The sequence below is a fragment of the Ranitomeya imitator genome, chromosome 5 (genome assembly GCF_032444005.1).
Source record: "Ranitomeya imitator isolate aRanImi1 chromosome 5, aRanImi1.pri, whole genome shotgun sequence".
In the NCBI taxonomy this organism is placed as follows: domain Eukaryota; kingdom Metazoa; phylum Chordata; class Amphibia; order Anura; family Dendrobatidae; genus Ranitomeya; species Ranitomeya imitator.
In genome coordinates, this window is record NC_091286.1 from 56,703,397 (window position 1) to 56,847,575 (window position 144,179).

Here is a 144,179-nt window from a genome sequence, read left to right on the forward strand (position 1 = left end):
TTAAAAAGGGAGGTGAAAAGTGGGCTCAAATAATCTAGAGGGGCATGTCCACCAATCTTCTGACACCATTAGTTAAAGACTGCACACATTTTCAGGCTTTCAGGGGATTTGTGGGAACTCAATGAATTTGATCATCTCTTGTAGTCTTCATCTCACCAGCCTGACAGCTTGTACTGAGCTGTGAGATCTCAGCAGCAGGGAGGAGGGACACTGAGGAACCGTCAGTCAGATGAGGTGGGTGGAGATAGTTTAACCCAATCATAAAGGATTATAGAGTGAATCTGACATGGATTATAAATCTACCATAAGTATAGCAGTCTTATCAGATCTATTTATTAATGTATGCAGTTTGTATTCTGAAATTTAGAAACAAAACGGCTTTAAAATAAGAAGCTTTGCAGAAATGCACAGTGGTTCTACACTGAAAACTTCAGCAGGACTTTGAAGGAAATAAAAACAAATTTGGTGGCAATCTTTATTTTTTTACATCCGTTAATTTCTGATTGTTTCAGTGTATGTTGTGAAAAGACACTAATTAAAACCCATTTTTTATTCGCAAGTAAATAGGGCTCTGCATACAAACACTACCTAAAGAGACTATTGAGAGGTTCCCAGCAGCATTTCCGAAGGAACGATTCAAGACAAAAGGAAAAGCACTAGAGATTAGTGAATAATTTTGAGTCGAAAGCAAAAAAATGCAGATTTTTTTTTTTTTAATTTGGTACAACAAGGATTCAGCGAAATGGAGGCAGCTATTTTTCTGAACCACAAGGGGTCAATAAAAGGTTAAAATAAAAATCCTTATACACACGTTACCGCTCATCTTGGCAGTGGCAACACATGCAGGGATTGCCGAACAAACAGACAATAACTGGATGCATTGCCACGGTCTTGCAGCTGTGAGACACGCAGCTGCGGGGACTGGAACATATTATTCGAGCATGCCGAAGACACTCGGTTAGCACCCAAGCATGCTCAGATAACACCTTATCCGAGGACGTTCTCTCAACACTAATGACCACCCATCTGGTCCTCGGGCGTTATGCACATGCATGCAGAAAGACATGGAGCACGTCATGACGCTGTGTTCTCCCGCGTACTTGCGCAGAGCCCTCTTGGGCACTATGACCTCCGAAAAAGCTTTGACTCAGCAGGAGAACCCTGGGTATTTCAGTGGCAGGGGATCAGAAGATGCTATGATGAATTGATGGATGGCAGTGAGTAGCGGAGGGGAGAGAAGAGATAAGCAGAAAGGTTAGTATAGAGATTTTCTCGTACATATGACGTGACGCTTACTATGCTGAGGAATCGGCCGAGGCCCCAAAGCATAATAAGGACATTAAATTGGTTGAGAATAATTACTCCATGAATCGAATTTCTGGGGGGAAAAAACAGATGAACTCTGAATTTTGCCTGATCTGCTCATCTGTAGTAGGCACTCATATGGTCTTTGAAGTATGCAGGCATTTAAATGGGCTGTGTAGGTGTTATTAAAAAGGTTGTCCACTACATTTAATTAATTTTAAAAATAAGCAAATGATGGTCCTAAAATAAATTAAAAAAAAACAACGCAAGCTCACCTACCAGACCGCTGACGCGCCTTACTCCTGCTGGTTTTCCCCATGGTTTCCTCTTCCAATAGCGCTCACTGATTGGCTGCAGTGGTCACGTTCTGTCTGAGCTGGAAAAAAACCCCTGTTTCTTTGAGTTCAGAGGGACGTTCACTACTGCAGTGATGTAGAATTGTAATTCTAATGGTGACACATGAGGCCTCCTGTTTCTACACATAGCTTAGAAGGATTCAGCTAGTCAGTTTTTAATGGCATGATGTCCTATACCTAATGGAAAAGAGAAGAATTTGCTGGGTAGAAAGGCAAAATGAGCAATTGTAAGTACATAGTGCTATATAATATGATGTCTGCAATATACTAAGATAAAAACTTTGACGGGAGGGCTTTAATTGTAGAAGACATCCCGCTTCAAGGTTTTCCGATTTAACAGAGAATGATGGTTTCACAGTCAGAATCCTTCCTGTCTCTCGGATTAAAACAATTGTGTAATGATTAATTTCCCCAGTGGGGGCGCTGAAGGAAAATGCAACAGGTTCTGTGTGTTCAGCCTGATATCTTCAAGCCAAAATGGATTATCTAAAAAGGATCAACCCACTCCTCACTGGTGCCAACGATGTCACGTACCTGTGCAGGCAAACCTCTCACATCAAAACTAAAGTTATATTTTAGACTCCATGCGATCTTTGAAGAATCAAGATGTTTCCACCAAATTAAAACACTGATCTGGAATGTAAGTACGGTATAATTTTTATGAAGGAATATAGGGGAATGTATGTGTGATATACTATATACGCTCCTACCCATCTTTAAGAAAAAAAAACAAACAAAAACAAGCATCATTCTTAATTGATTGAAATTTACTTAAAAATGCAATCAGAAAATATCCACATCAATAGCAGATTCTGCAAATAAATACTTTCACCCCTCACCAAATAAGAGAAGAGCAAAAATACCTTAATTAAAAAAAAAAAATAATAATATTTTACAAAAATACTGATTGAAAATACCAGCAATTTATAGCATTGTCCCCAAGCAAGCCAAAGGTTGTCAACGAATCAAAGCACCATTACTACGGAGTTATTCTACGGGAGCAGCGCAAGGCGCAGAGGAGATCTGGCAACCATTGCACCCCCGCCATTCCTCCGGGGAGCCAGCTATTGCAGGAGCATGACGGCGAGCCTCGCACCGAGAAGCCGGCCCTGTGCTTCACGGGTCAATCACTCCACTGTGCTTCAGGGCAGGTAAGAAGGGCTTTGAAACCGTAAACTCAGTATCCAGTTCGAAGACCGAACAAAGGATTTTATCCTCGCTCCCACAACTGCTCGACAGCCTTACACCCCTTAAAGCTTATTTAATCCATTATCTCTATATACACAACCAATACCGATATAAATAGAGAAATCACAATTTACAGTGACCGTTCCTTCAATTCATAGTGTTCTGCATCTGCGACAGGGAATCTGTACCATTATTATACATTACAGGAGTCTTTAAAAGTCTTCTGCGGAAAGGGGATCCGGTTTCTTAATAATACAGGGGATCGGACATAAGAGGAGCTGTGCTACAGCCTTGCACTTGTTTGGTCCCCCACCCCCCAAAAAAACAAACCTGAGGCTGCTTCCAATGAAAAAGGAAAAACGTTCTCCTGTGAAGAGTTCATTGGGTCTTCATTGGAAGGAGTAATGAAGGGTAATCCCTGACAGCCGGGCTGGGTCCAGGTACCGGCATCTTCCAGCCCCTGACTTGCACTTTGGAATTTATCATTAAGGTCTTGTGTGTAAACACTTCCAGTCATACACATATAAGTGAGTTGGGAGATCAGCGCCTTTTTTCTGCTTTAGTTAGACATCACCTTTTCTGCTCCCAAATTTCACTCATATTTAGGTCCAATTCTTTAAGACCCTTCAGAGCTTGGACGTTTCCAGTGTAAAAGGCGATATCTGCAGCCACCATTCTGAAAAGATAAAGCATTACACCAAAACAGCAGAAACAGATTATATGAATTTCTTCCTGCAGATAATAATTGCACAATTCTTATAATCCGTGAGCAGAATACGGACACTGGTTATGGCAGCCTGTATTCTCAAACCACCAGCAAACCACGGCAGCCTGTCCTCTGCACGGAGCAAAGAAATCCTGCCAAAAGCTCATGCAAGTTGGGGTATTTTACAGTCATAAAACTGCAATTGATCATTTTTTTTCGCATACTACACTTTGAAAAATTGGCAAATTTTTGCGTATTGCAAAGTTGTGTGAACATTTTGAGACTTGGTGATTTTTATGCTAGTCCCAACCAGCTCTGACAAAATGTGCGCAGCGAGTCTGAAAAGGGAACCGGACCGCAGATACATGGTGCCGGGGATTGGGCAGCATGTATCAGGCACTGGCTGCAGGAATTCAGCCATAGAAGTTTAACTATGAAACGCTGCAGTGAGTCGTAGGGGACCAAGCCACACGGAAACTTATTCAACAGCCAGGCCCTTCTCCGCACCCACTGCCTTGATGTGACAGGTCTGTGTGTATAGGGTGAGACCTGTCAATCCAGGGGAACGGGTGGGAAGAAGTCGCCGGCGACCTAGCTGTCCAACTTGTCTCCAGCGCCATCATTAAACTATGTTTTTCTCAGAAATGCAGCAGTGTTTCAGAGTTATACCTATATGGCTGAAATTGTGTGTCTGTGGATCAGGGAGCATATATCAGCCATAAGGTTCCCGTTAATGAATTGGGACCTATGAATGTAGCATTTATACATATATTACAGAGAGGATACTCACCCATGCTGTGGACCTCCGTCATTTGTGACATTTAGGTGACACAGCTGATTTTTTACGTGCCGCCTGCAGCTGGTATTTATTCGAAGGAACAGACTCTGCATAAAAAAAAAAAGAAAATAATATCAGAACTCTGTTGAAACAGAAGAAACGGACGACATAGCAAACGAAGGGACACGAAAGGCAATTTTTGATCTATCACTCTAATTTTTGTCATTAGAAACTGTAAACAGATAAGAATTGGAACAACCATTGTTGTACAAGGCTCTGTTCATAAGTCGCATTGTAACAAATTCCCTTCTACAGACAGGTGGCAGCAGAGTCTGTAGCAGCTGTCGGATCGCCGATAGCTGCTACTGCGTAGATGCTGCCAACGCCATTTACATTTTTTTTTTTAAAGGATAACGTCAAATGAGTTACATACACATTACATATGCGATCATGCTGCAGCGCCGCAGACTCATTTGGAGTTGACAAATTTTGCATTTAGGAATCAAAAGAACAATGAAAAATCCAATACTTAGCCTAAGAAAAAAAGCTATAGACTTGGAGAATATTATGGAGAGTATTACTAAAGGTGAGCATTTCCTAAACCAGATATGTGAGGAGCGGTATCGGGTCCATTTCCAGGACACAAAGTTAGAGTCCTGGTCTTTGTAACGAAAGCCATGATGCTATGACAGATTGAAATGAACACTAAGCTCCACAGACTTTTATAGGGGACCGGTATTCATACAAGAATTATGTACACCTATTACTGCCACCACAATATTGGAACGCTAGTCCGAAACCTCAACAGAAACCCAAAACATTAGTACCATCAAAGCTTAATAGACATCAACATCATTATATATTACTCTAAGCCCTACAAAATGCATCTTTTTCCATGGTCACATCAAGTTTATTGAGATATTTGGATAGCAAGACAGGTATTGAAACTTGTCTAATGGAAAATCTATAGGTTTCTCTTTCAAAATTATTTTTATTAGGGTATTTTTACAATATAGGGGATAATGGGTTAGGAAGGTAATGAAGGGAAAGGAAGGAATCCAACAAAGGAAAAGAGGAAATGGGTTAGGGAGAAAGAGGAGAGAAGGAAAATGAAGGGAAATGAAGATCATATTAACATAGTTGCACCACAACAATATATCACGTGCAAAAACAACAAAGTATAAATTAAAAAAATATTCTGGCAAAGTAATAAGACATCAAATAAAGAGGCTTTTCTTGCTTGGAGAAAAAATTACGTTCCGACAGGACCATTTGGAATTATATTTAGGTAGAGAGATATTCCTTAAAGCTAAGGACATTTCAAAGGAGTTATGAGAGATCATAATATCAATTATATCAGAAAAAGAGGGAATATCCATCAATTTCCACTTTGATGCAATACAAGTTGTTATGACAGAAAAAAATATGTAAAGAAACTTGTCTAATATCTATAGGTTTCTCTTCACGATACTGAAAATCTTTATCTCTATTATCTTTCAGAGGTCGATACCATCTTCAAAGATGGGTTTATAGTTGGTAAGTGCTTGTGAAAACAAGAAACGTTCAAACTTCGTATTAATTAAAATCCCCATCCTCTTATTCTATATTTACGTTACATATATTATATCCTTACATATATATTCTGCAGCTTATTGCAGAGCGGTCCGGCCACTCTGAGGATAGCCTGCACCAAGTAAGCTGGAGTCTGGGAAGCGGTGCTTATAAGAAATCAAAAGTCTTTACAGCAGAGTTCTGCTTTGATTAATCGGGGCCTTCGTTTCTGTTCACTGCCAAGAAATTCTGTTGCGCTTTATGATAAAGCAAGTCTCATTTTAGGAATTAATTTTAAGCAATGTGATACTTTTTATTTTACTAATGGATGTTGGACACTTTGGGGGGGGGGAAACAAAAACAAAAAAAACCTACTTGCGTTTGTTCCTCAGGTAGAAGATCATAAATAGCTTCATGCATTTTTGCCATCTGCTTGCAGATATTTCTAAAACACATTGATGGAACAGGAGCTTTGACCTCATACTGCAAGAGAGAAACACGGAAAATTATTTTAGATGTAGCATTATGTTCACCACTAGCAATCATCAGACGTGTGATCCTAGGGACCTGCTGCACTGCGGAGGAGCCGGGTGACAGCAATCATGCGAGTGACAGTAATAATTCTATGAACATAAGTGGCATACATCACATACTGATGGATTTATGACTACGCATATACGTCTTTTGGAAACTGCCAGGAAAACTAGAGGGATCATTTCCACAGGGCCCAAGCTTCTGCATTTAAAGGGGTTGTCCCAAAATTCAATATTAACAAATGGCATAAACTAACTGGTTCCACTTTTGTTTTATGTATCTGTGTATTACTGCTGCCCCCTTGTTATGGTCCTCTGGTGTTATGTTAATCCCCTCTCTAATTGTTCTTCTAATGTGTCCAGTTCTGGGGGTCACAGATCAGGTGCTCGGTACCCCGGTACACAAGTCCTACTGATCGGGTGGTGTTGCGATTCCTAATTTTGTGCGGACCGGCTAATATTGTTCAGAGCATTAAAAGCTGCTCCTTCTCACCAGAACTGGACACTTTATTGAGACATTGTGAAAGAAGATATAAAAGAACACCTCGGGGCGACAGAACAAGTATGCAGTAATAGTATCGAGATACAGGAGGAGTTTTTTTTTAAAGTTATTCCATTAATAAAATAGAGAAATGTAGTATATAATTATGGAAAAACCCCTATAACCATTCGGATACTGAAGTTTAGAATGTGGAGTCAGAGATTTCCAATAATGGAACATTTTGGAGTAATTAAAGGGGCATACTATATTGTAGATTTATGGAAAGATTACGGTTTATGCCAGGGGTGTCAAACTGCATTCCTCGAGGGCCGCAAACAGGTCATGTTTTCAGGATTTCCTTGTATTGCACAGGTGATAATTTAATCACCTGCACAGAATGCATTACACAAGGTGCTGGAATCAAAGGAAATCTTGAAAACACGCATGGTCTGAGGCCCTCGAGGAATGCAGTTTGACACCCCTGGTTTATGCAATAAATGTATAGATGTGGGTCTCATCAGTGGGACATACACCTATCCTGAGAACGAGACCAAGGCAGTGGACAGATAGTTGGCATTCCCATTCATTTGTATGTGAAATCTGACCATCTCCCCACAGAATGCAGTGTGTGATGGAAATCCTGTTTTCGAGCCAGAAGATGGAATCACTGGTGGACTCACAACTTCCATACATTTATTGATACGTTATAAATGTACAAGATGGGAAAACTTCTTAAACAACTGTTTTCAGTTCCTATGTATTTCCCATAGTTAATATTCACAAGCAACACACTCTACAACTGCAGACGAATATAGGTTCATGGGACAGCCTAGCAACCAGTAAAGGTGGCCAGTCAGCTTCTGTTGGCAACTTCAGCCGACCCGGCGCGGTCACCATTACAAGTACAGATAATATTGATACCACCAGCACTGCCCATTCCACACTCCTACATGGAGGATGTTAAAGGGCTCCTAGAGCTGTGGTAAGAAGACATCTCTCAGAGGGGGATTTTTTTTTTCATTTTTTTTTTTTATAATTTCCGGTACCTTGGATAGAAGTTTCTCAAATAAAGAATCCATTATGGACACCAGTTTGGCAGAAATCTCTGCTATGTGGTCATTGTAGTCCTGTTAAATAAGAAAAAGTTAAAAAAACAAATCTATATATGTTGCAGGTTAGTAAGATCCTACGCCAAGTTTTCAGTTCAAGTTGTACAAAAATCACAATACATAGTGCTTTTTTTCCTTTGGGTGTGTGTCTTGTTCCCTTTTCTTTTGTGAACTGGCTCTTCAAGATGTGGTGCTTTGTTCAGTTCTCTGAGCACTCAGATGTGTCCGCACTTGTCTCCCTCTCCCCTCTCACAGCACGCAGTCTCAGAAAAAGACCAAGACAAACTGCAGCTGCACCCCCCTCCTTCGTGTCTACTATTTACCATATTGCTCTAAAGAAAGGGTGGTCAATTAATTTTCCCAAGGGGCCACAAGAGACACCATGACTGTTGTGGAGTGCTGAAATTAAGTTTCCTCAATATTAATTATAATAATTTTATATTAATTGCATCACAATATGAGCCGTCACATAGCCCAAGATACAGTACGAGACCTGACATAGCCCCCTATATACAGTGTGAGCCCTCACATAGCCCCATATACATAGTATGAGCTCTCACACAACCCCCTATACACAGTATGAGCCCTCATATAGCCCCCTATATACAGGCACACATTCCATACACATCCGTATCCACTATCTCGGGTGCACTGACTCTGCACAGCAGATGCGATGTAGTGATGCCATTGAATCCGCTCAGTTGCACACGCTGATTGGTGGCAAAAAGTCGCCGTCGGCTCCATCCTCCACCAAGGTATTCAACAATATCTGCATCTTGAGGATGTAGATAGTGATATCAGCAATAGGGAAGTGGAGGGCATGATGCGGCCTGTGGGCTACTGTTTCCAGCCCTTCGGCTGTCTTGGTCCATGGGCCAGACTAGAACAGTCAGAAGCCCAGATGTAACCCGCGGGCCGCACTGTACCCAGACTTTACCCAGATTTGCTCTAGAGAGTTTTTTTTGATAAATGAGAAATTTCTAAAAAAAACCTTCTGGCAAATAGGGAAGAGGGACACAATTTTTGGGCACTTTACCAAGCAATAATTACCTTAGTGATGTGGTCAAATTGGCGAAGCATGCTGTAGTGCTTTGGTTGCATTCGAGCCTCAAAATGTGCCCTTATAACCGGAATGTAATGTACAATGAGCTGCAGGCACCGGGAGGACAATGCTGGAAAACAACCATTATCACCATTAAAACATCATTGCAGTTATCAATATCTATGCACAGTCTATACAAAAAAATAAGGTGAAATACATGATCTATATATATATATATATATATATATATATATATATATATATATATATATATATATATATATATAATTGTCTAAGGGGTACTTCCGTCGGTCTGTCTGTCTGTAACGGAAATCCCGCGTCGCTGATTGGCACCATCCAGTCAGTGCCCGGCGCCCGCTCCATACTCCCCTCCAGTCAGAGCTCACACAGGGTTAATGGCAGTGTTAACGGACCGTGTTATGCCGCGGGTAACGCACTCCGTAAACGCTGCTATTAACCCTGTGTGACCAACTTTTTACTATTGATGCTGCCTATGCAAAAAAACAAAAAACCTGCTATTCTCACCTTCCGTCGTCCACGGATGCGCGCTCGGCTGCCGCCAGCTTCCGTTCCCAGAGATGCATTGCGAAATTACCCAGAAGTCTTAGCGGTCTGGCTATGCAGCATCAATAGTAAAAAGATATGTTAAAAATAATAAAAAATTGTGCTATTCTCACCTTGCGTCGTCCGCCGATGCGCGCGATGCTGCCGCCAGCTTCCATTCCCAGTGATGCAGTCATCTGGGTAATTTCACAATGCATCACTGGGAACGGAAGTTGGCGGCAGCAGGCGCGCATCGTGACAGCTTCGCTGGACGCCGGCGGGTGAGTATATAACTATTTTTTATTTCAATTATTTTATTTTTTTTTTTAACAGGGATATGGTGCCCACACTGCGATATACTGCGCGGGCAGTGCGATATACTGCGCGGGCAGTGCGATATACTGCGCGGGCAGTGCGATATACTGCGCGGGCAGTGCGATATACTGCGCGGGCAGTGCGATATACTGCGCGGGCAGTGCGATATACTGCGCGGGCAGTGCGATATACTGCGCGGGCAGTGCGATATACTGCGCGGGCAGTGCGATATACTGCGCGGGCAGTGTTATATACTACGTGGGCAGTGTTATATACTGCGTGGCCACAGTTATATATATACTGCGTGGCCTGTGTTATATACTGCGTGGCTACAGTTCTATATATACTGCGTGGCCTGTGTTATATACATACTGCGTGGCCTGTGTTATATACATACTGCGTGGCCTGTGTTATATACTGCGTGGCCTGTGTTATATACTGCGTGGCCTGTGTTATATACTGCGTGGCCTGTGTTATATACTGCGTGGCCTGTGTTATATACTGCGTGGCCTGTGTTATATACTGCGTGGCCTGTGTTATATACTGCGTGGCCTGTGTTATATACTGCGTGGCCTGTGTTATATACTGCGTGGCCTGTGTTATATACTGCGTGGCCTGTGTTATATACTGCGTGGCCTGTGTTATATACTGCGTGGCCTGTGTTATATACTGCGTGGCCTGTGTTATATACTGCGTGGCCTGTGCTATATACTGCGTGGCCTGTGCTATATACTGCGTGGCCTGTGCTATATACTGCGTGGCCTGTGTTATATACTGCGTGGCCTGTGTTATATACTGCGTGGCCTGTGTTATATACTGCGTGGCCTGTGTTATATACTGCGTGGCCTGTGTTATATACTGCGTGGCCTGTGTTATATACTGCGTGGGCTGTGCTATATACTGCGTGTCTGCCATATACTACATGGCTCCTATATACTACGTGGCCTGTGCTATATACTATGTGGCTGCTATATACATACATACATATTCTAGAATACCCGATGCGTTAGAATCGGGCCACCATCTAGTCATTATATACCAATAGATTCTTAAAACTCCAAAGGCTGAAAAGACTTGGCCACAGTAAAGACATCCTTTAATGAAAATCTGTCACTTGCCATAAATCTGTCATTTTTAACATTTTGTAAATGCCGCTGTTCTCCTAAATGTGGACTTGTTTTTTTAGTTCCTACTCCTCTCCATTCCTGAGATACAGCCCCCTCTTCCTTGTATGTACAGCTAGTTTTCTAAGCCAAGAAGGTGTGGTCCTCATGAAATCACCCAGAGAAGAGTTGAGGACCACACCCCTTTGGATAACATGACTAGAGTTACATACACGGATGAGGGGGCTGTATCTCAGGAATGGAGATGAGCGGGGCCAAAAGAAAACCACCTACAGATTAAGGAAATCAGTGGCATTTAGAGAAGTTAAAGGTATAGGGTGCATAATCAAGACCGACAAAGATCTGCAACGTGACATGAACAGATTGCAACTTGGTTCATTTCTCCTCTACGTAAATAAAAGCTACAATTTTAAGAGTTTTTCCATGATTTTACACAACTTATGTTTTAAAATAAAGACGCTGCTATTACTTTCCTGTAAAGCCCCCGCTGCTCTGACAGTCCTCATGTGTTATACCTTATTCATATGACCACTGCTGCCAATCACTGGTCTTAGAAGTACCACCTATGGCATATGACCACTGACGCAAGTGATTGACGGTAGTGGTCATGTGAATGATGGTTGAGGCGTCAAAATTGCAACAATGACACGGACAACAAGAATTAAAGTGCTTCTTTATTTTAGAACATTTTTTAGTCTTGTAAAACACCACCAAATCGGTAAAATCCATGAAAATTTACTGGTTCTGGGTAACATGCCAAATTATTCTAATCAAGACACTACAGAAAGTGTCAGTTATAAATGTATACTTTCGCCCTAAAGATAATGCAGCAGGTTAATCAGCAGTCCTATGTAAAACAGCAGTACATACATAAGCAAGTTTGTTGTATTTATATAAGGGACGCAAATGAAAATTACCAAGATTTTTTGTGGTTATTGTCTTCAATCCAACAACTTGAAGAGCCCCGGCTCCCAGAACCAGCTGACAACTACGAGAGTTGAAGTACTAGGCAAAAAGATAAAGACTATCAGCTCAACTGTCATCATAGTAGATCTCCGCAGAGACTTTATTCTCATCACAAATTATCAATTACATTTGAGGCCTTGAGGACTATATGGATAAAATGACACACACATAAAAAACCTAAAAAAAAGTTGACGCAGGAAGGAACTAAGCTGGGACTGGTGGGGACCGGAGGTGGCAAAAAAGTCAAAAATAGAGATCTAGCCCATGTAAAAACACATCCATCTTTATTACAAAATGTGTTAAAAAAAATGACAACAAAAAGATGTCAACCTTGCATAAAATGAAAAAAGAGAAAAAAAAAAAGAAAAAGAAAGTCCTTTTTAGTCCATGATCATTGACATGTTTTGAGAGAGAGAGAGAGAGAGAGAGAGATTATATATATATATATATATATATATATATATATATATATATATATATATATATATATATATATATATATATATACACACACACACACACACACACACACACACATACAGTATATATTGTGTATACACACCCACATGACTGGGAGGCTGAAGCTTTACAGGCTTATTAGAAGGAAAGTGATAAGTCTATAGATGGGTGACCTACGGCCCTTAATTGGACCTTCATATATACAAATATACAGAGTTCACATCACTCAATGGCTCGCTCTCAAATCCTTAATATGCAACAAGTAAATTTCAGAAAGTAAAACAGGTTGATTTAAAATTACAATAATAAAAGTGTATATCTTTGAAGTTTTACTAAAAGTAAAACACAGATGCTAAAAACACAGATGGAATGAAATGATCACCTTCAATAGCTCAGACAGACGGGTGAGCATGTCTGTGGTGATAGAAGGGATGTCGTCCACACAGCTGCAATACTCCAGAATTATTCGGATTAAAATCAGAACAGTGCTGAAAAAAATACAGAAATATATGAATATTTGGAGAGAATATCACAAAAAGCCAAATCTCATACATGTGAATGGAAGAAGCCGCATACCCAACTACAGCGTACTTCTGTCCGTCAACGGTAAGGAAGTCAAAGGGTTTCCGTTCTTCTACAACTGAAAATGAAATGAAGAATAAAAATTGGTTCCTTTTTACTACACTATAAAATTAATTAACTCCATGGGAAAAAGGAGGTTTGGGGTCTATTTGGACTCTGCTGAGTGGGCTTCCATACTGACACACCCTGATAGCTCTCCATGCTCGGTATAGCCGAGTGCAGCCAGACTCTGTGACAAATAGACGTAGAACTAAGCACCTGAACAACCAATGAAACCATTACATGAAAAGAAGAAGGGTAGAACATAACTGGGGAGAGAATCTGGACTGAACTGCATTATTTCTGGGCGGTAAAGAAATTGGAGATATTTTATTTATGAGTATGAAAACAATTTGTGCTTTTTACTATAATTTGACTCCTGTGCGCTGCGGTTACCGTCACTATACAGCACAGGAACTTTCAGAAAGGAGTGGCAATGTCAGCAGCGCACAGCAGTACAGTAGGAGGACAAGTGCCTGCGGCCGGGGGAGACCGGTAATTAGGAGGTCATCGGCAGCAGGACCATCCAGTTTGGAGACTAAAGAATAAAGCAAAAGGTGAGAAAAGACACTGAAATACATGCAATGAAAGATCACAGTAAGTTCATTTTTGCTTAGCCAGTCTTTGTGCAGACTAATTGTGGGATAAGCCCACCGGGACTGTCCCCAAGTGCTACTTTATTAGTATACGAGCTGATTTCTTTACTCCAACAATGCATTTTATGCACCATAATGGACTATTAATCCTCCAGACTAGCATAGGCTAATGAGTGAGGACTAGGTGTCTCTTCCAATGGCCTAGTCCTGCCTCAGACCTCCTTATCAGGCCTTCCTGGGCTTGGTTGACAGACTGCATAACTGTCCTACTGTTTGGAGCCTGTCACTCATGCCCATTGGAGGTGCGCCTAGAAGAACCAAGGCAGGACTAGTCTATTGGGAAAAAGATTCCCCCTACAGATTAGTCTTGCCTTATTAAACATGTGAGACTCCATAGGATAAAAGTTAATTCTTCCAGCCTTGCAAAGTTAGTAGTGCACATAAAACACCTTTTAGAATAAAGAGATCGGCATTCATACCTTTTAAGCAGCGGTTGGAGATAGTCAGAAAACCTGCCAAGTTCCCTTTAAACAGAGCTCTGACAGAAATTATAATAATGCATTTAAATACTTACCCCATCGCCCTAGTTTCCGTTTTCCAGCGCTGCTGCAGTCTACTTCTGGCCCACACGACTGGTCCTCAGCTTACCCGGCTCCCACTGCGTAGGGAAGTGCTGATTTTCCAATGTAAGTTTATAAGAACCAAAACGAAGCTCCATAGACTTACATGAGAAAGTGACTTCTGCTCCACACAGACTCCAGTGTGAGCCGACTGGTCTGATTTCAGATCACGTGGGACTGAAGAGCAGCGGAGCTGCGCTGGAAACTGGAGAAGACGCGATCGGTAAATATTTTTTAGTACAACTACACTATATAACATACATAGGTAAGAAGGATGAGAGATTTTTGTTTTGCTGAGACATCTTCTTTAGTCTGCGAAGAACTTTGGACCCATTCACATTAAAGAAACGTTGCACAACAGCAGTACATCCAGCCTCTACAGCGAGTCATTTACCATGATATTGTTCTGCATGACTGACATAAATATGGGAAACAAAACGTTAATTACTAGTCTGGCTGAAGTCATCTATGCCCCGCCGCAGGAGCTTACACAAATATTACCAGGGGCTCGGAGCTTGCTGTATGCAGATTGTATGGCACAAGCTACATTATTAAATACCAACTCACATCCAGACTTCCTCTCAGGTAACATTATTTTGCCATCTGTTATGGAATCAACCAAGTCCTGAAATTCGGCAGGGACATCCGCCTGTTTCCAGCGTTCATTATCCAGCAGAAGGCTAAGGAGAAGAGAATACACTTTAGGAAATATTGTATATTATCTGGTTGATCATGGTTGATCATGGCTGGCGTATGCCTAATACTCTCTATTAGCAAAGCAAGAAAAGTGTCATTTTTTTTGGATACATCAGGTTGAGCTGAAACAACAAACCAGGTTGAGAATGACAGTAAAAGGCTCAGTTCATAGAATGCTCCACAACGTACCGAATATCTTGGAGGTATACATGCGGAGTATTTCCCCAGGTAACCCTCCAAATTATGCCACTGAATAGCCATCCACTGACATATGTCGGCCATTAGCCTTAAAAAAAAAGTATGCTTACACATACCACCACTTAACCCCTTCATGATCCGAGCTTTTTTCGTTTTTGCGTTTTCGTTTTTTGCTCCCCTCCTTCCCAGAGCCATAACTTTTTCATTTTTCCGTCAATATGGCCATATGAGGGCTTATGTTTTTTGCGGTGCAAGTTCTACTTTTGAACGACATCATTGGTTCTTGCATGTCGTGTACCAGAAAACGGGAAAAAAATTCCAAGTGCGGTGAAATTGCAAAAAAAAGTGCAATCCCACACTTGTTTTTTTCTTTGGCTTTTCTGCTAGATTCACTAAATGCTAAAACTGACCTGCCATTATGATTCTCCAGGTCATTATGAGTTCATAGACACCAAACATGTCTCGGTTCTTTTTTATCAAAGTGGTAAAAAAAAATTCCAAACTTTGCTTAAAAAACCCCGTAGCGTCTCCATTTTTCGTGATCCCAGGTTGGGTGAGGGCTTATTTTTTGCATGCGGAGCTGACGTTTTTAATGATACCATTTTGGTGCAGATATGTTCTTTTGATCGCCCGTTATTGCATTTTAATGCGATGTCGCAGCGACAAAAAAAAAATGTAATTCTGGCACTTCGATTTTTTTTGTCGCTTTGATTTTTTTTTTTTTTTTTTTAAATTTTGAATGGGGTGAAACCGCCGGAGCCCACATCAAAGTAAGGGTTCTGACCTCGGATGTACTATCCCATCCGAGGTCAGAAAGGGGTTAAGAGGCCGAAAGGACACATTTTTAGCCTCCATTAGGAAAATGGGGCCCTATTGCTACCAGGGCTGTGGAATCAGAGTCGGAGCCCTGACTGCTACGAACATGGGGTCTTAGGGTGATGTGAGCATAGCCTAACTGGAAATGACCACCGGGCCCGCGATGCGTTCAGGAGCCCCCTGGATGAAAAACTCACCGCCGGATGTCTGAGGATTCTGGGTCTCCTCCTTAAGGAAGTGATGGGCAGAGCTGCTACTCTGCACGCAGGTCAGGGCTGCAATAGGGACGGTGCAGGAACCCTCAATCCACCATCCCTTTGAGAGGGAGGAGGAGAGGGACCGTCCAGCTCCCTGCAGCACCGCTGTTCCATCAGTGGTGGTGCAGTGGGAGCAGCACAGACGCCATGGGAGGGGAGAGCCTCTGTGTATCCTAAGGGTTTGCTCCCCTAGGATTTCACAGGACAGGTTGTCCAGCTGTGGCCTGACTCAGAAGGGGGTACATGGAGGTGACACTATTCCGTGTTCCCGTCTGTCTGGAAGATCGGCGCCCTGAAGGGAACCGTCGCTCCTAAAATAGCTCAGGCCTGGCATCCCACATCGCAGGGGAGGCGACACTGGCCGTGCTCACCTGCTATTTGGGGGAGATCTGCCCCTTGAAAGGGTCCATCGCGCCAGTCTTCCTCTTGCCCAAAAAGGTTTATAAAAAATTATAAAAATAAAAAAGCTATGGTCTCAATAGCAGAACCCAGTGTGCCTCCTACGGACACCAAGCATGAACTGGTTCTGTCTGGAGCCAGTGGGTGGTGTATAATGCAGAGGAGGACCCTTTTTGTATCCACTTAGTGTCAGCCTCCTGGTGGCAGCAGCATACACCCACGGTCCTGTGTCCCCCAATGTGGCGAAAGAGAAAACTAGATTAGGATTATTCTATTTTCCAATAACATAAAGAAGTTGTCCACCATTTGGGATTTCTTTTTCTTACTTAAATGAATGTATTTTTTGCACTTTTGGGCTTCATTAAGTATGTTACACCTGTTTGCCTTCTAAAGCCTCTGCATTGCACCGTCTATTGCTGGCAGGAGAACGAGTTAACTGAAAATCCAGCAGTCAGCCCATTACCATGGTCTGATAGGGAGTTTCTAACACTTATCTGTCTTCTTCTGAGCTCCTCTCAGATGATTAATAACCACAGACCACATGAATGGAAACAAAGAGTTTGTAAAAGGCAAACAATGTAAAATTTTCAATGAAAACAAATTGTAAAAATGTTTTTTAGCCAAAAAAACACGTGCATAAGAAAAAAAAAAAAAAAGGGCGAAGTCGGACTATTCTGATATTGACGATCTGTACGAAGCGTGAGTCATCAATATCTTCGTCGTGGACAACTCCTTTAGTTAGTTCACCCAGGATGGTTGTTATGTCGATTTCTTGGGAAGAGTTGCACATGACGCAGCTGGATTGGTAAAATCTGAGAACATATTTCACGAGGATAATGATCAGTATGTGGGTTACTAAATCTGCAGTAAATTAATTTAGGTCACAGATTTATTGCCAACTTTTTTCTATAGGGGAGTAAAAATCAGCAACAAATCCAAAATGAAATATTTTCTGGCAGATTTCCACACGACGTGGGTATTTTACAGTCATGCCAGTAACACCAGACATGCCAAACTATACCTGAGTTTGGTTTTCCTTTCATCATGGAAGCGATTTACAAACTTGTTGGCCTGGCTCTGTAGCGCCCCTCGGAGGGACATGCTTCTCCTACCGCAGATTTTCTCTGTGTCCTGGACAAACTCTTCAACTGATCGGGACAAGGACACAAACTCTGAGGAGTTCAGCTTCTCAAGAAACCCGTCCTAGAAAAAAAAGAAGCAGAAACACTATACAACGGACTGATCAGACCTAGCCGGGTTCGCTGACACAAAGCAGCAAACCTTCTGATGCAGTTCACACGGTAATAGTCAGATAATACAATTCCCATTGCCTGCAGCAATCACAAAGGGAGACATAGGTGGGATTAATAACGGAGTCCAATGGGAAATATATAAATTATTAAGTCGTTAGCTCCCCCTGTAATAGCTGCAGACAGCACCTCTATGGCCCTGCTCAAAAAAGTAGGATTTGGAAAGCTGTATAAGAAGAAAATACATAACATTTTGGACCGATTTGGATAATAAAAGGAAATTGTGCCCCTAGGAAACAGCAATTTCTCAAAGTACAGTGTTTCCTTCCTACACACGACCTGCATGGAAAGCTGCGGGAAGCTCACCCCGCCGTGTGCTAAGAATGACAAGTCCCAATGAGTCAGACGCTCATTACACCCATGGTTGTTCCTGAATAGTGCCCACAAGTCACACAGGCGCTCAACGTGACTTACTTGGGTCAAATGCGTTACTCATTAGCCTATTTTCTTTCATCTGAATTTTTGTCTTGAAGACTAAATCACCAGCGAGGGGAACATTACAGTTTTTAATTTGCAGGTTTCGCATTCCTCCAATAAACAATGTGATGTGTGCTACTTTATCTTAAATGGGTTATCTCAGAAGAAACATTTATGTCATATTCACCGGCACGGACGTAACAAATGTCTGAGAAATGAGGGTCATACATCTAAGAACCGCACTTGGGTCCAAATACGAGGTCCCCGGGAGGAGAGATGGCAGCTCATGCGTCAGCTCTCTCCTTCATGGCTATGGGAGTTCGGTCATTCATCAGCCAATGCAAACGCTCTCCTGACACATCACTTTTAAATGGATATTTCACTAATTAATGCAAGTCATATACTGTACAGGTGCTTCTCACTACATTAGAATATCATCAAAAAGTTAATTATTTCAGTTCTTCAATACAAAAAGTGAAATTCCTATATTATATACAATGGGTACGGAAAGTATTCAGACCCCTTTAAATTTTTCACTGTTTCATTGCAGCCATTTGGTAAATGGTATGAATAACTATCCCGTCGAGTTGACCGGGGACTTAATTCCCAGTGACGGGTTTAGTACGTCATATGCAGCTGACATCCGGCACTATGAGCCAGGAACGGTCTGTGACACACAGACACATGATCGCAGTGTTTTTTCGGCGGCATAGGGAAGCATCGCGCAGGGAGGGGGCTCCCTGCGTGCTTCCCTGAGACCCTCAGGATCGCGCTGCTCCGAGGGTCTCCTACCTCCTCCTCCCTGCAGGCCCCGGATCCAATATGGCCACAGGGCTGCTTCCAGGTCCTGCAGGGAGGTGGCTTGCAAGCGCCTGCTCACAGCAAGCATCCCTGCAGTGCCTTGCAGATCGCTGATCTGACACAGTGCTCTGCAAAGTGTCAGATCAGCGATCTGACCCTATAACATGATGCCCCCCCACTGGGGCAATGTTATAAAGTAAAAAAATATATATTCACATATGTAATTAAAAAAAAAAAATACTGAAATAAAGAAGAATAAAAAATATTGTTCCCATAAATACATTTCTTTATAAAAAAACAAACAAACAATAAAAGTACACATATTTAGTATCGCCGCGTCCGTAACGACCCGACCTATAAAACTGTCCCACTGGTTATCCCCTTCAGTGATCACCATAAAAAAAAAAAAACGAGGCAAAAAAACAACGCTTTATTATCATACCACCGAACAAAAAGTGGAATAACACGCGATCAAAAATACGTATATAAATAACCATGGTACCGCTGAAAACGTCATCTTGTCCCGCAAAAAACGAGCCACCATACAGCATCATCAACGAAAAAATAAAAAAGTTATAGTTCTCAGAATAAAGCGATGCAAAAATAATTATTTTTTTCTATAAAATAGTTTTTATCGTATAAAAGCGCCAAAACATAAAAAAATGATATAAATGAGGTATCGCTGTAATCGTACTATCCCAAAGAATAAAACTGCTTTATCAATTTTACCAAACGTGGAACGGTATAAACGCCCCCCAAAAAGAAATTCACGAATAGCTGGTTTTTGGTCATTCTGCCTCACAAAAATAGGAATAAAAAGCGATCAAAAAATGTCACGTGCCCGAAAATGGTACCAATAAAAACGACAAATCGTCCCGCAAAAAACAAGACCTCACATGACTCTGTGGACCAAAATATGGAAAATTATAGCTCTCAAAATGTGGAGATGCAAAACCTATTTTTTGCAATAAAAAGCGTCTTTCAGTGTGTGACGGCTGCCAATCATAAAAATCCGATATAAAAAACGCTATAAAAGTAAATCAAACCCCCCTTCATCACCCCCTTAGTTAGGGAAAAATAATTTTTTAAAAATGTATTTATTTCCATTTTCCCATTAGGGCTAGGGTTAGGGTTGGGGCTAGGGTTGGGGCTAAAGTTAGGGTTAGGGTTGGGGCTAAAGTTAGGGTTTGGATTACATTTACGGTTGGGATTAGGGTTAGGGGTGTGTCAGGGTTATGATTAGGGTTAGGGGTGTGTTGAAGTTAGGGGTGTGGTTTGGGTTGGGATTATGGTTAGGGGTGTGTTGGGGTTAGGGGTGTGTTGGGGTTGGGGGTGTTGTTCGGGTTAGGGGTGTGGTTAGGGTTATGGGTAGAGTTGGGATTAGGGTTAGGGGAGTGTTTGGGTTAGGGTTGGAGTTAGGATTGGGGGGTTTCCACTGTTTAGGCACATCAGGGGCTCTTCAAACGCGACATGGCGTTCGATCTCAATTCCAGCCAATTCTGCGTTGAAAAAAGTAAAACAGTGCTCCTTACCTTCCGAGCTCTACCATGCGCCCAAACAGTGGTTTACCCCCACATATGGGGTATCAGCGTACTCAGGACAAATTGGACAACAACTTTTGGGGTCCAATTTCTCTTCTTACCCTTGGGAAAAATAAAAATTTGGGGGGCTAAAAAACCATTTTTGTGGGAAAAAATAATTTTTTATTTTCACGGCTCTGCATTATAAACTGTAGTGAAACACTTGGAGGTTCCAAGTTCTCACAACACATCTAGATAAGTTCCTTGGGGGGTGTAGTTTACAGTATGGGGTCACTTTATTTCTGTTATTGTTTATGATTATGGCTTACAGCCAATGAAAACCCAAAAGTCATTATCTCAGTAAATTAGAATAACACCAGCTTGAAAAATGATTTTAAAATCAGAAATGTTGGCCTACTGAAATGTATGTTCAGTAAATGCACTCAGTACTTGGTTGGGGCTCCTTTTCCATCAATTACTGCATCAATGCAGCGTGGCATGGAGACGATCAGCCTGCTGTGGCACTGCTGAGGTGTTATGGAATCCCAGGTTGCTTTGATAGCAGCTTTCAGCTCGTCTGCATTGATGGTTCTGGTGTCTCTCATCTTCCTCTTGACAATACTCCATAGATTCTCTATGGGGTTAAGGTCAGGCGAGTTTGCTGGCCAATCAAGCACAGTGATACTGTTGTTTTTACACCAGGTATTGGCACTTTTGGCAGTGTGGACAGGTGCCAAGTCCTGCTGGAGAATGAAATTTCCATCTCCAAATAGCTTGTCGGCAGAGGGAAGCATGAAGTGCTCTAAAATTTTCTGGTAGACGGCTGTGCTGACTTTGGTCTTGATAAAACACAGTGGACCTACACCAGCAGATGACATTGCTCCCCAAACCATCACTGATTGTGGAAACTTCACACTAGACCTCAAGCAGCTTGGATTGTTGCCTCTCCACTCTTCCTCCAGACTCTGGGACCTCAATTTCCAAATGAAATGCAAAATTTACTTTCATCTGAAAACAACACCTTGGTCCACTAAGCAACAAGTCCAGTTCTTTTTCTCCATTGCCCAGGTAAGATGCTTCTGGCGTTGTGTATTGGTCATGAGTGGCTCGACACAAGGAATGCGACACTAGCAGCCCATGTCCTGGATACGTCTGTGCGTGGTGGCTCTTGAAGCAATGACTCCAGCAGTAGTCCACTCATTGTGAATCTCCCCAAATTTTTGAATGGCCTTTTCTTAACAATCCTTTCACGGCTGTGTTTATCCCGGTTGCTTTTGCACCTTTTTCTACCACACTTTTTCCTTCCACACAACTTTCCATTAATACGCTTGGATACAGCACTCTGTGAACAGCCAGCTTCTGTAGCAATGACCTTTTGTGGCTCACCCTCCTTGTGGAGTGTGTCAGTGACTGACTTCTGGACATCTGTCAAGTCAGCAGTCTTCCCCATGATTGTGGAGCCTACAGAAGCAGACTAAGGCTGGTTTCACATTTGCGGCTGTGTCCGCAGCGTTTCTGACGCATACATCCGCATGCGTCTTGATTTCCTATCTTTAACATTGTAGATGCAGGTGCATGCGTTAGCCCGCGTTTGCTTACGCATGCGTATTTTCGTGGTGTGCGGCTGGCACACCATGTTAGAATTTTTTTGGCATCACATTTCCGCCGCCATACGTATGCGTGCGCTTGTGGAAGGAGTGCGTAAAAACAACGCATTACAGTCTATTGGAACGCAAGGACATGCGTTCGCTTGCGTTTGCACAAGGGTCTATATACAGGAATCCCATGTGTTAATGAAATTCTCCTTGAAAAAAATTTTCATAACAAACGCATGTGCATAAACAACGCGTGCAAACGTTGCTGTTTTTTATCCGTCATGCGTAAGTTGATGCGGATAAAAAAGCAACGTTATCATGCGTTTACATGCATTTTGCCATGCGGTTGTGTACGAAACGCTGCAGACTCAACCGCAAATGTGAACCTAGCCTAAGGGGCCTTTTTAAACGCTTAGGAAGAATTTGCAGGTGTTTTTTGTTAATGATTCTAATTTACTGAGATAATGACTTTTGGGTTTTCATTGGCTGTAGGCCATAATCATCAACATTAACAGAAATAAACACTTGAAATAGATCACTCTGTCTGTAATGACTCTATATGAGTCTCACTTTTTGTATTGAAGAACCGAAATAAATTAACTTTTTGATGATATTCTAATTTTAGTGAGAAGCACTCGTATAAGACTTGAATTGATTAGTGAAATATCCATTAAAAAGTGATGCGTCTCTGGAGAGCGTTTGCATTGGCTGATGAATGACAGGACTCCTAGAGTGAGCAACCGACAGACATCTCCCGACAGCTTCCGGGCAGGGGGAAGAAAAACCTAGACAGACATGTGGTATGGTCACACCCTGTCCCTGAACGGTCAGACACAGCCATTACACAGTACACAGCAGGGACACATTTATAAAATTATCTCAGCACAGGAACATTTTATTTAAACGCATCTAATTGTGGAAATTATTATTATTACAAGATCTATTGATTAATATCAATTTTCGTTCAAGAGAAAACCCCTTTAAGTGTCCCTCCCCCGCCCCATATATGAAAGATTGCCCTCAAGACACACTACAAGCGATCTTATGTGCATGGCACAATTTTCACAAATGCATTTTGTGGCCCATCGGCAACTTAGTCCATTATTTTCTTGCTGGAAAATAATGTAAGAAATGTATCACGTACCTTGCTTCTCACCAGTAAGAACTTGACGCAGCGGTCGTGACAAATGTCAGAGGCGTTGTACAGAAGCTCCTGGATATTGTTTGCTATTTTACCAAGTTCCAGGTCTGTTAATTTTAGGTCCTCAGTCATCCTTTAAAAAAGGGCAGAATATATGTACAAGGATTAATTCAGTTCTGTCTTTACAGCCAGAAAAGGGTAAAAAGTCACCCTATTACATAAGGCAGCAATGGCGTTAATGCAAATAACCATTTTTAATAATGAATGAGAACGATACTGTGCTGAAAATAGCAGAGACAGAGCTGCGGAGACATCCAGGGATGTAATAAATCACCCCATTAATGATTTAGGAATCCTGAAATGATCCATTGTCACCAAGATAAGGTTCATTTTGGAAAGCCGGTGCCTGCTGTGAAAACGGTAAAATACTTTATATAAAATCATGGGGCTATAGATTACAATGAATGCAGAAAGTCACTATTAGACATGATAATACAATAGAGTACGGCTGCGAGGGCTGATCCACAAAGAGCGGTAATAGAGTCTTTTTTATGCTATTGCGGAGTGGGGCAAAATTAAATATATTTGCATAAGGTTGCGCAGGAGACAACCTGCGGTCGCATAAGAGAAACCAATGCATAAAGTTTTTGCCTTAAATTTGATCAAGATGGTCACTAAAGGGCTTTATTCCTGCTAATATACAGTTTGCTTGCTGACTATGCTTTGGAGTCTGCTCATGTCACGTTGAAGCTGCCTTTGCTTGCACCCTAGAACATCTCACAATTCGGGCAAGCACAACCTTAGCCACTGGACTGAACTGTCAATAGTTGTCAGCCCTCCGCCCCAGACAAGCAGAAAGCCAGAAGGCAGAGGAGTGGCGTCCTCCTGGAAAAAAGAAGAGGAGACAACCCCTTTAAAGGCTACAGTCAATATGGGCCGCAGCATCTACACTGGTTTCAGGAGAAGGAGGCCGTCTCCTCCTGACCATCACCCCAAAACCACACGTGATCATTGGGTGATTCTGGGGTGTGACAGTAGCAAAAAAAAACAATTCAAAACCTCTTACAAAATATCTATTTTCTCTTCGCCACGACAGCACCCACTGAGAGAGGGGATCCGCCCCTAGGAACAGGAAACCCTACGGAGAGATAAAAGGGGCGGTCCCCCTCGCTCCCACAGTTTTGGTTTCCTGTTCCTAAGAGAACCCAATGGAGGAGAGGATACCTAGCCTGGATGCCGCCTGTGCGGTTTACCTGAGAGGACGGCAGGGGCTCCAGTGCTGGAAGCAGCGTCGGGGGTCCTGGCTTCAGTTTCCCCCCTCCGCTGGCAGGCTCCGAGAGGCCAGGGCTCCAGGTCGCATGGGTCACGGGCAGGAGGACGCATCGGGCGAGCCTGCGGCAGAAGATTATACCCGAACTGCGGCGCCGCTGCTGGCGGTAATTGCGGGGGTATTGCTGTCATTTTTTTCGCTCCCCTGGACGCCGGATACATGCATCCAGTGTGGGAGCAGAGGAGAGATGACGTCGGGCAGTGCGGCACGAGATCCAAGATGGCCGCGACCCGGAAGTGGTGAGTACTTCCGGGTTCAACAGGAAGAACATGGCGGCCCCCATGTAAAAAGGACGCCGGCGCTGCATTCCGGCGTCCAAGATGGATTCACCGAGAGAGCCTGCGGTACCTTCGCTAGAGGTTACCACTGTCGCCCCTCGTAGCCATGCCAGCAGCAGCAGCCGCTCTAGGCAGAGCGGATCGTCCAAAAGAAAGCCACCTGCGCCTGTGTCTCCTCCTCAGCCGGTACCTGATCGGTCAGCTTCTGGGTGAGTGTGCATCTACCCCACTAGCCTGATTATTGTCCCTCTCCCTTTATATAGGCAAAAAGGAAGGAAAAAGCGAAACACAAGCAGTGTGCGTTATGTATCCAGCCCCTTCCGGATAGTTACACTAAAAGGCTATGTGATTCATGTATAAAATCAACGTTACATGAGGAAGCCTCAGTTAAATCAGAGGATATAAGGGCCATGATTAGGGAGGAATTACGAGCCCTACAAAGCATTGACAGAGAGCCACGTATTAAGGAGAAAAAGAGGATACGTTTCACCTGTATCCAATCAGGCCTCTGAGTTAGAGGATACAAACTCAGATAGATCGCAGCAGGAGGTATCCTCAGATGAGGATCAGGATACGTGCTTCCCCACAGACAGCATTGACAATCTGGTGAGATCAGTTTGCAATACCATGGGCATAGAAGATCTTAAAGTCCCTAAAACACAGCAAGACATTATGTTTGCTGGCCTATCCGAAAAGAAGAGACCCTCTTTTCCGGTAATAACGGCAGTAAAAAGTTTGATCAAAAAAGAGTGGGAAAGCCAGGGGCAGAGGGGGTTACCACCATCCTCAAAGAGACGCTACCCCTTTAATGATGAAGAATTCACAACATGGTCAAAAGCCCCAAAAGTAGACGCAGCTGTGGCGTCTACATCAAAGAAATCCTTACTGCCTGTAGAGGATTCAGGCTCGTTACAAGATCCTCTAGATCGCAAAGCCGATTCGCTCCTTAAAAGAGCATGGGAGACTTCTGCAGGGGCCTTTAAACCGGCAATCTCAGCCACATGCACCGCAAGATCCATGCTTGTTTGGCTGAGTGACTTGGAAGAAGGGCTGAAAGGAGGTCTCTCTCGAGAGAAATTATTGTCCTCTATACCCCTGATTAGAGGTGCCACAGCCTTTCTAGCAGACTCATCTGCAGACTCTATACGCCTGGCAGCCAAGTCGGCAGGATTAACCAATGCAGCACGTAGGGCCCTATGGCTTAAGGGCTGGAAAGGTGACCCTCAGACCAAGTCTAAGTTATGCAGCCTCCCATGTCAGGGTGAGTACCTGTTTGGTACCAAACTGGATGAGATCTTAACTAAAGCAGGGGAAAGGAAGAAAGGCTTTCCAAATAGTAATAATTACGTTCCATTTTATAGGAGAGCGTTCCGAAAGGCCGCATTTAATAAAAGGAAGGAGTTTAAGAACCAGGATCGCTGGGCCACAAGAGACACAAAACAAAAGGGTGCGTTCTTTGGGAAGCGCCCTTTCAAGTTTGAAGAAAAACCCCGTTAGGACAGATCTACCTGTGGGAGGCAGATTGTCCTCCTTTGCTAATGAATGGCGGGCCATAACAGCAAATATTTGGGCAAATAGCCTTATTGCCTCTGGGTTACAATTAAAATTTTCCCGAGTCCCTCCGGACTCATTTCTATTGACTTCATTAAAATCTCAGTTACAACAAGAGGCATTGGAGCAGGAGGTATTAAATCTCCTAGCTAAGGGAGTCTTGGTGGAGGTTCCATTCCTACAGGAGGGAAAGGGATTCTATTCCCCGTTATTTTTGATTCCAAAACCAGATGGAAAATTCAGAACTATTATTAATCTTAAAAAATTAAACATCTACCTAGAAAATCAAACCTTTAAGATGGAATCTATCCGGTCCACCATTAAACTCCTGTTTCCCTATTGCTTTATGACAGTTCTCGACCTTAAAGATGCGTATTACCATCTACCTATTTATGCAGGGCATCAACAATATCTACGGGTAGCGATTGTATTGAATGGGTGTGTCCGACACTTTCAGTATACTGCAATGCCTTTTGGGCTATCTATAGCCCCAAGAGTATTCACTAAACTAATGGCGGAGGTAATGTCATATCTAAGACTAAAAGACACTCTCGTAATTCCCTACTTAGATGACATCTTAGTAGTAGGAAATTCTCCTTCGCAATGTCAACAACGGTTGTGTGATATGATAGCATCTCTGCAAAGATTGGGTTGGATAATAAACTGGGAAAAATCTAGACTTATCCCAACAACTCGGCAAATTTTCCTAGGGATTATATTAGATTCTACAAGCCAGAAATGTTTCCTTCCGGAAAATAAACAGATAACGGTCAGGAATAAAGTTCAGTCGGTAATAGATAAACCCCTAATTTCTTTGAGAGAAGGCATGTCCCTTCTTGGCTCCTTCACGTCATGTATCCCAGCGGTTCCATGGGCCCAATTTCACTCGAGGCATTTACAGTATGCAATTTTACATGAAGAAGAAAAATCTCATGGTCATTTGAATATTAAAATTTCCCTTTCTAATAATGTAATCCAATCTCTGATATGGTGGCTAGATCCAAAAAACCTGGTCAGTGGAGTTCCCTGGGTAGTTAAACCCTCAAATATAATATATACTGATGCCAGTCCTACTGGCTGGGGCGCACATTTAAAAGACCATTTAGTCCAAGGATTATGGTCAGTCACGGAGTCAGACGACTCTTCTAATATAAGAGAGCTAAAAGCTATCTATCATGCTCTATGTGAATTCCTTCCGCAGCTACACGGGACACATACCAGAATTCTGTCCGACAACATGACCTCAGTCGCCTATATCAATCATCAAGGAGGAACAAGATCAGGAACGCTCATGTCTATAACCGAAGACATTCTAACCATAGCCGAAGAACATCTTCTGTCCCTGTCAGCGCTACATGTCAGAGGAGTGGACAACTCAAGAGCAGACTTCCTCAGTCGTCATACCCTCCACCAAGGAGAGTGGGTCCTAAATCATCAAATTTTCAAAATGATAACCATGAAATGGGGTACACCCGAGATAGATCTCTTCGCCACAAGACAAAACCGACAACTAAAAAGATTCGCTTCAATGTTCCGGGTCGACAATCCCGACATTCTCGATGCCCTTCAGACTCCTTGGACATTTCAGAAAGCATACGCTTTTCCTCCTCTGATTCTTCTACCAACAGTAATCAGGAAGATAAGGGAGGACCGGGCAAATATAATCCTGATTGCCCCATTTTGGCCAAAAAAAACATGGTTTTCCCTGCTCAGAGCCATGTCCATCTCGGATCCGTGGATCCTCCCGGAGGATCAGGATCTTCTTTCCCAGGGGCCCTTCAACCACCCTCATGTGAAGGGACTAAGGTTGACAGCCTGGAATTTGAGAGGCAGCTGTTAAAACTAAGAGGCTTCTCCGATAGTGTAATTAATACCTTGTTAACAAGTAGAAAAAGATCCACTACTGACATATACAGTGGGGCAAAAAAGTATTTAGTCAGTCAGCAATAGTGCAAGTTCCACCACTTAAAAAGATGAGAGGCGTCTGTAATTTACATCATAGGTAGACCTCAACTATGGGAGGCAAACTGAGAAAAAAAAATCCAGAAAATCATATTGTCTGTTTTTTTAACATTTTTTTTGCATATTATGGTGGAAAATAAGTATTTGGTCAGAAACAAACAATCAAGATTTCTGGCTCTCACAGACCTGTAACTTCTTCTTTAAGAGTCTCCTCTTTCCTCCACTCATTACCTGTAGTAATGGCACCTGTTTAAACTTGTTATCAATATAAAAAGACACCTGTGCACACCCTCAAACAGTCTGACTCCAAACTCCACTATGGTGAAGACCAAAGAGCTGTCAAAGGACACCAGAAACAAAATTGTAGCCCTGCACCAGGCTGGGAAGACTGAATCTGCAATAGCCAACCAGCTTGGAGTGAAGAAATCAACAGTGGGAGCAATAATTAGAAAATGGAAGACATACAAGACCACTGATAATCTCCCTCGATCTGGGGCTCCACGCAAAATCCCACCCCGTGGGGTCAGAATGATCACAAGAACGGTAAGCAAAAATCCCAGAACCACGCGGGGGGACCAAGTGAATGAACTGCAGAGAGCTGGGACCGATGTAACAAGGCCTACCATAAGTAACACACTACGCCACCATGGACTCAGATCCTGCAGTGCCAGACGTGTCCCAATGCTTAAGCCAGTACATGTCCGGGCCCGTCTGAAGTTTGCTAGAGAGCATTTGGATGATCCAGAGGAGTTTTGGGAGAATGTCCTATGGTCTGATGAAACCAAACTGGAACTGTTTGGTAGAAACACAACTTGTCGTGTTTGGAGGAAAAAGAATACTGAGTTGCATCCATCAAACACCATACCTACTGTAAAGCATGGTGGTGGAAACATCATGCTTTGGGGCTGTTTCTCTGCAAAGGGGCCAGGACGACTGATCCGGGTACATGAAAGAATGAATGGGGCCATGTATCGTGAGATTTTGAGTGCAAACCTCCTTCCTTCAGCAAGGGCATTGAAGATGAAACGTGGCTGGGTCTTTCAACATGACAATGATCCAAAGCACACAGCCAGGGCAACGAAGGAGTGGCTTCGTACGAAGCATTTCAAGGTCCTGGAGTGGCCTAGCCAGTCTCCAGATCTCAACCCTATAGAAAACCTTTGGAGGGAGTTGAAAGTCCGTGTTGCCAAGCGAAAAGCCAAAAACATCACTGCTCTAGAGGAGATCTGCATAGAGGAATGGGCCAACATACCAACAACAGTGTGTAGCAACCTTGTGAAGACTTACAGAAAACGTTTGACCTCTGTCATTGCCAACAAAGGATATATTACAAAGTATTGAGATGAAATTTTGTTTCTGACCAAATACTTATTTTCCACCATAATATGCAAATAAAATGTTAAAAAAACAGACAATGTGATTTTCTGGATTTTTTTTTCTCAGTTTCTCTCCCATAGTTGAGGTCTACCTATGATGTAAATTACAGACGCCTCTCATCTTTTTAAGTGGTGGAACTTGCACTATTGCTGACTGACTAAATACTTTTTTGCCCCACTGTATGTGAGAGTGTGGAAGAAATTTCTAAATCTCTATCCATCGGCGTTATCTAGTGAAATTCCCGTCTCCACTATTCTACAATTTCTTCAAAAAGGACGTGACCTAGGCCTTTCAGTTAATACTCTGAAGGTACAAGTTTCTGCTCTAGGAGCCTTGTATAGTCACAATGTTGCGGGTAATAGATGGATAGCTAGATTTATTTCAGCTTGCCAGAGATCAGAGCCAGTTCAGATTCCCCAGATGCCTCCTTGGGATATTAATTTGGTCCTGGAAGCCTTAACAGGTCATCCATTTGAGCCTCTAGACTTAGCTCACATTAAATATATTTCACTTAAGACTGTTCTTCTTGTCGCGCTAGTATCGGCAAGAAGGGTAAGTGACATACAGGCACTATCTGTAGATCCTCCCTTTATGTCAATTTTTCCAGATAGAATTGTCCTGAAGACAGACCCTTCCTACCTTCCTAAAATGTGTACAAAATTTCATAGATCTCAAGAGATCCTTCTTCCTTCTTTCTATAATAATCCTACAAACCAGGAGGAAGAGAAATACCATACTTTAGATGTGAGAAGGGCTATAATAGCTTATCTGGATAGGACTAGCGCCTGGAGGAAGAGCAGGGCTCTCTTTGTTTCCTTCCAGGGTCAAAGGAAAGGATCGGGTATAACAAAAGGCACACTATCCCGATGGATTCGGGAGGCGATATACCTGGCCTATTCATCTAAAGGGGAGAATCCACCTGAGACTGTGAAGGCACATTCCACCCGGGCGATAGCATCATCCTGGGCTGAACGAGCAGAGGTTCCTATAGAACTCATATGTAAGGCCGCAACCTGGTCCTCTCCTTCTACCTTCTATAGTCACTATAGATTAGATCTATCTGCCTCCACTGACTTGTGTTTCGGTAGATCAGTCCTTAATACGATAATCCCCCCCAAATAACTATCTCTGAAAGTCTCTCAGTGGGTGCTGTCGTGGCGAAGAGAAAACACCGGATTACGTACCGGTAATGCTCTTTTATAGAGCCACGACAGCACCCCTTCACTTCCCTCCCATTTATATATATTAGTGTACATATGAGCACTAAGGGTGGTGGATTCTTGTAGTTATACGTAGTTAAATTATTATAAATGATGATAAAGAATTGTCTACTAAAACTGGTGGGCGGTTCCTCGCAATCTCTGTAACCCAAACTGTGGGAGCGAGGGGGACCGCCCCTTTTATCTCTCCGTAGGGTTTCCTGTTTCTAGGGGCGGATCCCCTCTCTCAGTGGGTGCTGTCGTGGCTCTATAAAAGAGCATTACCGGTACGTAATCCGGTGTTTTATGAAGTCAATATTAAAAAATGCACAATTAGCATCCCCGTATAATATATATTTACATACTACAAAATGCCATAATTGAATTGCTGTTTTTTGTGTCCCAGGCCTCCAAAAAAAACAAAATAAAAAAAACAAATAAAAAACGTGATCAAAAAGTTATGCATCGAAAATTGGTAACCAATAAATACTAGAAATTATCCAGCAAAAAAAAAAAAACAGGCCCCCGTACGTCTATGTTGACATAAAAAATAAAAAAAAGTTATAGGCAATGAGGAAAAAACAACAAGAAAAAAAAATTGCTTGGAGACCAAAATGTGTACAAGGAGAAGGGGTTGAAGCAAAAATATTTGGAGGTCTAATATATATGGAAGTGATTACCAAAAGTAGCTAAAATAAGAGAAATGCCAGTAGAGCAGATGACACAGCAATGCTGTGTTGCTCACGCAGGAGACTGGTTATAAAAATGATGTAGTTCTGCCTCCAAGCCTCAAGATGGCGCAAAACAACATGAATGCATTGAGCGGTTTGAAAATCTCATCCCAGCGTGCCGACCTAGTCACTCTTATGAGATACTAGATGATGGCCCGATTCTAACGCATCGGGTATTCTAGAATATGCATGTCCACGTAGTATATTGCACAGCCCACGTAGTATATTGGCCAGCCACGCAGTATATTGCCCAGCCACGCAGTATATTGCCCAGCCACGCAGTATATTGCCCAGTCATGTAGTATATTGCCCAGCGACATAGTATATTGCCCAGTCATGTAGCATATTGCCCAGTTACGTAGGTATATAATACTGCCCACGCAGTATTTAGCAGTGTGTGCACCATATCCCTGTTAAAATAAATAATTAAAATAAAAAATAGTTATTAGAAAAGCAAAAGAAAAAAGTGAGCTGCACAGCCTTCCTTCTTCCGGCAGATCAGGAGCAGTGAGTGGTGACAGACTGACTTCAGTATAGGGGGTGCTCGCATGGAAGATAGATGCAAACATGTAGATAAGAACAGAAAATGCGGCAGCACTGACCCATCTGTGGTCCAACTCTTTATTCAAAACATGAAAAAATACAGCCTTGCGGTCCGAGGGAGTGCAGATGGACGGGAGGTGAGCAGGTGAACGACGACGGCCGTTTCGCACTGAACCAAGCGCTTCTACGGGGAGACCCGTAGAAGCGCTTGGATCAGCGCGAAACGGCCGTCGTCGTTCACCTGCTCACCTCCCGTCCATCTGCACTCCGTCGGACCGCAAGGCTGTATTTTTTCATGTTTTGAATAAAGAGTTGGACCACAGATGGGTGAGTGCTGCCGCATTTTCTGTTCTTAAAAAATAGTTATATACTCACCCCTGAGATCCAGCGAAGCTGTGTGATGCGGCCGCCATCTTCCGTTCCCAAGATGCATTGCGAAATTACCCAGATGACTTAGCGGGTTTCTGGGTAAGTTTGCAATGCATCTCTGGGAACGGAGATGGCGGCCGGCGCGAGAGCATCGTCCGACGATGGAAGGTGAGAATAGCAGGTTTTTTGTTTTTTTATTATTTTTAACACTACATCTTTTTACTATTGATGCCGCATAGGCAACATCAATAGTAAAAACTTGGTCACACAGGGTTAATAGCGGATACAGAGTGCGTTACCTGCGGCATAACGCGGTCCGTTACCGCTGGTATTAACCCTGTGTGAGCGGTGACTGGAGGGGATTATGGAGCGGGCACTGACTGCGGGGAGTATGGAGCGGGCGCTGGGGACACTGACTGTGGGGAGTATGGAGCAGAGCGCCGGGGACACTGACTGCGGGGAGCATGGAGCGGGGAGTATGGAGCAGAGCGCCAGGGACACTGACTGCGGGGAGTATGGAGCGGGGAGAAAGGAGCGGAGCGCCGGGGATCCTGACTGCGGGGAGCATGGAGCGGGGAGTATGGAGCGGGTGCCGGGGACACTGACTGCGGGGAGTATGGAGCGGGCGGCGGCCACTGTGACTTTTGGGGAGGGACTAATCGGACTGTGCCCGTCGCTGATTGGTCGCGGCAGCCATGACAGGCAGCTGCCGAGACCAATCAGCGACACGAGATTTCCGTTACAGAAGTTGAGGACAGAAAGACGGAAGTACCCCTTAGACAATTATATATAGATTTTTTCTTAAATCACCTGCTAAATCTCCTGATGTCTTGAAGAAGGAGCCCGTTTGAAAGGCATAGCTATTAGACTTTAATAAAGCCCTTAGAAACTTTAAAGAGAATCTTGTCACCAGGTTTTTGTTATCCCATCTGAGGGCAGCATGATGTAGTGGCAGAGACCCTAATTCCAGCCATTTGTCATTTACCGGGCTGTTTGCTGCAGTTTTGATAAAATCACTTATCTCTGCTGCAGATCTAGCAGTTCTGTGAATGCCGAGCTCTGTATATCCCCACCCACAACAGTGATTGGCAGCTTTCTGTATATACTGTGTATAAGCATAAAGCTGCCAATCAGTGGTGGGGGCATGGTTCTGCAAAACTCATGAATATGGAGGACTACATGGCCGCAGGATTACTAGTCCTCTAGTGAATCTGTGTTTTCTCAGCAGGAGATTATCAAAACTACAGTAAGCAGGCCAGTAACTTCCACATCGCTGGAATCCGGGTCTCAGTCTCTACATAATGCTGTTCTCAGAATAGGTGGTAAAATCCTGGTGACAGATTCCCCGAGCCTCACTTCACTCTTCATTTTGTAAGCAACACTGGTGAAGGGCCAGGTTTTCTCTCCCTTCTTTCAGGTAATTTTTGTTGCACCCTGGTAAAACCACTGGCCTGGGACAGACTTGTGGCAGCAGCTTCTCCTGACACGTGCTCCCAGTTCATCACCATAAGGGCGGCATAACCTCGATCCTCAAGCAAGCAATTGTTTTATTTTGGCAAATGTGAGTGTGATTATTGTCATGTGTACATTAGATCCACAAAGAATGTCACACATGTATTAGGCAATGGAGAAGTCTGCGTAACTGAATATACTCTAAAAATGTAGAAAACGTCCATCCAGCCTGCAGATATTAGAGGGGTTAATGTGACACAAACATGGATAAGAGGGAGTGTGAAGTTAATTTTGTAGCCACCAAAGTTTTTACAAAAGTGTCTTGGTTTCGAAATACTCTTGAAAAAAAAAAAAAAGAACTTACAGTATATACTCGAGTGTAGGCTGAGAATTTCAGCCCATTTTTGGGGGCTGAAATTACCCCTCTCGGCTTATACTCGAGTCATTCCCAGGGGTCGGCATGGGAGGAGGAGTGGAACAGTGTAATAATACTCACCTGTTCCTGGCGCTTCCCTGCACGTCCCTCGTTCTCCGGGCGCTGACAGCTTCTTCCTGTAGTGAGCGGTCACATGGTACCGCTCATTACAGTAATGAACATGAACCCGACTCCACTCCCATAGGGGTGGAGCCGCATATTCACTACTGTAATGAGCGGTACCATGTGACCGCTCAATACAGGAAGAAGCTGCTGGCGCCGAGGAACCAGGGGCAGGTGAGTATAACGCAGTGCGCGATATTCACCTGCTCCGCGTTCCACCGACGGGCACCACTGCGTCATCCCCGTCCTCTGCAGTGACGCTCAGGTCAAAGGGCGCGATGACGCGATTAGTGCGTGCTGCCCTCTGCCTGAACAGTAAGTGCATAGGACGGGGAAGACGCAGCGGCGCCCGTTGGTGGAACGTGAAGCAGGTGAATATAGCAAGTGCCGGGGGCCTGAGTATGTCATTTTTTTTTTTTTTTTTTAATCGCAGTAACAGAATATGGGGCAAATGTCTGTATGGAGCATCGTATGGGGCAAATATCTGTATGGGGCCATGTGCAGCATTATATGGGGCAAATATCTGTATGGAGCATCTTATGGGGCCACAATCAGCATTTGTGGATTATTATATGGGGCAAATGTCTGTTTGGAGCATCTTATGGGGCCATAATCAACATTTGTGCAGCATTATATGGGGCATATTTTAATATGGAGCATCTTATGGGGCCCATCATAAACTGTATGGAGCATTATATGGGGCTCCTGATTCAATATGGATATTCAAAAACACAACCTTCTGATGTCTAAATCAATTTTACTTTTATTGGTATCTATTTTTATTTTTTAAATTTACCTGTAGCTGCTGCATTTTCCACCCTAGGCTTATACTCGAGTCAATAAGTTTTCTCAGTTTTATTGTGGCAAAAATTAGGGGTCTCGGCTTATACTTGAGTTGGCTTATACTCGAGTATGGTAAGTACATACACCCTAAAGGAATACCCACTGATTCCAGGTTTCCGATTAATAGGGTTTTTACAGAATAAGAACTTACCACACAGGACCCCAATTCTAATGATTGCTGGGGGTCCAAGAGGTGGGATGATGATAGGGGATGTGTTTTCACAAAACTTGAATGCAGTATATAGCAGAAATGAAGTATAGGGATTTTTGTGTACTCACCGTAAAATCATTTTCTCCGAGCCAATCATTGGGGGACACAGACCATGGGTTGTTATGCTGCTGCCACTAAGAGGACACTAAGTTGAAACAAAAAAGTTAGCGCCTCCTCTGCAGTATACACCCTCCTGCTGGCTCCCAGAGAACCAGTTCGGTGCAAAATCAGTAGGAGATCATAAACTTCATATCAGATTAAAGAAAAACCAAGCGCAAGCCAAAAGATTAACAGGGTGGGTGCGGTGTCCCCCATTGATTGGCTCGGAGAAAAGGATTTTACGGTGAGTACACAAAAATCCCTATTTCTCCTACGCCTCATTGGGGACACCTACCATGGGACGTCCTAAAGCAGTCCCTGGGTGGGGAATCACATTACAGATCTAACCCCATGTACCAACTGACTAAAGTTGCGCTACCGCCGCTTGCGGGTCGTTTGTGCAGAAGTCTGAGAGCGTAGCCTGTATCAATTTACAGCCTTGCAGACCTGTTGTGCTGACGCCTGATGCCGAAAGGCACAAAAAAGAACATCTACTGACCGAGTAGAGTGTGCCGTAATCCCACTGGGATAGGCTTGTCTCTGACACAGTAGGACATCAGAAAAGCCAAGTGAGACCATTTGGTACCGTAGCCCTGAAATGGCTAAACGGTGCCTGAGACCCTGAGGAGGCACAGATAGGGCGTCCAATCAACTGAAGGGCGCCGTCTTCTAGACGCACCTTCGGAAAGCCATTACTATGTCCAGGGTGTGAAGGATTCATTCCACCAGATGTACAGGAGCTGGACAAAGAGAGAAGGACAAAGTCCTTGTTAAGGTGGAAAAAGAAAAAAAACACCTTGGGAAAAAACGGAGACCGTAGATGATTCGATGACAGCCTTGTCCTGGGGGAAAATCAGGAAAGGAACTCAACCGAACAGAGAGGTAGCTCTGAAACTTGGTTGATAGACAGCCCAGCGAGAAGAACCAGAAGACTTCAGAGACATCGGAGAGACCCGTGTATGCCCCTTGATGGTCTATTGATCCCGAGACCGAGCTCTGAAGTGGAATACCTTGGCGTTCAATCTTGAAGCCATCCGATCCACGCCCGGAGTCCTTAAATGAATACATTTTTGTCGAAAGGCCTTCCACTGTCCCAAGGCGAGACCTTGACGGCTATTAAAAAAAACTGCTGCCTGGGATATGGACTGCTGAAAATACCAAGTGGTTCCTCTCTGCCCATTGGGCAATATGGGCTACCTCGTGCATGGCCACCCTGCTGTGGGTACCCCCTTTAATGATTGATACATGCGACAGCCGTGGCTTCATCCGATTGAATTCGGATGGGGTGACTCGCCAGGAGATAATGGAACTGTTGCAGGGCTATCCTGATAGCCCGGATTTCCCAGACATTAATCGGAAGGTCAACTCCTGAGTTGATCAGCACCCCTGAGCCATGAGGTGCCTAAGACTACTTCCCAGTCAAGGAGACTGTCATTGGTAGGCACCACTAGCCATTAAACCGGGAGAAAATATATCCTCTGGAAGAGAGAAGGCCTCAATGTCCACCACCTGAGAGGTTACCTGATCCGCCGGGGAATGCAGCACCGGCGATCAAGGGAGAAAATGGGTTCATGCTGCAGGGGACGGAGATTCAGCTGAACTAAAAAGAAGACCGTTTCCATTGCTGTCACCATTTTGCCCCAGCGCAGTCATAGCAAACTGGATAGAATGACGGGGTGAGTGGTTAAGTGCGTGAGCTTCCTGTTAAAAAAGGCTCGGACCTTGTCTTGAGGGAAAATCACAAACACTTGGAGGCATCCAGGGTCATTCCTAAAAAGCATATCCACTGGGCTGGAACGAGGGGAGCCTGTATACATTTATCCACGAGCTCAGGGGAGGAAGAGTATCGCCAGAGATGCGAAGGCACTTTGCGAAGTCCTGGAAGGACAGACTCCTGATGAGAAGGTCGTCTGAGTATGGCAGAAAGATCACGCCTCAAGAGTGTAAGATGGACATGACAGCCGGCGAGAGCACAATGTGAACTGAAAATGCTGTTTGGGAATGGCGAAGCACAGGATTGTTTAGAGAGGGGAAAATCCGAATATGTAGGAAAAAACATCCCGTTGTCGATGGATGTTAGAAGCGTCCCTCTTTTATCGACGAGTGAGCATGTTCCTTTGGTGAAATCTGATGCCAAGACTCCAGATTGCAAGGCTGTGGTACTAGTCCCTGAACCAACGTGCTGCATTAGAGATGAAAGAATTATCCCAGTCAGGCTGGTGAAGACCCTGACTGATAGAGGAAGGATCGTGAAGGGACTGTATCGCTGTGGTCGGTGATGCCATGGGATGCGACAGCGACGAAGAGCACTCCGGGGGAGGTATAGTGTAGTCTATATCCCAGCCTCAGTAAAATGAGGCTGTAAGACAGAATACCCCATGACCTGTTAATCCCATGCATCCTTTGCAGGGAAAAACAACGGGGCCTCAGGGTTAGAGCACTTACCCGGGGTTGTTGCCCAATGGTGCTGCAGGTCCGATAAACTAAGGTGAGATTTTGATCCCAGGACCCCATGCAGCCAAAGTAATGAGCGAACGTCAAACAGATTCGAGAAGAACATCTTAAGCCCCTCGTAAATCTATGGAGTCCGAAAAAGGATTTGTTTTTTTTGTTTGTTTTTTTAAACACCAAAAAGGGGCGTCTAAGCTTTGCCGCGGAGAAGAATTGCGCTTTCCTCCCGTAGCATCAGAGACAAGCTGAGTCAGCTTCACTCTAAATAAATAGCCACTCTGGAAGGAAGAGATGTCAGAGACTTTTTTGCAGACAGAGTCCGTTTTCTATTCAATGAGTCATAAAAAGAAACCTTCTGAACGTGATGGCATGCGTCGCTGATAGTGCAGCACAGCTAGCCGCATCCAAAAAGGCGACCAGGATACCATGGCTTTAGCTACCCCAGCAGCGGCATACGATGGATAATGCTGAACCAAAGGTCTCAAAGACGGAGCGAGTCAGAGTCTCTAACAGTCCGTGGGTGATGATCCATCCAGCCAGGATAGAAGGATTCTGAATACAGAAATGAATACTGGCGGGTTCACCGCAGGAGATTCAGCTCAATCTTTCCACAGATCAAAACAAGGGGTGTACCACGCCTCAAGAGGCGGCTGACCCTAGAGACGTTTAACAGGTTGCTCTCAGCGCTGGTTAAGTATAACCCGGACCTCCGGGTGAATGGTAAATGCTGTATGAGGGTGATTAGTCCTCTTGAAGGGCACTATGTGTTCTGGGACGGAACCGCAATCCTCGTCAACCTTTAGAGTCTGATTGACAGGCTCAATAAGCGAGTCCCTCATTTACTGGAAATCTGGAGAGCGCTGATCTGGGAAACATCCAATTCAAACTCAGAGTCTTGTTCTGTAAATCACTGGTGATGGAGAGTGAGAAACAGAGCTCACGGACGCCAAAGCCCGAGATTGCTCGGGTAATCGTACCACAGATCCGATTTCCAGACGCTTATGCGGTTCTAGAATACTTGCGCCCCTGCTAGCCGATGACTCCAGTGTAGGAGAGGATCCATTTATAGCAGACCTGCTAAACGCTCCGATCCACAGAGGAATTCAATCTCTTTTGGCCAGATAAACCACGGATTGCTTCATTGATGAAGCCCCTCAGGGGAACTAGGTACACTGGGATTGGTGCAATAGAGGGCTCCTGAACGCATTTGAGGGCGTGGGTTTTGCAAGTTAGTTAAAACTAATAGTCTTATTGGACCCTTTGGGAGCTTGGACCGTAACGCTGTCATGGCGCCTCTAAGGAAACTGCATGCAGAGTCGTTGTAAATGCCACACTGTCGCCCCTGTGAGTGGGCCCCAGAAATGCGCCCTCGCTGCTAGAGTAAGCCCCCCTGCCAGCGTCGCCGCGGACCATCTGTCCAGTGCTGCTGCTGGTCTAGGACCATGCTACAGGGAGAAAGGGGTTACCCTCAATCAGCCATCCCTTTAATAGGGAGGTGTAGAGTGACTTACACCTCGGCCGAAGCTGGGGACAACATTTTTGCGACCAATGCGTTACCTCAGGTGTTAAGCTGACAGTTCCGGAGGATTCAGCTTACCCAGGTCCTGCTCTTGTGTCCCCGGGGAAGGTGTCGGTGTCCTCAAGCCTCGCAGCGCTTCTGTCAGCGCTGCTGTTACTGCCACCACTGTCAGGAAGCCGGCTCCGATCCTGAGGTGTAGAAAGATGGCCGCCGAGAGCAGGAGGGGCGCCTCTCATTTAGGCCGAGAAGCGGCAGAAGTATGGGTGGTGCCATGAAAAACATGGCCTAGGCCGGCTAGAAGCCGGGGACTAAATTTGTGAAGTCTACCAGAAATGAGCGCCGGCGGCGCAAACAGATAGATGAATAAAGCGGTGTGGAACACCGCTGGACGCTGTGACACCGCTCCCCCCAGGGACCAGGACCCCGTCTCTGCGACCAGATGGTGCCAGCCGCAGTCATGCTCACAGCTTGAGGTGATGTAGCTTGCGGTGTGGCTGGTCGTTGGACTCCCCTCTCAATCCACCATCCCCATAGTCAGGGGGGTGGAGAGGGTCTTTCTGCCTCCTTCCATCATCCGCTTTAAATCAGTGGTGATGCAGTGGGTGCTGCACGGACGCCATAGTAGACCCTCTGTTGTGAAACAGGGCAGAATGTCCGGCTGTAGGCCTGGCTCCAGGAGAGGATACATAGAGGTGACACACTATGTGCTCGCCCGTTGCTGGTGTGGGGAGATAGGGACCGTGAAGGAACCGTCGCCCCTGATGTGAGCTCAGGCATGGCTTCCCATGTCGCAGGAGAGGGTACGGGGAGGTATACTCCGCGTGCTCGCCTGTTGATGATTCGGGGGAGATGGGAGCCTTGAAAGGATCCATCGCCCCCTTCACTACGTTAATTAAAAAATAAAAATTTACAGAAAAAAACGTTGGGGTCTGAACCAGACCCAAGTGCCTCCTACAGACACTAAGCAAGAACTGGTTCTCTGGGAGCCAGCAGGAGGGTGTATATTGCTGAGGAGGAGCTAACTTTTTTTGTTTCAACTTATTGTCCTCCTAGTGGCAGCAGCATAACACCCCATGGTCTGTGTCTCCCAATGAGGCGTAGGAGAAAAAATTTTTTGCAGGACCCTGGTCCAGTGACCACATCAGCATTTTGCAGTTTAAGGACCAGAGCCCTGCAAACTTCCTACCTGCTGACATCCTTGACATCTCATAATAACATAGTAACATAGTTATTAAGGTTGAAGGAAGACTTTAAGTCCATCTAGTTCAACCCATAGCCTAACCTAACATGCCCTAACATGTTGATCCAGAGGAAGGCAAAAAAAAAAAAACCATGTTGGAAAGAGTAAGCTCCACACTGGGGAAAAAAAATTATTTCCCGACTCCACACACGGCAATCAGACTAGTTCCCTGGATCAACGCCCTAACAAGGAATCTAGTATATATACTCTGTAACATTATACTTTTCACGAAAGGCATCCAGTCCCCTCTTAAATTTAAGTACTTAATCACTCATTACAACATTATATGGCAGAGAATTCCATAGTCTCCCTGCTCTTACAGTAAAGAATCCGCGTCTGTTATTATGCTTAAACCTTCTTTCCTCCAGACGTAGAGGATGACCCCTTGTCCATGTCTCAGGTCTATGATTAAAAAGATCATCAGAAAGGTCTTTGTACTGTCCCCTCATATTTATACATTAAAATAAGATCACCCCTTAGCCTTCGTTTTTCCAAACTAAATAGCCCCAAGTGTAATAACCTATCTTGGTATTACAGACCCCCCAGTCCTCTAATAACCTTGGCCGCTCTTCTCTGCACCCGCTCTAGTTCAGCTATGTCTTTCTTATACACCGGAGACCAGAACTGTGCACAGTATTCTAAGTGTGGTCGAACTAGTGACTTGTATAGAGGTAAAATTATGTTCTCTCTTCTCTTATGACTTGTAGGCCCAAAGAGACATCATGTGTTGTGCCGCAATGTAACGACACTGTGCCAGAAGAGAACTCAGAAAGCTGGCAGGTAGGATGAAGTTTGCCGGGCTCTGGCCCAACGACCATGGACTACCGATGTGACCACTAGGTCGGGGTCTGAGAATCTTTTTGCCTACAGTCTTCATAATCCACTCAGGCTCTGATATGTAGATCACTTTATTTTACGCCCAAAAGTTTTATTATTGGATACATACATACAAGCTTCCAAAATACTTTCTGCATCAAGTTCTCAGTTTCCAAGATCTCGGCTTGTGGTCATTTAAAAGAAATAAGAACTTTTAGTCCAGCACTTAAAAACTTGTCCTGATCATGGCACAGGCACGCAGGAGCCTGACTCCTTACTAGACACAGCTCTGATAACCGGACTGTCACAAGTCACGCGCCTGTCAATCCATCCAACAACCAGGACATATATTGGAGGACACTTGAATGAGTACTCAATGACTTCAAGCAGAGATCTTGAAAATAATGAGGAATAGCTAATCTGAGCTAATCTGGAAATGGTATAATTTTGCATAAACGACAATAACCTTTTAAAGGGAATCTTTCAGCTAATTTTTACAAATGGAAATAGAAATATAACTATATATGTGTACCATAATAGAAATTATAACTTTTTTTTATAGTGCTCAGATGTGCCAGTCATGAGCCTGAAAGCCTTATGCATAGCAGGCTGGTAATGAACTGGGGGAGTGACAGTGTACTTGGAAAAGGAGTCCAACTACATAGAAACTCCCCCAGTGCCCTTCCAGTCTCATTTGCATATGGCATCTTAGATTTCTTATGGCTGGCACATCCGATATACAATGCCTACAAGTAGTATTCAACCCCCTGCAGATTTAGCAGGTTTAATAAGATGCAAATAAGTTAGAGCCTTCAAACTTCAAACAAGAGCAGGATTTATTAACAGATGCATAAATCTTACAAACCAAAAAGTTTTGTTGCTCAGTTAAATTTTTATAAATTTTAAACATAAAATTGTGGGTCAATTATTATTCAACCCCTAGGTTTAATATTTTGTGGAATAACCTTTGTTTGCAATTACAGCTAATAATCATCTTTTATAAGACCTGATCAGGCCGGCACAGGTCTCTGGAGTTATCTTGGCCCACTCCTCCATGCAGATCTTCTCCAAGTTATCTAGGTTCTTTGGGTGTCTCATGTGGACTTTAATCTTGAGCTCCTTCCACAAGTTTTCAATTGGGTTAAGGTCAGGAGACTGACTAGGCCACTGCAACACCTTGATTTTTTGCCTCTTGAACCAGGCCTTGGTTTTCTTGGCTGTGTGCTTTGGGTCGTTGTCTTGTTGGAAGATGAAATGACGACCCATCTTAAGATCCTTGATGGAGGAGCGGAGGTTCTTGGCCAAAATCTCCAGGTAGGCCGTGCTATCCATCTTCCCATGGATGCGGACCAGATGGCCAGGCCCCTTGGCTGAGAAACAGCCCCACAGCATGATGCTGCCACCACCATGCTTGACTGTAGGGATGGTATTCTTGGGGTCGTATGCAGTGCCACCATCCAGTCTCCAAACGTCACGTGTGTGGTTGGCACCAAAGATCTCGATCTTGGTCTCATCAGACCAGAGAACCTTGAACCAGTCAGTCTCAGAGTCCTCCAAGTGATCATGAGCAAACTGTAGACGAGCCTTGACATGACGCTTTGAAAGTAAAGGTACCTTACGGGCTCGTCTGGAACGGAGACCATTGCGGTGGAGTACGTTACTTATGGGATTGACTGAAATCAATGTCCCCACTGCCATGAGATCTTCCCGGAGCTCCTTCCTTGTTGTCCTTGGGTTAGCCTTGACTCTTCGGACAAGCCTGGCCTCGGCACGGGAGGAAACTTTCAAAGGCTGTCCAGCCCGTGGAAGGCTAACAGTAGTTCCATAAGCCTTCCACTTCCGGATGATGCTCCCAACAGTGGAGACAGGTAGGCCCAACTCCTTGGAAAGGGTTTTGTACCCCTTGCCAGCCTTGTGACCCTCCACGATCTTGTCTCTGATGGCCTTGGAATGCTCCTTTGTCTTTCCCATGTTGACCATGTATGAGTGCTGTTCACAAGTTTGGGGAGGGTCTTAAATAGTCAGAAAAGGCTGGAAAAAGAGATAATTAATCCAAACATGTGAAGCTCATTGTTCTTTGTGCCTGAACTACTTCTTAATACTTTAGGGGAACCAAACAGAATTCTGGTGGGTTGAGGGGTTGAATAATAAATGACCCTCTGAAAAGACTTTTCACAATTTAAAAAAAAAAATAAACAAAGAAATAACATTCTTTTTTGCTGCAGTGCATTTCACACTTCCAGGCTGATCTACAGTCCAAATGTCACAATGCCAAGTTAATTCCAAATGTGTAAACCTGCTAAATCTGCAGGGGGTTGAATACTACTTGTAGGCACTGAATATATCTCTCAAAAAGGACAAGTGGACAAGCAGCTATAAGGCCATACCACTACTTCCATAAGTAAAAACTTTCTTACCGCTCCCCTTTAACCTTAAAAATTAAAAGTGCAATCTATTTAATCATAAATACGACCAGTCCCTACAGTAATTCATATTATATGTGCAAAATACAGGGGGTGATATATGAGGAGCATCAGCCCGAGATGACTTCAGGCGTTAGACGCTCCTTCCTAAACAATGCTTTTGGTCACATTTCACAAGGCAGAAACTTCTACAAAAGTGTAATGTTACTCACATTATTTCTACTCCCCCTGGGGATCCTGAAGGCAGTGTGAGATCTTTGCTGGATGATGAGTCCGTAGTGCATTCAGGGTCAGACACAGAATCGCTGACGGAGGGCTCGCTATTGCTGGGGGACGCATCCCTCTGAAATTTAGTGCTGGTAGGAGTGGGGGGACTCTCGCCTTCCCTGAACGCATCACTTATAAACAAGCCTTCGTGAGTCAAGTAGGCCAGATCGTTGTCCGCATTGCTTTCGCCGCTTAGACTTTTCGGAGGTGCCATTACCTCCATTTCTCTGATCCGCTGATTCTTATCCAAAACCATGAGCACAACGCTGCGGATAACGTTTATTGTGGCCTGTGAGGAAAGAGAATTATTAAAGAATAAATGGTGAATAGTAGATATAATTCAAGACTTATAATGTCATCTTTGCTAATGAACGTCGACCTGATCCCCTCCGTGGCAGCCGGTCTTCACTTCTGCGTCCGGCATCCTGGCCGCCTCTGGCATTTATTAGTCCCTGCGACATCAAGACAAGCTGGTACCAGAAATGCAGACCTGCTGCCATGGAGGAGCAGCGAAAATCGAAACTCGACTGTGAATATAATTTTAGGTCACCAAAAATAACCAAAATGGCTTTAATTTCCAACTTTATTATGTGCTAACTTAAATTTTAGGGAAATTCTACACTCCACCAAATTTCTAAATAAGGAATATAAGTCTCTAGGGTATTACTCAATACAAACAAATCAATAATATGAGACGAGTGCATGCAGCACAGGAATTATGAGCTGTAGGACAACTGTACATCCAGGAAACTGATGCCAGCGGTCAGGTGGAGGCACAAGGCTTCGGTCAGGGCTGGCATCTCAAGGACATACGTCCCATTATTGGTAGCGGAGCATCAACATGGAAAATGGCATCAGCGGAGATCCAGCATCTGTCACCCCTGCCGATCACTAGAATGAGTGGGCAGCACCTCGCCGCTTCACCTTCACTATGGTTTTATCATCAAAGGCCATATCGGAAGGAGGCAAATTACAAAGCGGTTTCTTTGCGTTCCCACTTTGTGTAATTTTGCTCCTTTATTACCGTTGCTGTATAATAATGCCAGCAGCAACAAATTTCCCCTGGTGACAAAAGAGATCTTGATGCCTTTTAATTATTTTTCTTTTCATGTTTTTCTAATCAACTGAAGCTGTAAAATGGGAAAAATCCCAATATAGAAAAAGAAATGGTAAGAGTGTTTCTGCAGATACAGGTTTCGTACTGAAAAGGAAGAATTTGATACCAAACATCCTCTGATACGAGTTCCTTTGACAGAAAAGATATACCGTATATCTTTATTTTCCTTGCCTGGCTGTGTTGTTCCTCAGATGGTAAAGCATTTTTATTAAAAAAAAAATAAAAAGGCCAAGGATGATGTTCAGCTTTCTTACCTTGACTCTCTGAAGAAAAATTGTAAATTTAGCAAAAATGTTTTGCAGCAAATCGAACCATTGAGAAAAATTCATCATTCGCATCTGATCGGCGAGCCTGCAGCAACGAAACTACGGTGAATACACATACAAGATACAGGGGGACAAAACTAGCTGTGTGAAGACATTGATCACGCAGAAGAATAAAGTGAAACGATTCCGCTTACTGCTCCACAAAAAAAACAATACATACATGCACTTACAAAGTAAATGTATAGTTCATCCATCAGGTTAAACCGCGGACTCAAAAATTCTCCATGTCTAAACGTCGTAATGAACAGTCAAAACTTTTTTTTTTAATAACCCACTTACATTTTTCCCAACATATGCTATGCTAACCTCCCAAATAAGCTGTGCCAAATACGTATAGCAGTCTGGTCTGCCCCAGCTTCCTATGGTAGACTAACCCGGGGATATCCGCCTTATTCATAGTCAGAAATGGAGCCCTCACACTGACGACACCTTCAATAATCGCTAATGTGATTGCATAATGTAAATCTAACCGATCTACAGCAATAAGAAAACTGAGCATTGTTGTCCGATGCTTGTCCAGACTTTTCTTTTAATTCTAAGCCATCATCAGAAAATCACTAACTTAAGGCAGTATTCCCATCTCCAAGATCCTATCCAAATATGTAGCAGGTTTAATGATATTATTATTAATAATAATAGCAAATACCTCTATTTAGAAATCCAGTATAGTTTTACTGATGCGCTATGTCGCTTACCCCATGTGCAGGGCATTGTAGTAGCTTAGGTATCCATGGTTACGACCACAAACTAGCTGATTGTCACTATATGCATGGTCACAACCATGGATACCCAAGTTACTGCAATGCCCTGGACTTGGGGAAAGAGATATGTCTCATCAGAACAACTATACTAGATTTCTTACTGGAGGGATTTGCTAATATTATTATTATACCTACTACATATTGGGGGATAGGATTTTGAGAGACGGGAATACCCCTTTAACTGTAGCAATAAATCTATAACTGCAGGACAGATAACTGCCCAGGACCTCAGGTCACAAGTAATACCGCAAATGGTGACTGCTACAGTAACGAAGCAGCTATTGTTCCTGTGTTAAGCTATACCTGCAGTGCTGGGTAAGACTGGTAACATATACTTACTTAGTGACCAGCTCAGAATCTATCTCATCAATTTGTGAGACTGTGCTAACCACACACTGAGGAGAGAAAGGAAAAAAAAAGGAATTAACAGAGATATAAAAGAAAACAAGCAGATTCGTCCCAGAAAATCCACACGCATATACAGCACGCATATAGTTTTCAAATAGATGTGTCAAGGACAGATCCCCATATTTAATCATTTAGGACATAGTACAACTCATGCTCCTTATTCTAGAAACTCAAGACATATGTGTTTACCTGCCTGCACTGTCTTTACTAAAACACTCTACTACCTGAAAAATCCCGTTATAAATAAGTACTCTGTCATGTAAAATATAACCGCCATATATTCACCTCCCCGACCGGTGCTGCGCTAGTGATGATGGCGCTGGGTCTACCGAGCAGGGCCCTCACTCCTCTTGGTATCTGTTTTGATCTGTGTTTATTGTTATGCTGTAATGTCTATTGTCTGTACAAGTTCCCTCTATAATGTAAAGTGCTGTGGAATATGTTGGCGCTATATACATAAAATTATTATTATTATTATTATTATTATTATTACTGAGGCACGCGTGACCTTGTTTTGCCACGTGAGCCTCCCAGCCAATTGGTGGCCGCCATTGAGCTGCTGCTCCCTGATTTTCCTCGAACAAGTGAAATTCGTGAACACGCAGCAGAACAACAGTGGCTGAAGATTGTCACAAGACCTGGAGTCGACATCCTTTTAACAACTACAGTGCAGGAGGAAAGCATCTGTTATTTATTTATTTTTTCTCTGATCGCCCATGACGGCACCACGGAGAGAGGGGATCCGCCCACCAAGGACAGGAAACCTACGGATAAAAAGGCGGTACCACTCTCCTGCATCAGTTGGTTTCCTGTCCTTGATGGGAGACCTACGGACTTACCAGTCAGCGTTGGAATTCCGGGGCCAACCAGTCCGATTCAGGCAGCTGGGGTCCCTCTGCCTCGGCTGGGGTGGTGACCCGAGGCACCACCGCTGGGGGCTAGTGGGCCTCAAGGGTGCGTGGAGGAGGTGACAAGGAGTTCGCGGTCACCTCCTCAGGTAAGATGCAGCAGCGGCAACATCCAGGGGGGTCCCTCTGTGGTTGCGGGAGGTGCGGCGTGGCCCTCCCCTAGCTCGCGTCAGCCTGCACACTGCAACGCCATCGGAGCGTCTGCGCAGGCGCCAGCGTTTCAGCGCTCCTCGTGCCGGCCGGGCGCTACTGCGCAGGCGCCGGGAAGTAGAAAAAAAAAAAAAAAAAAAAAGAGGAGCAGCGGGAAAGTTTAAATGGGAGGATTTACTTCCCCCCAGTGGCTCTGCAGTATATTGGCAGGAGCCTCAGGAGCAGTCGTGTCAGCGCCAGCGTAGCAAGTGTTGTTTTGCGCAGACCAGCAGCAGCAGTATGAGCGACCCGGCATCTCCCTTGCCTGAATCACCTCCACCTATAGCATCGCCGCAGCAGCAAAAAAGGCGGCAGCAGAAAGGTTACCAGGACACCAGCAAAGAACGCCAAAGGTCTCAACACAGCAAGGAGTCCAGCACGGCATCGGGGAAAAAGCCAGAGGCTGAGAATTCCCAACCGGTATTTATGGGTCCTGGAGGTGGTAAGTTGATCTTCGTGAAAGTTAGAGACAGTAAGATTATTATTTGTCTCTTTTAGGGAAGGAAAAGCGTAGGTAAAACCAAGCACAAGGTCTGTGCCATCTGTAAAGAGGATCTTCCACTCGCCTGGGAGAAGCAGCTATGTAATTCCTGCATACAGCAGACGGTATCAGAAAGCCTGCCCGGGTTTGCAACAGATCTTAAAAACCTGATTAAAGAGCAGGTAGAAGACACCTTTAAATCCCTTAAAAGGGGAAGAAAACGGAGAAGGACCAGACACAGGTCCCCGTCCCCAGTCTCTAAATCTGACAGCGATAGTGCGAGTTCGGAATCCTCCGACTCCTCCTCCGCGTCTTCGTCATCCACTTCTTCCTCAGGAGGTCACAATTGTTTCCCATTAGAGGACACTGATGGCCTCATAAAGGCAGTGAGGAGTACTATGGGGTTAGTAGACTCCCACCCTAAAAAATCAGCACAAGACATTATGTTTGGGGGCTTAGAACAAAAAAAGAGGAGAGCTTTTCCACTTAATGAAACAATTGCAGCGCTAATCAAAAAGGAATGGAAAAAACCCATGAAAAAGACTCTCCTAACTCCCAAAAGGAAATACCCCTTTGAGGATGAATCCTGCTCCTTTTGGGAAAAAGCCCCCAAATTAGATGTAGCAATAGCGAAAGCATCAAAGAAATTCGCTCTCCCGTTTGAGGACATGGGGGTCCTAAAAGACCCTATGGACAAGAAGGCGGATGCCTTCCTCAAGGGCTCTTGGGAGTCAGCGGGAGGAGGCCTGAAACCGGCAGTGGCAGCAGCATGCACATCTCGCTCCCTAATGATCTGGTTGAATCAACTAGAGGGTCAATTAAAGGGGAAAACTTCCCGAGACTTGATGCTGAAGACATTACCCGTAATAAGGGGAGCTGCGGCCTTTCTGGCTGACGCCTCGGCAGACTCTATAAGATTAGCTGCCAGGTCGGCAGTATTTGCTAATGCGGCCAGGCGTGCCCTCTGGCTTAAGAATTGGCCTGGCGATCTACAAACAAAAACAAAATTGTGTACTATCCCCTGCGAAGGGGAGTTTTTGTTCGGTTCCACATTAGATGATATCTTGGAAAAAGCAGGGGACAAGAAAAAGTCCTTTCCCTCTCTAGGTCTCCCCTCTTACAGGAAGCCCTTTCGAAACAAGAGGTTTTTCCGTAAGAACCCTGGGAGAGGCCAGGGAAAGTGGGAGGATAAGAGGAACAAGAACAAGGGGTTCATCTTTAACAAAAACCCCAGCGATACCAAGAAGCCTTCTCAATGAAGGTTCGCCCCAGGTGGGAGGGAGATTATCTCTCTTTCTCCCAGCCTGGAAAAAGATTACCTCCAGTCAATGGATTCTAAACATCATAGAATCAGGTCTGAGGCTGACATTCAAAAAATGGCCCCGTCCCTCTTTTACGATGACATCTATAAGATCTTCGGCAGAAGAACAGCTGGCACTGGAAAACGAGGTCATCGGGCTAGTAAAAAAGGGAGTACTCCTGGAGGTTCCCCCACAAGAAAGAGGGCAAGGGTACTATTCCCCTCTATTCCTGAGGAAGAAACCAGACGGTTCCTTCAGGACCATTATAAATCTAAAAAAACTAAACGATTACTTGGATGTTCAAGCATTCAAGATGGAAACGATAAAATCATCTATCAAAATGTTGTTTCCCCAATGCTTCATGGTGGTCCTGGACCTAAAGGACGCATATTATCACGTCCCAATACACAAGGATCACCAGAGGTTCCTCAGGATGGCAGTTCACATCAGGGGAGTCCTAAATCACTTCCAATTTTCAGCTCTACCATTTGGCCTTGCCATAGCCCCGAGGGTTTTCACAAAGCTGATAGCAGAGGTAATGGCTCACCTCAGGGAAGAAAATACCCTAATCGTTCCATATCTGGACGATTTCTTGGTGATAGGCTCCTCCCCGCAACATTGCGAGGATCAACTGGCAATAGTGATGCATTCTTTAAAGAAATTGGGCTGGCTAATAAACGTAGGGAAGTCCAGACTAATGCCTTCTCAGGTCCAGGAGTACCTAGGTCTCACTCTAGACTCCAAAAAGATGGAGTGTCGGCTCCCAGAGAACAAGATACAAAAACTAAAAAGTTTAGTATCAAGAACCCAATCTCTCCCCTCCATAACACTCCGTCAGGCCATGTCCCTCTTAGGCTCCATGACCTCTTGTATTCCAGCGGTCCAGTGGGCCCAATTACATTCGAGAGTCCTTCAATGGCAGATATTATCGGAGCAAATCCATCTAGGAGGGCATTTAGACGGGCAGTTGACTCTATCTCCTCGCACCAATCACTCTCTAACATGGTGGAAATCGCAGGAAAATCTTTCCCAGGGAGTCCCATGGGTAATTCAGGTCTCGAAAGTCCTGACTACAGACGCAAGCCCTTCAGGGTGGGGGGCCCATCTGGGCGACCTAGTAGCCCAGGGCATTTGGTCTCCATCTCTGGTAAACAAATCCTCCAACATGAAGGAACTCCTTGCAGTAAAATTTGGCCTTCAAGAATTCTTGGGGGTCCTTCACTCTCACCATGTAAGAGTAATGTCGGACAACCGGGTGGTAGTATCTTACCTAAATCACCAGGGGGGTACCCGTTCCAAAAATCTAATGGAAGTGACCGACTCAATCCTGCAAATAGCCGAGAGCAATCTCTTATCCCTAACAAGCCTACACATAAAGGGAGTAGACAATTACAAAGCAGACTTCCTCAGCCGGTCCAGCCTAAAACAGGGGGAATGGGAACTAAATCGGTCAATATTCACCCAGATCACAGAAAGATGGGGTGTTCCCAAAATAGATCTCTTTGCGAGCCATCTAAACAAAAAAGTAGCCTCCTTTTGCTCCCTATCTCCTCTGGGGAACCCAGTAGCGGTGGACGCTTTCCTGATATCTTGGGGTCACCATCTTGTCTATGCCTTCCCTCCTCTTATTCTGATTCCAGCAGTGCTGAGGAAGATTCGGGAGGACGGGGCGCTGGTCATCCTAATTGCCCCGTTCTGGCCGAAGAGACCTTGGTTCTCATGGATGAGGAAGATGTCAATATCCGACCCTTGGGTATTACCAGACCTTCAGGATCTATTGTCGCAGGGCCCAGTCTGTCACCCTCGAGTCAAGAACTTGCACTTGACAGCTTGGCTCTTGAAAGGAAATTATTAGAGAGCAGAGGGTTCTCTCCGGGGCTAATCTCAACCCTGTTACAAAGTAGGAAGCCGGTTACAACAAAACAATACGGCAAGGTATGGAAAAAATTTCTGTCTTCTTCAGGTGTAAGAATAGGGAAAGAAATTCCCCTTACTTCCATACTAGAATTCCTACAAAATGGGTTGGAGATGGGGTTGGCCACTAGTACCCTAAAAGTTCATGTGGCAGCTTTGGGAGCCCTATTCAATTTTGACTTGGCTTCAAACAGATGGGTCTCTAGATTTATCAGGGCAGCAGGAAGATCGAGGCCTCTTCCAGTAAAAGTTGTTCCTCAATGGGACTTAAACTTGGTCCTTAAAGCCCTGACTAGTACTCCATTTGAACCATTACGCGAAGCTTCACTGAAAAATTTATCTCTAAAAACTGCTCTGTTAGTCGCCCTCACTTCTGCCCGTAGGGTTAGCGACTTACAGGCTCTCTCAGCTAATCCTCCCTACACACAATTTCTAGAGGATAGAGTCATTTTAAAAATAGACCCAGCATATCTACCGAAAGTGGCTTCAAAATTTCACAGGTCCCAAGAGATATCTCTCCCCTCCTTCTGTCCCAACCCTAAAAATAAGGAGGAACAAACCTTACATACACTAGATGTAAAAAGGTGTCTCTTACATTACATAGAAGCCACTAGAGAGAGTAGGGAGGATCCCTCTCTGTTTGTGTGTTTCCAGGGTCCCCGGAAGGGGAAAAAAGCATCCAAAGCCACCATAGCAAGATGGATCACGGACGCCATCAGTCTCTCATACTCGGCAAGTGGGATGTCCGTTCCAGGGGAGGTTAAGGCTCACTCAACAAGGGCAGTGGCAACTTCCTGGGCGGAGAAAGCCGGAGCTTCTATAGACCAGATATGTAGAGCTGCTACCTGGTCTTCACCATCCACATTCTATAGGCACTATAGATTGGACCTAATCTCCTCTTCAGACCTTACTTTCGGTAAAAGGGTTCTGGAGGCGGTGGTCCCTCCCTGAATGTACTATCTATGCAATTCTCTCCGTGGTGCCGTCATGGGCGATCAGAGAAAAATATAGTTCTTACCGATAACGGTATTTCTCTGAGCCCATGACGGCACCCGTACATTCCCTCCCTTCACTTATGGGTGCGCACATCAAATTAGTGCCATAGTCTATTTATAGTCTTTAAACACGCGGTATCTCGTTATGATAAACAGTTAAAATTTACAAATGTTTTAGTAGTCTCCCATCGTTCTCTATGTAAAACAACTGATGCAGGAGAGTGGTACCGCCTTTTTATCCGTAGGTTTCCTGTCCTTGGTGGGCGGATCCCCTCTCTCCGTGGTGCCGTCATGGGCTCAGAGAAATACCGTTATCGGTAAGAACTATATTTTTCCAAGGGGGACAGCTTCCTTTAAAAAAAAAGGGGTGCTCCAGGTAGTGGACAATCCCTTTAATAAGTGATATGTACTCCATTATTCTGTTGCCTTCAAGTCCCATAATCCTCCTGCCTGCTCTGTGCCTCCTGCCCATTCTGCCTGAGCCGATCATGTGACTGCAATGGGCTGCCAATAATGCCCCGATCATTCCACTGCACTGTGAATGCTGAGGGCACGATCTGGGGGTCACGTCATCATTAGAGGGACATACACTACGGAGCTTCCGGCGTCATGTGACAATGGACCTCGGCGGCACAAAGAGGCGGCTTCAGACTGCAAGATACTGAAGTAAGTTGCTACACTTGCACACGTTGTAGATTTGACTGTGGAATTTTCTGCGCAGATTCTGCATTTCTTGGCAGAAAATGCAGGTCAGAATCTGCGCTTTTTTTGCGGATTTCTTCCTTTTTTTTTTTTACACCTGCGGATTTCTAATGGGTGCAGAAACACAGCAGATCCACAAAAAGAATTGACATGCTCCTTTTTTGAATCTGATGCGCTTTCCGTGCGAATTTTTCCGCACCATTAGCACAGCATTTTTTTCTTTGCCATTGATTTACATTGTACTGTAAATCACTTGCAGATCTGCTGCGTTTCTGAACGGAAGAAAAATGCTGCGGATCCGCAGGAAATCTGCAACGTGTGCACATACCTTGATAAGTCACCAAAACTTACTATAAAATACAAAATAAATAAGAGAAAATACAAATATTTTTTTTTTAGAAAACTGAATACAATAATTAAGCTTTAAACTAGAACTCTGTCTCATGATAAGAGCACAGAGCTCCAGTCACAGTGGTCAGTACCTGCTTAATGATGTTTTTTGCGGTTGCCATTATTTCATCAGCATAGATCTCGAAAAAATCTAACTTCCTCTGCTTTAGCAGCCCAAAGACCAATGACACCAGTCTCTCCTGCGGACAAACAGCAGTAATGGAGTTATCAGGTAACTACAACAGTCAGATCCTAAATGGCGTTAAAGTAAAATAGTAAACTAATATATTCTGTAGTGTAGCAGAGCCAGGTAGGACAGGATACGTTCTGGCTCTGCAGGTTTTCATTAGATGCACTTGCCTAGCTTTTTTTTTTACTAGAAACAGTGCCTGTGGTAACTCGGTGTGTCAGTCTGGAATGGAGCAGTGTCGAGTGTGCTGATGGTGAGGGACCAGTCAAAATGTGAGCTGTAGCTGGAAGAGAAACATGCCATCGTCTCGCTCTGAATGGAGACTGCACGTCTCAGCTAGGAAAGTAGAGCAGTCTGTGTGTTAGAGCTGCAAAGAACAGTATGGAGGCTGCAGCCTGCTCAGTGTAAACTGTGCATGGAATTGAACACTTCTGTTTGGCGCTGGAAACCGCATAAAGGAAAACTGTACTGGTCTCGCTACAATAAAACGGCTGAAATGTACTCGGTATTCTTCCCACACCTCCTCTATCACTTGGCAATCCTCTTCCAATGATCTGTTCAGGTCCGTGCGAGCATAAGAGGTGAATTCTGCAATGATCATTTTATCAATCAGCTTTTCCAGTTCACAAAGTTGGGATCCAAGATGTCTGTGGAGAGAAAAAAAACCCTTAATTGCTTCATTATTTTTTTGTGTGTGTGATCGCAGGACATTTTTTCAGAACCCCCAATCTCCTGCATACAGTACTTATACACTCATATTCCCGTTCTGATATCTGTGCAGGGGGGTTTGGATCTCTGTATCCGAAAAATGAAGCTGAACTGAAAAATCAGGAATCCATTAGTGCAGAATTTGGGATCTAAAACATAATGATAAAATGTGGGAATTTATTTGAACGACACTGACATTTTTAGGTGGTCCAGCATTTGACTCAAACATCGCTGAAACCTTCATCCATACTGTGACTACTTGCCATGGTTGCCACTCATTGGAAGAGGGAACCTCATAGGGGGTTGCACTAGGTGGGAATGATACAGAGGAAAGGGGCAGGCGTTGGGAATTGTCCCGCCTTCATTGCACTTTTAGCCTCATTTACATAAAACTCAAAGTTGGGACTCTCAGTAAAGGAATACACTTGTGCCCAGGAAGATATGTTTGAGCTTGTCTTTCATTACACTACCCAGCAATGTCCTAAAGTCTCTTACTGGCTCACTTTAACTTTTGCGGACCGTCCATAAAACACGTGACTCTTGGTCAACGCCCATTTAAAATGGTTTCACACCAAGATGCAGGTGATAGTGAATGCAGACTCTTTAGAATTTGCCATCGAAAAAAAATGCAGCTAAATGTGTGTGAATCCAGGCTCAATGGGGCTTTCCATCACAGAAAGTGGTGGCCTATCGCTAGGACTTAATTGGGCGGCAGTGCAGTTATTCTCATAAGCAGAGGCCGGGAGCGCTGCTGTAAAGAAAACAAAGCGAAAAACGTAATATCCAGGACGTGATCAATACCCCCATGTCCTGCTGCAGCCAATCAGGCATTCCCCCGCAGGATTGTAGTGTTACTGATTTCAGATTACCGTATTGCGGACTGGTCATTACAGTGGTCACTTGCCCCATTTTCCCAAAAACTAAACTCATGTTGGTTCTTTATATAATATGCCAACATCCCAGTGAGTAGATCTCGGGGGGGTGTTATACATGGGAGAACTATTTTTATGGGATGGGGAAGAAGTATTGCAGTGTCTGATGGGGATGCTGGCATATGGTGGCCAGCTTTCATGACAGTACGGAGAGAACGAGAGACCGAACCCGAGTGAAAGGGAACGCACGAGAGAGGATGCACGAGGAAACACACGAGAGGGAACCCAGGAGAGAAAAGAGGGAACACAAGAGCGAGAATGCGAGAAAATAAGAAAGAGCCAGAAAGAACAAATGAGGAGAGAATGAGAGAAGATGAAAGACAAAAATAAGAGAATGAGAATGACGGAGAAAGACCGGGAGAGACAGATCCGCACAGACTGACCCTTTGTGGTGACAATGATGTGCTACAAGTCCTATTATTCTCTGGTTACAGACTTGTGTGTTCTGTCACAAGTGAAGATATGGCATCTTGGCAGCCAGAGCATATAGTAATATTTCACGTTACCTACCGAAAACTGTGAATGCCCTGAAGTTCTTGCTGCAGAACCTCTTGAGTTGTAGCTATCAAGTCCAGGGCCCCCACGTATTCGGAGGTTGACAGCAGCAGCTGAACTGTAGGCTGAGTCTGGTGCACGGTAGCCATTAATTTCAGTTTATTGTACACTTTAATGCAGTTGTCCCTTGTCAGGGCCTGGTGCAGGATTCGCAGAGATCCCTCACACATGACTCTGTCTATCTGAGAAATCTTGCCCCGTAGCATCTTCACAGCCTGAGACGTTTTCCTGAGGTAGTCCTGCAGCTCGTGCTGGGAGGTCATAGCGTGGAAAAAGGCTTCAGAGCGTAAGGAAATCTGATGGGCGATGTTCACCTCTACAATGTCCAGATAGTGGCTCAGCTGGAACAAATGAGAGCAATGTGCACATGGTGACTACAACACATCTACAATAGTACCCCTGTATATCACTGCACGCAAGATCTCTACAAGATGGGTTTTTGCCTTTGAAGTCCTTCACAAAAATAGTAAAAAAAAAAAAAAATATTGTTTTGTTTGGGGGAACTTAAAGGATGTCATTATTTTTCCTCAGGTGTGAATTGCTACCTGCCCCCCCCTGCTTGATGGACAGGTCAGACCGGCGGGATCATTGCAACTTTGGCCCGAATTATATCCTCCCCAACAATGCAAGAAGCTTCTGCAGCATCGGAGGTGCGCAGGACACTGAGCTCTATTGAAAAGAGCTTGTAAGCGCTGCACTCCTTGACTATGAGACCGGACACTGGAAATACACTGTACAGGTGACTGGCAAACTAGGAAACAAACAGCAAACTATAAAATCCCTCTGTTCTTGAGAATACAGGAGATTATTAATATTAAGTGGCAAAGTTGTATGTTTTACAAGCACTTTGCAATATTACTAATTTAATATGATAATATCCCTTTTAAAGAAAATCTGACACCAGGTTTTTGCTGCAAAGGTAACATCAAGTTTGGGCAGAAACCCTGATTCTAACAGTGGGTCACTTACTGGGCTTCTTGCTATTTTACCTGCATCAGCTCAGCCATGCAGTCTTACATATTTATAAGCCCTGGCTAGTCCTGCCCACATTATTGATTGGCAGCTTTCTGCCTACACTGTGCATAGGCAGACAGTTGAGAAGCCTAGTGTTACAAAGAGCAATGTGGTCAAAACTGCAGCAAGGAGCTCAGTAAGTGTCCAGGCACTGGAATCAGGGTCTATATCCATATTGTATGTTGCCCTCATATTGAGAATCATTTACCTTGCGACAATTTAAAACGCATTTAATTGGAAATTAGATAAAAAATAAAATGCAGAATGGTGAAATAGAAAGCATTATACCTTTTCCTGCAGCAGTTTAGCCGATGCTGCATCTCTGCTTCCATTATTACTCGCACTACAGAAATGGGACCATGGTAAAACGGCATTGAATGTTAAAGAATCATCCAACGCAAAGTCTGGTTTCATGAAGATCTGGAAAATAATAAAAAGAAGAAATACACTTTATGTGACTCTGAATTGTTTGTCATTTCCAGCACCACTCCCACTTAAACATATTACTAACAGTAGCGTGGCTTCCCCACTGTTCCCTACACTCAGGCAGCTTCTGCCGATGTGTCATCTATGCCATCTACTGCACCGATGATGGAAAGAATACAAAGGTCTACAATGGGAGCAGAAATCAGGAGAGACGCCAGGATAATACACTGAATTTACTTACTTGGGGCTGCAACTCTGACGCTTTTTGGTCAAGTTACTTTATGGTCAGGTTACTTTGATCACTGCATAACCTCAATATTGTTTACCAATGGGGAGCGTGGTTGTTTGGGAAACATACAGCAATCAGAAAACACTTGCAAATTCTTGTGAATATTGAGACATTTCCCCACAGGGAAACATTATGATTGCAGTGACATCTATATGTTTAATGGAACTATCCCCTAGTAGGCCAGAAACAGTGCAGAGCAACATACTGCAGACCCAATACTCCTTTTCCTAAATTACACCAGTTTTTCCAAGGTTTGGATTAGTATCTGATGCAAAATAAAATAGAATTTACCTATAAATATATACAAAGGAAGCCGTCACTTACAATTACAAACAATTGTAAATGTAACTTTAGGCACTATTAATGAAATTTGGTATGTTTGACACTGGTCAAAATTTTTTGCCATAGGATAGGAAAGAATTTGCTGATCGCTGGGAGTCTGACTGCTTGAATCACCAGTGATCCCAAGAAAATGGTTCTGTAGGGTTCATGCTCAGCCCCTGCTTCACTCATTATAAATGAGACTGCCGGAGAAAGACAAGTGATGGACTTTTCTTTTTCCAGAAGTCTTATAGACCATGAATGGCTGGAGGTGGAGCGCGCACCTCTGCTCTAGTGAAAACGGGCTGTATATAGATCCATTCCTGGGATTATGAAGCCCAGATCACGGATTACTGGAAGTCCCAGTGGTCAGAACACCAGAGATCAGCATGTTATCCCCTATCCTACGCAGAAGGTGATATCTTTACATTTTGGAAAAATCCCTTTAAATTGTAAAAAAAGGGCAAAAATAAAAAATACCGTATATACTCGAGAATAAGCTGAGATTCTCAACTCATTTTTTTAGGCTGAAAGTGCCCCTCTCGGCTTATACCCGAGTCATTGTCCCAGGTGGTCGGTGGAGGAGGGGGAAAGGCAGCTGTCCATTATACTCACCTGCTCCCGGCACGATCTCTGCATCTCCGGCGCCACCGCTGAACACAGGAACAAGCTGCCGGGCCGGGACGACGGAGGAGCATTGCGATATTCGCCTGTCCCCGTTTCACCGTCGCGCTGTGTCTTCCACGTCCTCTGGCTGTGATGTTCAGGTCAGAGGGCGCGATGACGTAGTTAGTGCGTGCCGCCCTCTGCCTGATCAGTCAGAAAGCCGGAAGACGGAGCGGCGCCCAGCGGTGGAACGGGGCAGGTGAATATCGCAAGTGCCGGGGACCTAAGGCTACTTTCACACTAGCGTTGTGTGACGGACGTCGCAATGCGTCGTTTTGGAGAAAAAACGCATCCTGCAAAGATGCGTTGTGTTTTTGGCGGCCGCGACGCACAAAAAACGTTCCATGTAACTTTTTTTGTGCGTCGGGTCCGCCATTTTCGACCGCGCATGCGCGGCCGAAACTCCGCCCCCTCCTCCCCGAAACTCACAATGGGCAGCAGATGCGTTGTAAAACTGCATCCGCTGCCCACGTTGTGCTAATCAATCACACTGTCCGTCGGTATGTCGGGCCGACGGTTAGCGACGGTCCGTACCGACGGACTAGTGTGAAAGTAGCCTAAGCGACGAGAGGCGAGTATGTAATTTTTTTTTCTATCGCAGCAGCAGCAGCATATGGGGCAAAATCTATGGAGCATCTTATGGGGCCCATCATGAAATTTATGGATTATTATATGGGGCTCCTGAACTGAATGGAGCATTATATGGGGCTCCTGATTCAAGGTAGACAAAACCGAACTCATCATCTTTCCCCCATCTCGTGTATCCCCCCTACCAGAACTATCTGTTATGGTAAACGGCATCACGCTCTCTCCCGCACCTGAAATCCGCTGCCTCGGGGTAACTCTCGACTCTACCCTGTCCTTCAAACCGCACGTCCAAACTCTTGCCACCTCCTGTCGCCTCCAACTCAAAAATATTGCCAGAATCCGCCCCTTCCTCACCCCACAATCTACTAAAACTCTTGTGCATGCCCTCATCATCTCCCGCCTCGATTACTGCAACACCCTCCTCTGTGGCCTCCTCGCTAACTCCCTTGCACCACTCCAGTCTGTCCTCAACTCTGCTGCCCGGCTAATCCACCTCTCTCCTCGCTGCTCCCCTGCTTCTCCCCTCTGCAAATCCCTCCACTGGCTCCCAATTCCCCAACGAATCCAGTTCAAACTACTAACACTGATCTACAAAGCCATCCATAACCTGTCCCCTCCCTATATCTCTGAACTAATCTCCCACTATCTTCCCTCACGTAATCTTCGATCCTCCCAAGACCTCCTACTCTCCTCCACACTTATTCGTTCCTCACACAACCGCCTCCAAGATTTCTCCCAAATATCCCCCATCCTCTGGAACTCCACGCCTCAACACGTCCGATTATCCACCACTCTCGGCTCCTTCAGACGGAACCTGAAAACCCATCTCTTCAGGAAAGCCTACAGCCTGTAATAACCATTCTGCCGCCTCATCACCACCTGAGCTGCTGCCTCACCACCAACAGAGCTGCCGCACTCCCGACCTTCTGTCTCTTCCCCAGTATCCCGCAGAATGTAAGTCTGCAAGGACAGGGTCCTCTCCCCTCTGCACCAGTCTGTCATCGTAAATTTGTGTACTGTAAATGATATCTATAACCCTGTATCTAACCCCTTTCTCATGTACAGCACCATGGAATTAAGTCAGTAAGTTTTCCCAGTTTTTTTTGTGGCAAAATTAGGGGTCTCGGCTTATACTCTGGTATATACGGTAAGCAATTTCTAATCGAATAACCTGTGACGAGAAGAGATGCCCATATGTGCCTGATTTACCTTAGGTACTTGATCCAGATCTGCCCTTGATTTATTACCTGGAACACATAAAGAACGTCACAAGCAGCAATTCAATATATAAATCAACAACGCACACAAAGAGACTGAGATCCGAGCAGATTATCACTTTGGAGTTTATTCACAAGTCGCAGTTTGGTCATCAATTTCCTAAAAGAGCAGCTTGGGCGGATTTGGAAAATTGGGCAAAAAAAAAAAAACCTATGACACTACACAATGTGTGAACAAACCTTTATACCTTTGAACAGCAGAAATGGATGGGAATGCAATTGGTCTTCCATATCTCATGTATTTTATTTTATGATAATAGGAATGTAGAAATTAATCACTGGAAAGATGGTAACTAGATCCAGAACAAAACTTATAGCCAGTGTCCAAAATCACCTTATTAACTAATTAGCCTCAGCCACATCAACATGCATTTATGTGATTTGATAAGACAAGAATGCTGAAGACTCGGGGGGCGTGGCCTGAGAGTCCATGTGAGCGGACGTGCGGCTGTGAGCTCCCGCCGCTGTATATTGTAAAATCCTGCAGAGCCGCTGCTGTTTGGTCCCTGCGGGGGCTTACTGGCTGCGGGGAGACTTGGAGAGGCCGGCGGTGCTGTTCGGTAGCGCTGGAACCGACGAACATGACCAGGAGACGGCAGAAGGACGCGGGAGCCGGGGATGCAGGCGCAATCCAAGATGGCGCCGACTTGAGGGAAAAGGCAGACAAGGAGAACGCCGCATGCAGAAAGCGCATGGAGGTAGCGGCAAAGCTCCAGCAGTTTGCGAGAGCGGAGGCCGCAGAGGAGGGAGCCGGAGCTGATACCGAAGAGGAGGAGGAGGAGGAGAGCCCAGCAGGAGAACATGAGGTACAACAGGGGAGAAAGGAGAGCAAAATGGCGGTGGCAGAAGGGGGACCCGAGGAAATGGCGCCAGAAGCTGAGCCTACCCTAAGAGACGTTTTTGCGCTAGTCTCTTCATGTAAACAATCTCTGACCATACAGATACAGGAGGTTAAGGGGGACACAGCCCAGATAAACGCAGCCATGCAGAAGATTGACAAACGTGTGGGGGAGGTAGAGGAGAGAGTGAGCACTGCAGAAGACCATATAGTGCAGCTGCAAAAAGCAGAGAAAAAGTTCACTCAAGCAATAGCTGAATTGGCTGCGAAAAATGAGGACCTTGAGAACAGGTCCAGAAGAAATAATATTCGCATAGTGGGCATCCCTGAAAAAGCTGAAGGGAGGAATCCAACGGAATATATTGAAAAATGGCTGTTAGAGACATTTGGAGATATGGCGCTAACAAAAGTGTTCGCGGTAGAAAGAGCGCATAGGGTCCCGCCGAAACCACCTGTCCCTGGAGCGAATCCCCGTACCATGCTCGCCAAAATTCTAAACTATAGAGACAGAGACATTATCCTGAGGAAGGCCAGAGACATGACGGATCTGACAGTTGAAGGTCAAAAGATTGCTATATACCCGGACTATTCTACTCTGGTGCAGAAACAACGGATGATGTTCACGGGTATCAAGAGACGGCTGAGGGAATTGGGTGTGCAGTATTCCATGATGTTCCCAGCAAGACTGAGGGTGGTGGCGTTTGATAAAATTCATTTTTTCCAGAAGCCGGAGGACGCTACCCAGTGGATCGATATTAATGCTAAAAAGCTTAAAGGAAAAGGAGACTGAAACTGTGGGAAGAGTCTGAAGTTGTTTACTTATCTGTCAGTTGGAAAAGAGTCATGTGATTGACAAGCCAAGGGGTTTGGGGGGGGGAAGAAGGGAAAGGGATGGTGTAATGGCTGCTGGGAAAGGGGGAGGAAGGGTTTGCGACATATTTTAAGTTTATGCAGACTTCTTGTGTGTGCAAATAATTCTAAGTTAAAATGTTTTGAGAACGTTATTTTTCAAAATGTCTGAAATCCTGTTATGTACAGTGGTGGGAGGAGGGTTGGGAAGGTAATGCCAAACGGAGTGTTCGCTATGGGCGATGATGCCCCACTCTTGGAAAGAGGTGGAATGGTTAGATGTGAGGGGGGAAGGGTGGGAGGGGGAGTTGGGAGGGGGGGGGGGGGGAGGGTAGTTAGACAGCCTGAGCTCAAAATTTATGATACTTATAGTGAAGATGAGCCAAGTGATGGGGACCCGTTTTAAGATTTTGTGCTGGAATGTGAGAGGCCTAGGGGAGAAATCTAGACGTGCTGCGTGTTTGCAATATGCAAGAGACCAAAGGGCCTCAATGATATGCTTGCTGGAGACGCATTTGGTAAGGGAAAAAGTGGATGTTTTGAATAGACGATGGATCCAGAGGGGATATCATTCTACCTTCTCCACGTATGCAAGAGGAGTCTCAATCTTGGTTCCAGCGGGAGTTCAGTATGAGGAGGTGAAGGTATATGTGGACGTGGAGGGACAGTATGTACTATTACGGTGTATACTGTATGGAGTGATGCTGTGTGTTGCCGCGATGTATATTCCGCCTCCCTACTCTAGCAGGAAGATTAGAGAAGTAATGGAGCGAGTGGAAAAATGGGGACCGACACCGTTAATAATTATCGGAGATCTAAATAACATCTGTGATGAATATTGGGATAAAAATAAAAATACTCAGAATAGGTCGGAGGGACACATAACAACATTTGGCACCTATATACAGGAGATAGGTTTGATTGATCTGTGGAGGGTTAGACATGTGGGGGAGAGAGGGTACTCATGTTATTCACCGGTACATGCCACACTCTCTAGGATTGATATGGCTCTGGGTAACAGGATTTTGGACACATTGGTTGGGGAGGTGAGATATCTGCCAAGGGCCTTGTCGGACCATAGTCCAATTGAAGTAGAGGTTAGATTGGAGGGGGCTCGCTCGCTAAGTGGGAGAGAATGGAAGATTCATCCTAATTGGTTACAGAGTATTGAGTTGGAAAGTATAGGACGGGAGGTGGCGGAATTCTTTCTCTTAAATGATGGAAGCGCCGACGCTCTTACAATTTGGGATGCAATGAAGGCGTACCTGAGGGGACTACTGTTTAGGGACATTAGTAGGTGTAAGCGGAGGACGAGAGAGGTAGAAAAAGCGGCAGTTGAGGAGTTGAAGGAAGCAGAGGATGGGATGGCCACACTGGGAACCCCTGAGGCAGAGAGAAGAATGAAAAACGCACAAAATCATTTGGAAAAAATTCTGCTAGGCAAAGCTGAGAGGAAACGAGATTTCCAAAGGGTATTGTTCTATCAGGAGGGAGAAACAGTGGGACATATGCTGTCGGTAGTGGCTGCTGCTCAGAGAGGTTCTTCATATATACACTCTTTGGATTCTGCTAGTGGAGGTAAAATAACGGAAACACCTGAAATTTTGAGAGCCTTTGCGGACTTCTATGCAGATTTGTATTCCTCTCGGGTTGGTGAATCGGTCGTGGATGCACTGACTTTCTTGGAAGGTCTGGATTTGCCGAGACTGAGTGAGGCAGATAGGGAGAGCCTTGAGGCCCCTATCACTGAGGAGGAATTGAGTCGGGCATTGATGTCTATGGCCAATGGGAAGGCGCCTGGGGTCGATGGGTTACCCGCTGAGATCTATAAAGGGTTGGCAGAAGTGTTGATTCCTAGATTAAAAATGGTATTGGAGGAAGCTAGGTCTTGTGGGCGCTTGCCAGCCTCTATGAGAGAGGCCATAATAGTGGTCATTCCAAAGGAGGATAAGGACTTGGGGAAACCGGAGTCGTACCGCCCAATTTCTTTACTAACAATTGATGTCAAGCTTCTGGCCAAGGTGTTGGCTCTCCGCCTCTCTAGTGTTATTGCGAGTCTGGTGCATTCGGACCAATCTGGCTTTATGCCGGATAGATCAACGGCGATCAATTTGCGGAGGTTATATGTAAATTTGCAGGTAGAGTCTGATAACTGTGGTCGAAGAGTGATTGTATCGCTAGATGCACACAAGGCGTTTGACAGCGTCGAATGGGGGTACCTCTGGCAGGTGCTGGAATGTATGGGGTTTGGCCCGCAGTTTGTGGCCTGGATACAGCTGTTGTACTCATTACCATCCGCCAGAATTAGAGTAAATGGGGAGCTATCTCGTCCTATAGGGCTGGCTAGGGGTACTAGGCAGGGATGCCCGCTTTCACCCCTCCTGTTCGCGTTGGCTGTAGAACCTCTTGCTGCTAAGATTCGGCAGTCGGATGGGGTCCCTGGGTTTAGGTATGGCAAAGTAGAGGAAAACATAGCGTTATATGCGGATGATGTTTTGCTGTTCCTGGAGGATCCAGACAATTCACTAAGAGGGGCCGTTGAAATTGTTGAGAGATTTGGTACTGTGTCGGGACTAACAATTAATTGGGATAAGACGGTTCTTTTTAGAGTGGATGACGTAGGAGAGAATGTGAGTGAGGATGTTGGGGATGAGAGGCTGAAGGTGGTTTCCCAATTTAAATATCTTGGAATATGGATTTCGGTGCCGGTGGCGGAGTTTCTGCAAAGAAATTTGACTCCTGTTATGGGGGTACTCAAGGCAAAGGTAGACGCCTGGAATAAGCTACATCTATCGGTCGTCGGTAGGGTAAACCTTATTAAAATGGTCCTTATGCCCAAAATTCTTTATGTTCTGCATAACGCACCAATTTGGATCCCTCGGGGGAAGTTCAGGCAGATTAATGCCCTCTTTAGAAGTTTGATATGGGGTAGACAATATCCACGTATTAGCTTGGAGACGCTTCAACGACCCAAGGAAGATGGTGGTTTGGCTTTGCCCAACCCGGAAATATACTTCCTTGCGGCCCAGAGCCAGCATTTGAAGGGCTGGGCGCGAGGGGCGTCATCCAGTGCAGTACAACAGCTATTGGAAGAGGTGACGGACCGACGACCGATGGCCAGGTGTTTGGAGGATGGCTCATTGGGCGCGCTGGGGAAAATATACCCAACCCTGTTCCTGATTCGTAAATTATGGAATAGATTAAGGCAGATTCGTGGGGTTACAGGGTTGACTAAATTCACACCGATATGGTCTAACCACAACTTAAAGGATTTTGAGGCCCTGGGAGGATTGATGGAATGGCAAAATAAGGGAATTTGCTTTGTTCACCAGATAATCCAGCAGCAGGAGCTGAAGTCCTTTTCCCAATTGCAGGAAGAATTTGGTTTGCGATCCACAGGGGAATATCAGTATGCGCAGATGAGACATGCCTTTAGAGCTCAGAATAAGAAGGCTGATATCAGGGTTCAAGATGATATAGTGTTGGAGTATGTGTGTGGTGAGGGTACTACAAGGGGAGTTATTTCCACTCTGTATAAGGACCTTATGCACACATTTCTGCTAGATTTCCCTATAAAGGCGAGAGCTAAGTGGGAGAGAGAAGTGGGGCCGATGGAAAATGAAACTTGGGAATCGGTGATGGAGTGGGTTCCGCGACTATCCTTGAGTGAACCATATAGGCTCTCGCAGCTATACATTTTGCATAGGGTATATAAATCTCCGGAAGTGTTATACAAAGCGGGATTGCGTGCCAATTCTGGGTGTCCGAGGTGTGCGAGTGAGAAGGCAGGAATATATCACATGATGTGGACGTGTCCGAGACTGGCTGCCTTTTGGGTGGTGGTTTTGAGCCGAGTTGAAGCAGCGTATAAGTGCAGAGTTGTTAGAGACCCGATAGTATGTGTGCTGGGATATGTGGAAGAAATTGGAGTTGACAATACTTGGAAGATTGCAATTGCTAGGCTACTCTACATGGCCAGGAAAGTAATAGCACGAAACTGGATAAACGCGGAACCACCTGTGAGAAGGGAATTTCTCCAATATGTTCAACATGGTCTAAAATTGGAAAAGGGGGTGTACAGTAAAAGGGGGAAAATAGAACTCTTTAATAAAATATGGTCTCCTTGGCTTGATTTGGATTGAGGAGTATAGGCGTCGTGTTTCCTAAGACCTGGAAGAGGATAAATTACAAGAGGCAGATAATGCCTCGGTGGGGTGGAGATTGAGACTGAGCTGTCTTATGGGGGAGGGGGGTAGTTGGGGTAATGTTGGGGTTTATTAAAGTAAGAAAATGTGTATCTGATATAATGCAATGTAAATGGCATTCTGTTGTTCTCCTTTTTTTTTTATATTGTTAATAAAAATCTATTTAAATTAAAAAAAAAAAAAAGAATGCTGAAGACTCAAACACTCATTGTCCAGATGTCATTTTCCGCTCCTCCTCTTCTGGCATTGTCGGCGGACGACGGCTGTAGGCAATTAGGGGGGCAATGATTGTCTGCAGCAGTCACGTTTGGACATCACCAGAAGAGGAGGAGACGGCAGGGGACCTGACCAGCAGGACAGAGGAGGAGCATAGGAACGCTAGGTCAGTAGATCCAGCCATGCCTAAAATAAAATCAAAAGTGGAAAAATGCTTTAATATGCATTCTGTCTGACTTTGTACCAATTCTAATTTACTTTACTTTCTATTAATATTTTTTTGCCAGATTCTAATATTTCGCTTAATAAATTTGTCAAAAACAGAGACGTATGCTTGCCTGAGCAGAAAATTAGTTTAATTTGGGCATATTCCGATATTAAAAGTAGTGCAAAGTTTGGGCACAAAAATTCCGCGACAACATATTATTAGACTCTGGAGGAAAGTCCATCACAGCCATATTTATCATGGACCACAATCTGTGTTTGGGGGAGTAAATAACACCAGATTGGGAACGCCTGATAAGTAAGTTGTACCGAGTATGTGAAAAGAAGCACAAAGGCCTAATAACAGAACGCTGGCGTACATATATTAATATGTTGGTAATTTTGTCCTTGTGGTCACATAAAATGCGATGACAATCTAGTTCAAGAACTCTGGTAAACCTCTTGTTTAATTGTTGTGCCTGTAGATCTATATAGCTTCCAACTATCTAATATATAAAGCTGAATGTGTGTGTGTATGTGTGTATGTATGTCCGGGATTGGCATCTGCACCGTCGCAGCTACAGCCACAAAATTTTGCAGAGTCACACGTCTGGACCCTGAGAGCATCATAGGCTATGTTGTGAGGTGAAATTTTAACCCCGCGCTTTCCAATTCACCAAACAATTTTGCCCCTATCTACATAATGGGGAAAAGTGAAAGGAAAAGTGTTGGAGGCAAATTGACAGCTGCCAGATGTGAACAAGAGCGATGGCGCCAAAGAGTATATACCGTACAGTTGCTAAGGTGGGGCCCCGACATGGGATACTCACCACACACAGGGATATGAACACACACACAAAATGGGCCACACACTACCACGTGCTTGAACACATACCACCCTCAGCAAACATTTCACCACACATACACCAACCTCACCACATAAAAGTCGAAACACAAAAGTCGCCACTCAAAACTCTCCACGCGCAAAACTCGCCACATGCAAAAACTAGGCTCACGCAAAACTCGCCACAAGTGCAAAACTCACCACACGCGGAAAAATTGCCACATGCACAAAAGTTGCAACACATGCAAAAGTTGCCTCACACAAAACTTGCACATACTCAAAAGGCACCACACATAAAACTCGCCATGCGCAAAACTCGCCATGTGCAAAACTTGCTGCACACAACTTGCTACACTAACCTGTCACATGCAACTCGACACACAAAAAGTTGCTACACGCATGTTGCCACACAAAACTCATCTCACAAAAGTCGCTACATGCATGTCGCCACACGCAACTCAACACACACAACTTGACAAACGAAACTCGCCCTAAAACACACAAAAGTCTGGTATTATCCTTCAAAAATAAAAATTTGATTAAAGGGAACCTGTCACCCCGTTTTTTGAGATTGAGCTATAAATACTGTTAAATAGGGCCTGCGCTGTGTGTTCCTATAGTGTATGTAGTGTACCCCGATTCCCCATGTATGCTGAGAAATAACTTACCAAAGTCGCCGTTTTCGCCTGTCAATCAGGCTGGTCAGGTCGGGAGGGCGTGGTGACATCGCTGGTTCTTCCTCAGCTTTACGTTGGTGGCGTAGTGGCGTAGTGGTGAAGACACAGTGCGCGATCTGCGCTGTCATCCCTTTCGTCGGTGGGGGCGGCCATCTTCCTGGGGCCGCGCGTGCGCAGATCGAGTGCTCTGCTGCACGGGGCTTCAGGAAAATGGCCGCGGGATGCCGCGCGTGCGCATTAGAGATCGCGGCGGCCATTTTCCCAAAGCCGAGATGCAAACTCGGCTTTGGGAAAATGGCCGCCGCGATCTCTAATGCGCACGCGCGGCATCCCGCGGCCATTTTCCTGAAGCCCCGTGCAGCAGAGCACTCGATCTGCGCACGCGCGGCCCCAGGAAGATGGCCGCCCCCACCGACGAAAGGGATGACAGCGCAGATCGCGCGCTGTGTCTTCACCACTACGCCACCAACGTAAAGCTGAGGAAGAACCAGCGATGTCACCACGCCCTCCCGACCTGACCAGCCTGATTGACAGGCGAAAACGGCAACTTTGGTAAGTTATTTCTCAGCATACATGGGGAATCGGGGTACACTACATACACTATAGGAACACACAGCGCAGGCCCTATTTAACAGTATTTATAGCTCAATCTCAAAAAACGGGGTGACAGGTTCCCTTTAATAAGCAGACAAACTACAAGATAAACAAATGTACCATATAGGAAATACGGCAGCTGTCAGTCACATGACCTGTCTATTATGTGTATGTGTGAGCTAATATATACTGCCAGGGGGAGAGTATATACTATATAGAGGAGGAGATGACATACAGGTATATACTATATAGAGGAGGAGATGACATACAGGTATAAACTATATACAGGAGGAGATGACACACAGGTATATACTATATACAGGAGCAGATGACCTACAAGTATGCACTATATACAGGAGGAGATGACATACAGGTATATGCTATATATAGAAGATGACATACAGGTATATACTATATACAGGAGGAGATGTGTTGTGAATTCTGTTGCCAAGCTCCCTCCTGTGGTCGTGAGTGGTACTGCGGCTGGTTCTGTCTATAAGCTTCCTTTGGTGGATGAGAGTGGTACTGCGGCTTCTGAGTTTCCTTCCTCAGGTGATGAGGTTAAGTCGTTAGGTGCTGCTCTATTTAACTCCACCTGGTCCTTTGATCCTGGCCTCCAGTCAATGTTCTAGTGTTGGTCTTGCTTCCTCCTGGATCGTTCCTGTGGCCTGTCTATCCTGCATAAGCTAAGTTCTGCTTATGTTATTTTTGTTTGCTATATTTTCTGTCCAGCTTGCTATATTGGTTTTTTCTTGCTTGCTGGAAGCTCTGAGACGCAGAGGGAGCACCTCCGTACCATTAGTCGGTGCGGAGGGTCTTTTTGCCCCTCTGCGTGGTTGTTTGTAGGTTTTTGTGTTGACCGCAAAGCTATCTTTCCTATCCTCGGTCTATTCAGTAAGTCGGGCCTCACTTTGCTAAATCTATTTCATCTCTGTGTTTGTATTTCATCTTTACTCACAGTCATTATATGTGGGGGGCTGCCTTTTCCTTTGGGGAATTTCTCTGAGGCAAGGTAGGCTTATTTTTTCTATCTTCAGGGCTAGTTAGTTTCTCAGGCTGTGCCGAGTTGCATAGGGAGCGTTAGGTGCAATCCACGGCTACCTCTAGTGTGGTGTGTTAGGATTAGGAATTGCGGTCAGCAGAGTTTCCACGTCTCAGAGCTTGTCCTATGTTTTTGGTAAATGTCAGGTCACCTTGTGTGCTCTGAACTTCAAGGTCCATTGTGGTTCTGAATTACCTGTTCATAACAGTGATGACACAGATATATACTATATACAGGAGGAGATGACATACAGGTATATACTATATATAGAAGATGACATACAGGTATATACTATATACAGGGGAGATGACACACAGCAGGTATATACTATATACAGGGGAGATGACATACAGGTATATACTATATACAGGAGATGACATACAGGTAACATAGTAACATAGTTAGTAAGGCCGAAAAAAGACATTTGTCCATCCAGTTCAGCCTATATTCCATCATCATAAATCCCCAGATCTACGTCCTTCTACAGAACCTAATAATTGTATGATACAATATTGTTCTGCTCCAGGAAGACATCCAGGCCTCTCTTGAACCCCTCGACTGAGTTCGCCATCACCAACTCCTCAGGCAAGCAATTCCAGATTCTCACAGTAAAGAATCCTCTTCTATGTTGGTGGAAAAACCTTCTCTCCTCCAGACGCAAAGAATGCCCCCTTATGCCCGTCACCTTCCTTGGTATAAACAGATCCTCAGCGAGATATTTGTATTGTCCCCTTATATACTTATACATGGTTATTAGATCGCCCCTCAGTTGTCTTTTTCCTAGACTAAATAATCCTAATTTCGCTAATCTATCTGGGTATTGTAGATCTCCCATCCCCTTTATTAATTTTGTTGCCCTCCTTTGTACTCTCTCTAGTTCCATTATATCCTTCCTGAGCACCGGTGCCCAAAACTGGACACAGTACTCCAGTACTAGGTGTATACTATATATAAGGGAGATGACAAACATGTATATACTGAGGTGAAAATGAGGGGTGTGAGGTGAAAATGAAAAGGTGTGAGTGCAAAATGAGAGGTGCGAGGGAAAATAGTGGAGTGATCGGAAAATGACAGATGTGAGGTCGAAATGACAAGTGTTAGGGGGGAATGAGAGGTGTGAGGGAGAAAATGAGAGGTGTGAGGGGGAAAATGAGAGGTGTGAGGGGGAAAATAAGAGAAGTGAGGTGCTATAACTAACCACAGATATTTACTATGCCCAGGCAACGCCTGGCTCTTCAGCTAGTAGGAAAATAAATGGTCAAGAAGATTTAAAAAAAAATGATACAAAAAAGTGTAAAACTTGTGCATTGTGTGATCTCTAGGTGCCAAGGTGTTCATGCTGCTCTCAGCTTTCTGCTTCCTGCACTGCGCAGAACTAAACTGCTACATGACTGTTCTAGAAACTGAAATCTATGACCTAAAATCCCCTCAGAACCTAAAGGGATATTCCCATCTCCTAGATCCTAACCCAATACATAGTAGGTATAATAATAACAGCAAACACCATCAATTAGAAATGTAGTGTAGTTCTCCTGATTAGTTATGTCACTCACCCCATGTGCAGGGAATTGCAGTAGCTTAGATATCCATGCTTATGACTGCTTATATAGTGACAGGTTAGTTGCTAGTGGTTGTAACTATGGATACCTACCGTATATACTCAAGTACAGGTCCTTCTCAAAAAATTAGCATATAGTGTTAAATTTCATTATTTACCATAATGTAATGATTACAATTAAACTTTCATATATTATAGATTCATTATCCACCAACTGAAATTTGTCAGGTCTTTTGTTGTTTTAATACTGATGATTTTGGCATACAACTCCTGATAACCCAAAAAACCTGTCTCACTAAATTAGCATATCAAGAAAAGGTTCTCTAAACGACCTATTACCCTAATCTTCTGAATCAACTAATTAACTCTAAACACATGCAAAAGATACCTGAGGCTTTTATAAACTCCCTGCCTGGTTCATTACTCAAAACCCCCATCATGGGTAAAGGTACTGTCACACTAGACGATATCGCTAGCGATCCGTGACGTTGCAGCGTCCTCGCTAGCGATATCGTCCAGTGTGACAGGCAGCAGCGATCAGGCCCCTGCCGGGAGATCGCTGGTCGGGGAAGAAAGTCCAGAACTTTATTTCGTCGCTGGACTCCCCGTAGACATCGCTGAATCGGCGTGTGTGACACCGATTCAGCGATGTCTTTGCTGGTAACCAGGGTAAACATCGGGTAACTAAGCGCAGGGCCGCGCTTAGTAACCCGATGTTTACCCTGGTTACCATCCTAAAAGTAAAAAAACAAACACTACATACTTACCTACAGCCGTCTGTCCTCCAGCGCTGTGCTCTGCACTCCTCCTGTACTGGCTGTGAGCGTCGGTCAGCCGGAAAGCAGAGCGGTGACGTCACCGCTCTGCTTTCTGGCTGCCCGGCGCTCACAGCCAGACCAGAGAAGCAGAGCGCCGAGGACAGACAGCAGAAGGTAAGTATGTAGCGTTTGTTTTTTTACTTTTTAGGATGGTAAACATCGGGTTACTAAGCGCGGCCCTGCGCTTCGTTACCCGATGTTTACCCTGGTTACCGGGGACCTCGGGATCGTTGGTCGCTGGAGAGCTGTCTGTGTGACAGCTCTCCAGCCACCAAACAGCGACGCTGCAGCGATCCGGATCGTTGTCGGTATCGCTGCAGCGTCGCTATGTGTGACGGTACCTTGAGACTAGCGACCTGACAGATGTCAAGAAGGCCATCATTGACACCCTCAAGCAAGAGGGTAAGACCCAGAAAGAAATTTCTCAACAAATAGGCTGTTCCCAGAGTGCTGTATCAAGGCACCTCAATGGTAAGTCTGTTGGAAGGAAACAATGTGGCAGAAAACGCTGTACAACGAGAAGAGGAGACCGGACCCTGAGGAAGATTGTGGAGAAGGACCGATTCCAGACCTTGGGGAACCTGAGGAAGCAGTGGACTGAGTCTGGTGTGGAAACATCCAGAGCCACCGTGCACAGGCGTGTGCAGGAAATGGGCTACAGGTGCCGCATTCCCCAGGTAAAGCCACTTTTGAACCATAAACAGCGGCAGAGGCGCCTGACCTGGGCTACAGAGAAGCAGCACTGGACTGTTGCTAAGTGGTCCCAAGTACTTTTTTCTGATGAAAGCAAATTTTGCATGTCATTCGGAAATCAAGGTGCCAGAGTCTGGAGGAAGACTGGGGAGAAGGAAATGCCAAAATGCCTGAAGTCCAGTGTCAAGTACCCACAGTCAGTGATGGTGTGGGGTGCCATGTCAGCTGCTGGTGTTGGTCCACTGTGTTTCATCAAGGGCAGGGTCAATGCAGCTAGATATCAGGAGATTTTGGAACACTTCATGCTTCCATCGGCTGAAATGCTTTATGGAGATGAAGATTTCATTTTTCAGCACGACCTGGCACCTGCTCACAGTGCCAAAACCACTGGTAAATGGTTTACTGACCATGGTATTACTGTGCTCAATTGGCCTGCCAACTCTCCTGACCTGAACCCCATAGAGAATCTGTGGGATATTGTGAAGAGAAAGTTGAGAGACGCAAGACCCAACACTCTGGATGAGCTTAAGGCCGCTATTGAAGCATCCTGGGCCTCCATAACATCTCAGCAGTGTCACAGGCTGATTGCCTCCATGCCACGCCGCATTGAAGCAGTCATTTCTGCCAAAGGATTCCCGACCAAGTATTGAGTGCATAACTGAACATTATTATTTGATGGTTTATTGGTTTGTTATTAAAAAACACTTTTATTTGATTGGATGGGTGAAATATGCTAATTTATTGAGACAGGTTTTTTGGGTTATCAGGAGTTGTATGCCAAAATCATCAGTATTAAAACAATAAAAGACCTGACAAATTTCAGTTGGTGGATAATGAATCTATAATATATGAAAGTTTAATTGTAATCATTACATTATGGTAAATAATGAAATTTAACACTATATGCTAATTTTTTGAGAAGGACCTGTATAAGCCTAGTTTTCCAACACTTTTATTGTGCTGAAAACGCCCCCTCGGCTGATACTCGAGTGAGGTGTCCAGAATATGGAGGGGGAGCAGCAGTGGTGGAGCAGCAGGTCATAGGAGGCAGGAGCCAACTGTGGCTAAAGCCTGTGCCCGCTGCTAAAAATAAATGAATATTCACTGTGTTGGCAATGAATATTCATTTCTCTGTAATAGGGCACAGAGTGTCAGCCGAAGCAGCCGGGTGATCATGTATGCCCGCTACTTAAGAGAAATGAATATTCACCTCCCTCCAATCCCATGGGCGCGGAGAGAGGTGCATATTCACTTATCTTAAGTAGCGGCACACGTGACAGCCCGGTGGCTGACACTGTGTGCACTACTTAATAGCAATGAATACTCACTGTCCTCCACGCACATAGTCCCGGCGTGCGGAGTGGTGAGTATTCCAGCAGCTGTGCTCTGCATGTAAGCAGCGCATGACGTCTCTGCCATGCGCTGATTACAAGCATAAAGCAGCTGCTGGCACAGGAACAAGACAAGGTAAGTATAATGGTTTATTTTTTTAATGTTTTTTGATGGGGGCCAACCATAGCAGGATAAGGATGGGGCCATGCATACAACGATAGGGATGGGGCCATGCATACAACGATAGGGATGGGGCCATGCATACCACGATAGGGATGAGGCGTCATGCATACCAGGATAGGGATGAGGAGCCATGCATACCAGGATAGGGATGAGGAGCCATGCATACCAGGATAGGGATGAGGAGCCATGCATACCAGGATAGGGATGAGGAGCCATGCATACCAGGATAGGGATGAGGAGCCATGCATACCAGGATGGGGATGATGGGACAATGCATACCCGGTTTATACTTGAGTCAATAAGTTTTCCCAGTTTTTTGTGGTAAAATTAGGTGCCTAGTCTTATACTGGGGTCGGCTTATACTCGAGTATATACGGTAAGTTACTGCAATGGCCTGCATATGAGGTAAGAGACATGGATTATCAGAAGTACTATACTACATTTCTAATTGGAGGTATTTGCTAATTGTGTTGTTATTACAGCTACTACATATTGGGATAGGATCTTGCAGATGAGAATACCCCTTTCAAAAAAAGGTTAAAACAAAAAGTTAAATAAGAATCGCAACAACAGTAAAGATGTACACCCACCATCAAACCACTACATTCTTTGTGTACGAGTATAGGCATGTTAATTATTAGATTAATTGTGCTGCAAGAAATAAATATGGAGCTAATGTAACTAAATAATATACAGAAGAGACATTCGGCAGTAACCACATTTCTTCATGGAGGCATACCATGTGAAAATGCAGTCCTATTATAGTCATCTTTTGGAGGACATATCGACTTCCACCTTTCATGATTTCTTTCTCTCTGAAATGAACAGAAAACAGGCATTTTTTTACCCTCATAATGCACTTCTTGTTTCATTAGCCATGACACTGCAGACAATAGTTTGGAATTCAGAAGGTGACCGTTTGTCCAATGCTTGATATTGATGGCGTATCCTTAGGATAAATAATCAATATCAGATTGGTGGAGGTGTGACACCCGGAACCCCGACCGATCAGTTGTTCTCAGTGCTGGCTGGATGTGATCAGTTGTGCGGTGGAATTACACAGCTCCAAAACTGTATAGAGGCCACAACACAGTACTGGAGGTCCACCACTAGTCATTCCAAGAGGGGCAGAAGGGCAGAAGTGCAGTACCCGACCGCGGCCACTATACAGTTGACGGCTCTATGCTGTTCAGCACCTGCTGTCGCCAGCAATGGAAAAAGCTGATCGGTGGGGGGTGCCGGGGTATTGCACCCCCACTGTCTGATATTAATGACTTCTCCTAAGGATAGGCCATTAATAAAAGGTACTGGACAACTCCTTTAAGGATCTTTCATTGACTTTAGATACCGGTTCAAGCCCAAGATCATTTGACCACCAAGCTGCTGACCTTGGGAAATCTGTATCCTCTGGCAAGTTTAGGAAACCCTTAGAAGAAACTGTTAATCTTACTAGGCTAGTCTGCTGGATATAAGATGAAAAGTGTTCCTTGTTGATGGGTGGGAGGTAGGATGAGGGTAAGACGTCTACTTCCACAAAGTCCTGGCCCCATGTCTTCGTAAAGAAGTCAGACTCCCGTTTTGCCAGTCGGGGGTCATTTAATGCCGCTGGGAGGTTCACTTTGGAATGATAAATTGTCCACTTGTGCTGATCGGCAACCACTGACGGCTCATCACACAAACTCTTAGAATCACCTATGTGACACAGAGGAAGCACAAACTGAGTTACATGCTACGTACAACTGCATATTACACCAACATCACTCCTCGGGTAATCAACAGCGCACAATTCCATAAAGAAATTTCACTGCACTGTTATAGATGATTTGGTGATTCTACAATGTTTCTATATAATATTATTTCTGTATAAACTAAACAAAAGGTATATGGGAATTCATGAAACTTTATAATATATCTCACGAGAGCAGTGTTTCTCAACTCCAGTCCTCAAGACCCCACAACAGGTCATGTTTTCAGGATTTCCTTAGTATTGCACAGGCGATGGAATTAATGCTTGAGCAGGTGATGAGATTATCACCTGTGCAATACTAAGGAAATCCTGAAAGCATGACCTGTTGTGGGGTCTTGAGGACCGGAGTTGAGAAACCCTGCACTAGAGGATGGTAGCATCTTCCGCACATACCAGCAGCCTGTAGATCCACTTTATCTGCCCACAAGTTTGGTGACCTCCTCCTAAAAAATGGGTGATTGCACACGTTGAATGTTGCTGCTCTGAATCCGTCCAATGCGATTCCCAAAGTGCCTATAACTGTCAAACCAAATAGTGTGGCTACTGGGCATCACGGCGTGACTCCGTTATGGACGCTTGCAGCAAGATACAGTGTGTATGTGACCACCCTGTTTAGTGAACTAGGAAATCCAAGGCAGGGAGGAGGGGGATGCAGCTGCAGTTTTTTCAACAAGTAAACAGCACTACAGAGATTGGGGTGAAGAACTTTGGTGAAAAAAAATATTTGACTAAGGTTCCATTTACACATCCATGTGACAGGTGCTAGTGCTGTCTGCTTTTTTTTTCTCAGACAGCACCCAGACCCATATATTTCATTGATTCATACATATATTGGTTTTAAAAATGTGTCCGAGTCTCCGGTCTGTGAGCCTCAGGGCATGTCCTTTTCTCATCCATTTAGCATATCAGACTCGGTCATCAAAGTCTATGGGGATCCATAAGCCACGGATGAAACTAGGAAGAATGACTTTGTACTTCAGAGCTCCATCCGAGTTTCATCCATTTGTAGTTACATTGTTAAGAGTCAATGGTTAAAAAAAAAACAGTCCACCACCTCAGTGGAAACAAAGGGGATGAGAAAAAATCCATACAACTAGGATAATTGATAACTGAGAAAAAAAAATTGGGTCCGTTTCTCTCGGATGGATGTGTGAGCCCGAGTCAGATCAGAAAGTGCAACTTTAAAGAGGAGTGTTCTCCTTTAAGATGTCTCCATTTTATCTAATTAACAGCTTATTTTGAGATGCAAATCCAAAATAGAAATTTTCAAAAATGTAAAAGCCACTTAAAGTGTGCAAAACCTAAGTTTCTTGCTATTTCTAGTCTGAGGGTTATAGGAGTTGTCCATCATCCGCACACTTCCAATCTGGGTGGCCATTGTCCCATCATATGCAGAGGAAGGCACCGCTGGCCTTCATGATATGTGACCACACTGCATCATCAAAAGAGCGACCAGAGGGAAGGGAGCAGAGACCAGATAGACAGGACATATTATGGCTACCTTTTAGCTGAGGTGGAGGATTGGTGAGACCTTTGTGCCGGTCAGTAACAGCTGAAAACGAGTAGTGCACAATATGCGGAATAACATGGGTCAGACACGCGGGGACTCGGGACTCTTACCTGTAGGCTCTTTGGGACAAACATCCGGAAGAGAGCGTACCAGTCCTAACTGCTGGGCAGGATCCAGGCCTTTTCTGTACAGAGCTTTGCTGCTGGTTGAGCGAGGCACTATTGACGAGCTGTGGCTCGATGCCATTACATACATCTAGAGACGCTGTGCAAAAAAAATAAGGAAAATATGTACTGGTTGCAATTTATGGTCTCATACTAATAATCTGACAATCTAAATTGTTATAAAAAGATTTCTACGCATTTGTGATCGCATCATGAAAAATTTGTATGAATTTACAGTGTCAAGGTTCAGAATATTATCTAAGCCCTCAAACCATAAAATGCATCACAGCCAATGATTTCTGTAATGGATGTTACACAAGCATGGATTGTGGTAAGAATACACGTCTACTTCCTGCAGCCTAATGCAACGAATGGCAAAGTCATCACAAGGCGGCATGTAACAGTACACCGGGGGCTGAATAATTCATGTGCCGCGGCCTCAGTACACAGGCGGATTAGATTCCACTCAGTAACTGGGGAGGGACAGACTGAGATATATACATATTATATATCAATAGGGAGACTAAACTTTACCTTCACAACAGCATCAATTCTTCTATCTACACTTGCACAAAGTTTTTGCAGGAGTCCTGGAGGTGACAATATGGCTCCCCACAGAGCTCAGATCTCATCATCAGAGTCTGTCTGCCATTATATGAAGGGACAGAAGGATTTGCACACAAGCGAAATCCCCAGATCTGTAGTTAGTTCTCCAAGATGTTTGGAAAAACCTCCCTGCAGAGGTTCTTCAATAACTGTGTGCCTAGAAGACCTGATGCTGTTTGTAATGCAAAGCGCAGTCACACCAAATATTGATTTCTCTTTTGTTTATTCACTTTGTATTTTGTTGAATGTTAACAATGAATTATTAACACATACATGAAAACGTTCTTACTTTGCAGCATTGTTCAACACCTGCCTAAAACTTCTGCCCATTACTGATATTATATATAATGTGTATACATAAATAAATATATATTTACATAAATATATATATATGCACATACACATGGTAGATCACATAAAAAGTGAAACTACACAGTCACACTTATCTATAATATAACGCTGGAAGCGTCACTCTGTCCGAAGCCTTTATAGACTGCGCAAGCGCCGGCGCAGTCTGGGCCTCACACTGAACGCACACCGCAATCTCCAACAGAGAAGCAGGGACCGCCAGGAGGGTGAGTATCGGCTATATTCACCTGTCCTCCGTTCCAGCGCTGCGCACCGCCATCTTCCCGGTCCTCGGCCTGTGACCTTCAGTTCAGAGGGCGCGATGACGCGCTTAATGCGCGCCGGCGCCACCCTCTGACTGAACAGTCACAGCCAGAGGAAGATGGCGGCGCGCAGCGGTGGAACGGGACAGACAGGTGAGTATAGTAAGTGCTGGGGGGCCTGAGCTGGCGGCGATACCGGCACCTGACCCCCACAGCACACCGGTGTCCCCGCCTGCTCAGGCCCCCCAGCACTCGGCGCCCAGTGACGATAGGTGAGTATGTTTTTGTTTTTTTGTTATTTTTTTATATATATTGCAGCAGCAGCACACAGGGCATATACAATGGAGCATGTTAAGGGGCCATAAACCATAATGGAGCAGTGTACGGGGGCATATAGAATGGAGCATGTTAAGGGGGCCATCAACCATAATGGAGCAGTGTACGGGGGCATATAGAATGGAGCATGTTAAGGGGGCCATCATCCATAATGGAGCAGTGTAGGGGGGCATAGAGTATGGAGCATCTTATGGGGCCATAAACCATAATGGAGCAGTGTACGGGGGCATATACCATGGAGCATCTTATGGGGGCCCTAAACCTTTATGGAACAGTGTACAGGGCATACACTATGGAGCATCTTATGGGGGCCATAAACCATAATGGAGCAGTGTACGGGGGCATATACCATGGAGCATCTTATGGGGGCCATAAACCTTTATGGAGCAGCGTATGGGGCATATGGATGGGAGCAGCAAATTAAAGAACGGTCGCGCAGGATGGAAGCAGCACATGACAGAACGGGCGCAGAATGGGAGCAGCACATGACAGAACGGTGGCGCAGGATGGGAGCAGCACATGACAGAACGGGGGCGCAGGATGGGAGTAACACATGACAGGATGGGGGCGCAGGATGGGAGCAGCAAATGACAGGATGGGGACGCAGGATGGGTGCAGCACATGACAGGATGGGGACGCAGGATGGGTGCAGCACATGACAGGATGGGGACGCAGGATGGGTGCAGCACATGACAGGATGGGGATGCAGGATGGGTGCAGCACATGACAGAATGGGGGCGCAGGATGGGAGCAGCACATGTCAGAATGGGGGCGCAGGATTGGAGCAGCACATGTCAGAATGGGGGCGCAGGATGGGTGCAGCACTTGACAGGATGGGGGCGCAGAATGGGTGCAGCACATGACAGGATGGGGACGCAGGATGGAGCAGCACATACCAGGATGGAGACCATATACCAATATAAATGCTCGCCACCTGGGCGTAGAACGGGTTCAATAGCTAGTTTCATATATGCATAGAAGCCTAGGTCACACCCAGACATGGGCACAAATACGCACTGATGTGCAGCAGTTATAAAAAGGAGTTATTATCTACTTCCCAAAAAACTACTTGTAAATATGATTGTAGAGAACTTACTAATATAACTTTTATTATCAGCTCCAGTTCTGTGTTGGACATTTCCATCGTTGGGATCTCAGCTGGACGCCATAGACAGCATCGGCACGTTATGGGAGCTGTGTGTGATTATGGCTGACTGACTCCTCTCTACAATTGCTAAGCAATTTGACTTCTTTGTTACAAACAATGCATAAAGAAAACAGGGGGCTGATGTAGAAACAGTCTCACGGCCCCTCACACAGTTCTGATGACATGCCCGACACATCAGATCTATTATTACTGACAACCTGGCTGCCTTTTTCTAAAATCCATGCCGCACCTGTTGGCAGGATGGGAGTGGTATTGCAGCACAGCGCCATTCATTCATTACAAAAGCAACATGGCGCCGTGTCATGCAACATCAAGATGTAATGATTGTCAATGGGAATTAGGTTTTTGGCCACAGGACGCAGATTGCATGTACAGTGACTTTGTGCCCACATGTATGACATTTCTGGAATTTGGTTGCTTTTTACTGCAAAATTGCCCTAAAACAGTTGCACAGTCACAAATGCTTTTGGTCATGTCGCTAGACTTATTCATAAAAGAGCGGCGTGCAGGAGCTACGTCGTCTCATCCCAGACCTGCGTCTGACGTCTTGTGTGACTGGTGTGTGGAGTTCACATTATAAGATGTGAACGGAGAGTGACATGAAATTACGGGTTGCCGCTACCGTGGATCACAAAAGAAGCCAAAATTATACAGGCCGGTCTCACTGCTCAGAGCCATCCAGAGTGGTAACTCCAGGCATTGCTATCTCGGACTTCATTTTAATTTCATTAAATACTACGGAGATACCAGATCTGCCTCCCGAGTCTCCGGTACATTCGATCCCTGAGCTGTAGTCTAGGGATCGGGAATTCATTTAGTTAGCTGGTGGATTAAGAAGGATTGAGCATGCTGGGATTCAACATGCCCGATCTATAGTTCCACAGGGGTCTGGTAGTGGCTTACATTTTTCTTGCCCAGTTCAGATAAAAATGCATCTTCAGCTAAGCTTTCATTCATGGTAGAGTTAGGAGAAATGACTTTTGGCTGGAGAAGCCTTGGGTCAAAGGTTATTTTATTGAATTAATATAAACCGATGTAAATAGAAATGTTAGTGGCAAGGTCTGCACAGGAAAACAAAGAAAACAGCGTTCAGCTAGAAAGTCTTGTATGCACAGATTAGACAGCTGCAATACTTGTGACATCAGAGCCGAACACAGAAGAAAAGGTCAGAAAGTGACGGATATTTCACTGAACACAAGTGTCCTTTGTGTGTACAGAGAACGACTCGGACAAAAACCGCCCAGCGATGCCCACAGGACACAACATGGTCCGATATACACGGTGTCACCTGTATGGGGGCAGCAGTAGCTACTGGAAGGCCCCTGCCAGACATTAATGGCAGATCACTAATGTGATTAGTGCAGATCCCAGAGCAGGAGAACATGGGCACAGCATCATCTTGGGGGTGCCCAAACTTTTTCATATAACTGCATATCATAAGTGACTGGTGCGGGGATGAGTTATTCACTTGTCAAATTTTGTTTGAATGCAGATTGCACATTTTCTGTTAGTACAATAAACCTCATTTCAAGGCAGACACATTACTGTGTCCAACAGTTATTAGATATATTAAACAAATAACTGTTGCAAAAAAACAATTTTTATAAAACATTAAACTTAAGATTAATAGGGGTACCCAAACTTTTTCATATAACTGTATCCTAAAGAAGTGCCCTAAACATTGATGATGTAGGTATCCTTTACCTTCCAGTCCGGGTGACCACCATGTCAGTACATGTAACGATAGGAAGTTCTGTCCTCTACTACACTGTCAGCATGCCACAAAGCCAAAAGCCAGGATTTCATAAGAAAGTGATCAGCTTCAGAAAGAAATCCTGCATGACCAGAGGAAAATGTGCAAGAAAATATTTAACATAAGTTCACACGCAGCGTGCTTGTTGCAATTTTTCAGCAGCGTATCTGCAGTAAAACCCACTCCCGTTGCATGCGGATTTCGCTGCAGATTTTGCTGCAGATTGCCCTTTCCATTGCAAATGGTGAAATCTTTTCTGAATTCAGGACACAAAGTTGACACCATACAGAACTTAAAATCTGCACTTCATGCCAAAATCTGCAAAGAAATTTTCTTTTTATCTACTTAACTGGTACTGTATTGCGATGCGGATTTTATGCACACAAATCCGTGCTGGAAATCTGCATCAAATACACAACCTTAAAGTGAATGTCCATTGTCTTTACATGTCAGAAAAACGCCATGTTTGTACCTGGGACTAACCAGGAAGCTCCTGCACATAGTTATGATCATCCGTCACGCAATTATCACTGTAATGGCGGCATTTATACAATGTGCACCACTAATTAAACTGATGAGTACATTGGAAATGTAGGACAGGCAGAACTTGAGTGACACCAGCAGGATGACTTGGCAGAGGAGTCATTTAATTACACATTTAATAGAGCTGAATAGTAATCCACTGGTTGGGTTCAAACTTCTAGGCAACATAATGTAGTGACAGACATGATGATTTTTACAAGTTTGTTCAGTAGGAGTTAAAGGGGTTGTCCATTACAATGGTATTGATGACGTATAGGACAGGTCATCAACATCAGATCAGTCCAACATCCCCATCAATCAGCTGTTCTCAATATAAGGGCGCAGTCAGACGGCCATATAAATGGGAACGAGATAGGAGCGCAAGGCACGGACTGGCCGGCGGACATGGGTAAACAGCGGGCAGACCAATGCACTGAGACTTTTGGCTACACCAAGGGAGAACGGAGGCAGCGATTAGCAGGCTATAGGTGCAAGATCCCCTACAAGGCCATGTTCTTAGTTTATACTGACAGCTTGGGGTTAAAGGGAACCTGACCGTGACCCCATAAACCGCCAACATGGTTGTATAGAAAACTTTACTCCAACAAGCCCCTTAATGCCTATAACAAAACTAGACCACATATTAATAAGAGGAAAAACTGGGCTGTTAACACTAAATAGTGAAAGAGAGCCCAAAGCCTGGAATCAAGGCAACCCACTCCATACTAGAGCTAAACACCACGGAGAGAAAGGAGTATAACGGGTATAAACTATTTATTATGGTATCAAAAAGAAGTCATACATAGTAAAAAAGATTACATTACACATATAAATACCAATAAAGTGCACAAGGATGGTGAGAGAAAAACAGGTATCCACCGGTGTGTAATATGCCCCTAAAAATATAACCAGTCTGACAGTCAGAATGCTGGTAATAGAGCGGCAAGTCACCGCTATAGTAAAGGATCAAGTATCTATATATATTGTTTGCGCAGGACTTACCGCAAATATGCAGGGCAAAAAGACACACCGAGCTGGAGCCAGCTTCTTGAGAAAGCAGCATATTTCCAAGCGAAACGCGCATCGGGTTTTTTTTTATTCCATTCTGGCTCCAGCTCGGTGTGTCTTTTTGCCCTGCATATTTGCGGTAAGTCCTGCGCAAACAATATATATATATAGATACTTGATCCATTACTATAGCGGTGACTTGCCGCTCTGCTATTACCAGCATTCTGACTATGTCAGACTGGTTATATTTTTAGGGGCATATTACACACCGGTGGATACCTGTTTTTCTCTCACCATCCTTGTGCACTTTATTGGTATTTATATGTGTAATGTAATCTTTTTTACTATGTATGACTTCTTTTTGATACCATAATAAATAGTTTATACCCGTTATACTCCTTTCTCTCTGTTTTGTCAAGCCCCTTAAAGCGTAGGTTAGCGATTGCTGAAATATTATAAAATTAAATTACACTTTACAAATTAGTGGTTGACTAGTTGAAAGGAAAGCGGTGAGGGGGAATCATTGATCACCCAGGACTAATCCTCCTCGTAATCATGTAAGCTCGCCCCTATGAGCGCCAGCGACATCATTTACGAGAGAGACGTCCCCGCCAGCTATTTGGAAATACAGTGAGCTGGTGGATCTGCCAGCATGCAGCCCTGAAAGTGATCGCTAAGGCTTCTTTCACATTTTCGTCAGTACTCGGTCGTCACCAAGCGTCGGCGCGATGTACCGACGGAAGTTTGTGAATTTGTGAGTGACGTGAGCAGCGGACGCAGTGTTTCAACAACTCCGTTGCCCATCGTAAAGTCCAAGGGAGGAGGGGATGGAGTTCCAGCTGCGCATGCGCAGTAAAAAAATGCAGGAGACCACGTACGAAAAAAAACATTCCCTTGAACGTTTTTTCGATACGACGGCCCTCCAAATACCGACGCATCCAGTGCACGACGTATGGAACGTGTGTCCATACGTCGCGATGCGTCAGTAATACAAGTCTATGTGAAAAAAAAAACGCATCCTGCGGGCAACTTTTCAGGATGCGTTTTTTCCACAGAACGACGCATTGTGACGGTCTGCAAAAGACGGAAATGTGAAGTAGCCTTACTGGGAATCAGAGGCTACTTTGTGACAGATTCACTTTAACCTTTTCTGACTTTAGGGGACACACGCCCATAGAATTCATTGCGTGCCTAAAACAGACGCCATACTGACGTGGTACGGCATAGGTTATAACACGCTGATTGCCAAAATTACACGGGAAACCATATAAAAATTTTCATTTTTGGAGGTAAAAAACAAAAAAGTCATAGCGATGTCAAAGGCGAACATAGGAACGACACATAGATGTAAAAGAACGATCAACAAATTAAAAATCATTTTTTTCATGCAGTTTTTTTTCCTGCACAACAGACGGATGATTCTTCATACACTGGTCGGTTCCAAGTATTAGGGCTCATTCAGACTTCATTGACTTTATCACACAAGAGAATCAGTCCGAGTCTCATCAGAGTTTTCTCTATATCAGTTTCATCAGAGTTTGGTCAAAGTTTCACCAGTTTTCCCCAGATCAGAAAAAAAAATACTTTCCCCACCTTATCCTATCCAGCAGACCATGAAAAACAGTAAGCACATGACTGGCATCTGAGCCTGTTTTTTTTTTTTTTTCTTTTTTACAGACCCCCAGACTTGCGTTGTCGATTTTGTGCCGACACTCGGATTAATATTGGACATGTCTCTGGATACACAGATATGTGAACGGCCTCATCACTATAGATTATACGGTATTTTTTCACGGATAGCACTTGGATGAGAAAATCTGATGTGTGAATGAGGCCTTAGGCGTCACACGTTCGCTCTATTGTATGTGAGCTGTCAGGTTTTTCCTCTGACACATTACATTCTATAGGGATTTTCACACGTCAGGTTTTTTTTTTTGCTGACCAGTGATCCACATAAAGGTATGTGCATGCGAGCAAAACGCTGTCGTGCTTTGTGTCCCTTGTCTTTGATATTGCAATGCATGTTTATTCCTTTTATTTATTTATGGTTTTTTAAGAGCGTTATCAGACAAGTTTTGGAGCAGACCGTCCTAAAAAAAAAAAAAAAAAGACATAGGGCGGACATGCCCTAAGAATATAGAGACAGGGGACAGAACTCCATTCAAATGAACGAGACTACAAAAAAGAAAAGACAGCTACAGATGGTTCTCACTGAATAGCTGATTGGACAAAGCTTTTATTGTGTTTTTTTTGCATACTAGAAAAACAGATAAAACACAGATGGTAAAAGCACAAGAACCTGAAAATGGATTTAGTGGCTCCATCAACGCATCAAATCTGAAGCCCAGGATCATGGAATGCGATGTGCATTCTTACAGCAACATGACGACTAGTCGTGCAGAGCATCACTCTATTCACTTGTATTGAGCGAGGCGGTAACAGGTCTAGTTGGAATGTGGCTGGAAGTATGCATAGCACTACTCATCACCGGAACCAGAGAATTCGGACAGAGTGCGATGCATGCGCTGTGAGGATTCAGTAGTCTGCATAAACAGTGATTGCAGACTATCATCACAAACCTGGACAACCCCTTTAACTGTTGTCTCTACTATATAAGAACTAACACAAGTCTGTGCAGCATGGAGAGCTGTGCATGTAGTTATATGTGATGAAATTGTGGTCAGATCATGAGTCTGTTTCTGAAGTTTCACATAATACAGCAAAACCACCAAGTAATGTTTAAACGTCCTAATATACACTGTGTAATACTCCAAAGCACGATCTCAAGGGCTACAAAACCAGAGCTGGAAGGTGCGTCCTGTAGAGGAATTCTACTCATTCAAAAAGAATGGCCAAAATAGTCCCTTACTTTAGGGATTGTTGGGTTTTCAATAGCCACAGCTTTTCTAAAGGACGTTTGTCTAAAGGAGAGGTTTTAGAACATTCTGAATTTTTACTGTAAACTGTGTTCACATGTTTTGGCCACAATGTTCTTTTTTACCACACAAAAAAAAAAAATTGCTGCAAAAATGATGCAATTGCAGCACAAAGAAAACCCCCACACCACAACTGCAACGAGTCAACGCAGCCTTAAGCAGCACGGCGGATCAGGGCCCAGCAAATCAGGCGCGTGATGGAAACAAAGCCCGCCAAATCAGTCGCGTGATGCGACAGGGGCTGGCAAATCAGTCGCGTGATAAGACAGGGGCCGGCAAATCAGTCGCGTGATGGGACAGGGGCGGGCAAATCAGTCGCGTGATGGGACAGGGGCCGGCAAATCAGTCGCGTGATGGGACAGGGGCCGGCAAATCAGTCGCGTGATGGGAACAAGGCCCGGCAAATCAGTCGCGTGATGGAAACAAGGCCTGGCAAATCAGTCGCGTGATAGGAACAAGGCCCGGCAAATCAGTCGCATGATAGGAACAAGGCCCGGCAAATCAGTCGTGTGATGGGACAGAGCCACCAACTTATTTTTTTTTATATTTGTGGAAAACTTATCAAAATATCACAGACAAACAATATTTTTTATGGACATGTTGGAAAACTAATAAATCATAAGTGGTCTATGTCTACAGCCCGTGATTCCGATAGGAAGACATTAGCTAAATTCACTGTAAATGGATGATAATTAGAGGTATAATAATCTTTACAAGTTTCTCCAGCTTCGAAAATAAAAAAAAAAATCACATGTATCATTTTTTTTTTCTTTTAGAGATAGGAGGAAAAAAAATGCCTACTTTTACAGGCTGCCTAGGACTGTTGTGTTGGCAACCCTGATGAGGGATACCACCGTACAAAAGGAGAAAACAGTGCTGCGTGCAATGCTACTCCATCTCTCACATCTGCCAATAGAAGCTCCAATTCCCACAACATTTTGGACTATTTAAATAAATCAAAAAATCCACAGCAGGAGTATAAAAAAAAATAATAATAAAACAAATCAGCATGTTACTTCTAAGACCATCCACAATTCAGAACCAAAGTGAAAAGAAAATGAAAGCAGAAAGACGCGTTACCTGCTGAGCAAACAAGTGAGGTGTGTAATCAAGAAGCTGACGTGTCACTGGGCACAGAACATGCAGGCTGGTGTCCCTGTACTAATGGAGGCAATGACTTCTTTTATGTCCTACACCTGCCTGATACAGGAGAGAAAAACCTTTTCTGTTTCTTTCTACTCTGTACTGTCAGTTCATCAGAATATAAGGTTTAAGAATTAATTATGTGGCAGCTGCAGTCCACCCATGCATTGTTTTAGGGTATGTGCACACGATGCGGATTTTGCTGCGGATCCGCAGCAGTTTCCCATGAGTTTACAGTACAATGTAAACCTATGGGAAACAAAAAACGCTGAGCCCATGCTGCGGAAAAAATGTGCGGAAACGCAGCGTTTTATTTTCTGCAGCATGTCAATTCTTTGTGCGGAATCCGCAGCGTTTTTACATCTGCTCCAATAGAAAACTGCAGATGTAAATCAGCAGCGGAATCCGCAATAGAAAACGTGATAAATCCGCAGCAAAAACCGCAGCGGATTTTCAATGCGGATTTATCAAATCCGGTGTGGAAAAATCCGCAGTGGACCATTCTACGTGTGCACATAGCCTTAGACTGCAGCTGCACCTACATAGTTACCATAAATGCAATCAGTCGTGCTACAAAAAGTCGCAGAGTCGCCCAGGACTTACTGGGGAAACATATATTAAAAGGCCGGCGGCTACTCCCCACCTCACTCTCTGTGAGTGACAGGTCTCTCCATTTGTGTGTAAGGAAACAGCTGACAATCAAGGGGAGCAAGATGAGGAGATGCCAACGAAAATGTTTGTTAGCAACATTTCAGCGGAAAACATACCAGGCTGAAATGACAGCTGCGTCTGATTTGCGCTGTCCATGATTTGAGCAACATTAATTAGATTGTCATTTGGGGGAACTAGTCTTTCAAGAAACTTTTCAGAATAAGCTATCATGTGTGTATACATGTATACATGAAGAACACTTTTGCAGGCTACAATAGGACGTGCATCCTGCATTTTCACCCGTTTTCATCTTTGCAGGCTTTTTCTTGATTTGCAATTGACTCTGAGCTGGTGAGAGGAGACTAGCAGTTATGATCTCTTCTTTACAAAACACAGAGACATGAAGGATTTCTGCTCTTTGTTTCTTAGTTATTACACAGAAAAACAGGAGCAGCATGGATGAAATTACACAGCAGTATTGAGATTTCTGAATGTGAATCTAGCTCTGCAGTGAGGTAAAAGACTTGTTAGAAAGCTTAGCACGATCTTTGTGTGTCTTCCTTTGCCTGTTTTCTCACTGTGTTCTACACTCTTAATCTCTCCATACAGTATAAGGGTATGAGCACACGTTGCGGATTTTGTTGCAGACTCGCAGCAGTTTTTCCTGAGTTTACAGTACCATGTAAACCTATGGAAACAAAATCCGCAGTGCACATGCTGCGGAAAAAACGAGCGGAAATGCTGCGTTGTTTATTCCGCAGCATGTCAATTCTTTGTGTGGATTTTTTTTATTATTTTTAACATGACATATTTTTACTGTTGATGCTGCATTGGCAGCATCAATAGTAAATAGTTGGGGACACACAGGGTTAATAGCGGTGGTAACGGAGCGCGTTACACCGCGGGCCGTTACCGCTGCCATTAACCCTGTGTGAGCGGTGAGTGGAGGGGATTAAGGAGCGGGCGCCGGGCAGTGAGTGCAGGGGAGTAGGGGAGGGACTAATCGGACTGTGGCCGTCGCTGATTGGTCGCGGCAGCCATGACAGGCAGCTGCCGAGACCAATCAGCGAAGGAATAACCGTGACAGAAGGACAGACAGACGGAAGTACCCCTTAGACAATTATGTATATAGAAGATTGTAGAGAAAGGAGCCATCAATGCAAGAAGTGAGTACAGGTTATACGATGTATATGTCATCTAGTGATCCACCTCCAGAATATGTGGTCTACAGAGACCTGTGGTAAACCACGCCGTGTTCCGCTTTCCATTATCATACATATCTCTGGTGCCCACGTATACTATAGCAGTTACAGAGGAAGCATGGCTCCGGTGACCCAACAACAGAAGGTGCAGAAGCTACTTTAGAAACTTGGCGTCAGCAGAGCCGGCGAGCGGACTGTATAATGCCCGCGTAACGTTACACAGGCTGCACCTAAAGCGGTGTTCACACATCTGTGTGCTGTGCGGTTGGTTTTTCCCGTCAGGCAGCGCACGGAGCCACAGAGCTTCATTAATCCATGACACATATCTGTTTTAAAAGCGTGAGTGCGGTCTGTGATAATCAGAGTACGTCCGTTCTGCGGTTCAGACTTGACCATTAAAGTCTATGGGTTTCTGTATAAAACTGATGACACATTAAAGACAGACTTTGTTCTTCAGAATTCCATCTCTGTTTAATTCGTTTTTTTCCTTGACTATTTTTTTTACTATGGGCCTAAGAACTATCAGGCAGGTAGTTGCTGACTGTTCTACCCAGTGCCGACTCATGGACCAATACTGCTGGCGATTCTGCTGCTCCACATCAACAGGGCAGCTCTTCTTCTTCCGATATCATGCTGACTGACAGCCAACTTCTAACAGTTATGCCGCAGGGAGCTGGAGGTCAATAAGCATGATGTCGGCAGTCATACCCCATCAACAATTTGAGCGGTACAGAAACTGCTGCTCTGTCTACGTGATGTCAGAGGAAGCAGCAGAATCGCCGGCAGTAGCAGTCTGTGACCACTCTGTGCTGGCAAAGATCGGCAGCAGGCAGAACAGACAAATGGTTGGCATCTACCTACCTGTTAGTTATTCGGCCAATAGCAAAACATTAAAATAGTCCCAGATAACCTCTTTAACTGATTCATTGCTAAGAGTCAATGGATAAAAAAATGTCAAGACAGTCCACTGAAAAAAAACAGATGAAAAAAAAAAATGTCAGATGCAACTAGAATGACGCCTGGGCAAAACAATTGGTTAGTTTCTCTATGATGGTAACACGGATGTGTGAATGCAGCCCAATAGAGATTTCCCAGCACTAAAAGGGACAATAAACTGATGGCCCCTACTGAGCACTGCCAGAAAGCTGTCACTCACCAGCTCGTAAATACACCAGACTCACAGTTCTCAGCATTTACCAACACTGCCTTTAAAAGACACTTGGCCACAATAGATGCCCCCATAATATACACGGGTGAAATTGGCCTACGAAGCTACCGAAAACATGCAAAGAAAGGACGCAATGTGGGACCCTTTCTAAGTTTGGATAATAATATAATAATAATGATAATCTTTATTTTTCTATAGCGCCAACATATTCCGCAGCGCTTTACAGTTTGCACACATTATCATCGCTGCCCCCAATGGGGCTCACAATCTAAATTCCCTATCAGAATGTCTTTGAAATGTGGGAGGAAACCGGAGAACCCGGAGGAAACGGGGAGAACATGCTAACTCCTTGCAGATATTGTCCTTGGACTCCAGCGCTGCAAGGCTGCAGTGCTAACCACTGAGCCACCATGCTGCCCAAATTAACTATTTGGGGATTTCAATCCGTATAGGCTTTTTGTATATTTTCTTGCTCCTGTCTCCTGGCAGAGGAGCTGTTTGCTTCAGAACATTAGATTTAAAAAAAGCATAGCTCCAACCCCTAAGGAATTATCTTGGTGTTTATTTAAAGGGGATGTCAGGGCATGTAACATTGATGACCTATCCTTAAAGCAAAGTCAGATGACAGTATAAATGGGAGCGAGATTGGAACACAATGTACGGACTGGCCGGCGGCTTTTCCGACCCGAGGGTGACGGCTTTATATATTTCTATGCACCCGTCACGCTCAGGTCAGGAGAGCAGCTGGCCAGTCCGAGCATTGCGGTCCAATCTCGTTCTGATTTATATGGCCGCCTGACCGTGCCTTTAGCATAGGTAATCAGTACCAGATTGGCGGACATCCGACAGCCGCTACTTGCACCGATCTGCTGTTATTCCCTCCAGCAGTAGACATAGAATGACCCTATAAACACTGAATGGAGCAGCACAGCTCAGTGCAATGGCCGCTGCTGAGAGCTGCAGAACAGCTCCTATGCAAAAGAGGAGCTAATGTGCAATCAATATTAGAGGCCAGGACAACGCATTAATAAATATTTTTGAACCATGAAGGCAGAAACTGGACAAATCAGCGGTAAATCTAAAATACCCGCGTGACCGCACACACCTCCGACATCTAGAACTAGCACCGTTACCAGAAATATGGGACTTCTGACCACAGAAAAGAACTGACCCGAAGGAATCTCAACACAAGCTCAGCTGATTGTTTGCTACAATTTATCAATGGACGTACAATGTTGCTTATTATAAAAATAAATAAATAAAGAAGCTCACCACACCAATATTGTTTGGGACACACAGAGAGTGGATGGATGGGTGCCAATGCCTGCTGGGGAAGCTCAGCTACAGTAGAACCGAAGAACAAAAAAGGATTTTCCAACACTTCCGTCCATAAAATTAATCTTTCAATTAGAATTTCGTTTAAAACCAGGAGGACCTATCATGAAGATAAAACCTTACGCGTTTCTGGCGTATGCTACTCCCTTAGTCATAGGAATAAGGTGTAAGGTTTTATCCACTTGATGGACCCTCCTGTTTTTAAGTGAATTTCTAAAAAAAGATGAGTTTTATAGATGGATGTGCTGGAAAATCAGTTTTTCTTCTTTGGTTCTATAATGTTTCTGATTGGCAACACTCAATACAATTGTATTTTCCAGCATGACTGGGTGTGTACAATCAGCCGGGAGGGGGATAACCGTCAGCCGGGCGAAAGATTGTCAGCATTCTGGTGTATGGCCAGGTCCTGGCTGCAGTTTGTTTCTTTTTATAAAACCAAACTGTGCATTACCCCCCTCCCCGGGTCCAGCGTTTGTACTCCGCTGCTGCTCCCATGTAGAGATTGCTGCAAATAAGTGAATTTAGAGGCTCCGACGCTTTCAACGTGACATCACTACTGCAGCCGAAAACTCCAGGAGCAGTAGCAGAGGTTCAGGGCTGGACCCGGGGAGGGGAAGTGAAGCAAAACATAACTTGTTAATAAAGGAGCAGCCTTTAATTAGACACAAACATCGGTGTAATTTATAGACTACAAGTCACAGCAGGGCGAGATGACCCGGGCACCGTCCGCACTGACGACACCTGATCACACATTTCCCAGCACAACTTCGCGAATTTCCTCCTAAAAATCCCCAAGTCTCGGAGCTGCGAGTGTCATGGCTCAGTTATATCGAAAGCTGTGACAGGGAGGAGAGGGGCTGTCACTCAGCTTTTCTGGAGTCCAGAATGACAACATTATTGACAGCCCTGGAGACTTGCTATTCTCGGTGCTGGGAAAGCTGAGCTGTGTGGACACACTGCCTGTCACCCAGCTTTCCCAGGGCCAGATGTCAGTCATAGCAGCCACCTCCAGGCTGTATGATACATCCTGCATGGTGTATACAGCAGGGCAGGTGCCTTGGACCAGCACCACGCACAGTCACTGCCAGCCCTGGCTGCCATTGCTCCAGTCACTTCTGGTGTAGGCCTTACCCGGAGCCGGGAGCTCTCCCAGAAGAGTGGCCGCCTTGCCCAACTCTCCGCCCGGCTTGCATCCCCCTCAGTGCCCGGCCCCTCGTACCGGTACAGGCACCAGCCTCTCCCTCTCCCCGGGGTCTCCCGGTACCTGCAGCAGCTGTTTGGGACTCGACCAGCAGCATCTCCCGAGCGGCCAGAGCCCCGAGCACCGGCAGCACAGCCCGGCATGCACCGCGTCAGCACCGGGGGAGGAGAGAGCCGCTGACTGGCTGCCAGCCGGCCGGCCGGAGAGGAAGACACCGAGCACAGGAGGCGTGCACCGAGACCCCACCATAATAACAATAACAATCATAATAGCGATGACAATGAGAATAATAATAGTGAGAATAGTCCTCATTCATTATATACAAGTGTGTGTGTGTGTATTACCAGTGTGTGTAGTATATCGCATATATATACATATATCTCACCAGTATAGATATACGTATATCGCTTATATATGTATATCAGCAGTGTGTGTATTATATCACCTATATATATACAGTTAAGTCCATATATATTTGGACCGAGACAACATTTTTTCTAATTTTGGTTCTAGACATTACCACAATTAATTTTAAACAAAACAATTCAGATGCAGTTGAAGTTCAGACTTTCAGCTTTCATTTGAGGGTATCCACATTAAAATTGGATGAAGGGTTTAGGAGTTTCAGCTCCTTAACATGTGCCACCCTGTTTTTAGAGGGACCAAAAGTATTTGGACAATTGACTCCAAGGCTATTTCATGGACAGGTGTGGGCAATCCCTTTGTTATGTCATTTTCAATTAAGCAGATAAAAGGCCTGGAGTTGATTTGAGGTGTGGTGCTTGCATTTGGAAAGTTTTGCTGTTAAGTAAACATGCGGTCAGAGGAGCTCTCCATGCAGGTGAAACAAGCCACCCTTAAGCTGCGGAAACAGAAAAAACCCATCCGAGAAATTACTACAATATTAGGAGTGGCAAAATCTACAGTTTGGTACATCCTGAGAACGAAAGAAAGCACTGGTGAACTCATCAATGCAAAAAGACCTGGGCGCCCACGGAAGACAACAGTGGTGGATGATCGCAGAATAATCTCCATGGTGAAGAGAAATCCCTTCACAACAGCCAACCAAGTGAACAACACTCTCCAGGAGGTCGGCGTATCAATATCCAAATCTACCATAAAGAGAAGACTGCATGAAACTAAATACAGAGGGTTCACTGCACGGTGCAAGCCACTCATAAGCATCAAGAATAAGAAGGCTAGACTGAACTTTGCTAAAAACATCTAAAAAAGCCGCACAGTTCTGGAAGAACATTCTTTGGACAGATGAAACCAAGATCAACCTCTACCAGAATGATGGAAAGAGAAAAGTATGGCGAAGGTGTGGTACAGCTCATGATCCAAAGCATCCCACGTCATCTGTAACGCACGGTGGAGGCAGTGTGATGGCTTGGGCATGCCTGGCTGCCAGTGGCACTGGGTCACTAGTGTTTATTGATGACGTGACACAGGACAGAAGCAGCCGAATGAATTCTGAGGTATTCAGAGACATACTGTGTGCTCAGATCCAGCCAAATGCAGCCAAACTGATTGTCCACCTGTAGTATGAAACGACGACCAATGACCCAAAACATAAAGCCAAAGCAACCCAGGAGTTTATTAAAGCAAAGAAGTGAAATATTCTTGAATGGCCAAGTCAGTCACCTGATCTCAACCCAATTGAGCAGCATTTCACTTGTTAAAGACTGCACTTCAGACAGAAAGGCCCACAAACAAACAGCAACTGAAAACCACCGCAGTGAAGGCCTGGCAGAGCATCAAAAAGGAGGAAACCCAGCGTCTGGTGATGTCCATGAGTTCAAGACTTCAGGCAGTCATTGCCAACAAAGGGTTTTCAACCAAGTACTAAAAATGAACATTTTATTTAAAATTATTGAATTACTCCAATTACTTTTGGTCCCTTTAAAAACAGGGTGGCACATGTTAGGGAGCTGAAACTCCTAAACCCTTCATCCAATTTTAATGTGGATACTCTCAAATGAAAGCTGAAAGTCTGAACTTCAACTGCATCTGAATTGTTTTGTTAAAATTCATTGTGGTAATGTCTAGAACCAAAATGAGAAAAATGTTGTCTGTCCACATATATATGGACGTAACTGTATGTATATCACCAGTGTGTGTAGTATACACAAAGTATGGAAAAAAATAATTTTATAATTTGTGACTAAAAGTGGGATTTCATTTACTGTTTATTACTGTGATAGGGCCTATCACAGTGATAAAAAGGAACCAATAGGAAAAAATCCATATTGTTGCCAGGTACCGACAGGTGCACTGCACATTTGCCGCCATTTTTTCCAAGAAGATTATGCAGGGGGACAGAGCAGGAGGCACAGGGGGATGGCACAGGTATCGTGGGGGGCTCGGGGACCCCATTTCTCTCGTCTTGAGGTTTGATCATATCAGAGGAGAGAGAAACTCATTTTAAATCAGACTTTTTTTGTGATCGCCGTTATTTGGTGAAAAATGGAGATCACGTTACAGGGAACCGTAAAAACTGGCCCTGATTATGTTCTCCAGGGTCTCACCAACCCACAGTAGTTGAGACCCTGGGGATTTTCTGACGCTGGGGGGCTCTATACCCTTAGTTCTTAGCGCTGTTAAAAAGCGTCGCTGAGGAATAAGGCCCCTTAACTGACGCAGTTAAAAGGCATGACGGTGGTCGCTAAGGAGTTAAAAATCATTTCACCCAACGAGCGAACATTTTGCTTGTGCAGCGGGTAACTGACCGGCCTGAGTAGATGAATCAATAACCAGTTTCCCATTATCAGCTGCAGTGCTTCTTTAACGGAGTTGTCTCAAGTTGAAAATTGATCTCCTATCCTCAGACCCCCAGCATTTCCGAGAACCGTAGTGGAGGTCGATCATCCACATCTCCACTCATTCTTAATGGGAGTGCCGGAGATTGCCAAGCATAGTGCCCTGTTTATCTCCGGCGTTCCTGCTAGAATGAATGGAGCAGTAATGTGGATGATCGACCTTCAATCCATTCATCCCTTCATTCTCGTCTGGACTATTGCAACTTTCTACAAATCGGTCTCCCTCTTACTAAACTCTCCCCTCTCCAATCCATCCTGCATGCAGCAGCCAGGATCATATTCCTCACCATCCTCTACACCGATGCCTCTACTCTGTGCCAGATATTGCACTGGTTGCTCACCCGCCATAGAGTTCAATATAAACTTATCACTCTCACCCACAAATCGTTCCACACTTCACCACCCTACATCTCCTCCTTCATCTAAGTCTACCACTTTACCCATGCCCCCAAGACCTAAGATTAACATTCTCAATAATCCGAACCTCCCACTCCCATTTCCAAGACTTCTCACAAGCTGCGCCAATTCTTTGGAAAGCATTACCCAGAACCCTTCGGTTATCGCCTCAACATACTTATTTAGCTTTCCTTGTTTTGCCCATACAACATTTTCTTCAAAACCAGGACCTTCGTGTCATCTGTTCACACAGCATTCATGCAGTTAATAGCCCTCTGTGTCCGTACACATACTGTTGGTTACTGGTTCATGCAGCATTAGGCCAGTTTCACACGTGCTGATATTTCCAGTACCGGAAAACCCGGTACCGGAGATGTCCGTGTGTGTACTACGTGTGGCAACAGTGTGCCACCCATGTGCCGCATCAGTCCCACACGGACAGCCGCCAGGGAAGAAGTGCTGTTCCCCGGCGGCTGATGCTGAAGCCGACTCTCCTCGCTGGTGAATGATGCTTCACTCTCAGCATCTCATTCACCAGTGGTTTTCAGCCAGGACGGTCGCATCTTGGCACCATCCTGGTTGAAAACTATTTATCCCCCAGACATTGATTACGGCGTGGGACACAACGACGGACAGGTATGGTATAGAAGGAGATCGAAGGTGTTGGGGAATTAGGTGTTACAGTAAGTATGGTTTAATTTAGAGCATTAAAGAAGGCTGTGTATTTTTTTCAAATAAAAGATTTTATATTTGCTGTGTCTTTATTTAACATATAACAATAGGATTAGTAATGGATAGGTGTCTTATAGATGTATCTCCATTAATAAGCAAAGGTGACATCAACCCCACAAATATTACCCCACTTGCCACCGCTACAGGGCAAGTGGGAAGAGCTGGGCAAAGCGGCAGAATAGGCGCATCTAATAGGCTAGGAGGAGGTATATCAATGGCCCCTTACCAGTCTGAGAATAGCAGCCCCCAGCAGTGAGCTTTATCAATGCTGGTTGTCAAAAATGGGGGGACCCACCCCTCTATTCTTGATAACCAACCTTGCAGAAGCTGACAGCTGAGGGTTGCAGCCCCCAGCTGTGAGTTTTGTCTGGTTGGTTAGAGAACGTAGGGGGGAACCCACGTCAGGTTACTCATTCATTTATTTCCTTAGATCACAGGTGGCGGCTGTGGAATACCCCGATCATCCGCAACTACTGTCACTGTTATTAGCGGCAGCAAGTGTCGAATGATGAGGGTAACAGTCCCAAAAGCCCCCACCTGCTGTCATTCGGACTTTAATTTAAGGCTCATTATTCTCCTCTGCTCGCGGGCTTCTTCCCCGGCGGCCGTCCGTGTCATACGGAGGACATCAATGTGTGTTCTCCATGTGCATGTGTGTGGGACGTTTTGCTGCCCGTGATGATGGTAAAAAATGTACACGTCAGCGTGTTTTGCCGACGAACACACGGTCAGTGGAAACACACTGACAGAGCCATACATTTGAATGGGTCTACGTGTGTATTTCCTCATAGATTGTAAGCTTGTGAGAAGGGCCCTCATTCCTTTTGGTATCTGTTGTTTTATGTGATTATTGTTATTCTGTAATGTTTTTCATTATACAAGTCCCCACTAAAATGTAAAGTGCTGCAGAATATGTTGGCGCTATAGAAATAAAATTGTAATTAATTCAATTGAGACTTTAGTAACGGGAGTTTCATTAGAGTGTAAAGTACAGAAACCGATTTGTAAAGGATTGAGAGATTACGGATTATTCGGAAGTGGATCAAGCATTCCCAAAGTTTAGAGATTAAGGGATAATTAGAGGCAGGTAGTTAACAGTGCAGTTCCGGTTGAGGGATGTTTTTTTAAGTAATCTGTGAATGCTGGCGTTTTTAAAAGATCAGAGAAAGATACCAGATTTAATATTAAGGTTAAATATTTTAGTTAGGTGAGAGGCAAATGGATTGAAGGAGATCTGAGGAAATAGGGTCACTGGGGCAGGCTGTAGGGCGAAAAGATGCGAGGAGTCTGGTAACTTCTGTGACCAGATGATAATATTTTGTGCCATTATTATTTTTTAAGCGTTCCCAAAAAAAAACATCTGACTTTTGCTCCCCCCTCCCCCACACACATAATGTTCTTGTATGTAGAGATCCTGTAGCTCACTGTTAGGGTTTTTGCCTTTAATACTACAGGTCCTAAGTTTAAATGCAAGCAAAGATGATCTCCTAAGAAAAAGAAGGAATTAGCAACCAGATGTCAAAGGACCACTTGCTCCGTGTCCAATTTGCTTGGCGGAGAATCTGCCCATAAAGATGAAAAAACATAAGTTTGCTGAAATTACAGAAGATATGTATTGTTAGTGCCATGGGCCAGTATGTAGACAAACCAACAAGTAGTGATAAGATGGGCTCCTGGTTGAACCCTCCTTTCCCATGGGCACCTGTGTAGCTGCACATGCGCTATGTCCTCTAGTTTTCTCATCTTTGAGGCAAACTGCTACTGGTCCTTACCTTATTGGACAAACAGCATAAAACCGATCGGTGAAAGACTATTGAAGAAATTCAGAAGGGATGCAAGTCAAGAAGATAAACCCAAATGAAATCTAAAGGAAAGCCACAGTCAAAGTAAGTAAGAGGTTGCATGACTCACAGTTCCTCTAGTCTTCTCAGCTCTTTAATAATAGTGCTCGATATAATCATTTCCTCTTTCGCTGTTTTTGTGCAGTCAGCCAAAATATATGCCAACAGGACTTTGTCATTCATTAGTGAGCCTCATCATGTTGTAGATTGAGGGTTTAGGCTCAACAAATATGCTTATGGTGTGATAGTCATCGGCTAAAGGCATGAAAGTCGTCCAAACTGGCCATCTATCTGATGTGTATACAGGTGTCCCACTGTCCTCTGATGGCATAGTGGCACATTAGGACAGGCTGCAGAGGGTAACCTTCAGAGAACCATAGTGGCACATTAGGACAGGCTGCAGAGGGTAACCTTCAGAAAACCATAGTGGCACATTAGGGCAGGCTGCAGAGTTTAACCCCTCAGATCACCATAGTGGCACATTAGGACAGGATGCAGAGTTTAACCCCTCAGAGAACCATAGTGGCACATTAGGACAGGCTGCAGAGGGTAACCTTCAGAGAACCATAGTGGCACATTAGGACAGGATGCAGAGATTAACCCCTCAGAGAACCATAGTGGCACATTAGGACAGGCTGCAGAGGGTAACCTTCAGAGAACCATAGTGGCACATTAGGACAGGATGCAGAGATTAACCCCTCAGAGAACCATAGTGGCACATTAGGACAGGCTGCAGAGGGTAACCTTCAGAGAACCATAGTGGCACATTAGGACAGGATGCAGAGTTTAACCCCTCAGAGAACCATAGTGGCACATTAGGACAGGATGCAGAGTTTAACCACTCAGATCACCATAGTGGCACATTAGGACAGGCTGCAGAGGGTAACCTTCAGAGAACCATAGTGGCACATTAGGACAGGCTGCAGAGGGTAACCTTCAGAGAACCATAGTGGCACATTAGGACAGGCTGCAGAGGGTAACCTTCAGAGAACCATAGTGGCACATTAGGGCAGGCTGCAGAGTTTAACCCCTCAGATCACCATAGTGGCACATTAGGACAGGATGCAGAGTTTAACCCCTCAGAGAACCATAGTGGCACATTAGGACAGGCTGCAGAGGGTAACCTTCAGAGAACCATAGTGGCACATTAGGACAGGATGCAGAGATTAACCCCTCAGAGAACCATAGTGGCACATTAGGACAGGATGCAGAGATTAACCCCTCAGAGAACCATAGTGGCACATTAGGACAGGATGCAGAGGGTAACCTTCAGAGAACCATAGTGGCACATTAGGACAGGATGCAGAGATTAACCCCTCAGAGAACCATAGTGGCACATTAGGACAGGATGCAGAGTTTAACCCCTCAGAGAACCATAGTGGCACATTAGGACAGGATGCAGAGTTTAACCACTCAGACAACCACAAACTGTACAACGGACTTTTAGGAGATTTCCGCCCTGAACACTAGGTGTCCTCTACGAGCACAAATATTACAATTCAGGTTCGCTCATCTCTACTTACACCACTTTGGTGGGAACTCCTGTAGGCAGGCTCGGACTGGCCCACAGGGGAATCCCCCGGTGGGCCCCTGTGTAGATCTGGGCCCCCAACCCCACTGTATGGGCAGTACTGGGCATAATTCACTTGATTCACCCTGTACAGAAAAAAAGCAGCATCTCATCATTCAGTAACCAAACTACCCAGTTTATATTACAATTTTTCTTATGCAATGCATTGGAAAGAGATATAAAGTAACAATCTTTATCCACTTTGCATGACTACAAGAGATTTACTCTTTACAAAACTTGTCATTCCAAATCTTCCATTTTTTCAGATAGTTTCTAATACCATTGGTGTTGGCAGCAAATCTCCATTCTAATGCACTATGCTGATAGATTTTATCCAGAATATCTGTAAAGCTGGGTGAATCTGATTTTTTCCACCAGAGTGCTATTGTACTTTTGACTACTAGAAATATATGTATTAGGATGTATTTGACCTGAGGATCAATTCCTTCCATGTCCAGAGAAAGGAGAGCCCTCTGGGGAGTAATCACAAAATTTTTAACAAATAAATTAATATGAAATGAAACTTTTGACCATAGAGGTTTTATTTTCGGGCAGCCCCAAAAAAGATGAAAAAGATTTCCTTGATATCCGTACTTCCTCCAGCACAAAGGAGAGTGATCCTGATATATATGCGCAAGTCTAATTGGTGTGTAGTACCAAGGTGTGATCACCTTGAAGTAGGACTCCTGTAGAGCCATTGAAATGGTAGACATGTATGTATCCTTAATGGCCTTGTCCCATTGCTCAACTTGTAAAGAAATGTTGAGGTCCGATTCCCATTTTTTCATGTATATATTTTTAAAACAAGAGGTATCTCTATTGAAGTGACTGTAGAGGTTATTTAGACTCTATATATGTTTGTTCTTTACACTACACAGTAATGAAGAAAGAATTTCTAAATTTAATGGTTGGCTAGTCAGTAATTTCTGTATATGCTCTTTTAGGGTTAAAAAGAATATTAATTCAGATGAGGGTAAGTTAAATTTAGTCTTAATTTCGCTAAAGGTGAGAAAATTCCTCCCGTTATAGATATGTCCAACTTTCTTAATGCCTAATTTGGCCCAAATTTCTGAAAGTGGAAGATCATATATCAATGCCAATAGATGAAGAGGAGATTTCATAATTTGCTCTGATTTGTCAAAAAATTTTCTTGGAGGTTTAAGAAGAGTTTATAGCCTTGAAAATGGGATGAGATGATTCCTTTTTTGGTTTGTGAAATAAGAAACTGAAAAAAGTATCCTGTGCTAAATTAAGATTATTAATGTCACTTTCGATTTGGAACCATGCTGGGTATAGTTTTTTATCAAACCACTGATGGCTTTGTTTTACCAGGGAAGCCAGATAATAAGCATGGACATTTGGGAGGCCAGCCCCGCCATTACGTTTGTGTTTGCACAATAAATCTGAAGACAACCTGGCCCGCTTACCACCCCATATGAATGAGTTTATCATAGTTTGAAGTTTATGAATAAATTGGAAGGGGAAGGTCACTGGGAGAGTTCTAAAAAGATAAAGTATCTTGGGTAGAATGATTGTTTTGATAGTCATTGTTCTCCCGAATAAAGAAAGTTCCGATTGAGCAAATTGAGAGATGTCAAGAGAAATTGTTTTCAAAATCTTATCAGCGTTAGTTTTTATTACATTTTGTAGTCTGTTTGTTAAGATTATTCCTAAATACACTACTTTGTCGCCCTCCCCAGCTAGATTTATCTGATCCCTCAATTCTGCAACATGTGATTCATTCATATTAAAAGTTAAATATTTAGATTTATGTGGATTTATCTTAAAATATGATATCTTGGAGAATGTGTCTAACTCTGAAGAGAGAGCTTCAATCGAGGCTGCTGGATTAAGTAGTGTAAGAAAAATATCATCTGCATACATGCTAATTTTAAATTGACGGGATTGGATATCAATTCCAAGAATATCTATATTGGATCTGATTCTCTCCGCCAAAGGTTCCATTGCAAGGACAAACAGCAGGGGTGACAAAGGACACCCCTGACGTGTGCCATTGGAAATGATGAACGGATCTGACATGAAATTATTGGAGTAGATCCTGGCACTAGGTCCCGAATACAGAGCAAAGATAGTGGACATAAATCCCGAATCAAACCCAAACTTTTCAAGTGTCGCTCTCAAATAAGACCAGTTTATCCTGTCAAAAGCCTTTTCAGCATCTAAGGTTAGAAAGGCTGCTTTTGAATTTGAATTTTGGATAATGTTCATTAAATTGATCACCCTCCTGGTCCCATCTGATGCTTGGCGTCCATCAATGAATCCCATCTGGTCATCTACCAGCAAACGTGGGAGAATATTTTTTAATCGATCCGCCAAAATCTTGGAATACATTTTTGTATCACTATTTATTAGTGAGATTGGACGGTAGTCTCGCATCCTCTCAGGATCCCCCCCAGTTTTGGGAATCATAACGATAACTGTTTCTTGCATCTCTTTAGGAAAGGAACCCTGAGAGGAGGCAAGAGCAAAAATAGAAGCCATGTGCGGGGCTAGAATTTTTGAAAAAGATTTAAAATATTCATTGGAAAATCCATCTGGGCCCGGTGTTTTTTGACTTTTTGATTTATTAATAGTATCGATTATTTCTTTTTCTGTGAAGGGACTATTAATAGATATTAAGTCAGATGGAGTTATTTTGGGGAGGTTAATACTAGATAGGAATGCATTAATGGAGTCTGGGTCGATACTGGGTGTGCATGGGTCATCTTTCAAATTGTATAATTGACGAAAAAAGTCTGCGAAAGAGCAAGAGCTAGCAATGTCTTTGGGATGAATCATAACTTCACCTGACGAGGAAAAAATTTTGTTAATTCTTCTGTTGATACGTTATTTTTTAATCTTTACCATCATATATTTGGTAGGCTTGTTTAATGATGTATACCCTTTGAATTTTGAGGCCTTTATAACATAGTCATATTCTTGGAAAATCTCGGATTTCAATTTTCGCCTCAACTCCAAGATTTCCGCCTGTATATTTGAAGATGGTATTTGCAGATTGTTTTGCTGTAATTCTTTTGTATTGATTTGGATCTGTAGATTAGCAATTTTTTCCCTGTTTTTCTTTTTATATCTTGCAGCTAATTGTATGAGACTTCCCCTGAGGACTGCCTTGTGGGCGTTCCACAGTGTAAATGCATTTATATCTTCAGACACATTCTCTTTGAAGTAATTATTTAGTATTGTCTCTATTTCCTGCTTATAATCTGGGATTTTAAACAATGTAGGATTACATTTCCATAGGTAGTTATTTCCGAGTGGGGGTCCTAGAAGAAAATCTGCTAACACTGGGGCATGATCTGAAATAGTTTTTTTTTAAATTTGAAAACTCTTAAATTTGGAGAGGGTAAAAACATTTGTCAAAATTAAATCTATACGGGAAGATGTTTTATGCACATCAGAATAGTGAGAATACTCACGGGAAGAAGTATTAAGACATCTGAATATGTCGTAGAGTTCATTTTGGATCAACCACTTTTTTAAAACTGGCACCTTGTAACGGACTAGAGAGGATGAATCCATAATGCTATCAAGCACAATGTTAAAGTCTCCTATCCATATGATATCTCCTAATTTAATTTTATTCACTTTTTTATGTAGATTATTTAAAAACGAAATGTGATTTGTGTTTGGAGCATATACATTCACCACTGTACAAGGTTTGTTGTTTAAATAACAAGTAAGGATATGGAACCTGCCCAAATGGTCTGTTACTTCATCAACAAGTTGGAATGGAACATCGCTACTTATTAAAGTGACGACACCCCTTTTTTTAGACGAGTGTAGCGATTTAAAGATATGTGGAAATTTTTTGTGCTGAAAAGTTGGATGATTGTCTTTTGCTAATTTCACCTCCTGCAGACATACAATATTGGCACGAGAACGAATAATCTCTTTCCAAATGGTAAATCTTTTATTAGGGCTGTTGATGCCTCTAACATTATAAGAAAGGATTTTCATTATTAATTATGAATGAAACAAAACTGAGCGATAAAGATAAATACAACAAAACTGGTGGTTGGCCTATCTAAAACTAGCCAAAATACACAAGAACTAATTTAGGGGTTCTCCTGGAGGACTCCAAATTTATTGAGTCTCACCTAAGTGTGGGGTATACTTGTGGCTGAGGCCCACAAAGACACCTCAGAGTTAGAGGTCTAATGAAAGAATGAAATTATGAAAATAATAATACCCATATTTTCTAATGTTTATCTTTAAAGGCAGGTTCTTCCATGAGGAATTTAATAAATCTCAAGCCTTCTTGAGGGGTATCGATCGGATAATTTTTGCTGTTGTACCACACTAAGAGTTTTGTTGGGAAGCCCCATCTATAGGGCACTTTGAAGTCTCTAAGTTTAGCTGTTATGTCTTTAAAGGATCTACGCGCATCCATCGTCGCTTTGGAGAAGTCTGAGAACAATTTTATGTTCCTATACGGGTCAGGGAAGGAACCTTTTTCCTTGATGCCTTTCAAAATCTTTTCTTTTGTATCGAATAAATGTACTCTAAGGATAGTATCCCTGGGCTTGTCTTGGGGTATCCCCTTAGGACGTGGCAGGCGATGGATACGGTCAATGTTCAGTTGTAAGTCAGAGAGATTGGGGACCAGTTGTTTGAATAGATTTTTAGTGTAGTTTGAGAGATCACCTTGCGGGACGGATTCAGGAATGCCTCTTATCTTTAAGTTATTTCTTCGACTACGCTCTTCGAGGTCTGTTAACTTATTTTTGAGGGTAAGGATCTCAGCTTGAAGATTAGAATTCTGTTTGCAAAGGTAAATGGTGTCTTTTTCAACAAGAGTTAATCTTTTTTTCATTCTTCTCGAATCTTTGAATGAAATTGTTGCAAGTTTCCTGCAGGGTTTTGCTCTGTAATTCAAATCCTATCCTCATAGATTCATTAAATGACCTAAAAAGGCTAGCCAAGAAACCTTCAGTGGCAGGCTTGTTAGAACTAAGAAATTCATCCAGGTTAATTAAAGGAGGTGGGATCTCTGCTATTGGTGGCACCTCTATGTGATCTGTTTTAACTCTTTGTCTGTCTGGGCTATTGTTCGGTGAATAGTCATCAGACTGATTGTCCAAATCTTCAGTGGAAGGGTCATTTTTACTCCCATGGTCACTAGGACCTTTTCTTTTAAATGATCTGGAAGTATCCATTTCATTAGGTGAGATGGTATTTAGAATTGGAAGTTTGGACACTCCATTGGGGTCTCCTTTACGGGATGACATGCTTATTGGCAATTTGGATGTTGATTTTTTTCGTATAGTCCCTTCCTTTATAGCTTTACTGTATGTTAGGAATGAGGATTGTTTAATAAATGTAGAACTTGGTTCCCCTGACTTAACAGGGGACCTTGACCTAGTAGGACTAGGTGAGTTAAAGAAATCTTCATAAGATTTAGAGAGCCCTTTGTAGAGATTGTCTACTTGTTTGGGATTTATTTTTTGTTTTCCCTGTTCCTGTCTGCATTTTGGTCGGTCTCATTTATTGACACTTGGATAGATATAATAGTATGATACAATTAATTATAGTATATAGCCCTTGGAAATCAATATACAGGTAATTGCATGTAAATATTGCTATATGATACAATATATTGATAAAAGAATAGCTGTCAGTCAAACAAATAAAGTTGGTAACCTGAAACACAAGATACTACACACAAAGGTTCAGCATGCGAAGCTTACAAGTTAAAGTAGGCAGATAATTACCTCATAGGCCTCTCAAGTTTTGTAAAGAGTAAATAGGGTAATGTACCTTTTAGATCTAGAATCTTTGATGTGGCAGCGTAATGAGATTTATGTCCAGCCAAGAAAGAGGTTAAAGATTAAATAAACAGCCTGTGTAACATACAATGGGAGGAAGATTCTTGATTCCTTGATCAGGATGAAGAAAAGAATACAATGATTCCTATTCCTCAAATTTGCCCAAACAAACTGAGAGTAACAGAGCTGAGCCTATGGATGACAGTAGGATTAGAAGATAAGGGGAGTAAAGTCTCTGACCAGATTGTTATATATTAAAAGAACAAGGCTCTGAGCTGCAGTTACTTAATATTATGTATCATAGGACACTTATAAGTCCCCTAATTAAATATATATGGGGCTTAGATGTCACTAAACAAAATGAAATAGGAACTATAAGGTATAAACTTATAAGGCACTATTTATGAGATGGTCTATATACAACACCTAAATCCTCTCCCTTTGCATTCTAGGTACAAGTAACCATTAAAGTTCTCTGAAAGCCGTCAATTCCTTATGGGACTGAATCCCAAGACACCACCCAGGCAACCAGAGTCGCCTTTAGGGTATGTTCACACGTTCAGGATTTCCATCCTTTTTTTTTCCTGACTGTTTTTTAAAAAACTGCAGCTCTTGGCAGAAAACGCAGGTCCTTTTTTTGGTCCTTTTTTGGTCCGTTTTTGATGCGTTTTTTGATGCGTTTTTTGATGCGTTTTTTTGATGCAGTTTTCTAGCCAGAGTCTGTGTGTTTTCTAGGAATTTTTTTAGGGTTAAAATGGCTGAAAATACCCTAACCCTACCCCTAACCCTACCCCTAACCCTACCCCTAACCCTACCCCTAACCCTACCCCTAACCCTAACCCTACCCCTAACCCTAACCCTACCCCTAACCCTACCCCTAACCCTAACCCTACCCCTAACCCTACCCCTAACCCTACCCCTAACCCTACCCCTAACCCTACCCCTAACCCTAACCCTAACCCTACCCCTAACCCTAACCCTACCCCTAACCCTAACCCTACCCCTAACCCTACCCCTACCCCTATTCTAACCTTAGTGAAAAAAAAAAAAAAAAAATTATTTTTTTTATTGTCCCTACCTATGGGGGTGACAAAGGGGGGGGGGTGTCATTTACTATTTTTTTATTTTGATCACTGAGATAGGTTATATCTCAGTGATCAAAATGCACTTTGGAACGAATCTGCCGGCCGGCAGATTCGGCGGGCGCACTGCGCATGCGCCCGCCATTTTGCAAGATGGCGGCGCCCAGGGAGAAGACAGCCGGACGGACACCGGGACGCCGGGTGAGTATAAGGGGGGGAGATTAGGGCACGGGGGGGCATCAGAGCACTGGGGGGGGGCATCGGAGCACTGGGGGGGGGCATCGGAGCACGGGGGGGCGGGATCGGAACACGGGGGGGGCAGCCACACTCCGCCCACGCACTTCCGCCCGCTCCCCGCACTTCCTGCTGCAGCGGTTCTGCACATCAAACCGCAGTAAAACCCGCAGATATATTTTTGATCTGCGGGTTTTACTGCGGTTTGGACCTCACAATGGAGGTCTATGGGTGCAGAACCGCTGCGGCTCCGGAAAAAGAATTGACATGCTCCTTCTTTTTTCCGGGAGCTATTCAGCGCGTCTTTTTTTTTACAATTTCCGGACCATGTGCACAGTGTGTCCTGTTTTCCATAGGGTACAGTGTACTGTACCCTGCATGGAAAACAGCTGCGGAACCGCAGCGGCAAAACCGCCGCGGTTCCGCGGTAAAAAACGCACTGTGTGAACATGGCCTTATTGTTTCAAAATGTCTTCACCTTGAGATTCTTATCTGGTTGATAGGGAAACAGGATCCTATAATGATGGGTGCTTTTAAAAAAAAAAAAAAAAACTATCCTCCTCCTTTCTGGTGTTCCAAAATTGCAGTCTCCTTCGGTGTTCTGTCTTCAGACAATTCAGCCCCTTTGATCTCAGATAAGCAATGTATCTGTATTGATGGTCGGCGTGGAAGCAGGTACCTGAAGCGCTCCTGGATCTATAATCTTGCTGAAGCAGGAGCTTGCCGCAGTAAGTCAAATGGAGCTGCCGGAACTACTTTCTACCTCAGGTGAGAATGCTGTTAAGCTGTTCAGTATTCCAGCCGGGTTTTACTGGTAAATCTCGGTTGTGCCACCTCTAATCTTTCAGATATATGTGTCAAAATGACAGGATGATAAATCTAAGTTGTCCACTGAGTGAAAACTAGGTGCACTGGTCATCAATTTAATTATATCCTACAGTCAAAAAATATATGAAGTGGGTATCCCTCCGCCTTTACACCATAGGGAAGAATGCTGTTTCAGTGCACAAGAGACCCAAATAAAAAGAAATCTCAGCAATATGGGCACCCAAATGACCAGGGATAACTGTCCAATTGGCTCTTAGGTGGAAAATGCAAGCACTGACCTTAAAGTTGAATTCTGGTGTGAGAAAAAAAAAATAAAAATAGGTAAAGGTATCCCTCCGCTTTTCAAATGTTGTCTCCGGTTTTATCTCCTACATTCTATGAAGTAAAAATTCTTGATTGAAAGCATTTTTTGACAGTAAAATGTTCCAATTCTGTTGTAGAGGGATAATAACTCAATAAAAATTATAAATAAATGCCTCTTGTGGATTTTTTTCGTCGCTTTTTGGGTTCTTTAGTGGGAGCTCAGAGCTCTTACCTCCTACATCGCCAGAGCTCAGCCCACGCCCCTTTTTCAATCCTTTCAAACAAAAACCGCACTTATGGTAAAAATGTACATCGTGACCAAAAAAATGACAAAAATCGTTTAAAAATCATTGCCCAAAATGTATCCATATAAGGGGATAGATATGATTTCTCATTGCAGTTCTTGAAGAGAAACACATCTTATGAGCCCAGTTTCCTACATGAACCAGACGCCTAAATGAACTCTAGAAGAAAAGCTATAATATCTGACGGCATCACAAAATGTGTCAACTGAAGAAAGCTACATTTTAAACCGCACTCCTCTTAATATATTGCAATTATCATATTATACGGCACTGTGCACTTATAATTGCTCATTTTTCCCTTCTGCCCTTCATTTTTCCCTTCTTCCCAGTTAATTATTTTCCTTTCTATTAGGTCTATGACATCACGTGAGTAAAAACAGACTAGCTGAATCCTTCTAAGCCGTATGTAGAAACAGGAAGCCTCTCTTCCCTGCATGAGTCATCATTAGAACTACAATTCTACATCACGTGATATAGAGCAAATGGAAAAGAGAAGAATTAGCTGGGTAGAAAAGCAAAATGAGCAATTGTAAGTACAAACTGATATACAATATGATGATTGCAATATACTGTATTAAGAGGAAAAAACTTTCAAAAAAGTTTCCTGAATAAATGAGATTCCATGCTGTCAACATAGCATTTTTCGGTGCCATCAGGACACTATGTAGGTCTGTTACTGTTTTACAAATTGCATTTCTTGCATCAATGAAGTAACTCCGGATGGGCGCTTTATGCACCTGATTTAAATGCATGGAGTAATTCAATTCCCCTGTGTTACACCCTTCCCAATTTGCTGTCCAGGAAGGAGGCGCTGATGCCTCTTCCCACAACCTGCAGTTGTACAGACACAACAGTCAGACTTCACAGCGACAGCGCTGCAGACAATTAGTGAGCTCAGCAGCTTATGATGTCAACCCAAGCAGAGTCACTGAGCTAAGTTACTGACTGCAGCGCTGTTATCGATGTAATGATGAAGTCAGTAAGGATTTACAGCACTTTTACATGGCAATATTTTGCATCAGTATTTGTTAACAGACTCCAGGAGTGGATTCAAAACACAGAAGAGGTGAAAGTCATTCAGTTATTAGTTTTCTCAGTGTTTGCTCCTGTCTGTTTTTTTAGCTGACATATACTGATGTAAAAACTGGCCAAAATACTTACCGTGTGAATGAGGTGAGGAAGCTGCTTGTAATCCTGCTGTAATATAAGTCCTTATTCCAATGATGAGGGCACACTTGCTTGTTTTCTCTGCTCCATGATATTCAGCAGAGCAGGAGCAACACCTGGGGCAAAACTGTGGCCGGCAGATGTCCGACCCTATGACACAGTGACATGTGATGGACCCCCACTCCCAAACAAAATGAATCACACAGACGCACACAAAATAAATACACAAGGCATTGTAATTAGGTGTCAAATGTTCTCAATTTTATTTACATTCATATGACACCAAAAATGGCACAACCCCCGACTCACGAACAGTCACCCTCCAGCACTGAGGAGAGGAAAAACCCCTGTGGTGGAAACCTCTAGGAAACCATGGCTGGAGGATCGCCCTTCCCTTGGGCTTAGAGAGTTAGTGCCGATATATAACAGATGTAACAAGTTTTGACATTTGTACATTTTACCAGATTTACTGAGAACGACATAACAAATATAGACTATAAATGTGATAAACCGGATGTGGGAGAGATCTGGCTGCGATATCGGTCACCACATTGGTTGTTACACCCAATTTAGTTTATCTGATTCCCAGATGGAAGAACCATTTCTTCCTTGGAGATCCAGGTCCACCTCTCATAAATTTAGACTTTTGGTTACAGGGATTGTTCATCATGGATAACCCCTAATAGGAGAAATACCCCCTCCCCCTTCTCCCATCCCAATTTATCACCCATTAAAGTCATAGGTGCTTCCATGAATACCAAAAGGAGAGCAGCTCTTTGTAGAGGGTAACAGAAGGGGATCCTCTGCTGGGGACCCCCCTCAGTTACTTTCCCATGCCCTGGGGGTGTCTAAAGCAGACAAACCCTTTCCCTGCTAGAACCTCCAAATTTCACCAAGGTCGGCACATTACGTGGGGTGGTCAAGCTCAACGTCCTCAGGCGCATCAGTAATGGCGCTGATCGTGGCAGCGTGGCCTTCTATTATGGAATCTTCTCTATCACACTTGTTTATGACCTTATAACAGTTGTCATGGTTACTGCAGGGGCTATTACTGATGCAGGACCCAAGTATTAACCCTTTCATCGTTGGTAATTCACTTCATTATAGAGGTAAATAACTGCACTTGTTACCAAGCAGGCGCCTATCATTATGGCTTCCCTTAGGCACCATAAGAAATATAGATTAGACGTGCAAGTGTTTCAGGAGGGTTTTACACTTTTTAAATCCAGAGATTGGATTTATAACTAGCACTTTACACAGAAAAAAATAAGGGGAAATTACTTGTAAAATAATATTATAGAGAATTACATTTCAAGCATTTTCTTAATGTACAGTTCACATAATTACATAGGTATGCAGCATCAATAGTAAAAAAATGTAATGTTAAAAATAATAATAAAAAAAAAAACCTGCTATACTCACCCTCCGTAGTCCGACGATGCTGTCGTGCCAGCTGCCATCTTCTGTTCCCAGAGATACATTGCGAAATTACCCAGAAGACTTAGCGGTCTCGCGAGACCGCTAAGTCATCTGGGTAATTTCGCAATGCATCCTGGGAACGGAAGATGGCGGCAGTCGCGCGCGCATCGCCAGAGCGCCGCTGGATCCCAGGGGTAAGTATAGAACTATTTTTTATTTAATTTTTTTTTAACAGGAATATGGTGCCCACACTGCTAAATACTGTGTGGGCAGTGTTATATACCACGTGGCTGCTATATACTACATGGGCAGTGTTATACTGTATACTCCGTGGGCTGTGTAATATACTGCGTGGGCTGCGTTATATACTACATGGTTGCTATACACTACGTTCCCTGTGTTATATGTTACGTGGGCTGTGTTATATACAACGTGGGCAGTGTTATATACTGCGTGGCTGCTATATACTGCGTGGGCTGTGTTATATACTCCGTGGGCTGTGTGATATACTGCGTGGGCTGTGCTGTATACTACGTGCCCTGTGTTATATACTGCGTGGCCTGTGTTATATACTACGTCTAGAAAAGTTTGTAGCCAGCTCACCAGTAATCACCGCAGGTGCACGGAACTCCGCTGCAGGTAGACGTGACGATCATCAGGGAGAACAAAAAGATTGAGTTACAGCTCCTTAAAACAATCCGTTTATTAAATCCAAGCATAAAATCCAAATGTCCATAGTGTACAGACTCCCATCGGTAAGTGCCCAAGGTGACAGAGACTAACGGCATACCTGGATCTGGTAGCGCTTCCTCTATTTGAGGAGACTCACCCAACCAGATCACTTATGTGGATCACATGACAATTTGAAAGGTCCTTTTTTTTCTAAAACCATTATTAACAATATAACAACATAAAAAATGAAAATAATCAACTCACAATCAGCAATAGTGTAGCATAGTTTCATGTCTTTTGTTCAATCCTGTTGGGACACGGGTATTTAGTTGGAAAATCCAATATGCTTCTTGTGTGAGAAGCCGGCGTCTAATATCGCCACCACGGGGAGACGCATTAACCCGTTCTATTCCCTGGACCTTGAGACTTACAGTACTACGTGCATGGTGCATTACAAAATGTTTGGACGCTGCCGACATGTTCCTGTTTTCATTGAGGGTATTACCTATATCATACAAATGTTCTCTAATACGTGTTTTTAGTTTTCTGGACGTGCAGCCCACATATGATAGGTTGCACTCTGTACATTTGATTTTATACACCACATTAAATGAGTTACAGTTAATGTACTGCTTTATATCAAATTTAATTGATTCATCTGCATTGTAGAAAGTTTTTTCAATACTAGCAAATTTACAGGTGCTGCAATTATGTGTACCACATCTAAAGAACCCTGGGTAATTTAACCAGGTTTTTATTGGTTTAGTTTTTGAACAGAACATACTGGGGGCTATTTTGTTGCCGATTGTCGGGGCCCTTCTGGATACCACATTTACACCAGAATTCAATATGTCATACAATTGTGGGTCTTCATATAGGATGGGTAAATACCTGTTAATGATATCTTTGATTTTAGTGAATTGGGGGCTGTATTGGAAACATATGTATGGCTTTTGTTCCATCTGTGTGTTACTATTTTTTTGGACCGTAACTAGCTCTCTGCGATCCCTTCCATCTACAATTCTTTTCGCCCGATTGATTGTCCATTGTGGGTATTTGCGACATTTCAATTTTTTCTCTATCTGGTCAAATTCACCTTTGAGATCTCCTTCCAGACTACAGTTTCGCTTGATCCTGGTGAACTCACCCACCGGGATTGATTTAATCGTGTGCCTACTATGGCTGCTTTTAGCATGCAATATTGTATTGCCCCTCACTGGTTTATGATGTGTTCTGGTAATAATATTTAGATCTTTATGCCCTGTAAGTTCCAGATCCAAGAAAGAAATATTTTTGTTATTAACCCTATGCGTAAATCTGATACCATATTCATTATGATCAAGGTATTCCATGAAGCGTGGTATGGCAGACACATCCCCCTCCCAAATAATGAGGGTATCATCTATGTATCTGCCATACCACGCCACATATTCCAGATATGGATTAGCCACGGAAAACACAAACTCCATTTCCCAAAAGGACATAACCAAGACAAAGGGGGAATGATCACACGCAACAATAAACTGCACACGAAGTAAATGAGTATACCAATGTGTTAAACTTGTCATCTAAATCTCTATCATCTGAACAAGTTCAAGTTTTGTCCTTAGGATTAAATTTCGTTCCGGATCAGGACTTTGATTTATTCACTACAATTATGGATACTAACAAATTTATACGAAATTTGACCATTGGAAAACACTTTCGGTATGGAGAAAACTCCGGAGAGGAATTAAACCAGGAAGAGACTATTATACCAGTAAAATCAGACAATGAATTTTCACAGATGGACTTTAACCCCTTTACCCCCAAGGGTGGTTTGCACGTTAATGACCGGGCCAATTTTTACAATTCTGACCACTGTCCCTTTATGAGGTTATAACTCTGGAACGCTTCAATGGATCCTGGTGATTCTGACATTGTTTTCTCATGACATATTGTACTTCATGACAATGGTAAAAATTATTTGATAGTACCTGCGTTTATTTGTGAAAAAAACGGAAATTTGGCGAAAATTATGAAAATTTCGCAATTTTCCAACTTTGAATTTTTATGCAATTAAATCACAGAGATATGTCACACAAAATACTTAATAAGTAACATTTCCCACATGTCTACTTTACATCAGCACAATTTTGGAACCAAAATTTTTTTTTGTTAGGGAGTTATAAGGGTTAAAAGTTGACCAGCAATTTCTCATTTCTACAACACCATTTTATTTTAGGGACCACATCTCATTTGAAGTCATTTTGAGGGGTCTATATGATAGAAAATACCCAAGTGTGACACCGTTCTAAAAACTACACCCCTCAAGGTGCTCAAAACCATATTCAAGAAGTTTATTAACCCTTCTGGTGCTTCACAGGAATATTTTGAATGTTTAAATAAAAATTAACATTTAACTTTTTTTCACAAAAAATTTAATTCAGCTCCAATTTGTTTTATTTTACCAAGGGTAACAGGAGAAAATGGACCCCAAACATTGTTGTACAATTTGTCCTGAGTATGCCAATACCCCACATGTGGGGGTAAACCACTGTTTGGGCGCATGGCAGAGCTCGGAAGCGAAGGAGTGCCATTTGACTTTTCAATGCAAAATTGACTGGAATTGAGATGGGACGCCATGTTTCGTTTGGAGAGCCCCTGATGTGGCTAAACATTGAAACCCCCCACAAGTGACACCATTTTGGAAAGTAGACCCCCTAAGGAGCTTATCTAGAGGTGTGGTGAGCACTTTGACCCAACAAGTGCTTCACAGAAGTTTATAATGTAGAACCCTAAAAATAAAAAATCATATTTTTTCACAAAAATTATCTTTTCGCCCCCAATTTTTTATTTTCCCAAGGGTAAGAGAAGAAATTGGACCCCAAAAGTTGTTGTACAATTTGTCCTGAGTACGCTGATAGCCCATATGTGGGGGTAAACCACTGTTTGGGCGGATGGGAGAGCTCGGAAGGGAAGGAGCGCCGTTTGACTTTTCAATGCAAAATTGACAGGAATTGAGATGGGACGTCATGTTGCGTTTGAAGAGCCACTGATGTGCCTAAACATTGAAACCCCCCACAAGTGACACCATTTTGGAAAGTAGACCCCCTAAGGAACTTATCTAGAGGTGTGGTGAGCACTTTGACCCACCAAGTGCTTCACAGAAGTTTATAATGCAGAGCCGTAAAAATAAAACAAAATTTTTTTCCCACAAAAATTATTTTTTTAGCCCCCAGTTTTGTATTTTCCTGAGGGTAACAGGAGAAATTGGACCCCAAAATTTGTTGCCCAATTTGTTCTGAGTGCGATGATACACCATATGTGGGGGGAACCACTGTTTGGGCACATGGGAGGGCTCAGAAGGGAAGGAGTGCCATTTGAATGCAGACTTAGATGGAATGGTCTGCAGGTGTCACATTGCGTTTGCAGAGCCCCTAATGTACCTAAACAGTAGAAACCCCCCACAAGTGACACCATTTTGGAAAGTAGACCCCCTTAGGAACTTATCTAGATGTGTGCTGAGCGCTTTGACCCACAAAGGGCTTCACAGAAGTTTATAATGGAGAGCCGTAAAAATAAAACAAAAATTTTTTCCCACAAAAATTATTTTTTAGCCCCCAGTTTTGTATTTTCCCGAGGGTAACAGGAGAAATTCGACCCCGCAATTTGTTGTCCAATTTGTCCTGAGTGCGCTGATACCCCATATGTGGGGGGGAACCACTGTTTGGGCGCATGGGAGGGCTCGGAAGGGAAGGAGCTCCATTTGGAATGAGGACTTAGATGGAATGGTCTGCAGGTGTCACATTGCATTTGCAGAGCCCCTAATGTACCTAAACAGTAGAAACCTCCCACAAGTGACACCATTTTGGAAACTAGACCCCCTAAGGAACTCATCTAGATGTGTTGTGATAGCTTTGAACCCCCAAGTGTTTCACTACAGTTTGTAACGCAGAGCCGTGAAAATTAAAAAAAAAAATCTTTCCCCCCAAAATTATTTTTTAGCCCCCAGTTTTGTATTTTCCCGAGGGTAAGAGGAGAAATTCGACCCCAAAAGTTGTTGTCCAATTTGTCCTGAGTACGCTGATACCCCGTATGTTGGGGGAAACCACCGTTTGAGCGCATGGCAGAGCTCGGAAGGGAAGGAGCGCCATTTGGAATGCAGACTTAGATGGAATGGTCTGCAGACGTCACATTGCGTTTGCAGAACCCCTAATGTACCTAAACAGTAGAAACCCCCCACAAGTGACCCCATATTGGAAACTAGACCCCCCAGGGAACTAATCTAGATGTGTTGTGAGAACTTTGAACCCCCAAGTGTTTCACTACAGTTTATAACGCAGAGCCGTGAAAATAAAAAATCTTTTTTTTTCCCACAAAAAAAAACATGTTTTAGCCCCGAGTTTTGTATTTTCCCAAGGGTAGCAGGAGAAATTGGACCCCAAAAGTTGTTGTCCTATTTGTCCTGAGTACGCTGATACCCCATATGTTGGGGTAAACCCCTGTTTGGGCACACGGGAGAGCTCGGAAGGGAAGAAGCACTGTTTTACTTTTTCAACGCAGAATTGGCTGGAATTGAGATCGGACGCCATGTCGCGTTTGGAGAGCCCCTGATGTGCCTAAACAGTGGAAACCCCCAATTATAACTGAAACCCTAATCCAAACACACCCCTAACCATAATCCCAACAGTAACCCTAACCACACCTCTAACCCTGACACACCCCTAACCCTAATCCCAACCCTATTCCCAACCGTAAATGTAATCTAAACCCTAACTGTAACTTTAGCCCCAACCCAAACTGTAGCCCTAGCCCTAACCCTAGCCCTAACCCTAATCCTAACCCTAGCCCTAACCCTAGCCCTAACCCTATCCCTAACCCTAACCCTAGCCCTAGCCCTAGCCCTAACCCTAGCCCTAGCCCTAACCCTAACCCTAACCCTAACCCTAGCCCTAACCCTAACCCTAGCCCTAACCCTAGCCCTAACCCTAGCCCTAACCCTAGCCCTAACCCTAGCCCTAACCCTAGCCCTAGCCCTAGCCCTAACCCTAGCCCTAACCCTAGCCCTAACTCTAACCCTAGCCCTAATGGGAAAATGGAAATAAATACATTTTTTTAATTTTTCCCTAACTAAGGGGGTGATGAAGGGGGGTTTGATTTACTTTTATAGCGGGTTTTTTAGCGGATTTTTATGATTGGCAGCCGTCACACACTGAAAGACGCTTTTTATTGCAAAAAATATTTTTTGCGTTACCACATTTTGAGAGCTATAATTTTTCTATATTTTGGTCCACAGAGTCATGTGAGGTCTTGTTTTTTGCGGGACGAGTTGATGTTTTTATTGGTAACATTTTCGGGCACGTGACATTTTTTGATCGCTTTTTATTCCGATTTTTGTGAAGCAGAATGACCAAAAACCAGCTATTCATGAATTTCTTTTGGGGGAGGCGTTTATACCGTTCCGCGTTTGGTAAAATTGATAAAGCAGTTTTATTCTTCGGGTCAGTACGATTACAGCGACACCTCATTTATATCATTTTTTTATGTTTTGGCGCTTTTATACGATAAAAACTATTTTATAGAAAAGATAATTATTTTTGCATCGCTTTATTCTCAGGACTATAACTTTTTTATTTTTTTGCTGATGATGCTGTATGGTGGCTAGTTTTTTGCGGGACAATATGACGCTTTCAGCGGTACCATGGTTAGTTATATCTGTCTTTTTGATCGCGTGTTATTCCACTTTTTGTTCGGCGGTATGATAATAAAGCGTTGTTTTTTGCCTCGTTTTTTTTTTTTTTTTTTCTTACGGTGTTTACTGAAGGGGTTAACTAGTGGGCCAGTTTTATAGGTCGGGCCGTTACGGATGCGGCGATACTAAATATGTGTACTTTTATTATTTGTTTTTTTTTTATTTAGATAAAGAAATGTATTTATGGGAATAATATATATATATTTTTTTTCATTATTTTGGAATATTTTTTTTATTTTTTTTTACACATTTGAAATTTTTTTTTTTTACTTTTTTACTTTGTCCCAGGGGGGGACATCACAGATCAGTGATCTGACAGTTTCCACAGCACTCTGTCAGATCACTGATCTGACATGCAGCACTGCAGCCTTCACAGTGCCTGCTCTGAGCAGGCTCTGTGAAGCCACCTCCCTCCCTGCAGGACCCGGATCCGCGGCCATCTTGGATCCGGGGCTGGAGGGAGCAGGGAGGGAGGTGAGACCCTCGCAGCAACGCGATCACATCGCGTTGCTGCGGGGGGCTCAGGGAAGCCCGCAGGGAGCCCCCTCCCTGCGCGGTGCTTCCCTGTACCGCCGGCACATCGCGATCATCTTTGATCGCGGTGTGCCGGGGGTTAATGTGCTGGGGGCGGTCCGTGACCGCTCCTGGCACATAGTGCCGGATGTCAGCTGCGATAAACAGCTGACACCCGGCCGCGATCGGCGGCGCTCCCCCCGTGAGCGCTGCCGATCGCATATGACGTACTATTGCGTCCTTGGGAAGTAAAGCCCACCCCACATGGACGCAATAGTACGTCTAATGGCAGAAAGGGGTTAAGGAACAAGTGGCATTAATTGCATTACAGGATCTAAGCTCAGATATATTGCCAGATCATGATCGGATGCAAGTCTCCCAGAGTTTCACTACCAAAAATCCATATTACTATCCAGTTCAGGCTAGATCTGAATGTATTGACAGATTTCAGGAGAGTATAGAAAGGGAATTAAGACAGCTGAATAATGAAGTTAAAATTAATGGCAAATATAGTTTGAAAAATATATCCATAAAACAACGCAATGCTATTAAAGAATTACAGAACATGCCAGATTTAACTATTAAAATGTCAGACAAGGGAGGGGTGGTTGTAGTGTTAGACACAGTGGATTATCATAGAAAAATGCTAGAGTTATTGTCTGATCAAATCACATACAAAACATTAAAATATAATCCATCTCAAGAAATCATCAAAAAAAGAGATAATATTATTAAGGAGGGATATAATCTGGGGGTACTAACTAAAAAACAAACAGAATATCTTACAGTAGAAAATCCAGTTACCCCCATTATATATGGGGTGCCCAAAATACACAAAAAAGAGGGTATTCCCCCCATGCGACCCCTAGTATCTGGAATTGGGTCGTGCAACGAAAGACTCTGTCAATGGGTAGATTCTCTCCTCCAACCACTTGTCAAACACCTGGATACATTAAAGACTCTAAAGAGGTATTACGCATTTTTGATGGTAAGAAATGGCAGCCGAACTATTCCTGGCTCTGCTGCGACGTTATATCCCTATACACATGCATTCCACATGATCTGGCAATACGAGCGATACAATATCACCTTGAGAAATTTAGTAATTACTCTGCGGATCTGATTGAATATTTGGGGATGGTGATACATTTTTTGTTAAATAGTAATTTCTTTTCATTTGATGGTCAGTTTTATGCACAGCAGGCGGGAGTGGCCGTGGGTGCAAAATATTCTCCTTCCCTTGCAAATTTGGTTATGTCCTTTTGGGAAATGGAGTTTGTGTTTTCCGTGGCTAATCCATATCTGGAATATGTGGCGTGGTATGGCAGATACATAGATGATACCCTCATTATTTGGGAGGGGGATGTGTCTGCCATACCACGCTTCATGGAATACCTTGATCATAATGAATATGGTATCAGATTTACGCATAGGGTTAATAACAAAAATATTTCTTTCTTGGATCTGGAACTTACAGGGCATAAAGATCTAAATATTATTACCAGAACACATCATAAACCAGTGAGGGGCAATACAATATTGCATGCTAAAAGCAGCCATAGTAGGCACACGATTAAATCAATCCCGGTGGGTGAGTTCACCAGGATCAAGCGAAACTGTAGTCTGGAAGGAGATCTCAAAGGTGAATTTGACCAGATAGAGAAAAAATTGAAATGTCGCAAATACCCACAATGGACAATCAATCGGGCGAAAAGAATTGTAGATGGAAGGGATCGCAGAGAGCTAGTTACGGTCCAAAAAAATAGTAACACACAGATGGAACAAAAGCCATACATATGTTTCCAATACAGCCCCCAATTCACTAAAATCAAAGATATCATTAACAGGTATTTACCCATCCTATATGAAGACCCACAATTGTATGACATATTGAATTCTGGTGTAAATGTGGTATCCAGAAGGGCCCCGACAATCGGCAACAAAATAGCCCCCAGTATGTTCTGTTCAAAAACTAAACCAATAAAAACCTGGTTAAATTACCCAGGGTTCTTTAGATGTGGTACACATAATTGCAGCACCTGTAAATTTGCTAGTATTGAAAAAACTTTCTACAATGCAGATGAATCAATTAAATTTGATATAAAGCAGTACATTAACTGTAACTCATTTAATGTGGTGTATAAAATCAAATGTACAGAGTGCAACCTATCATATGTGGGCTGCACGTCCAGAAAACTAAAAACACGTATTAGAGAACATTTGTATGATATAGGTAATACCCTCAATGAAAACAGGAACATGTCGGCAGCGTCCAAACATTTTGTAATGCACCATGCACGTAGTACTGTAAGTCTCAAGGTCCAGGGAATAGAACGGGTTAATGCGTCTCCCCGTGGTGGCGATATTAGACGCCGGCTTCTCACACAAGAAGCATATTGGATTTTCCAACTAAATACCCGTGTCCCAACAGGATTGAACAAAAGACATGAAACTATGCTACACTATTGCTGATTGTGAGTTGATTATTTTCATTTTTTATGTTGTTATATTGTTAATAATGGTTTTAGAAAAAAAAGGACCTTTCAAATTGTCATGTGATCCACATAAGTGATCTGGTTGGGTGAGTCTCCTCATATAGAGGAAGCGCTACCAGATCCAAGTATGGCTTTGATAAAGATCATCTTGATCGAAACGCATTGCCATTAGTCTCTGTCACCTTGGGCACTTACCGATGGGAGTCTGTTCACTATGGACATTTGGATTTTATGCTTGGATTTAATAAACGGATTGTTTTAAGGAGCTGGAACTAAATCTTTTTATATACTACGTCGCCTGTGTTATACAGTTAGGGCCAGAAATATTTGGACAGTGACACAAGTTTTGTTATTTTAGCTGTTTACAAAAACATGTTCAGAAATACAATTATATATATAATATGTGCTGAAAGTGCACACTCCCAGCTGCAATATGATAGTTTCCACATCCAAATCGGAGAAAGGGTTTAGGAATCATAGCTCTGTAATGCATAGCGTCCTCTTTTTCAAGGGACCAAAAGTAATTGGACAATGGACTCTAAGGGCTGCAATTAACTCTGAAGGCGTCTCCCTCGTTAACCTGTAATCAATGAAGTAGTTAAAAGGTCAGGGGTGGATTCCAGGTGTGTGGTTTTGCATTTGGAAGCTGTTGCTGTGAGCAGACAACATGCGGTCAAAGGAACTCTCAATTGAGGTGAAGCAGAACATCCTGAGGCTGAAAAAAAAGAAAAAATCCATCAGAGAGATAGCAGACATGCTTGGAGTAGCAAAATCAACAGTTGGGTACATTCTGAGAAAAAAGGAATTGACTGGTGAGCTTGGGAACTCAAAAAGGCCTGGGTGTCCACGGATGACAACAGTGGTGGATGATCGCCGCATACTTAATTTGGTGAAGAAGAACCCGTTCACAACATCAACTGAAGTCCAGAACACTCTCAGTGAAGTAGGTGTATCTGTCTCTAAGTCAACAGTAAAGAGAAGACTCCATGACAGTAAATACAAAGGGTTCACATCTAGATGCAAACCATTCATCAATACCAAAAATAGACAGGCCAGAGTTAAATTTGCAGAAAAACACCTCAAGAAGCCAGCTCAGTTCTGGAAAAGTATTCTATGGACAGATGAGACAAAGATCAACCTGTACCAGAATGATGGGAAGAAAAAAGTTTGGAGAAGAAAGGGAACGGCACATGATCCAAGGCACACCACATCCTCTGTAAAACATGGTGGAGGCAACGTGATGGCATGGGCATGCATGGCTTTCAATGGCACTGGGTCACTTGTGTTTATTGATGACATAAGAGCAGACAAGAGTAGCCGGATGAATTCTGAAGTGTACCGGGATATACTTTCAGCCCAGATTCAGCCAAATGCTGCAAAGTTGATTGGACGGCGCTTCATAGTACAGATGGACAATGACCCCAAGCATACAGCCAAAGCTACCCAGGAGTTCATGAGTGCCAAAAAGTGGAACATTCTGCAATGGCCAAGTCAATCTCCAGATCTAAACCCAATTGAGCATGCATTAAACTTGCTCAAATCCAGACTTAAGACGGAAAGACCCACAAACAAGCAAGACCTGAAGGCTGCGGCTGTAAAGGCCTGGCAAAGCATTAAGAAGGAGGAAACCCAGCGTTTGGTGATGTCCATGGGTTCCAGACTTAAGGCAGTGGTTGCCTCCAAAGGATTTGCAACAAAATATTGAAAATAAAAATATTTTGTTTGGGTTATGTTTATTTGTCCAATTACTTTTGACCTCCTAAAATGTGGAGTGTTTGTAAAGAAATGTGTACAATTCCTACATTTTCTATCAGATATTTTTGTTCAACCCTTCAAATTAAACGTTACAATCTGCACTTGAATTCTGTTGTAGAGGTTTCATTTCAAATCCAATGTGGTGGCATGCAGAGCCCAACTCGCGGAAATTGTGTCACTGTCCAAATATTTCTGGCCCTAACTGTATACCGCGTGGCTACTATGTACTGCGTGGGTTGTGTTATATAGTATGTGGGCTGTGTTATATACTGTTTGGGCTGTGTTATATACTGCGTGGCCACTGTCATATACTGCGTGGCCACTGTTATATACTGCGTGGCTTGTATTAACGCATTGGGTATTCTACAATATGTATGTATGTATGTATATAGCAGCCACATAGTATATAGCACAGGCCACGTAGTATTTGCTATATACTATGTGGCCTGTACTATATACTATGTGGCTGCTATATACATACATACATACATACATATTCTAGAATACCCAATGCATTAGAATCAGGCCACCATCTAGTATAATATAATAGCCCTCAATATAATATAGTGGCTACGCATTGCCTCCCATGTAATGTAATGACTCCACATTGTCGGTGTAGTGCGGACACTGCTGAAATGGCGCCGGCACAGGAGGTGAGTTTATGTGTTGTTATTTTAATGGGGGCAAACATTCAGATGGAGAAGGGGTTGTGCTTGTGGTTGACAACCTTTTCAAATATGGTGAGCTGGATATTGGATGATACCGTGTGTTAAAGGGAACCTGTCACCTGAATTTGACGGGACTGGTTTTGGTTCATATGGGCGGAGTTTTCGGGTGTTTGATTCACCCTTTCCTTACCTGCTGGCTGCATGCTGGCCGAAATATTGGATTGAAGTTCATTCTCTGTCTTCCATAGTACACGCCTGCGCAAGGTAAGATTACTTTGCGCAGGCGTGTACTACGGAGGACAGAGAATGAACTTCAATCCAATATTTCGGCCAGCATGCAGCCAGCAGGTAAGGAAAGGGTGAATCAAACACCCGAAAACTCCGCCCATATGCCCCAAAACCAGTCCCGCCAAATTCAGGTGACAGGTTCCCTTTAAAGGATTGCTTGAAGCTGGATGCAGGTTTGGTGGGAGTGCCTGATGCCAGGGGTAAGGTGGGAGCCCCTGGATGTACCTACACTCAGAAGAATGAACATATGCATTTCTATGTAAAAAAATAACAAACTGTTCACATGTTGAGGTTTTTTAATGTGTTTTAATTGTTTCAGGTTTCCAAAGACACCAAGCAGTTAAAAATAATGACCCGACCATTCTTTTTTTTCCATTCAGAACATGCTCTGTACTTTACAAATCAATGAAATAACAAACCACACGGAAAATGCCTGTAAAAAGGTGCCCCAAAAACGCAGAAAAACCCACCTGTGGTCAAATATGTTGAAAAAGCTTTCAGAAAAAGACCCCAAAAAAAATTAATAAAAAAAAATGTTTCAGGTTTACAAAATGCCAGAGACAAGACATTTCTTACAATAACTTCTGCTTGAAAAACTAATGTTTTTGGTCACCAGGAAAAAAAAACCCAAGGTGTTCACATACCCCTAGTCTATGTGCACAAGAGGCCTTATAAACTCAGGTGAATCTGCCGAGCTTTTCAAGCAGAATATTCTTTAGAAAACTCTGGAGTTTATCTTTCTGAAGCTTTTTGTGTGTGGGGGGGAGGGGGGGGAGGTTTCGGCCACTTCCTGAGCAATTTTCCAACAGTTTTGGCCGCTGATTGTTTTGGAAGCTTTTTCTATGTTTTGTGTGACAACTTTTTTACTATAGTTTTCCGGCTGCTTTTTTTTTTTTCAATCCATTGAATAATTAATACACCGGTAATGTTATTTTTTTTTAAAATAAAGAAGATGCCAAAATGCAAGGCTTTCAAGACATATTTTGCGTTTTCTAATTAACTTGTATTGTAAAGTATAGTGCGTCCTAGAGCGGAAAATGCGTGGAGAATGGTTGGGTCACTTCTTTTAACTGCTTAGCTTGGCGTATTTAGAAATCTCAAATGGTTAAAAGACGTTCAAAAGCCTGAACATGTGCTCAAAAAATAGTTTTTACTTAGAAACGCAGAAGTAAATATTTTTACATGGCCCTTTTTACGATGTAGTTCTGCTGTAAACACATTGGTTTGGGTGACCTCTGCTGTCCTAATCTGGTAGTGCATGGAAACCTTTGAGTAAGATTACAAATTCTAAAAAATGATATAATTAAGGGAAATTTCTCAGTAACTATCGCCTAGCCCTAGTGGGATTTCAACTTCATACATCCTAATTTGCTTTATGTGTAAATCAATGGGGTAGTCACTTTACCATCTCTAACAAATCTGCCTTTTAAGTGTCGGCCAGCAAAAACCATATATTACCTATCTATAGTAAAGTGCTAAATTGCTGGGAGGCCCACCACTAGGACCCCCACTGATCACTACGACGACCCTATTCCGCAGACATTTTTAATGGAGTAGTGATTACTTTTGCTCCTTTCAATGTGTACAGAAATGACAGCGATTGGTGAGTGGTCACACATCAGCCTCCCTATATAATTACAATAATATATTTTATTTTTTTGCTAAATAAAAATATATAAAATATGTACAAATGTATAATATATTCTTAAATGATCAGTACATTTTCTTCCTGCCTTGACAAATACATGTAAAAGAACAAGTTGTAAAAAGAAAAGCTCAAATACCTGGCTGCAAAAAATAGGTGACATTTAATCCTAGGTCTCGGACACACAGGTGTGACGCACACGAGAAATGGAAAATGCAAAGATCAAGTTTCAAATATTTTTAAGATTTTCTCACTTGTACAATCATTTGTTAATAAGACATTACTAAACGCCCAGGCTAAAGCTGTAGTCATTGTTTTAATTGTAAAAAAAAGTATGGAGGCAATGAGGTGCGATACGACTCACAAACCTTGGACACGACGGCCCAATCCACGGGCACCATGAATAACAGCCTTCTGGAAACCATAGGTAGAGACGAGGCAAGTCAGCCGACTTCTCCCCACATCACCGCATGTGATTGACAGATCTCTCGCTATGTAAGAAACCTAAGAAATGAGCAAGAGCATAAATTGGTGTAGGAGCATGTTCACACTGTGGCCATTTCACAGACAAAACCCAAGAAGAAAACAAAATGCGCATATAACATATGATAACACAGTGGCCATAGTGTGAACGTGCTCTTACACTTTGTAAGTATACCAACTTATGCTCAGCCTTTTGTTTGTTTTTTTTACACCCTCTCAGCTGGATATTTCATCTATATAGAGTTCCTATAGACGGGTGTCTGAACTAGTCGGATTCCTGTCCTGCTCTGCCCTTAATTCACATTGAGGTTGGTTGACACATTTTAAGGTTTTAATACTGGAGACCTCGTCACTGTGTAACGAGGCATGGGACAGTAGCCGTGAGCGAGGTACTCATCTGTGGAGCCCTGGCACGTTACATGAAAGGGGGGGGGTCCTGGCTGGCTGTGTGAACTTATGCTGTGAGGGCATTGAGATGCATGTAACCGGTGTTGTAGGTTTGCCAGGACCAGATGTTTCACATTTCATTGAGGGAGACCACCGTTCAAAAATAAACTCTTGACTGAACAGCAACTAGAGACAGCGGGTACACAGTTTTATGAACGTACACAGTGTTATGAACTTTCTTCCGACGTAGTCAGGAATGCTCTCTGCAGCCAATATTTTGCACTATTTCACCATAACCCAGCTTTAACACCACAGTCTTCATGAACAAATGTCATTTACTTACTCTGAAGTTCCGCGTGCTGTTTCTGATAACGTGCTGCATTCATTTTTCCTTCAACTTTGACCAAGTTTCCTGTGCTTTTGTAGCCCACACATTCACAGCCCACAAAACATTAGTGATCCACCTCCTTGCTTTACAGTAGGAATGGTGTTCCTTTGATCATAGGCCTTGCTGACCTCTCTCCAAATGTAACGTTTATGGTTGTGACAAAAAAGTTCAATTTTGGTCTCATCACTCCAAATTACCTTGTTCCAGAAGTTTTGAGGCTTGTCTCTGTGCTGTTTTGCATATTGTAGGCGAGATACTTTGTGGCATTTGCACAGTAATGGCTTTCTTCTGGTGACTCGACCATGCAGCCCATTTTTCTTCATGTGCCTCTTTATGGTGCATCTAGAAACAGCCACACCGCTGGTTTTCAGAGTCCTGTATTTCAGCTGATGTTATTTGTGGGTTTTTCTTTGCATCCCGAGCAATTTTCCTGGCAGTTGTGGACGACATTTTTGTTGGTCTACCTGACAGTGGTTTTGTTTTTACAGCTTGAATGCTGCTGACTGGCATTATCAATTCCTTGGATATCTTTTTTTATCCCTTTCCCAACTACCTTTTCCCGTAGATCCATTGACAATTATTTTGCATTCCCCATGACTCACAATCCAGAAATGTCAGTGGCTGGATGAAAGATGCAAGAGTCTGTCCCAGAAACTCACTCGGCTTTTATGCACAACCTGATTACAAGCAAATGTGTCACAGGTGAGGATGTTACCTTTAGTAGCCATTCAAACCCATTTGTGTCAACTTCTGTGCATGTTATCAGGCCAAAATCACCAGGATATGTGAACTTTTGATCAGGGTCATTTGGATGTTTTGGGTTGTGATTATGATTTAAAAACAGAAAACACAATAGTTTGACAATAAATGGCTTCACCCAACCATATACCATGAGTGGAGAAAAAGGTTTGGTTTCATCATCCATATTCTCTGAAAAAAGGCCAAGATGGCAAAAATTCTGCCGGGGTATGTAAACTTTTGAGCACAGCTGTAAAGGAGCAGGATGGAAACACATAGGGGCCATAAATGAGACACATGGGGGCCAGGATGGGGGTCGTTATTACAGGAAGGTGCCAGGATGTAGGACATTATTACTGTAGGGGCTAATTATGGGATATTATTAATGATGTGATTTATTTTATTTTTGAGGATACTGTTTTCAGCGGGGTGTTGGAGGTCCTGTTATTGTGCAGGGTGACACTGTCGCTATTTTTATTCATCTGGTGTAGTGTAGAAGTTGGGGGAAAATTGACCACTATTAGCTCTTGAGGCTGGTTTTCTCAGGGATACTGAGTCAATGGTACTCTAAATTTGATCTATAAAATCTGGGATAGGGTCAAGGACATTCTCCGTATCAAAGGATTCACAAACTATTCCCCTCTGTGTCACAATTCTAAACTAAGCGAAATAGCTAAATTAGAGGGCTTCGGTGAGTGGGAACACAGAGGGATATTGCTTTTGACTCAAATAATACGTGACTGATCAATTCAAAATTTTGATCCGATTCGCTCTGGATTTGGCATTCTACGTAGAGCCTCTAACAGTATTTGCAGGTTCTTCATGCCTTCCAGACACAAATTAAGACTACTAAAGTAAATATTACTAATCGCCTTATCTGAGATTTAATCGCTACAGCATCTAATACGAAGGGCCTTATTTCCTCCATTTATAGGATATTATTACCCTTGTATCTAGAGAAGCATCCCATGTTGGTCAGATCAAAGTGGGAAGAGGATGTTGGCTCCATATCTGAAGAACATTGGAATGAAATACTAGAAACAACACCTATCTGAGTCCCAAAGAATGTCCCAAATTTTCCTTATCCACAGGGTATATAAGACACCTAATAAATTGTTTAAAATTGGGGCTCAGATTGAACTCATGTCCGAGATGTGGTATGAATGGGGCCCATCTGATACATATGCTATGGGAATGTGTTGATATAGGCCACTACTGGGTGGGGGTGACCACCCTGATTAAACGAGTATTTGGCATACACATACAACTTGATCCTAGGGTCTGCATACTGGAGGAATTGAAAGCTAAAATTGATAATGCCATATACCTGGAGAGAGGTACTTACATTAAAAGGAACTCCATAAAACAGTTTATAAATATATGGGAACGGTGGCTGGTCACCCCTGGGGTGGCATCTGTGGACCTACTCAGAATAACTGTATTTGACCGGTTGGCTATTTCGGCTTTTTAAATATTGTATATTGAGGACATATAGATACCAATTATTTTCTGTTCATAAACATGTTGTTAGTGAACTTACAACCAATACTAGTTTTGGTATAACCCCTGTATTCAATAACGTGTAACCAGTCTTTCGAAAAAATTTCACTTTGACAAAATTGATAACTTTGCTTGACATGGATATGAAAATGTGATCTGATCATGGTATGGTGGTATTTTGTTTCTTGTATGGGGTATTATTCAGTCACTATGTGGTGGTAATATGTGATCTCGTCATGGTGTGGTGGTATGTGTTCCTTGTATGTAGTAGTATTCAGTCACTATGTGGTAGTAACATGTGGTCTGGTCATGGTGTTGCAGTATTTGTTCCGTGTTTGTGGTATCATTGGTCATTTTAACAAATATATGTTATTATTATTATATTATTATTATACATTTTTATAGCGCCATTTATTCCATGGCGCTTTACATGTGAATACGGGGCAAATATAGACAAATACATTAAACATGAGCAGATAACAAGGCACACGAGTACATAAGGAGGGAGGACCCTGCCCGCGAGGGCTCACAGTCTGCAGGGGGTGGGTGAGGATACACTAGGAGAGGGAAGAGCTGGCTGTGCGGCTGTTCAGTAGGTTGAGGATCACTGCAGGCTGTAGGCTTGTCGGAAGAGATGAGTCTTCAGGTTCTTTTTGAAGGTTTCTATGGTAGGCGCAAGTCTGATGTGTTGGGGTAGAGAGTTCCAGAGTATGGGGGAAGCACGGGAGAAGTCTTGGATGCGGTTATGGGAAGAAGAGATGAGAGGGGAGTAGAGAAGGAGGTCTTGGGAGGATCGGAGGTCGCGTGTAGGTAGGTACCGGGAGACCATGTCACAGATGTATGGAGGAGACAGGTTGTGGATGGCTTTGTACGTCAGTGTGAGGGTTTTGAACTGGAGTCTCTGGGCGATAGGAAGCCAGTGAAGGGCTTGACACAGGGGAGAGGCTGGGGAATAGCGGGGGGACAGGTGGATTAGTCGGGCAGCAGAGTGTAGGATGGATTGGAGTGGTGCCAGAGTGCTAGAGGGGAGTCCAGAGAGTAGGAGGTTGCAGTAGTCGAGGCGGGAGATGATAAGGGCATGCACTAGCGTTTTTGCAGTGTTGCGGTCAAGGAAAGCACGGATCCGGGAAATATTTTTGAGTTTGAGACGACAGGAGGAGGCAGGGGCTTGGATATGTGGCTTGAAAGAGAGGGCAGAGTCGAGGATCACCCCGAGGCACCGGGCGTGTGGGACTGGGGATAGTGAGCAGCCATTGACATTGATGGATAGGTCTGGTGGAGGGGTAGAGTGAGATGGGGGAAAGATGATGAATTCTGTTTTGTCCATGTTCAGTTGTAGAAAGCGAGCAGAAAAGAAGGCTGAAATGGCAGACAGACAGTGCGGGATTTTGGTAAGCAAGGAGGAGAGGTCAGGTCCGGAGAGGTAGATCTGCGTGTCGTCAGCGTAGAGATGGTACTGCATACCGTGGGATTCTATGAGCTGTCCCAGGCCGAAAGTGTAGATGGAGAAGAGTAGGGGTCCTAGAACAGAGCCTTGAGGAACACCGACTGACAAGGGGCGAAGTGAGGAGGTGGTGTGGGGGAGGGAGACACTGAATGTTCGGTCTGTCAGATATGACGAGATCCAGGAAAGGGCCAAGTCTGTGATGCCAAGGGATGAGAGGATTTGTAGCAAAAGGGAGTGGTCTACAGTGTCAAAGGCAGAAGACAAGTCCAGGAGAAGGAGGACAGAGTAGTGTCGCTTGCTCCTGGCAGTTAGTAGGTCATTGGTGACTTTAGTTAGGGCAGTTTCAGTTGAGTGATGGGAACGGAAGCCTGATTGTAACCGATCAAAGAGGGAGCAGGAGGAGAAGTGGGAGGACAGTTCAAGATGGACGTGTTGCTCCAGCAATTTGGAGGCATAAGGGAGAAGAGATATTGGGCGATAGCTAGACACAGAGGATGGGTCGAGGGAGGGCTTTTTGAGGATGGGTGTGATCTTGGCATGCTTGAAGGATGAGGGAAAGACACCTGTTGTGAGTGAGAGGTTGAAGAGGTGCGTTAGGGTTGGGATGAAGACCGTGGAAAGGTTAGGGATGAGGTGGGATGGGAGCGGGTCAAGCGTGCAGGTGGTGAGGTGTGATCTTGACAGGAGGGTGGAGAGCTGATCTTCTGTCATGGTGGAGAAGCTGGTTTTGGAGGAGCAGGGTTGAGCAGCTAAGAGGGGCAGTGGGCGCTGTGGGCCAAAGCTTTCTCTGATCGTATCGATCTTCTGTTTAAAGAAAGAGGCGAAGTCACATCAGCAGAAATGAGGGGGGAGGGAGGAGGTGCGGGGGGACGGAGTAGAGAATTGAAAGTGTTGAAAAGCTGTTTAGGGTTGTGGGACAGGGAGGATATGAGGGATGAGAAGTAAGTTTGTTTTGCGGCAGTGAGCGCAGACTTGAAGCTGGCGAGGGACTGCTTGTATGCAGTGAAGTGGTCGGCAGAGTGGGATCGCTTCCATCTCCGCTCAGCAATCCTGGAAGCCCGTCTCAATTCTTTGGTCAGGCTGGTCAGCCAGGGCTGCCTGTTAATTGTACGAGTTTTACTATGCATGAGTGGGGCGGCCGAATCGAGTGTTGTTGTTATTGTGGTGTTATAAAAAGTGGCAGCAGCATCTGTGTCATGAAGGGAAGCTATGTCTGTGAGAGGGAGAAGGGACTCAGAGAGTGATTGTAAGTTGAGATGTTTGAGATTTCTGCGAGGGTGAGTGAGTTTGTGGAGTGGGGGTTGCACACTAGGAGAGGAGAGGGACGAGAATGTCAGTAGGTTGTGGTCAGACAGGGGGAGGGGTGTGTTAGTGAGGTTAGTAAGGGAGCAGAGGCGGGTGAAGATGAGGTCCAGCGTGTGGCCATCTTTATGAGTGGCCTCAGAGGACCATTGAGTGAGGCCAAAGGAGGCAGTCAGTGATAAAAGTTTAGAGGTAGCTGAGGTGAAAGTGTCAATGGGGACATTGAAATCACCCATGATGATAGTGGGGATGTCAGCAGAGAGGAAATGAAGTAGCCAGGTGGTGAAGTGGTCGAGAAAGGTGGAGATGGCTAGTTCTGGGGGGCGGTAGATGACAGCCAGCTGGAGGTTGGAGGGGGAATAGATGCAGACATATGTGACACATTCCCTTAAAGAAAAATAAAGAAATATATATCTAAAAAGTGTAGTGGATATTTTAAGAAATGTTTAATAGGTTAGAGTAGAGTAGGCCCTGCCAAAAGAGTCTACCTGATGGCGGGTTAATAAATCTTTTGACCAAAAGAAAAGCTGATGTGGATCGATGGGGACTGTTAATGTGTGACTGGTGAGGACGTGGTGCAGAAGTGGATTTTTTCCAAGAGTGGGCAGTGGGACTGTGGAAGATTCGAGGGGAGAAGGCAGAGCTGGGTGGAGGCAGAGCTAGGGTGAAGCCTGGGTGGAGTCTCAAGGGAGCCTGAAAATTTTGCCAGCATGGGGCCCTGAAATTCCTAGTGACAGTCCTGAGGGCGTTACTGGAGCGTGGTTAGGAATACAATGCGGGATTACAAGCGCACTCTGGTAGATGCACTACTGACGGCATTCCAACCTGACAGCGGGGTTCAGTGGAAGAACAAGGCAGAGGAGTAGATGGAGGAAGTCGCCAACACAGCTGTGGCATCGGCACCACCTTGAAAGGGAGGATTAGCATGGCTGAAATATGGAAAACCTTCATTGGCACACGACAACATCCGGCACCACCATCTGATATGGTCTGTATTAGCAGGAGGCAGCATTTCAACAACATTATGGAAGAGTACATGTCCACATGTCTCCAGGTACTGAGTGATGGATCTGCCCCATTTAACCTCTGGGTCTCCAAACTGGCAAAAATGGCCTGAGCTTGCCCTTTACCTCTTGGAGGTGCTGACCTGTTCTTCGGCAAGTGTTGTATCAGAATGTGTGTTTAGCATGGCAGGGGGTGTGATCACAGACAGGCGCATCCGCCTGTCCACAGCCATCTTGGGCCAGCTCACATTCACTAAAATGAACCAGGCATGGATCCCACATGACTTGTCCGTACCTTTAGCTGACTAGAGAAGTAGACCAGCCTTTGTTCATTCTATTTGCTATTCCCAATGTTTTGGGGCCTCCCTAAATTTAAAAAACAAAACAAACAAACAAACCTCCTCCTTGGCCTTTCCACCTTTTTTTATGTTTTATTCATTAGGGAAATCAAGTACAATATACATAAAATAAATCCGGTATAATAAAGTTATTTTGTAAATAAAAAATATTGCGAGTACAGAAGGAGTAACGGTTATCCAGGAGATCCTCTGCGTTCGTATCCTGGAGGTCATATTGATTATGTAGGGCATTTCAGAGCATGCTGAAAAGCTTTTCCTTTTTTAGCTAAATGTAATCAACAGATAAAAACAGAATAACATTAGTGGGTGTAAAAAGGTGGGTAGGGGTAACTAAGGGTACAGGAGGGTAGAAGAGTGGGTGGGGAGCGAGGGGTGGTTTAGGTGTCACCTATCTTGTGTTTTGAAAGGTGTGAGTTTCCTTCAAAACCACTCTGGAGCAAGATGTTGCAATGGGGCTGGCCAGTTCATGAGATAAAGCCTTTTCCACCCTTAACGCCATGTCCATCTCCAACGCCTCTCCAACCTCCTCCTCCACTTGGACCTCCGCATCTTAGTTCAAGATTGTTATTTTTTTTTACTCTGTTATTTTTAGTCAAAATCAGTGTTGGCCTCCTCCGCCTCTTCCACCTACAACACCATGTCCACCTCAACTCTACATAAAATTATAAAATATGCTCCTCTATAGTATACTCAGCAGTACATGATTTTTTGCAGTAGTGCATTGTATTGGAGTCTGCTGCACTTTGCTGTGCAGTACAAAAAGCGATGCCAATGATTTCTTTCTTTTGGCCTCCGCTAGGTGAATGATGCCTGTGGTTATGCTTGTGTCTGCTCATAACTTCTCCCTCCTGTTTCCATATATCACCAGTCTGCTGCAGAGTGTTGCTGGTGATATACACATTTTTCCCTTGTGAAGGCTTGCAGCTGTAGGATTCGCTAACTTCCTCTCTGGAGCTGTTTGAGTAAGTTTGGTGTTACCTCTCTATCTGCTTAAGCTAAGTTCATTCCCCTTGTCTGTCTACCTTGTATCTTTAGTTTATAGTGTGGATTGACCAGTGCGATCCCCTCCCTCTCCCTATCCAGGGCCTAGCTCTAGGGAGAGACAGGGCCTAGGTTCCTGCTCGGCGATTGGTGAGGAACCAATTTAGGGACGGTAGGGCAGGTAGGGTGTCATCAGATCTGCCTAGGGGGTCTCCACTCACCCTTTCCCTAGTGTCTGGGCTTCCTTCCCCGCATTCCTTCATGTTGCACTTAGTTTTCCCACACTGAGCAAGAAATCTGCTCTATATTAAATTGCAATTGAAAATCCATCCTGATAGAAGATACTTATCCCTTGAATCTGTTCCCCACTCCATTGCTGCAGCTCCGCGAGTCTCTGACTTGGGCCTCGTGCAAACGACCGATTTTCTTGAACAAGTGCTATCGATGGTTTTCAGATAACACTCATACCTACGATTTTTTATGAGGCTGTGCACAACATGTCTCCAATGAAAAAAATTGGAGACATGTTGGAAGATATCGGCAATACAAGTCTGCGGGTCCATGAAAAAAATCAGACAGCTCTTGGATGTCATCCAAGTGTGGTCAGATTTCATGGACTGACAGAATGGACAAAATGGAGAAAGTTTTCATTTTTTTCTCCATGTCCGAAAAAAACTGATGCCACTCTGATTAATCTCTGATCAGAATAATCGGACCATTGTTCTTGGATGTGGAGAAATCAGTTGTGCTAACCTACACTAACAATAAGTAATGATGTTACGACCACCAGTGGCCTGACCGTAGGCTCAGCTGACTGGTGGTTGGGACGTCATTACTTCTTGTATAGTAGAAAGTGTTGGAGCAGCAGTACTGGAGCGGAGATCACAGAACCTATAATATGTGCTCACCTAATGAGCAGATCATTATTTGTACGCTGTACGGTAGAATACCGCAGAAAGTGGCATCCTGCTTCCAGTCACAGTGACTATTGGCTTCCCACTGTTTTCTCTTTCCGGAGTGATAATAAGGTCATGATGTGATGTCCTCTCCTGTATCTCACACCTCTTGAACATAGGCACTCACCATGGATGATTCATTGCTCATTTCCCGTCTCTTCCTCTTATTGCCGATAGCTTTGGAACTTTAATCCTATCATTATATCCAGAATAATTGTTGTTTCAGCTACAGTAATTATCAGGGAAGGCGAAACTACAATTTGTTATTGTGTAATCTTTTTTTTTGCCAAATTAATCTATTTGCAGAATAAAGTATCTACTCAGCCGGTGGAGATCAGACACAGTCATTGCTCTCATAGATACAGCATAATATTATGTGACGGAATTACTGATCTGTAGCGTCTGAAGCTTTAGTGTTTGCAGTTTGTGTACTGTCGTCATCTGAATAGACATTTTTATATTGTATGTTATATGTAGTTTATGTCAGATTTACTTTTTCCGGGTTGGTAATACCGTATTACATTTGACTTACATACATTGGAGTAGCATGGGGCGAAGGAGCAGGGTTGATTGCCCTGGGCTCCAAGTTCTATATGGGTGCAATGAGGGTCCACCCGGTGGCCGGTGAGCTAGATAAGTGAATAAAGCAGGGGCTGCTTTGACTTCTTGGTCAGTGCCGCTCCACTGCAGGTTACTATGTAGAGTGCAGCAGTCAAGATGAGTTTGTTTTGGCTACTGTGCTCTGCATAGGCAGCAAGTGAAATGACAACACTCACAGTACAATGACGTAAGCTTTGTCATCTTGATCGCTGCCTGCGCAGGAGCTTATGATGAACTCACCTAGACTACTATATACAGGTCCTTCTCAAAAAATTAGCATATAGTGTTAAATTTCATTATTTACCATAATGTAATGATTACAATTAAACTTTCATATATTATAGATTCATTATCCACCAACTGAAATTTGTCAGGTCTTTTATTGTTTTAATACTGATGATTTTGGCATACAACTCCTGATAACCCCAAAAACCTGTCTCAATAAATTAGCATATTTCACCCATCCAATCAAATAAAAGTGTTTTTTAATAACAAACAAAAAAACCATCAAATAATAATGTTCAGTTATGCACTCAATACTTGGTCGGGAATCCTTTGGCAGAAATGACTGCTTCAATGCGGCGTGGCATGGAGGCAATCAGCCTGTGACACTGCTGAGATGTTATGGAGGCCCAGGATGCTTCAATAGCGGCCTTAAGCTCATCCGGAGTGTTGGGTCTTGCGTCTCTCAACTTTCTCTTCACAATATCCCACAGATTCTCTATGGGGTTCAGGTCAGGAGAGTTGGCAGGCCAATTGAGCACAGTAATACCATGGTCAGTAAACCATTTACCAGTGGTTTTGGCACTGTGAGCAGGTGCCAGGTCGTGCTGAAAAATGAAATCTTCATCTCCATAAAGCATTTCAGCCGATGGAAGCATGAAGTGCTCCAAAATCTCCTGATAGCTAGCTGCATTGACCCTGCCCTTGATGAAACACAGTGGACCAACACCAGCAGCTGACATGGCACCCCACACCATCACTGACTGTGGGTACTTGACACTGGACTTCAGGCATTTTGGCATTTCCTTCTCCCCAGTCTTCCTCCAGACTCTGGCACCTTGATTTCCGAATGACATGCAAAATTTGCTTTCATCAGAAAAAAGTACTTGGGACCACTTAGCAACAGTCCAGTGCTGCTTCTCTGTAGCCCAGGTCAGGCGCCTCTGCCGCTGTTTATGGTTCAAAAGTGGCTTTACCTGGGGAATGCGGCACCTGTAGCCCATTTCCTGCACACGCCTGTGCACGGTGGCTCTGGATGTTTCCACACCAGACTCAGTCCACTGCTTCCTCAGGTTCCCCAAGGTCTGGAATCGGTCCTTCTCCACAATCTTCCTCAGGGTCCGGTCTCCTCTTCTCGTTGTACAGCGTTTTCTGCCACATTGTTTCCTTCCAACAGACTTACCATTGAGGTGCCTTGATACAGCACTCTGGGAACAGCCTATTTGTTGAGAAATTTCTTTCTGGGTCTTACCCTCTTGCTTGAGGGTGTCAATGATGGCCTTCTTGACATCTGTCAGGTCGCTAGTCTTACCCATGATGGGGGTTTTGAGTAATGAACCAGGCAGGGAGTTTATAAAAGCCTCAGGTATCTTTTGCATGTGTTTAGAGTTAATTAGTTGATTCAGAAAATTAGGGTAATAGGTCGTTTAGAGAACCTTTTCTTGATATGCTAATTTATTGAGACAGGTTTTTTGGGTTATCAGGAGTTGTATGCCAAAATCATCAGTATTAAAACAATAAAAGACCTGACAAATTTCAGTTGGTGGATAATGAATCTATAATATATGAAAGTTTAATTGTAATCATTACATTATGGTAAATAATGAAATTTAACACTACATGCTAATTTTTTGAGAAGGACCTGTAATCTGCATAGGCAGAGAATGAGATGACACAGGCGGCACTATGCTACAGCTCCCAGCCTCTCCTCTCACTTGCAATTTTGTGAAAGGAGAGACAAAAAACTGCTGGGGTAATTGTCACAAATATAAAAATGTGTCCTCTCTAAAAAAAAAACAAAAAAAAACAATGCCAAAAACAACAAAGATTTTTGAAAATGGTTTCTAACCCAAACTAGGGTTTGGACATAGGTTAGGATTAGCACATGGCTAGATTTAGGACTAGGATTAGGAACAAGGTTAGGTTTAGTCACAAAATTGTTTTATAAAAAATAACAAGTTATTTTTTTTATTGTATTTCATAAAAAAAAACAAAACTGAAAATAACTTAGAGGAAGAAAGTCCAAACTACAATTATATCAGTATTTTCTTAAAATACAATACATGGTTGGCAGATGAGTGAAAGGATCTCAGGAAGGACTAACTATCCAAGGGGAAGGGGGAGCAATATAATTGCCTTTCCCCAAGTGCTCCCACTGCCGACATATAGAGGGCCAGCACCTGAACTGCTGCCATCTAGTAAGGCCATTTCTAAGCTCCTTCATCCCAAGGTTCAGCAGCTGCATAGTCTGCCTCCATGGTGTAAGCTTTATACGGTACCAGGTCCGATAAGGCCGTATATCAGCTTCTAAGCGGTGAAAGCAAATAAACGACCCAAAAGACTCAACTGTAAGAATTCTGGTGAAAGGCAAGGACGTTCAGAAGATGATATTATTTATATGGAAGATCTCCTCCTGTACAGTCACATCGCTTCATCTTCAAAGCAGTGGTAGAATTGGCGAGGATCAGCGCAGCTCAGAGCGAGAAGATAGAAAAGTCAATATTTATCTTGGATAGAAGCGAAGAAACATATAAACCACATGTGCAGAAACAGTGTGGGAAAGTCTGCTCACTGCATGACGTGTCATATATACTAATTATGTGTCCTATGATATATACTACATGATTTGCAATGTGAAGAAAATGTCAAGTAAAAAACAGCAACTTTAAAGCAAACATCCCAAACAGTTTTTTGTTTGTGGCTTCAGATTGTCGGCCACTAGTTTGTTATAGCTTTATTTATCGTGTGATTACAAATACTAGGCTATGTTCCCATGACGAGCTTTTGATGTTGCAGATTTTCTGCACCTATGAAAGGGAATCTGTCAGATGATTTTTTTAGTATGATACTAATAGTATCCTGAAATAGGGCTTGGGCAGCCCTTTCAGAAGATGCCGCTTTTATTGCTGCAGCCTCTCCAGTTTTTTTGCTGTAAGCACCGGAGAACCGCATGCCTGCTAGACAAGTGCATGTAAATCTGAAAATGAATATGCTCCCCTATCTATAATCCTGCCCACCTCTCAGCACCTATGTCAGTGATAGTAAAAATCCGCTGTTTGCTACTCTCCTGTACACCTGCAGACACAGTTTCTCTGACCTAGCACCTATGGGACAGCAGCGATCCCCTGCACAGTTCTCTATCCTGTGTACAGTGGTACCATCCACGTGTCCCCTCCATACACTGTGTGGTACCTGCAGCCATATAGACTACTGAAGTTTCCGACTCTGGAACAGAACTATGGATCAGTTGATCATAGGAAGCCCCGCCCCACCAGTGTCATAGGCTGAGAGGGAGACGCTCCTGATTGGCGGATGTTGTGATTGATAGCTGTACCTGTGTAATAGCAGTGTGTGGTCTATATTATAGCTGACAGCAGATGGTTGTTGCCTCACTTGGCTCTGGCAGTTGTTGACTCACTTGTCTCTGGCGGTTGTTGCCTCACTTGTCTCTGGCAGTTGTTGACTCACTTGTCTCTGGCTGTTGTCTCACTTGTCTCTGGTTGTCACCTCATTTGGCTCCTGTGTGGCTACATAACCCACATAAACGCCTCAAATACTCTCTGAATAAGCATCTTATTCATTTCATTGTGAAAACAAGCCTAAAATGCACTTGTACTATGTGAAATTGAAATATGGCCGCCATTGCTGTATCACAAGGCGGATAAAGCAGGAAGAAGATGTATTGCCATGGGTGGAGTTCAAGAACCGGCATGAAAGCTGGATCCACCCCCTTCAGAGACTCTAATGCTAAACAAAGATGTCCATCACCAGGATGGGTCTGCCCCCAGAAGGAGCTGGCGGTTAAGTGCGTGAGGCACAGAAAAGAAAAAGCACGTGGAACAGCACGGCAGCAAGGTGGCTGCGTGTAACCTGGTCAAGACCCTAGTAAACAACGAAGAAGCGCTGCCAGAACTCCCATAAAGGGATGTTTCAAGTTTTTCACCTGTTGACATGCATGTCTCAAAAATATTGTCTTTAACCTGTAATGCTGTTTTTCTTTTCCCAGTCTGAGAGTACTAGTGTTAACGGGGGTGGAGGGGAGTGCAGCACCCCAGGTTACCGGTTGCTGCAGTGATGTTGCTTTTCCTTCGGGGAAGGTGAAGTCAAACTCAGAGGCAAAGGAGTTCTCTTCACCAGGTAAGGCGCTTACATGCAACACATTCTGAATCGAGGCCAGGAGGGGGAGCTCAATACAAGGATTCAGGGGAGCTTCCTATGCTTTGTTTCCTGAACTGGAGGAGGAGTTAGTTCAGTTGGAGGGAAACAGAGGAGAAGGATGTCTGGAGCAGACGTGAGAGGCCTGGCAGCCATGTGAAGCTGCAGCCTCTGGGAAGGAGAAACCTGTTGGGTTGCATGTGGAGCAGCCGGAAGGGAAGGAGCACAGGAGAGAAGCAGAGCTCAGAGGGGAACTGTGTCAGGTCATCTTCGGAGCTGAAGCGCAGTAATCCGGGTACCGGGAGCCCAAGGCTTTCGTGGACTCTAGGACACGGAGCAGAACCGGAGGGCACTACACTATACGTCACCTACCTGCACCATGCCTGAGACACAGCAGCACCTGAGGAGCCCGGGGCATCATAGAGTCCCTGTAAAAAAGGCTCAAGCTGCCCGTCGTGCAGGTACCTGTCCCAGGACAGGGGGAAACTGGAGGACCTTGTAGGAAGCTTAAAGTAGCAGGGACCTCACTTAGAAAGGAGCAAGTATGAAAGGCTCATGGACCTCTACTGGGAAAAGAGAATTCTCACTTGCCTCTGAGTCGGCCGGACCACCATCATCCGTGCCTGGTACACTGCACTGTGACCTGTCGCCCACAAGTAAACCAAGTAAAGACTTATCTCTTGTCTCCTCCATTTATTCACCAGCTACACCATCTATGCCACACACCATAGGACCCCTGGGGACCCCGCTTCACCTGTGGGAAGTGTAACATCAGGGCTGCCGCAACATCCCCCACGGGACCCCTCTAATGCAGTGTCGGTCTCAATACTGACTAAACTCCACAGGTGGTGTCACGACAAACTTTGAACATTTAACCTCCTTTAATGTTGATGCCCAGGGCCACGGACCAGGTCGCAGCCACCGTGACATCCCTCTTTGCGACCGGACCCAGTACCGAGTACCCCACTGCCCTGTGGGCGCGTCACGTGATCTTTGAAATCTTAATTAATTGTATTTTTGCTGCACTAAGAAACACGCGGGAAAAGAAAAACACTGTAAAAATGCAAAGTGTGAACATACCTTTACAAATGTTTTACTGATTAAAAGATAAAAAAGGGTCTGGGTTTCGCTTCATTACTAAAGCCAGCCCATGAATAAGAGTTGCGGTGTTTCTGGATAATAAGGGAAAAAAAGAAAAGCAGATCCTTTTTAAAAAAAAAATCCTGGACATCCTGTTAAAAATCTGTGGCCGATTGTAGGTATTTTCAGACTTTTAGCATGGATTTCATTTATTGCATTCAATATATATATTTTTTTAAATAAATTGCAGTTTCCTAATAACAGCATGAGCCTTGGGCATGAAATAATCTGTAGCTCCTGCTCCACTCTCTGTTGTGCAGACCCATCATTAGTACAGTAAATGCAACATTTTTGATGCTCCTATTAATCTACATAGAGGATTACCTTGGTTTTTTGGGACATAAAACTATTTAGTGCTGCCTCTCATAGACACACACATGCGGCTACGGATGCAGAATGTGTAATGAGATGTCTTTGTGTGAAAGGAGATGTAATTGAGGCGTCTTGTGCATCTTACAAGTAACCATTCAGCCCAGTTGTGTTCAGTGAATACACAGCTCTAGCTGAGAATGGAATAGAGGAATGTGATTAGGAAGGGGCGAGCAGCTGGGTCAGCACCATGAATACGCCATTAATTCAGAGGCAGCTGGAGCAAATGTTAACTATCTATGAGCACTATTTCACAGCACTCACTGGCGGCGTATGGGACCATGGAAGGGTTGATAAAAAAGTCTAATTTCGGGGACTGAAAATCCGTTCCTTTCTGAATGGCAGTTACAAATCTTTTGGTAAGAGAATGTCACAGAAGTAGGATTCTATGGCGTCCTATGAGTTATGTAAAAGGAAAAAATGTTATTTAGCATCAGTCATGATGGCAATGTTCAGACAAATACCGTTTTTAAAATATGTGTCAGTCCAACAAAATGCCAGCACATTGTGCCAAAAAATCACATTGACCTTTATCAATAGAACAGGAATACTATGCATTAAAAATATATTACAAAAATAGGAGGAATAATGACTGATGCGTTTCAGACTCTACGATCCTTACTCATAGGCCATAATCTACAAAGTGCATACACAACCCTTGTGCTACACCTAAACACACACACACACATACCCCTCTACTTCCTGCATGTGAAGTGCATAAAATATTATAATTCAGGAACATTCATCATGTTAAAAACAAAATTTGTATAGTTTAAAAACATTCTGAAGTTTAGAAGTTATTACTTATCCATAGTATAGGGAGTAACTTTCTGATCGCTGGGGGTCCAAAAACTGGAGCCCCCCACCGATTCTGAGGCTTTGAAGAACTCTGTGTGAATGGACCGCTGGTAGATCATGCGCACTGCTGCTCCACTCATTCTTACGGGGTGCCAAAGACCAGCTGAGCATTGCGCTCAACAATCTCCAGTGGTCCCATTAATGAATGGAGTGGATGTGTGCATGATCGACCACCACCCCTTTCACGCGGACATTTTCAGAGTCCCGGTTCTCGTGATCGGTGGCAGCTCTCGTGGTCAGAACCCCAGTGATCCAATGGATAGGCAATAGCTTCCAAACTTGAGAATAGCCCTTTAATAATGTAATATTAAATCTTAAAAATGGTTTAGACATTAGGGTCTAGTAAGACGCGAGATCGGAACGCACTGCAGTCATCGTTTTCATCTTCTCTTTAGAACTCCCTACATAATCCATATTACATAAAGCACAATGTATTTTATATACCATCTATGTATCACAATTAATAAACGGTTTGGTTTATACATTTTATTGCCAATGTGTGATTATTAACAATAAAATCAGTTTGTGCATATTCTGTAAGAGATCAAAGTTCCTCTTGTGGTTCAATGTGCTGGTGTTCGGATGGACTATTAAGTATTCACAAGAGGAAACTGGCTGTGCGCAACCTGTGGCTGAGCTGTGGAAATGTTTTCTTTGGACCCCACATATGTGGGAGTGTGGCTGCAGGGAGAAAAGGAAGCTAAAAGCAGTCCTTGACTTATGAACATTCAAATTACATACGACCTCTCGTTACGAACGTCAGATTTAAAAATAGTTAAATACAAACTAATACTCACCTTTAC

The 144,179-nt window shown here is 43.8% G+C and overlaps 1 protein-coding gene across 2 annotated transcripts; it reads right to left on the reverse strand.

The window, feature by feature from the left end:
- Nucleotides 1-2,407: 2,407 nt before the first annotated feature.
- Nucleotides 2,408-94,414, reverse strand: VPS54 (VPS54 subunit of GARP complex). Of its 2 annotated transcripts, none has more exons than XM_069768701.1 (23): nt 94,299-94,414; nt 78,542-78,695; nt 76,625-76,866; nt 75,914-75,989; nt 61,054-61,091; nt 57,843-57,974; nt 56,496-56,881; nt 54,866-54,992; nt 54,248-54,355; nt 47,207-47,262; nt 46,035-46,131; nt 44,609-44,952; nt 23,468-23,597; nt 17,702-17,883; nt 14,882-14,994; nt 13,054-13,117; nt 12,860-12,965; nt 11,970-12,057; nt 9,058-9,179; nt 7,945-8,025; nt 6,260-6,367; nt 4,346-4,440; nt 2,408-3,525 (listed from the first exon to the last, which is right to left on the reverse strand). In XM_069768701.1, the coding sequence occupies exons 2-23, from the start codon at nt 78,684-78,686 to the stop codon at nt 3,420-3,422; spliced, it is 2,946 nt and encodes a 981-aa protein (XP_069624802.1). In that variant the 5' UTR covers nt 78,687-78,695; nt 94,299-94,414; the 3' UTR covers nt 2,408-3,419. The 2 variants fall into 2 exon arrangements, with proteins under 2 accessions (XP_069624802.1, XP_069624803.1); XM_069768702.1 differs by having other exon boundaries at nt 94,166-94,391.
- Nucleotides 94,415-144,179: the final 49,765 nt, after the last annotated feature.

What these genes read in the sequence shown, in the direction of transcription:
- VPS54 (XM_069768701.1), bottom strand. Translation starts at nt 78,686, where the DNA reads ATGTATGTAATGGCATCGAGCCACAGCTCGTCAATAGTGCCTCGCTCA. An exon ending in CAGAAGTACGCTGTAGTTGG is followed by an intron (nt 12,966 to 13,053) that starts GTATGCGGCTTC and finishes TATTTTTTTCAG; the next exon opens with CACTGTTCTGATTTTAATCC. An exon ending in AATAACCACAAAAAATCTTG is followed by an intron (nt 9,180 to 11,969) that starts GTAATTTTCATT and finishes GTTGTTTTCCAG; the next exon opens with CATTGTCCTCCCGGTGCCTG.